General features: G+C 42.6%; 3 protein-coding genes and 1 long non-coding RNA gene across 6 annotated transcripts; 3 read left to right on the top strand and 1 right to left on the bottom strand.

Moving 5' to 3' along the window:
* The first annotated feature begins 17,572 nt into the window (after positions 1–17,572).
* On the top strand, positions 17,573–39,857 carry smg5 (SMG5 nonsense mediated mRNA decay factor). The gene is made up of 22 exons (XM_030749715.1): positions 17,573–17,989; positions 18,394–18,492; positions 20,997–21,120; positions 22,121–22,277; positions 23,482–23,571; positions 24,586–24,675; positions 25,419–25,497; positions 25,576–25,701; positions 26,532–26,600; positions 28,261–28,484; positions 28,770–28,907; positions 31,682–32,590; positions 32,717–32,883; positions 32,960–33,035; positions 33,657–33,832; positions 35,109–35,267; positions 35,447–35,506; positions 36,544–36,703; positions 37,320–37,410; positions 37,495–37,569; positions 37,666–37,804; positions 39,560–39,857. The coding sequence occupies exons 1-22, from the start codon at positions 17,925–17,927 to the stop codon at positions 39,641–39,643; spliced, it is 3,357 nt and encodes a 1,118-aa protein (XP_030605575.1). The 5' UTR covers positions 17,573–17,924; the 3' UTR covers positions 39,644–39,857.
* Positions 39,858–42,875: 3,018 nt separating this feature from the next.
* paqr6 (progestin and adipoQ receptor family member VI) lies at positions 42,876–72,538 on the top strand. Of its 2 annotated transcripts, none has more exons than XM_030749966.1 (9): positions 42,876–43,021; positions 59,110–59,375; positions 61,132–61,259; positions 61,814–62,019; positions 66,867–66,993; positions 67,702–67,798; positions 69,139–69,283; positions 69,958–70,262; positions 70,362–72,538. In XM_030749966.1, the coding sequence occupies exons 1-8, from the start codon at positions 42,961–42,963 to the stop codon at positions 70,221–70,223; spliced, it is 1,296 nt and encodes a 431-aa protein (XP_030605826.1). In that variant the 5' UTR covers positions 42,876–42,960; the 3' UTR covers positions 70,224–70,262; positions 70,362–72,538. The 2 variants fall into 2 exon arrangements, with proteins under 2 accessions (XP_030605826.1, XP_030605827.1); XM_030749967.1 differs by lacking the exon at positions 42,876–43,021 and adding an exon at positions 50,017–50,175.
* A 2,230-nt stretch (positions 72,539–74,768) lies between these two features.
* Positions 74,769–118,104, bottom strand: ntrk1 (neurotrophic tyrosine kinase, receptor, type 1). 2 transcript variants are annotated; one of them, XM_030749964.1, is made up of 17 exons: positions 117,877–118,104; positions 109,913–109,987; positions 108,676–108,747; positions 105,860–105,928; positions 104,184–104,338; positions 102,833–102,975; positions 100,207–100,345; positions 97,788–98,114; positions 96,261–96,275; positions 96,093–96,151; positions 95,912–96,014; positions 93,977–94,132; positions 92,562–92,692; positions 90,527–90,699; positions 82,559–82,799; positions 80,384–80,542; positions 74,769–76,039 (listed from the first exon to the last, which is right to left on the bottom strand). In XM_030749964.1, exons 1-17 carry the CDS (start codon positions 118,065–118,067, stop codon positions 75,854–75,856), a joined length of 2,394 nt encoding a protein of 797 aa, XP_030605824.1. In that variant the 5' UTR covers positions 118,068–118,104; the 3' UTR covers positions 74,769–75,853. The 2 variants fall into 2 exon arrangements, with proteins under 2 accessions (XP_030605824.1, XP_030605825.1); XM_030749965.1 differs by lacking the exon at positions 96,261–96,275.
* On the top strand, positions 97,562–103,176 carry LOC115794444 (uncharacterized). Its single transcript, XR_004021170.1, has 3 exons — positions 97,562–97,968; positions 99,720–99,864; positions 102,814–103,176. It is a non-coding gene; the product is annotated as an uncharacterized LOC115794444 (long non-coding RNA).
* Positions 118,105–139,240: the final 21,136 nt, after the last annotated feature.

Here is a 139,240-nt window from a genome sequence, read left to right as displayed (position 1 = left end):
AGCCACAAAGTGGCAGACCACATAAAGTTACAGCGGGGGGGTCGCCAAGTTGCTGAGGCACAAAGTGTGTAAAAGTCGCCGACACTCTGCTGACAGCGACCGCAAACCTAACCCAAACCTCCTCTGGCATTAACATCAGCACAAAAACTGCCGGGAGCTTCCTGACACGAGTTTTCGTACCCGAGCGGCTCCTGCAGGTGTGATGCGAAGCTGTCCCGGCACCTTTAGTGCATGTGTGAAGCACATGAGCTAAAAGCTAATGTCAGCATATCAGTCATGATTGCAATAATAACAGTAGGCTGGAGTAATCTTCACCTTCTTCACCATGTTAGCATGTGGTATGTGAGGGAAAGATGAGGACAGCTGAATCTGACGAGTATAGAAGTCGTTTGCAGGTATCTGGCTCTGTGGCTGTCCTTATAATTTCAGAGGTATTCATCCATCAGTTTATGTTACTGTGTTGTGCATGAGTAAAATCAGTTGTGGGTGAGCCTTGGGGAAAAAGAAGCTACTTTCATGCTGTAATGCTCCTTTAATGTGTGAGCAGCCAGCAGCGCTCTGAGCTAAAACAGCCATTCTGTGAGCGAGCATTTTGTTAGGCTGCTTTGTCAGAAGTTAGTATTTAGTTTGGGATTCTAGCTTTAGGCTCTCGTGCTTGTCACCGCAGCACAGTTCAGTCCAGTGTGAAGACTCTCAGCTTTAATGGGTGGTGCACACACAGCAGCTGGGGAATGAGAAGGGGATGAATGAGCCGTGATGCTGCTGTTTCCTCGGGCCACCGCTGCCATCTTCCAAAACAACACTCCACACTTAATTAGACCTCACATAATATCACAGGTGCAGGACGCCATGATCCTAACGCCTACAAAAAAAATACACTGCAAGAGGATTATCGCACGTTTTTAGATTTAAACAAGCTGCGCTCAAAAAAGGGTTCGATAGTAATTTTTCATACTGTCTAATAAGTTAATACATTTATTTACACACCTCTAATGTAAGGAAACTCACAGCTGTTGTGTCAGTTTAAACAAAAATGTATTTAATCCACAATGAAACTGAGTGAGTTCTATTGTTTTTATTTGTGGATAAATCTCCTGCCTGCATACATATGCATTAGGACGGAGAGCTGCCCTGAAACAATACAACACACAAATCAGCTGTGAGAGAGCGGAGCTCAACCAGCTCATGAATAGAGTATATTTATTGAACCTGTGCCATTATTTCCAACCAGCCCTTTATCCACACCCTGCATGCTGTAAATTACATTATTTACAGATGCAATAACAGTAACTTGTAATTTGATGGAATTGTAGTTTATGTGTATCAGTGTTGGACTGATCATATTTTTCTGAATTTTGTAATGTTTTTGTTTGATCAGTTTTTACCTATTTAATGAGAAAAATGCTTCCTGAGTTTGCAGTTACATGAATCCCATCAGTGTTTCCTTCCTTTAAGGTGTACTTCCTTTGCCTGAGCTCATTTCATGCAGTTCTGCATGTCAGTGAGGTGTGTGCGCGCGTGTGTATGAGTGTAGATGTGCGCGTTTGTGTCTATTTGTGTGTGTGTGTGTGTGTGCAAAAAAAGCCTATTTTTGGTTGTTTCTACATGTATTTTTATTTTTTTTGGATATGGTGTTGATGGAACTGTGGTTCTGGGTTTGTGTATATATATATATGTGTGTGTGTATTTGATAAAGTTGATAACTGCACGTTGGATATAAGCATGCTGGTTATGCTTACCTTCTTACCTTTCCGAAGCAGGGACCGTGACCGATGCAGAGGGAGTTTGGAACGCACGATTTAACGCCTTTTCCTTTCTCGCCCTATAAGCATGTTTCCTGTTAATGATCCACTGCATGGCCCGCTGCTCTCATGCTTTCAGGCTGGTGGGTGTCTGACACTGTTGTGCGTCTCTGGTTACCATTATATATGTAAATGTGCCTTAGGAAGCATTTTATCTGTATATTTATGTTCTTGTTTTCTGTTCATGTTGTTTTGTGCACCTTGTGTGTATTGTTTGGGTGGCTGTTGATTTCCTCTACCCTCACTGCCCTTCTGGACCCTCCCCACTTGCACACAAGTCCTCCCTCCTTGTTTTTGTTTTTTTCTTTTTTGCAATCAGCGTTCTCCTCCTGCCTCCTGCTTTTAGTCCTCCTCTGCTTTCCTTTTCCTCTCATCTCCTCTCCTCTCGTTTCCTCTCCTCTCCTCCTATGTTGATGAGATACGGTGATTTCTCTTAGGGGAGGCGTCAGTCCATCCTAGTGCAGCCCCGTCTTGCGCCTGTCCCACCCCGAGTACCCAGGTAATAAACAAACCGGCAAACTCTCACTCTCCATCCATAACTGCTGCCTCTTTTCCACTTCTGCTGTTCTCTGTGTGCGTCCCTGTCCACATGCAGCACCCTGTGAACTCACCGCCAGCACACCGACAGGCCCGCTTTGCTCTCTCTCAGAAACGAGAGGCCTGTCACAGAATGTCTGGATACAGATTACTGAGGTTTCTTAAGGGCACACCTGTGTGTTAGGGTGACAACAAGAATATTTAAAGCTGCGGCAGTGAGTGGTGTTCATCTAAACCATATCTGAGCTCATAAATCATGCACTGCAATATCAGCAGCTGCACGTGGTACCAGGCAGACCTGTAAGCAATACAGCCCTGCGATAATATGTCCTAGAGAGGCAGAATTTTAAAGGCAGGTGAATAAAAAATTGATTGAAACATTCCCGTTCTGAGCAGAGGACATGCTCAAAAAAAGAGGATGTGTTTTATTAACAAGACACACTGAGAAATTTCAGGATCTGTGCTGTGCGAACGAGCCATCAGGCAGAGTAGCTTCCTAATGTTCAGCTAACTTCACTCCTTAGCTCAGGCATGCTTAAAGGTAATGCAGTTTAACACTGTCCTCTACACGGTAGCTCCGAGCTGAAGCCGTGAAAGTCACAGATCATCATCAGTTTGTCCAGCAGGTTTTTAAAAGTTTACTACAAACCCCACAGATGTGAAAACCAGATCCAGCTGAAGCACGTTTGGTTCTGTCTGTTCTAAAGTTTGAGATTACTGCGTGGGTGAAGCAGAAAATAAGTTTGATTTTAAATTGAGTCCATCTGTGATGGATTCAATCACTTTGAAAATTTAATTTCTTCACAAATTTGATGACAATATTCACGACTGCCCCAGTCCGAACAGCTGATTGGCTTCTTCTCCATGTTGTGGTTAATGCAGTATTGACTCAAATCCACCCATCAGTTTAAGAAGAATTTCATTGTGCGATGGCCTTATTGTGCGACTAATATATTAACGTAAAGGATAAAACCTGCGTATTAAATTCCAGCCTCGTGTTCTGTGAGTTCTGCAGTTTGTTTGGAGGCCTGGACAGAACTGGACTGAAAAGGAGTGAAAAAGAAGCAGATTTTAGACAGCCGGCAGAACTACTGCTCAAGACCAGTTTTAGAAAATTACAAGAAAGTCTAAAGTATGAAGAAATGACTCAGGGACTTTACACACGGCGTCTGCACCGTAGAACAAAATGTGAAAATGTCCAAAGCTTGTCTCATACATCTAACACCAAACTTACTGAGCGAGCATTATTGTTGTAAAAAAAAAACTATTTTCCTGTGAGACGAGGGGAAGCGGAGGTGCAGAGACTCCAGCTAGGACTCATTCCTGTGACACTCCGTGTGAAAAATGCTGACGGGGATGTTTCTTGTTGTTTGCAGTGGCCGACTCAACAAACTGAACAGCAAGCTGTTCAGTTTTTTGGGGTTTTTTTTTTGCACATTTATGGCTTTTAGCAGGTTGGGAAACAGATCCAGTATCCACCGAGAGGATCCTGGGGATTCCCCTTGAATGTTAAATGCCTGAGACCCTTGAATTCAAGAGTAGAAAACTGAAGTGAGCAGAAACTAAAAATCCCTCAAAGTGGCAGGTTTTTACTTTGCTATTCTAATGAGGAAGCCGTGTTGGGTATATTCTTTCATTAGCTTAGTTTAAAAGCAAACTTATTTAGCTGAGCTTAACAAACCTGATGTAAAAAAATAAGGCCATCATCAGACCGTTTTCCCTTAATTCTGCATTATAAACCGTTTTCCTTACAAAGTCATTCGATCAGAGAGATCTTGAATTCGATTTATTCAATACTTAGTAGAATGGATGTTTCCACTGCGGCGATTACTGGGGCAGAAATTTACCTTCGGGGCTTTTTCTGCTTGAGAACCACGGTTAACGTTTATAACCTCCTCGAGTAGCTGTTGCTGCTCGAACCGAACCGAGACTGAAAATAGCTTAAAAGAGAAGAGAGCCTGGCAGGAAGCCCTGAAGGCAACGCTGCCGATTTATGCTGAGAGATGTAAATTATTTGTGTGTTTTTACATGCACAGCTGCAGCTTTAAAGTCTCTTTACTCTGACAGATGATAACAAAAATTTTACACAGTGCAATGGTTGGCACTGTGTGAATTAAGGTACACGCACACACACACACAAAAGACATTTCTTTGTTTTGTCAGGCAGGATGAGGAGGTAACCTGCTGCGCTTCTTATTGCCACCCTTCCAACACACTGCCGTGTCTCCTTTTATCCACTGCTAACCTGAGATATTCTGTGATAGACCTCTTGGATGTGTACTTTGCTTAGCTGAGACAGAACTATGCTGCTTTTTCCTCTTTATGTTGACAAACGAGCACACGGCATCCCTCGACAAAAATCTAAAGAAATACCACCGCCGCAGCTTTTTGTTGTCATTTCAGATCCTCTGTGCGTGACTGTTGTTGCTCTCTGCAGATGAAATGTCATTGCGTGTTTCACTCAGAAGAGTCACAAACAGCAGTCCATAGTCATGTATGCCAACATTATTATTCACTAATTATTCTGAAGTCAACTCACAGAGAACTTTGCAACTGAGTCCTGCTCAGATTCAGCACAATCAATCTTTAACATGCTGGAAAATTCCACTTCTCATTACATGTAATGGTTCTTTTTATAATCTTAGAGAAATAAAGTATTCTGTAACTGCAGTGCTGATTTAAAAACAGCATTTCCTTCAGTTTTGGTTGGTGTTTTTACAGAAAACCAACTAAAGTTTTCCAACAGAAACTTTATCTTTAAAACAGTCAACAACAACAACAAAAAAAAACATTTTCTCAGCAAGAACTGTAATTAAATAAAAGAGATATGCTCAATAAAGCGTCTCAAGAATTCCAGACTTTAGTCCAGATTTGTGAGCAAGAAATGAAACGTTAAATGTTTTGATATTTGGACCTGTTTGCAAAACCAGATTGAAAACACGACTCTCCAGGCTTTACCATCCTTGTTCATGAATCAGTCTGAAAGTAATTATTCTCTTTTATTGCAGGTTTTTCCCCTTCAAATGCACCATATTTTAGCCCCATGCTTCCCCAAACACATCACAGTCACATTTCCATCCACATGTTCATCCCTCTGACAAACACACGGTTTCTGTGAAATCTCCGTATCTGGACCCAGTCCTTCCCCGAACAGCACTGATTACTGTGCACATGTTTCCTGCTGTGTTGCGTGTCTTTCTGTGTTGATTTCTATGTGTTTGTGTATGTGTTTGGCACCTGGGCTTATTATTTGGTTGGCGTAGGTCAGCTGTTGTCGTGTGTCTTATTATGTGCGACATGCATACTGTGTTTTTGCTTTTTGCTGTATTTTTATTTTTACTTTCTCTTAAAGCAGAAGCTCCTCACCCAACAAGCTAGACATTTGAAACCTTGCTTTTTTAAATCCATATATAAAGCGATTAAACCACACTTACAGCAGGTATTTAATTTGAAATGTGGAGGTGAGATTTTACAGACATGCACCATCCAAATTGGAGTGATTGGAGATTGGAGGAGATTGGTAAGAATTTGTGTGTGTGATCATTTATTTTTATGCATCATTTGCAATACACTTAACATTTCCACTAAGTGTTCTGTGTTTCTGTCTCCAATACTGCAATTTCCATTAGCATAAAAAAACACACTCACACCGAGCTGTAATTGAATGCAGCGCGTAATCAAAACACTGCAGCCCACAAAGAGCGAAGCCAGCTCGGTAAGTTTAAAAAAAAGGATGTCAGTAAACATTTTGCCATGTCTTTGTTCAGGCTGCCTGATTTCTGAGTTTAATAGGCATGTGTACTGGACTACACATGGATATTAAACCACAACCGTTGGTCGTGCTGGAGAGGAATTAAACGAGTGTTACAGTGGAGTCGTGTTACTGGCATCCTGTAACTGTCTGTAACCGCAGCTGTTCGTAGCACCAGTTAGCAGCTCAAAGTGTTTTCATTCATTTTGGTTCTGATTGAGAAGAGAAAAGGCCTGCCTGGTAATTTTTTTTTTCCTTTCGTCTTTTTACTGTTTTTAAGTGAAATGGAAACACCTCACAGTGGACACACCCATCAGACACAGTTTATCCAGTGATAATTTGCTTCTGATGCTTTTAATTCATTTTCTCTGCTGGATGCAGACCAACTCTCTCCTCCTTCCTGTCCTCCCCCCCCCCCTCTACAGCGCTTCATCCCATTCACATTGTTTCATACTTCTCGTGTGTGTGAGCATTACAGTGGTTTTTATACATATGCTGTGTGAACAGGTTCCTGTTTGGTACAAAGTTAAATGACTGCAGCAGATCTTCGGGCTCGTCTCACACTGTCACTGAGTCGTTGTAATTATGTCGCACAGCAAATGTGTCAGACGCCATGAATCAAGTAGAATTGTTTCTACCCGGGTCTGATGATAAAACTGTGAATTCCAGCTTTCAAAATGCTTCTGTAGCCATCCTGAAGCAGCGCTTTGTTACATTAAGCAGCATCATGAATAGAGTCATCAGAGCTGTCTATTGGCACAATAACCCAATTGTTTTCTGGAAGTGAAGGCTTGCAAACAGACCTTGATATAAACTAATAAAGGAACTGGCATTGCTGTTATTTGTGCTAATGAAGGAAAAACAGAGCAGAACCAAACTTTGTCTCAGTCACTGATCCGAAGCTCCACCCCGGGATGAACGTCCCCAGCGGCCGTTGGCCGGGGATCGATGCGTGTGGGTTGGATGCTCCGGTCGGTGAATTTGGGCAGAGGTTTGGCTTTCGTGCCAGACTGTAGGATGCCCTTATCCTGCTTTCTAAAGTTGCTGCTGACCTCCATGTGTCTCGACAGTTTTGGCATGTTTTTTTGCTTCAGCAAGTGCTGTTAAGATTACTTTAAAGGCCAAAAAGTAGAGCTCTTTTTTTTTTAGTCTTTAAGATATTTTCAGCTACTCGAGCACGTGCTTTTCCTTTGAACGTTAGTCATTATTAAACATTATTGTACTCATTTAAAAAAAAAAATGACTCACTTGACTTCCTGACTTTGCCTGACACCTGTCTCCTGACAAACACCTGCTCATCCCGAGAGGATCAGGACACTTTGACCTGAAGAATGTTAATTCCCCTTCACCTCCTCTTTCCCTGTGTCCCCTTTCCTGTGCTGCCATTTCTACTGGTGTGCGTCACGCATCGACCTCGTAACTCATTGGGCTCTCTCTCTCCTCTCTCTGTGTGTCTCCTTCTTTATGTGTGCTTCTTCCAATCCCCGATCACATGTCCTTTATTTTCTGAATGCACCTTTGCTTTGACCATTGCTTCTACATGTATGAATCCCATCTGGTTCTTTCTATTTTTCACTGTTGATGTTTTTCACTTCAAATCGCATCGTTCTCTGGTGATTTTTCTCTTTTATCCTCTTCCCGTCCTTATTTCACTGTTCCTCCGTTCTCTCACACCCCTTTAAAATGTATTCTTTTCCTTTTCATGTCTGCCTTGATTGGACATCTCCTGTTACAACTCCTCACATGCCTCCCATCTCTCATTGAATGGCCTCTCTCCTACGACCATTTCTCCCTGCTCCCACTCCTCTTTCCCCTCCCTTCTCTCTCTATCTCGCTAGGAGGACCAGCTTTCCTCCCTGGGTTCTGCAGACCCCGGTGTGAAAACTGAAGGTGGAGGGGGAGGTGGAGGAGGAGGAGGAGCAGTAACCAACGATCAAGGCCTCAGAGTCTCTTCCTCAGGCATTTCCTCTGACAGCTCGCCCCACAATGGAGTCCTCCCCCGAACCATAGACCCTCCCTCTCTGCCCACTCCTCATCAGCATCCTAGTCAGAATGGAGAGCTCCGTGGCAGCCAAACATCCTCCCCCATGACAACTCCACAGACAACTGGAACTACAGCAGCAGCAACTGCAGGCATAGCAGAAGAAGGGGGAGTAGGTCAAACACAGCAATGAGCCAAATCAGAGAGAGATGACAAAAATGAAAACACCCCCTCTTTCCCCCATTTAGCGAGGCAGTTCTTTGAATAGAAATCACCTTTTACGTCCTTGTTGCCCGGGCAAGAGAGAGAAGAAAAGTGTGCAGGAAACGAGTCGTTGTCGCACCGCTGCTGTACAGCGCTTAACACATTAACACACAACACAAAGGGCTCTTCAACGGACACTGGTTCTCTCGATGCTCGCGTGGAGCTTCAGATAGTATCAGTCTTGCAGGACAAGATAATGATACCTTATCACGTACTTTGAATCTGTCAAGCAAAGCAATGACGTGCATATCAATAAGCCGATATGTGAACTCACGCGCACTCATCGCCTGTCTTTGATTCCATGAGAAGCAAACGTGTGAGGATCAAGCACTATAGAATGACTTCATGGTAGCCATTAGCAAAGAAGCGCTAGAAGCTAGCTTAGAGTAACCCTCGACTCCCATGGATGTAGATACATGAATATACCTATATGTCCTGAACACGCCAGGCTGCAGTTTGTTTGGGTAGAATCGTGGCGATGTGGTCTGGCTTTCTTAGTGCCTTTGAGTGTTTTTCCAACAGGGTTTTACAAAACAGTTAACAGAAGGAGATCGAGTTGGCTTTGCGAGGAAGGGAAACGATATGTGGGCTGAAAACAGATTCAAAGACACAAGATCAAGCATCTTTAGCGGTTTGAGTGGCGGGAGACATTTCTGGGAACTTCTTTCTCTCTTTTTTTTTTCAATCTAAGGGACGTTTTCTTGTTTTTGGACTGAGCTCGTGCAATTTTTCTCTTCTCAATCTCAGAACCGATATGTGACAAACTGGTGCTAAACAGAAACAAATGGTGCCATTTTCCAAGTCAGCTGTCTGTGTCTGCCATAGCACTGCCTCTTTCATGGTTCACTCACTGTCTTTTATCTCTCCTGCAGTTTGTCTTTGACGGGACTTTTTGTTCCTCCCCTCCGATATGTTTCATATGCGTCTGTCTTTGTTCTCTGTGCATCATGTTCCTGTTATGTTCAATGGGCTCGTTGGGTTTCCATATCTGTTCTTTTTTTTCTTTTTTTTTTAAAGTGCACTCCTCCAATCTCTGATTTTATTCACGTTTAACAAAAGCAGCTCCCAGGCTCAGAATCGATGGATCAGCTTTTTGCACTTTTGCCGCCAAAGGCTATTTGTAGTTTACAGCTCACATTAATAATTTTAATACTTTAAGACAGGGATGAATGAAGTTTATTCAATGCTTTTTTTTCTCCTCTCTTTTAGTTAAAACATGTTGGTCCTTTGTGTTCTTGTAGAAGATGATCCGTTTGCTTGTTACAGGCGCAACTTTTAATCATTTTTCTTGCAATTTTCACCAAAAATAATGTTTTAAGTGCAAATAAATGGTAAGAACAGTTTCATAAATGTCCCCTTACAGTTTCATTTTTGGGCATGCACTACATTTTACCCCATTTTTACTTTAAAATTTGCCAGTTGAACACAAAGATGATTTTGTTCCCTTACAAATATCTGTGAAAAGACCATTTCTAGGTTTGCTCTGCCTGCCGTTAAGTGCCTGGGATAGATGTACCGAGTATCCTTTGGCCAGTAGACTAGCTAGTCATCAGCCAAATGCACCTTATAAAGCCTTGCTTAACCCAAATATATCCGTGACTCTATAAATTCTTATATATTACTGTGTGCAGTTTCCTTAATTTGAGGTGTTTTTAATTTAATAAAGGTTTGATAGCAGCATTAAAACAAACCAAAAAGGTGACGCACTTAATTTATGACAAATTCTCAGAAATATTGTTTGATGTACTTTAAAAATGAACTCATGTGTTGATTTGTCACGTGTCAGATGCTGAAAAGACATCTTTGAAATGTTTGTAACGTGTATCCATATTCCTTCATTTTGTGTATGACCTGTCTGCTGTGAGGTTTGTCTGTGTGGGTTTGTTCTCGTCTCTGTAGCCTCGCACACTGGTTGTCGCTCTGCAACAACAACCCAGAGGAGTTCACAGGTTCCACATCAGCTTTATGTCAGCCATTTTTCTCTTAATTTGTTTTTTTTTTCCCTGCCGTGTCAAAGGTCAAAACGGCCTGTAGTAGTTCAGCTTAGATCAGACCTCTGATCACAGTGAATGTTTAACTGTCGAACCACCAAATGTTAATCATGCTAGCAGTCTTATGCAGGGAAAGATTGTCTATTTAGGGCTACTTCTTTCTTGTGAAATGAACTTGTGTGGTGAATGTTGGATTCAAAGCGGGCTAGGTTCTGAACATCAGTGTCTTTTTAGAGACGTGACACGATCCGTGATTGAGAAATTAACATTGCTGTGAAAATACCTCAGTGACTCAGGTAAACAAGCAGTTGCCTCAGAGCTGAACACAAAAACTATAGAAAATAAAAAAGAGACGAGTCCAGCTTTGGAAAGACTGCCACCATGCAGATACTCGGTCAATGGCTATGCTTTAATAGCACCTGATCAAGCACCTTCCCCCGTTTCTTCTCTCTCTCTGTCTCCCTTTTTTCTCCCCCAGCCACTCTCAAAGCTTCATCGAGGACAATGTGGAACCTAATTGGCTGATGCACCATCGGCAGTCTGCAGGGTGGCATGGCCAAATGTCCAGAGCCCTCTCTCGTGACGCGATTGGCTGACAAAGGGAGAACTTGGGGCACTGGTCCCATTCTCTTTGCTCAAAGGATGGTGCAGAGCCCCAGCGGACCATGTAAGGAAATGCTGGGTGTTTTTTTTTTTCTTTTTCACTTTACTTGGGCCCTCTCTCTCTGATTTGATAACAGGACTTTTTTTTAAATGTGTTTGACGCCTCGTGGTTGGATCTACATTTGACTATTAAAAAGGTGGGCTGGTGTTTGTCAGCCTGTCGAGCATGCAAAGAACAGCTATGCAGTCTGATCAATCAGCAGAACGGAGGAACTCAAAAGCCAAGGAAGGCGCGACGCTTAAAGTGAGAGAAGGGGGCGGGTAAGATGCATTTCAAAGGTGCTTGACTTCTCTTGAAATTTCAGTCAAAGCTGATTTGCTTTCAGAGCATTTATTTGCCTCTTTCTCTCTATCTCTCTTCTAGTCTTTTCAAATTACCCCTTGATTCCTCTTCATCTGTTCACTCTTTATTCACGTAGGATTTTAAAAAGCATTATTTAACCACTTCATTTTTAGACACACTCGATCTCTTTCTCTCCTCGTGGTTTTTAGCTCTTCCGTTTGAATCTCGTTCAGCGTTTGATGTTAAAGGAAACTAAATATGCACAGCCTAATTCAAAAACGAAATCTGCTTCTCAACGAAACTCTCGCTTCGGTGGAGACTTTGACAAGCCGGACAGAATGTTATTATTTATATTTCTATGATGAAACTGCTTATTCTTACAATTAAAGAAAAAACTCGCCTGAAATCTTCCGAAGGAGATATTTATTTATTGATCTAGATAGATGCCTCTATCTAATGGAAGTTCATAAATAACCCGTTTTATATGAACCCAGTTTCTTACTGAGACAATCTTTTGGAGAGAAGCGTTGCCCGGAAAGACTGCGGCAAAAGGGACAAACTTGTGTTTCACCTACTCCCCTCACAGCGGTTTGCACGTCCCCCCCCCGCCCCCCCTTTCTTGGTTATTATTATTCAAAAGCGAATAAAGTGGGCGGATGTTTCTCATCCAGCAGTCGCCATGGAGCTCTCCATTTACGGACGATGCGAAAGTGATCGGACGAGGACATCCTATCGTTTTGTACTCCACTTCGACTACCTGTCTGTAGGGTTTTAACCGAGCAGCGGATGAACTCTTGGTTTCAGTGCGGCCACATTTCTGCACTCAAATTGCTGTAAAGCTCCCCGTTTCTTTCACTGGATGGACTCCACTGACACCAATCTGAGTTGAAATCCCTGCCATTCCACTTTCGACTGAAACGAGAGAGAGACATGTTAGAGGTCCTGCTGAAACGAGTGAATGTGTTTGTATATAAGTGTGCGTACTGGCTAAATCTTTGTGTATATACTGGATATATGTGTATATATGGTATGTCTATGTGTATATACAGTTCGTTTGTATATGCAGAGTGTACAGCTATTTTTTCCTCTAATGTTTCTCTCTCTTTCTATGAATAGGTCTTCTCAAGTTACCAATATTGAGGCATGGAAAGGTTTTTACATGTACTGACAGCTCTCAGAGGCACTTTCTGTGCAGACTTAGGATATCAGCGAGGTCTGTCACTTCTAGCTGCATTCTTGAAGCTCTCATACGACAAGTAACTCACATAATCTTAAGCTTGCACTCATTTTCTGACCAACTAAAAAGCTTTTCTAAGTAGATTTGGGTGACCAAGCAATGTTTGTACATACATGGACTTAGACCCTTTTTTCTCCCCCCAGAAACCCCCGTTTGCATTTCTTTCAAAGTTCTCAATCTGCTTTGAGTTCTTGAGTATCTGACTTTCACTTATATGTTTGCAGCGGTTGTCATTCAGAGCTATATATTTATTCAGACAACCCTTATATATTTCTGGAAATTTTGTTCCCCAAATTCTGCTTCTCATGGATCCGTCGACCCTTTTTATGCGGCTCGACTGGAAAACGCTTCCATGAAAGTTGACCGTCATTACTTGACATGCTCGTTTTTGTATAGGTCCTTACTAAATAAGTGTGCCTCCCCCTTATACTCTTACTAACCTTAGATCCATTACCTCCACTGGTCACTCATCTTCACACCCCTTGACAAGCCATAGCCCCCCCCTCCCTCCCTGAAAGCTCCTCTATTGTTGTTTTGCCAGGACAGAAATTTGGGGATTTTGTGTATATTAATGGAAGAGTGCTGTTGAAGAGTGTATTGCAGTTGTATATGGATTTGTTATGAATGTGGATATTCTGATCATTGAATTATTATTGTAATAATGATAATAATTATTGCCTCTTTGATTTTGTTGATTAGTTCCTTTGATGCAGTTGATGAAGATGCCATTGTTCCTTTTTTTCTTTTCTTTTTTTTTTTTTTTTTTGGAATACACCGGAATTTATATTTTTCGGGTGGGTGATTCTGGAGATAGAAATACGTAAATAAATTAATAAATAAACAAATAATTAAATTCTTAACTTTGTGTCGAAGTGTGTGTTCAACCTTAATCCACCAACTCCAGGTGATTTCAGAGCAACAACACTTTTTTCTTCATCTGCATATTCAAAGTTTATCTTTAACCATCTCTGACTGAGAGCTGCACTTTGTTTCAAACACAAATGAATAAAGTTAAACTTTTGGCCATTTTTGTTACCATGATCTCACACACACACACACTGTAGTTTGGTGTATATCCACTATTGGGCACACAGCGATTACTTATGTGTTTATTTAAGGAGACATCAGTTTTTGAGACGATGTATTTAATGATCTCAATGTGGCCACGTCTGTATGAATTACTGTAGTCGGGCCAATGCCAAAGTTTGATTAACAGGTGTGCTGATGCATGCAGGTGTAAGTAACTGAAGTGGACTTTATATCCAGTCTATGCTTAAACCTCCTTTCTTTTTAATGGTCAGCAGGAGGCGGTTCTCATGGTTACAAAAAGTCTCGCTGTGTGTTTCCTGATGAGATTTTGGTCTCGAGGCCAATTTAGTGCTTCGCGATGTCATTTTGTAAATTACAGTCTGATCTAGAGGGAAACGGGTGAAAGTGCATTTAAAGTAGTGGATGATTTAGGAAGGGCTCACCTTCACAATTTGCCACTGAGCATCGGTCCAGCTTCTATGTATCATCTAGCAGTAAATCTCCAGTCAGTCCCACTTACACTGTCACCACTGCACCGAGTGTTTGTTCATCCACAGCTTAAAATATTCTCCACCCAACATGTTTATTAACTTCAGGTATTTTCCAGATTCACTGATTGTTTAAGTTATAGTGTGTTAAGGATATTTATGTGCTCTCACAATAGTTTTGTGTACACATAAAACAAAGGAAGAGAGTAATTAAATTTTACGGGTGTGTAAGCTTATAAATATGGATGTGCGATCAGTTCACAGGTAAGTATTTGCAGCGTGCAGTTGCCTCACAGAGCTCACTCATCTGTGAGTCATTTAATCATAATCAGGACTGTGAGTCTTCACTTGCTGAGCAGAGCGGATCGTGTCCTCACGCGCTCCTCAGCCACGGTGCCCAGAGTGAGGAGGGCAGGCCACATTTGGGATCTGACTGAATTTAGCGAGCTTGTAATTATCTTCATCCTCCTACTCTTAATCGCGGGCGGTTCCTTCGGGGGTTTGCAACTTTGGACAGAGTGGAAGGAACAGCACTTAATGGGGCTGCAGTTGTGGGTTCAGGCTGGGTAAACAGAACAAACAGAGCAGAAGGTTCCACCAGAGGTTCCTGAGCAGAACATATATCCATGCAGTTATTCTGCCAGGGTACGCCGAGAAATGTTTGTAATAACCAAATGTGTGGTTTTTTTTTAATTGTAAACAAACATCATGTTCCTCCCATTAACGCTCTCTCACCAGCTGTGGTTACCGTTGTTCAGTGATCCCTCGATCATGTTTCCGCAGTCAGCAGATACATAAAAACATAAAATTATGGAACTATTTATCATCCATGATCTTTGTGGTCCTCTAGTGGCAGCCAGCTGCAATTACAAGAACAGAGGTGCAGTCTAGTCTATTAATAAACTCAATTTTACCGTCATAAGTAAATATTGTAGGTATTAATGCCAGTGTGGATCACAAGCATAAGGTATTTTACACACATGTAACATGACCTGGGGCTGGTAGGGGGGAAATATTTCATAACCAAGTGAAGTCGTTCTTCATCATGTCTGATTTATTTGCTGGAAAGAAAATGCAAAACATTCATTTTTTTTATGATAATGGCAAAATGGAAACATATCCAAACTATCCTAACAATGAGAAAGCCATCAAACAGTCTTTTCCGTGACACATAAATCACATTTTTTTTTAACTTTAAGAAATTATTCACACCTCGTTTCGTCTCACAGAAATACTGTTGAATACTTTTTAAACAACCAAAAAATCCAAACTGAGAATGAAGTTCACAAAATCAAATGACTTTTATTCTTACTGAAGTAAAGACAGCAGAACATTTATTATTCGATGTACTCATAACCATTTGTTTCAGAAACAGGAGGTTAAATCCAAAATCACAAACATGCCTGCTGCTGTTTTCACCAGTTTGGCCAAATTCTTGTCAAAGCTGAAAGTATGAGGACACCTGGTCTCGATGGTCTCGGTACTAAAATAGATCTTTATTTGTTTTTTCTATTTGTTTAAAATGTTCTGATCCCTGTGATTTAAAGAAATAAAAAGATAAATAATGTCTATATCAGGTAATGGGGTCCTCATACTCATCAGTCACTTTGTTAGCTACACCTGTTCAACTGCTCATTAACACAAATATGTAATCAGCCTATCACATGTGGACACAGTTGAAATGACCTGCTGGAGTTCCAGCAGAGCATCAGAATGGAGAAGAAAGGTGATTTAAGTGACTTTAAACACGTGTAGTTGTTGGTGCCAGATGGGTATTTCAGAAACTGGTGATCTGCTGGGATTTTCCCACACAGTCATCTCTGGGGTTTACAGAGAATGATCTGAAGAAGAGAGAATGTAAAGTGAGCGGCAGTTCTCTGGGTGGAAATGCCTTGTTGATGTCAGACATCAGAGGAGAAAGGCCAGACTGCCTCAAAGCCAACAGAAAGGCAGCAGTAACTCAAATAACCACATGATAAAACCAAAATAAGCAGAAGAGCAACTCTGAATGCACAACACGCTGAACCCTGAAGCACCAAAATTGGCCAAGAGAAGATTGGAAAAACGTTGCCTGGTCTGATGAGTCTCAGCATTGGGACGGTGGGGTCAAAATTTGGCATAAACAGCATGAAAGCATGGATCCATGCTGCTTTGTATCACCAGCTGAAGCTGCTGCTGGTGGTTTATTGGTGTAGGAGGATCATTTCTGAGCATCCTTAAAACACCACAAACTAACATGTCCATCCACAGTGTACCCATGTTCTGACGGCTGCTTCCAGCAGGATAATACACCGTGTCACTGAGCTCAGATCCTATCAAAATGATTTCTTGAACGTGGCAATGAGTTCAGCAACCGCCAGAGTCACCAGATCTTAATCCCATAGAGTACCTTTGGGATGTGGTGGAACGGGAGATTTACATCATCGGGCTTCTTTTTATTTTTTTCTCTAATTTAAAGGTAGAGTGTGGAAAATATCGCCACTAGATGTCAGTAGATTGCAGACTGCAGTCAGCTGAATTTTGTTTTCCTACCCCTCTCAATTCAAGTGCATAATCCTAGCTACGGTGGCCGCTGTAGGACAAACAACTCTGACCTGCCATTCATCTGTAGTGAGTGTATGTTGTCAGCCTGCTGTTTACCTCAGCTGTCAGTATGCTGGGCATCCATGTCTAGTAATTCTGGAGGAGGCTGTAAATCAGCAGGGCCGGTGTCCTGCAGGTTTTAGATGTGTCTCTGCTTCAACACACCTGAGTCAAATATAGAAGTCATCAGCAGGACTCTGGAGAACTTGACTGCATACTGAGGAGGTAATTCAGCCATTTGATTCAGGTGTGTTGGATCAGGGACACATCTAAAACCTGCAGGACACCGGCCCTCGAGGCCTGGATTTGAGGATCCCTGCTGTAAATCTTCGTGAAAGGAGTCTGACATGGGTCGATGAGTCAGAGAAGCTCACTTCTCTCCGATGAGAAGCGATACTGAGGTGAGTTGTTGAGGATGTCCTGAACTATTCTGTCATTAAGTGCTGCTGTAGCTGCTGTTAGCTGCGTCTTTGAATTGGAGCTAACTTTGTTGGACTTGGACACTTAGTGAATAAGTTTATGAGAATGCATCAGTTTGTTGGAAAATGTAATTACACAAATATTTATGAGTACAGCATCCTTTTTTCCATTAAATAACCTCAAAAAATGACCCTTTAATGTAAACGTTTCTGACTTTTTTATTTAAAGTGTCCAACTCTGTTCATTCTGGATTACAGAAGGTAACAATGTAAATAAAAAAACTAAGGGCAGGATATGTCCTGCTCACAAAAACCACCAGAGTTCACCACATTTACACAAATAGTATGAAACAATAAGAGGTGCTCTTCAGTGTTTCCCCATGTGCACTGTTTGTCTGAAGTTTATTTCTAAACAGCAGAATTTCTTTCTTTCTTTTTGAACTCCAGATTTTCTGAAATGGGGGATTTATAAACTATCTGGCAACCCTTTCCCGTAATCTCGTCAGTGTGTCATGTGTTCTCGCGGTATTCAGGCGGTCAATGCCTGATAGGAATAATGGCCGCCTTCGTAGCAATGGCTGGAACGGGGAACAACATAAGAGGCATACCGGAGCGTTTTAGCTGACCAGGAATAGCGTAAATTACCGGGCACCCCCTTCTACCCGGTTTTCAGAACGGATGGGTAGAGGGGGTTTTGCCAAAGGACAAAAGAAACGAAAGAGACTCGGAGGGAAGGGGAAGAAAGCTAACGCTGCCTTAATAGCTATCGCAGGCTGGCTAGTTGTCACTGCCGGGGAAGAAACCTGAGGAGCCGCGACATCTGTGCGTCGGGACGGTTCAAGAAAACGCTGATTAAACGCTGGAGCGTGAGATCAAACATCTGGCTTAGCGCTAATATGAGCGGACCGGGACAGGATAGTGAGCCAGAGGCCAAAGTCCTTCTCATCAAGCGGCTCTACAGGTAACCTGACGAGGCCGTCTCTGCCAAAGCTAACCGAGCTGCTAATTGAATGTTAATTGTGCTGGCTAGCTTAGCGCTAGCCAAACAGTTCTCGCTCCTACAAGATAACGCCCAGCTATTCTTTGACTTGTCACGACAGCGAGTATACCAGCACCCCTGTATACTCTTCTGTGTAACTTCAGCTAAATGTGATGGGAAGCGCTTCATTCTCTACAGCTTCGTCTGGGCTAACCAGCACAGTAGCATTTGTCATGCGTGTCTTTGTTACAGAGAAGTGAAACAATAAGGTTTCGGGCTGGTAGCCCGACTGCTTACTGTATTTGAGCTGCTGTCTGTTCTGCTTTCACCTGACGCTTTTTTATACCAGTTACGCTATGGTGTGTGTTGTCTAACGCTGCCCACAGGGCTGTGGTGGAGACTGTGCACAAGTTGGATGTCATCATAGGCAGCAAATCGTCCTACAGAGAAGTCTTCAAGCCGGAGAACATCAGCCTTCGCAACAAGTAAGTCCAGCTGCCTCAGCAGCCTGCGTGAAGGAGGCTGTAATTTTACTTAAACCTCGTAGGCTGCCTGCAGTCCCAGTGTTGACTGGTCTGGCCAGCTGTCAAGTGTATAGTGGGGCTCTGTCATGCTGCCTTTTAATTATGATTGTCAACACTTTGCAGCATCTCAGTGAGCATACGTTTTCTGGCCAGACATGGTGTTTTGTAACATCATCCATCTGTGATTGATGTAGCTGTTGGGGATAAAGACAAGCAGCTGCAGCTTTATCTCACAGTCAAAGCTGGTTTTTGTTTGTTCATTTGTTTGTTTTTTCCATCCAGATAAAGACGAAAAAACAAGTATCACTTTACTCGGTCACACAGCCTGAGAACAGGACCACAGTAGTTATACTGGGTGCAGAGGAGAGAGCTCAAAATGAGTAAGAGGAAGTTAGCAGTAACTGAAAGGGAGACATAATGATGGGTGTCTGCTCAGGCAGCAAGATAAGGGAAATGTTATCTCATCCTGCTCAGTGATTGCTCTGGGAGTTTTGTAAACCTATGCTGACTTGAAAATCAGCTAGACAGGCCTCGAGTGTGGTCAGGTCAACATGTAAAGGCTGCAATCAGCCAGTAAATTAGTTGGACAAAAAAATCAGTCACCAGCTGTTTTGATAATTGATTCAGGTGGGCCATTATTCTTTGTGTTTTTCTTAATGTCTGTCACATATATCTACAGCACACATCTGCTGTTTAAACCGTCTGTTGTGATTGGCAGCCAATCACAGCAAAAATGTCTCAAAGGAGAAGAGCCAAAACCTGCGTTTCAGACCGTGGATGAAGTGATGGGCTGCACCAAAGCTCAGCAAGTTCAACAACGATTACTGTAAATCATGCAAAGCTACTCTAGAAGACACAAGAATCAGAATATAGAACAGCGTTACTGGTACGCAGTAATGCTTTAAGTTTCCAGAATAGATGATAAACTTGACTAGATTTGACTTCTAAAGGTCAAATTTGGCTGTCAGCAAGTATGATGTGCATTTTTACTGCTATACCAAGCAGTTTGTTTACACCTAAGCTGCAGTATGCAGGCATGCGCACCCCCGTCTTCCTCTGAAAAAGCACCTGGAATCAGATTCAGATTAATCAACTGCTCTTTTGGTCAGTTTACTATCAAAGAAGCTAAAATTTTATTAATGTAATTTTCTGTACATCAAATTCTTGTCAGCATCAGCTCATGTTGGTATAAAATTATATTTCCGGTGATAAAGTGCATTAAAACCAAGCACTGATGAGCATCTTTGTGAAATGAGAGAAATACAGCATGTACTTGCCCAAAGCATTAATACAATCCTGCCATTTGTCACACACATGATCTGAGATATTGCAAAATTCTTGTGAACAACTTCTGAATCAGACCTTGTGAGTCATTTATGAGCAACAGATAATTAATGTTTTTTTTTTTTGTTTTTTTTTATCCAGTAGAAGGGCATGAGCTAATGTAGTGTTAAAGTGGGGCCTACGACTAGTGATTGTTTTTGATTCATTCACATCTCAAAAGTCTTGTTTCTGACTTTGGGACAAAACCTAAATATGCAGTCCAACAGGAGTGCTGCAAGAAGCCGTACTGGCACAGAGGTTATAATACTCAGCTTTTGTTGAGATAGTTTTAAATATATCATTTGGTGTGGTGCAGTTTGTGGTTGAACTGTACTGCTTCCCCTTATTGAAATTAGTGTGGTGGGTGAAATAAAGTGTTACAATAACACAATATGATTCAGCAGCATTACAAGCTACAGCCTCATCAATGACCAGACACATGCAGCCCCCGGGGTGGTTGAATCCCACTCACAAACTTTGGTTTTATTTAAATTATGTGCTACATTATATGCTGGCAGCTGGGTGTGTGTTCACTTCAGTGACACCAACAAAAAAATGTAGTTTAGAAAAGCATGACATTTTCTCATTTGTGAAACTTGAAAGTTTATAAAGTTGCATTAAATATGCTTGAATTTAACTTAGTACCAGGTGACCCACATACCGGAGTGCTTACTGCAGGGGCCTGGGTGCGAGCCTGCCCCAGACCACTTCCTGTGTGTCATTCCCGCTCACTCTCTCCCTGCTTTCCTGTCTGCTCCCTGCACTGTTCTGTCAGGGAAAGGCTCAAATATGTAGATGTTTCTGTCCTTGATGTGAAATTAAAGTCATTTTCACGCATGTCTAGGTTACCCAGCGCAGGTTGGTGTGAGAATGCAAATGATGAACCAGAGTTAAAACGGGCATTAAACTGCCAGCCTCCTACTTCAGTGTAATTTCCAGTTTTGTGAGAATGAGCGGTTGTCCTTCCTTCTGCATGCTCGACTCAGGCGGCACCCTCATCTGAGGAGACCACATTAACAGCAGGCGCTCTCTTATTGTGCGTTAAATGCCAGGATGTAACACTTTGGACAGTGCCTTAACCTGATACGCCCCACGCTGTCTGGAACTCTCATTGCACATCTTTTTTTGTCTGTGTGTTTCAGGCTGCGAGAGCTTTGTGTGAAACTGATGTTTCTGCACCCGGTGGACTACGGCCGCAAGGCCGAGGAGCTGCTCTGGAGGAAGGTTTACTATGAGGTCATTCAGGTTATCAAGACCAACAAGAAGGTAAATGTCCCTGCGGCTGTGGAAAAATGGCCTCGCTGCATATATTAAGTTGATCTCTCGTTACCCAGCTTGATATTCTAGCTTTCACTTAAAGGTGAACTCTGTCAGTTTTATGTTTACGCCAAAATAACGCATGTGTGGGTTGTTCCCGTTAAAAACTGCACCTCTAAGAATGGCACTTCTTATACTTTATGCTGTGCTGTACAATCAATATGGGAAAACCACCTTGTAGCCAGATCAGTGCTGAATTCTTTGGTTCTTATAAGATTTAAAACAGTAGATGGTCTGTTGAGCTATGTTCAGCCCATGAAATGACAGTTTTCATGCTTCTGTTTCGTTGTCCGTGAAAAGGACTGCTCAGTAATAAATCAGAGATCATTTACACCTGAGTCTTTTCCACTTTTCAGCTGGACGGAGCTCTGTAATTAGTTTCAGCTCATTCTTCAGCCGTCCGTCCCACAACTTTACTGTTGTGGTGCAGTTCAGGTGTCTGTATCGTTCACTAGCTGCTCAGCACCTAACAGCAGACATAGTGGCTGCGTGATGGAAATGCCATATGTACTGGCCAAAAACCGAACTACAAATTATTGAGAAACGTTTGCAGTTTGTGGTGATGAGATGCTGGTGTCATGTTCACAGCTAATTTCAGCTTCCCAGAAGTCATGGGGGGGGGTGCAGGTGATGCAGGTTTAAAATGAGCATTTTTGGCATGTGGGACATTTATTTTATAAAGGCAGAAGTGTCTTCTTCAAACTCAACTTTAACAACATGACATATTTGCCTGTTTTAATCTTGTCTATGTTACAGTAGTTATATTTTCTGTTTACCATTTTTAAGCATGTAGTTTATGCTTTAGTATGACATGCCTTTGTGGCTCTCTAATACACACTGGAAACTAAAAATGTCTTCCTCAGAGTAACACAGATCGTGGTTATTGGTGTCCTGGTCCCTTCTCTAAAGGCCGCGTCCTCTCTTTTCATTTCATTTTTTCCCACTGCAGCACATCCACAGTCGCAGTGCTCTGGAGTGCGCCTACAGAACACACCTGATAGCCGGCGTGGGTTTCTACCAACACCTGCTGCTCTACATCCAGTCACATTACCAGCTGGAGCTGCAGGACTGCATTGACTGGACCCATGTCACAGATCCACTGATAGGTCAGATGAGCCAGCAGGTTCTCAGATGCAGGCATAAACATGAAAAATTAATGGTGGTTCCATTTATACCGTATTCATACTTCAGGATCCTTATGGCACCCTTGAATAAAGCAGCCATTAGTTATACTGATGTACTTTTGATAACTTTTTATTGTATAGATGAAATTAGATAAGATGTGATGATTGCAGGGTTCTACCCAGAAAATATTCCAGCCCACCGCGTGGGGTGGGGGCTAATTAGCATTAGCTTGCTAAATGCTGTGCGAGCTTGCTAATTCAGTGATGGTGAACAGTTGGATAATATTATGTATGTAATGTTCTTAGCAGCAGACCCATGTGCCAAAATGCTACTGCAGGGGTCCAGGTTTGCCCCGGGCCATTTACTGTCATTTCCCACCATCTCTCTCCCTGCTTTCCAGACTTCCCTGCGATCATGTCAAAAATGAAGGCGATACAGCTAAAAGAATAATCAAGTTAAATATTCAAGATTACATTAATTACCTAAATAATCATGAATTTTTTATTATTATTATTATTATTATTATTATTATTATTATTATTATTATTATTATTTTGGCCTTTCACGTCTTTATTCGATAGTTGCAGTGGAGAGACAGGAAATTGGGAGGAGAGATAAACGGGGAGACATGCGGTAAATGGCGACAGGCCGGGACTCGAACCTGCACCGCCCACACCGCCACGTGGTATACATATATGGTCGCCTGCTCAACCTCTGAGCCACCCCGGCGCCCCATGAAGTTTTTTTAACTGTAGTTTTGCAGTCCTGTTTTCAGGAAATACAGATGTAAGACAGGTGTATGTTCACCAGAGGTGATGGTACTGTGCAGTCTGTATTTAGCAGTTTTGTAAAATCGCTTCTCCTCAACTCTGTATGAGATTTTCTTATTTTTGTGAGGGTAAAAACACTGCAGAGATATGCATCAGGTGCAACCCGGCCTCTGAATATGGAGTAAATGTGTGTTTCAAATAGACTTAATATCCAATTTAAACCAAACTAGTGTGGATGTTAACATCAGACATACTGCTTTAAGAATATCTGTTCCTCATATTGAAGACACTCTTTGCTGCCCCGTTGATGTGTTGCAGTTTAATCTTGCTCTGTTACGTAACTCCAAGTCATTTTAGATGAAAGCATTAGATAAATGTTGTTTAAAAAAAAGTGTTGTGTAATTGTTCCCAACAGGCCGAAAGAAACCAGTGTCAGCCACCCCCAAGGAGATGGAGTGGGCGCAGATGGCGTGTCATCGCTGTCTGGTCTACCTTGGAGATCTAGGTAATAATGAGATAACAGAATATGTAATTAATTCAACTATCTGTCTGGCTTGCAGAGGTGTGAGAAGGGGTGTCATTCAGCGTGGGAAAATTTGGCTCAGTTATGTAGTGTAGCTGGCTGGAGGCTGTTTGGTTGGTTTAGACTTATGTGAAACAGAGACATTGGCATTGGTTAAAAAAAAGGACCTTAGTTAGGACACTTCATGTTGTATTTTCCTCTAATCTGTCACATAGCTGCAGCATTAAACTGAAGGAGGCTTGGCAATAGAGTGTACTTAAGTCAAAGGTATTCACTCGCCCATTCAAATCGTTGAATTCAAGTGGTCCAATCACAGGTGTATAAACTAAGCACCATTCCACAGTCAGCTGTTAGTGGGATCATAACAAAGTGGAAGCGATTGGGAATGACAGCAAGTCAGCCATGAAGTGGCAGGACACAGAGTGGGGTCAGAGGGTCATAGTGCACAGAGGTCACCAACTTTCTGCAGAGTCAATCACTACAGACCTCCAACCTTCATGTGGCCTTCAGATCAGCTCAAGAACAGTGCAATGACTGCACACCAGTGCACAAAGCAGCTCCATAAAGACATGGATGAGCCAGTTTGGTGTGGAAGAACTTGACTGGCCTGCACAGAGTCCTGACCTCAGCCTGATAGAACACCTTTGGGATGGATTAGAGCGGAGACTGAGAGCCAGGCCTTCTCTCCAACATCAGTGTCTGACCTCACAGATGTGCTTCTGGAAAAATGGTCAGAAATTCCCATAAACACTCCTAAACCTGTGGAAAGACTTCCCAGAAGAGCTGAAGCTGTTATAGCTGCAGAGGGTGGGCCCACATCATATTAGACCCTCTGGATGTGGTGTACCTTTATAGTGTAGCTGTTGGTTTTTTGTCATGTTTGTCTACAGTTACCGGTTTGTGTGCACATTTCTGAAATATTTCATAACAGTATTCCCCTTTTCAGTCACGTGCTGTAATGATATAGATTTTGATTTTTTTACTTTATCTCCTCAGCGCGCTACCAGAACGAGCTCGCAGGAGTGGAGGCTGAACAGCTGGCAGAGAGGTTTTACCATCAGGCGCTGTCGGTTATGCCACACGTAGGTGAGTGGCAATAATGTAACAGGTTTTTTTTTGTTGTTGCTGTTTTTGCTTTTTTGTTTTTTACAGTGCTGCACTGCTAAACCCGTGATCTTACAGAGCTTTGTGGTAAAAGAAGAATATAAGAGATGTTTTGGTAATAAAAAGTTGCCACAACAACAGAAATGTTAAATCCAATGGTTTAGTTTTGATTGTGTTTATGGTGGTTTGTTTGTTTGTTTTTGGAGGTTTTTAGATGAAAACTTCGTTTACATTCTAAGTGTAGTATTGTGAAATATGCTTACTCACTTTCTCTTTGAGTTGGATCAGAAGACCAGTGTCACTTTTGTGTGTTTGTGATAAATAATGAGCGCAGACCCAATACCTCTTTGAGTTAAAATGTCAGTTTTGCCATTATAAGGGTAGAAAATTGTTCTCCTTTTTTATGCAGTGCTGCATTAAATGCAGTTGAAACAGCATAAGAAGTCAGTAAATATCATTCATGTGCAATGTCAGTACTGTGAGCATGCACCCCCCACTGCCTCTTTCTCCTGAGTCTACCTGCATCATTCACATCACACGCAGCTGAATTCGTGCTTCACAGGATGTTTCATAAAAGTTCTTTTCAGATGATTCTTGGCTTAAATCTCAACAATATTTGGGAAACTTCCAATTAATTTTTTGCCATTAGCTCATGATTCTCTGGTTATGTAACATAAAAATAAAAATAGATGCTAACTTGGTTTTTGGTGTTTGTCTGCCAACAGGAATGCCTTTTAACCAACTGGGCACACTGGCAGGGAGCAAGTTCTACAATGTCGAAGCCACTTACTACTACCTACGCTGGTGAGCCGTGTTTAAGCACACTTACAAGTTATTTAAGCGTTCTGGTTCCAAGTCTTAACAGATTTAATCTGTGCTTAGCATCCAATCGGACGCCCCCTTTGAAGGCGCCTACGGCAACCTGAAGCGCCTGTTTGACAAAGCTGCCAAGATGTATCACCAAGTGAAGAAACAAGAAATGAAGAAGCTGTCTCCCTCCCGACAAAGGTGAGGCGCATTCAGAGGAATCTGCATACCTGCAGCCTAAGTTCATGCAGTGTTTTAGACGCCATTCACGGCTCATTTTAGTCCATAAAGTCTATTATTACTGTGCTAATAGTAAACATTTCCCTTCTGACCTTCATGATTTTGGTAGATCTTCTGCAGATTTAATTAATTTTACTTTGGTGTTATTAATGGCCTTCAATGGCTTGCTTGGTTAAAATGTGTCCAAAATAAAACCTGTTGACTTTGGTCTGTTTACACCTCAGAGGGATAATAATCCAGTCCCAGGCGACTACTGGAGCCTCACTTAATTAACAGCTTATATGCACTCTGTCTCAATCACAAAGGTGCCCTAACCACAGGTGGAATAAAGCTGCATCTCTCTGCAGATGATTTTAAGTGATTGATGATCCTGGCGGGTAAATTAGATTGTTGAAGAAACAAAAGTAACGAGGATCAGTTGGAATAAAAGACAAATACGGACAAAATGAAGGATGTAAAAAAAAAAAAAAAAAAAAAAAAGCAGTTCAGGGAAATAAGAGTGAGCTTGTTTTCCCACCTGGACAGAGAACAATGTTGTTCTTGTTCCATATACATAAATAACCAGTAAGCAGCTTGTGCTCTATCAAATCCCTCTGTTTTTACCCGAGAGTCCAAAGATTAAAACCATGGAGCTGAAAATAATAATAGCAGGTCCTGTTACTGATCATATAGTCACAGGTACGATGGTTCTACTGATGTTTTGCTGTTATTTTATTGAAACACGGAAGTATTAAATTAATTCTATATTGTGTGTGATACTCTGATTATTTCCCATATTTTTGCTGCAACAGATCGAAAGACATTAAACGTCTCCTGGTGAGCTTCATGTACCTGCAGAGCCTGCTGCAGCCCAAGAACAGGTCTGTGTTTGTGTGTCTGTGCTGTCGCTCCCACACTGTGTTACAATCAGAGTCCACAGTGGAAATGAATCACATGGTTTTGTTTGTTTTTAATGCTCAACCGTTTTATCTTTCGGTTCACGCCACATAAAGAATTTAACATTAATATGTAGTAAATGTTTAACAAGTTAGTTTATAGCATTTTACCTCAAGTTAAATATTTAACCTTGTAAAGTGAGACCGTAGATCTGTTGTAGGGTCAGTGTAGGCTCTGCCCGGGTCGAGTATGAAATTAAAATAAAGGAAAATAAGCTCTTAAATTATTTCCAGTAAACTTGCTGTATGTAAAATATTAGATGGCCTGTTTAAGACTGGTAGGAAAAAAATCAAACTACTACTTAAAAAATTGCTTTTTAAAAGTTATTTGCTTTCATATCACTTTTTCCACTTGTTGTCCATAGAGGCCCAAGTATCTGTGCAGCAGCCATTATAAGAGCTGTCCACATTTTCAGGAAAGGTGCGTCAGTGCTTCTGTTATCACCTCCTGTAGCAGAGGAGGCTCTGAACCGTCCCATATGGAAGGAAAGGAGATAATTCATGATTTATAGTCATGTACCATCTGACTGTTTGTTAAAATGAGTGACAAAGTGACACAGCTCATTTAAATATTCATTATAAATGTTGGTATGTTTTTAGCAACAGGCTGTTACACCCACAGCCAGACCGTGAGCATCACGCTGCTGTAATGATTATTTCCAAGGGTTCGCCACGGCAGGCAGCTCCGCATGTGCGTCCAGCCCCTCCGGGCCTGCAGGTCACCCACAGAAACCCCGACAACAGTGAACGCCCCAAATCACAGTGACCGCTTCAAATTCTGTTTAACAGGCCAGAATTCAAAGGTTCACTTTGACTGTCGTCTGTGGTTTGTCTTCTTTACCAGCTGTTGAGAACTGAATTTAATACATTGTGTCAGGTTTTAAAACAAGGCGACTTTGACTTTTAAACTGGTTTTATTTTAAAATCTGAAACTCAGCAGCTGAAACAATGAGTGTGCTCTGCAGAGTGATTCCAGTGTCACTAGCTGGGATGTCAAAGAAAAATGGGAACTGGGAGCTGGTGTAATAATAACAGGCGATGACTGGGAGGACTAATAACACCCCAAATGTCTCCTCAAAATACAGTACAACATCTAATTTATGTTGGAGGAACTGTGGGTGACTTCACTCATTCATTATGGGACTGACCAAAGATTGCAGATTTTTGGAGTGTGCAAAAGTAAATAAGGGCAGCATTATTGAGCTGCATCTGGACCCCTACCCTGTATACACTCAGGATATTATCTGAAGCTCTGCAGACAGAGAATGGAGTTACTTACTGAGAGTTCTGCTCCTAATAGAGAGGAAAATGATCCCAATCCTCCAGCATCAGTCAAACAGAGTAAAAAAAAAACTACAAGACTACAGTTGAAACTAGAAAGATTTGAGACAGTATGGCAATAACAGAGTGATAATAGGGCCCTGAATGCCTCTTTTTCCAAATAAACAAAACCAGCAAATCTGAAGTGCAGCCAGCGGTCAGCACGATGTCTTCCAGTGTCATCTGTGGACGTTTTAACTGTTAAACTGTGTTTAAAATGTTTTTACAATACGTCTTCAATTTTAATTTTGTGTGGTTTTTGTAGTCTGATGGAAACAGAGCTGACTTCACTCTGCCAGTCGGTGCTGGAAGACTTCAACCTGGTGCTGTTCTACCTGCCGCCACCAACACACGGCGGTGCTCATCACACCCCCAGTGAGGAAGAGGAGGAGCAGCACAGTGACGGCACCTATCCTGTACTGCCCGACAACCTAATCTTCAAAATGGTGGTCACGTGTCTGATGGTGGTGCACAGCCTCAAGAGAGGAGGTGGGTGGTGTATTTTGCTGTTTTGGACTTCTGAAGTGATTATCTTATTGATTTTTGATCTGTTCACTGCCAGACTGAATTTTGGACCCTAACCTTTAAAAATAATCATCTTTGTGTAGATGAGGGTTCAGCTTGTTTTCAGGCATTAAGCCACCGAATGTTTATCTTTGAAATAAGTTGTCTTTATAATGAGTATTACCTGGAACTTTACAGGTATAAAAGTAAACCTTTCACCTGTTTATTTACCAATGTTCCTCGGTGTATTTTGGTGTGTTTTGTCTTTAGGTTCAAAGCAGTACAGTGCATCTATAGCCTTCACTCTGGCTCTGTTCTCCCACCTCGTAAACCACGTCAACATCCGGCTGCAGGCTGAACTGGAAGAAGCGGAGGGTCAGGTGCCTCCACTTCAGACTGATGCTGCAGGTGAAAGAGAAATGTTCTTATGTAGGGAAAAGGGCATAGAAATGCTGCTACAGGTTATTTCTTGGCTATAGAAAGCATCAAGATCCACTGTCAGATATAGACCAGGACTGGGGGGCGAAGGGGGTGTGTTGACTCTTTAAGATCCACTGTTATATTAGGGCTGCAACGATTAGTCGACATTGTCGACGATAATCAACATTAAAAATAGCTGATGACGAATTTAATTGTCGATAATAGTCGTTAATTATTACTGGTGATTTTTTTTTTTTTTTTTTTTTTTTTTTAAACGGAGTGAGCCATCTTCCTGTCCGTCTATCTCTGGCGCGCTTCACACATGCGCTATAGCATTCAGCGGCATGTTAAGTCACGCCGGCTACTGAACACAGCATGCTAGACCAGTGGTCCCCAACCTTTTTTGAGCCGCGGACCGGTTTAGTGTTAGAAAATATTTCCACGGACCGGCTTTTAAGGTGTGGCGAATAAATACGTCAAAATAAATGATACGACCATAACCAAGTGTGATATTTTCTACGTATAATAATAAAAAACGGAAATCCACTTTGTATTCGTATGCAACTCTATCAGCAGCGTTCTCGTAACATCCCGCCTCAACATGAATAACAGGCTCTCTGCCCACAGCGCTCCCTGGTCAGCTGTTAGAGCCATGGTAAAACATGCCTTCAAAATAAGATACACCGCAAAAACAAATACAGTAGAAATCACCTCAGTCGGATTCAAATGGCCCAGTTTGGGGTCTATTATCGAATTTCGCTGCAATGGCTTCTGCTTCATCTATGAATTTGCTTCTGCAAATTTTATAATCTGAAATTTTACTCGTAAGTGCAAGTTTGTAGCTTACACTTGCCACGATTGTCCCCGGTGAAATGAACTGATATAAACACTAAAACAATTTCCAGGCGTTGTTAGTGTGTGTGTAGTTGTACATGAACGAGCTGATGCATGGAAGTGGGCGGACAGGAGCTGAGGAGGGTTTTAGCGCTAAACTCATCCAGTTTATGCGATCACATTTAACTGGAAATTTATTACAATGGGACCAGATTTTTCATCCGAGGTAGGTGAATATCCGACGGATTTATGTGATGATTTTATTGGAATTAATGTTAGGAAAAATCAGGACCTGCAGATGCCATCCAACTAGAGCGAAAACCCGATTTGTGCGACTTCGACTTAGGTGATTTTTACTGTATAAAGCGCATGAAAAATACAACTCACCATAACACTGAATCAGTGTAAGCCCCCTGAGCTTGTTTCTCTGATACTCATTTTTGCTGGCTTCTGGTTTGACTGGGTTCGGCCGATTTCACATGGAGCGTGGCTGCAGAGCCGCGGTGTCAAGCGCTGGAGACTCAGTTTGATGGCTGGGTCTACCTCACTGCTATCCCCGGTGTTGATAAATAAAAATGGTAAATGGACTAGTTCTTACATAGCGCTTTTCTACTCTTGTTGAGCACTCAAAAATTTAAAGAAGCGTTATGTAGGTCAACCAACCGATTTCGTTAGACTGGCCTGAAGCTTCTGGGTTTAATTTTAGCGGTGACGTATCATGTGAGCAGAAATGTCTTGACACGTCAAAAGGAAGTCATGGAGGGAAGTAACGGAGCGAATCCGCCCATTTTTCAAAATAAAATATAGTTTAGGCGCAGATAATAAGTAAAACGGAAATAATTTAAGTTATTTATTCTTTATGTGCGGCCCGGTACCAAATGTCCCACGGCCCGGTACCGGTCCACGGCCCGGGGGTTGGGGACCTCTGTGCTAGACGATCCAAGGTTTGGGACAATTTCACACTCACTCCGTTTTTTTTTTTGGTTTGTTTTTTTTAAACGGAGTGAGACGTCTTCCTGTCCGTCTATCTCTGGCGAGCTTCACACATGCGCAATCCGGTTGTTAAGTGATGACATAGAATTCCATTTCCTGGTCCAAACTGTCACGTGATCAATTTGCCGCAATGCTGTGTCCCTGGTTGTTTTAGCTCGAAAAAAACACACTCAGCTGTGATTTTACTGATGAAAGAGAAGCGGAAATGGCTGCAGTTGATGAGGTTTGTTACAATCACCTTTAATAGTGAACAGTCATTGGTTATGCCATTGCTGTTTATTTAGACGCATTTGGACCCGGAAATGACGTCAGACTTAAAGACCGGATAGCATTCAGCGGCACGTTTAGTGATGGGGGAAACTGGTGAAACTGCCAACTTTGTTTTACAGGGACGAAAAAGTACTATATATATTTTTTATGGTTGGAAAAATGGACCGTTAAAGTTATATCAGCAGCAAACCTGATTAAAATTTTTGAATGAAGTATTCATCTTACGCGTGTTTACTACCACATTTTAAATATTATGCTAAATGTAAAAGCTGATAGCTAAATAAGTGCTATTTCATAATTATGTGATTCATAATCTGATTAGTCGGCTAATCGTTTCAATAGTAGATCACTAATCGACTGTCAAAATAGATGTTAGTTGCAGCCCTCTTAGATATATTTTGATTGACTCTTTGAAGTATTCCAGCATTTGCCTCCTTGCACTGGTCTCACTCTGTATCTGTCCCACTTCTTTATCAGTTATCCTAATATTTTTTAAATGCAACTAGCAACCTGAGCAATTCCCCCACCCCCTCCCCGTCTGCATCTGCTCTGTTACATGAATGCTAACAGCACATTTTGTTAAATGTGCATGATTTGTTGTTAGCGTGGCAGCTGACATGGACATAAATGAGCATTTTTTCCATGTTTTTTCATTTGTTATCTAGATGACCTGGACATGAGGGAGTTGTCAGCTGCACCGACGGATCACTCTGGTGAAAGGCCTTTGCAGAATGGTTCCCTGGAGCAAGAGGATGAGGAGGACAAGGATGAAGATGGCTGTGAAAGGGTCACAGTCCAGAAGCACGGCAGCGTAGAAGAACAGCGCAAGCTGAACGAAGAGAAGCAGAGGCAGAAGAAGAAGTACAGCCGCCTTTCTCGACTCCGCCGTCGCCGCTGCGCTCGCAAAGACGGCCACAGGGAGGATGAAAGCGACCTGAGTGAAGGCTTTGAGAGTGAAGAAGATGAAGACGATGATGAAGGAAGAAGGAGCCGTGCTGATTCAACAGGTGGGACCGTGACAGAAACACCGGTCAATTCTTCATCTGTGAAAAAGGAGACTAAGCGAGACCCCATGGGTGAGGAGGGCAGCTGGGGAAGTGGCTCAGAGGAAGAGGAGGAGGAAGAGGGAGGAACAGCATTTGATGTAGAAACCGATTCAGACATGAACAGCCAAGAGTCCCGCTCAGACCTGGAAGACATGGAGGACACAGAAAACTCAGAGGGTCATCCCCGGGAGCACCAGGACGACGACGAAGAGGAGGACCAACCAAAGGAGGGAGGAGGGGAGAAGGATGGCGACACCCCTCCAACCACCAACGGGCCCCTCATGTCCGGCGACTCCAGCATTAGCAGCAACCTGCAGGCCATGTCTTCTCAGCTCTTCCAGGCTAAGCGTTGCTTCCGCCTGGCACCAACCTTCAGTAACATGCTTTTGAGGCCTCATGCCGCATCTTCCTCGAGTATTCCCACCCCTACCGACAGCTCGGCTCCCCCCTCCCAAGAGACTCCTCCTCCTCCTGGAGAGTCACCCTGTGAAATGAATCCTGGTACTGCCAACGGAACCAGTGAAAACGGTAACGTGCTTAACATCAGTGTTATATAAAATCTGTGTTCTCTTTTGTTATTTAATCATGTGATCACAGGAAGTTCACAGTGTTCTCACCGAGTTTGTCTGTGGCTTGTTTTTCCTCGTTCTCCAGACTTGGACTCTGACTCAGGCAGTCAGCACAGCGCTCAGTCCGTACACAGTGAAAAAACCCTCTTAGAGAAACTGGAGATCCTGACCAATCAGGGCTTAATCCAGGTTGTTAAGGTCTTTCTTGACTGGCTAAGGACAAATACAGATATTATCCTTATGTGTGCTCAGGTAAGGTGACGCATTTTCCCTGCTTTGTTTATGAAACACTGGCTTTGCAGACTGTAATCATCCGCGTTCTCCACAGAGTTCTCAAAGCCTGTGGAACCGACTGTCTGTGCTGCTCAACCTGCTGCCAGATGGCAGCAAGATGCTCGAGGCTGGTGAGTTACTGGATGGCTGCGCTGCACGGAGATTTCTGCTCATCTCAACAGCAGTCGGGATCGGGCTTTTTATTTCTCCCGTGTCCTTAAATATTAAAATGTTGGCCTTGTGGATATTTCGAGACACCAGATGAAGGTGCTGAGCCTCATTCAAGAGCATTTCTTTATTCTTAACTTAATTATCTCTTAAATAACTTTTTTTTGAGGCTGTATTTCTTTCCTCTCGTAAACATAAACCAAATAACGCTTGGTAGCTGGGGAGGAGATGTAAAGCAGTTATAAATTGGGTGTTTTGTCACCACAGTAAAATGTGTTGTTGACTACACAAACAAATGTGAAACTGGCTGAAGGTGCTAATAGATGGCTCAAATGTGCTGCACTAACCAAATGACACTATTTAATGTAATTATGTGATTTTTCTTTTTGTGCTGTTAGTTTTGCCCACGTCTGAGCTCTGATTTCATCCCTGCACTGTACACTTCACAGACAGTGCTGTGTAATATTCAGCTCTCACACTGAAGAGTCATCTCCCTGTGCGATTTTAACACTCTGGTGAGTGTGCTCTGAGTCTACGTTTCCATTATTTATCTATTTGTGTGTGTGCGTGTGTTTGTGCTGCAGAGCTCGGTCTCGGTGCTGAGGTGATGGAGTTGTTAAACGAGTGTGAGCGGCCGGATTTGGTCCAGAGCCTGCTGCTGCCTGAGGACCTGGCTCTGCGTCACCTGCCTGCTCTCAGTGTAGCCCACCGCCGCCTTGACTTTTCTCGCCGCAACCCCGCCCTCAGCCCCCTGCAGGAGGTACAGACCCTCAGATTCTCACACACACACAGGACTGAGCTTTTGCAAATCTTAATTGCAGGTTAAAAAGGCACAAATGTAATGGTGTCTTTGTTTGATTTCTTTAAGTCGGGTACACATTGTGAGATTTTGGGCTGTCGTAGGAGAAAGATGACACGTATGAAAGAATGGTGTTGATATCTTTGGTCGGGACTCCAAACAGCTGTCCTACAGTGAGAGGTTCAAAATCGGCTGTTCCAGAATTACCACCTGACTCTGTAACTGCTCCTGGGACCTGCGTCTGTTAAAGCAACCAATGGGAATACGATACAAAATCAACACAACGCCGGCATTTGTGGAAGGAGAAACTCTCATACAGAATAGATGCAAGAAAAGCAGCGAAGAAGAAATTGTAGTTGAGGTGTTGCAGCAGAGGCTCGTTCGTCGTGTCCTCCTGCTGTTACTGTGACCGCACCGAGGGGGGCGCAGCACAAACAGCAGAGGTGGCTGCTGTTACTGCACGGTCTACATCGCTCACACTTTATGTCCTGAACAAGTTCATTAGAGCATGTTGTGCAGTAATGGCTTATAGTGGACACACAAGTTAATACTGAAAGTGTGTAGGTGCTGAAGTATTTTAAGTGTACAACAAAAAAAGAACTGCAATACATACAGAAAAATAACAGTTCAGTTAAAACAGTTTCATTCACTCTGCAGTGCATCGGCAGCCCAAAATATCTCAATAAGATGCAACGTTTTACAATATTTTAATGAAATTAGCTGAATTATTGGGATCATAGCTGGAAGGATTACTGATTAACAGCAAAGCTGTTTTTCTCTCTTATGCAACAGTAAATACTTCCAGACTTTGGACTGTTGATTGAATAACCCTGGGATCAGATAAAAGATGGTTATTTATTTAGTTTAGTTTTTATGTGCCAAAGCAAGTTTTTTAATTGGCTGAGAAATCATCCTTCAGATAAACTGATTATTTAAAAGGAAAAAAAAGCTGTTTTTGGCTGTTTAGTCCAGACCAAGAGAAATTCTGCTGTCTGTTTCTGCCTTTGCTGACAAATCAACATGTACTTCACCATCTGTGCTGTTCAAGTGTGTAATAACTGGTGTGTGACTGCGTCCGCTCGACAGAAGTGCAGGGAGCTGGTTTTCAGTCATCACAGCTAAATACTTTGTTTAAATTAAGAAATGTGGAAACATGTTCGCTCCTGTGAAGCTGAAAAATATAATCAGGTATTCTCAGTATTGAAGTTTTCTCTCTGTGTGTGTGTTTTTCTTCCAGTGTGTGGTACGAGTGTGTTGTATTCGCAGTTTTGGCCACTTCCTAACAAGTCTCCAAGGCAACGTGCTGCACTTTAACCCGGAGGCGGGCATCTTCACCAGCATCAGCCAGTCCAAACAGGATAATCTGGTGCAGCAGGCCAAGGCCCAGTTTCGAATGGTGAGCGACATTAGTCATTACTCAAACAGTTTAAAAAAATACGTTTCATTGTGTAACCCAAATAAGTGTGGAAGCTATTTATATAATGACCTGCAGCCAAACAGGTTTTTTTTTTTTTTTTTACAAAGAAACTTCCCACGCTGATATTGACCCCACTTTTTAAATCCTTCCTTGTCCAGGCTGAAGAGGAGGCTCGGAGAAATCGCTTAATGAGGGACATGGCACAGCTTCGACTGCAGGTTTTCTTTAGTTTTGTTAATATCACTGCTCCCTCGCAGTCGTTGCTCTCACTGTTGCTGCTGCTCAGGTGTCACATGCTCAGGGACAACTTGTGCATATCTCCCACATCCCTTCGACTGTCACGAAATGGCAGGATTTGATATCCTGGACATGAGAACGGGCTCTGTAATAAAACAAACATACAAAACAATAATAATATTTGGTCACTGTGAACTCTTACAGTGCCCAGAAAGGCTCAGTGCAAAGCGTCCAACATCATCAGTAAGAGTCTTGATAACCAAGAAAAAAATCCAGCAGTAATTAACAATAACTCGTTACTAACACAAAACATGAGACTGGTGGGCTAGCCAAAATTAACAAACAGAAAGGAAGCAACACCGAACAGTTCACACAGAATCTGGTTTCCTCTCTGTACCACACTGTAAACAAGCATCAGGTCTGAGCTAATAGAAACAAAGCTGTGAGAGTAGGACCACCACAAACGGCTCTGAATCATACAAACACAAACTGCTGCTGCTGCAGTGGCTGAACGCAGGCGGACGGAGCGTGAGAGGCGACCTCCTGCTCGTCTTTGTAGCTTCCTGTTCCTTAGGCCGACCGCAGACACCCGAGGGACGAGACCGACAGGTCTTAGAGACTGATGCGCAGGTAACCAGCAGGGGGCGGGAGAGGACATTATGAACGTCTCATCAGCTATGATGTAATACATAAAACAGTATATAATTATTTTATTGTATAAGTTAATTACACAGACTGAAATAAAGAGATGCACTATATACAGTAGTATATAGTAAAGTTTAGTGACTTTAAATGTCATAATTATTATAAAGCATCGCCTTTGTTTCCTTTTGAAACACAGCTGTGAGCTGAGGTGGTCATCCTGCTGCTGCCTTTTCTATTCCCCCCAAAACAGGCAACATAAAGCAGCAGACATCGATGTAATCATCACTGATCCTGAATAGGTTAATGTGTGTTACAGTGCTGCGCAATTTAATTGCAAATCATTGGGTTTCTTTATTCTGTCCTCCTGTTGCAGCTGGAGGTGTCGCAGCTAGAGGGCAGCCTTCAGCAGCCTAAAGCCCAGTCATCCATGTCTCCCTACCTGGTGCCAGACGCAGCTGCTCTCTGCCAGCATCTGAACCTCATCCGGCAGCTGGCTGGTAGCGGCTGCTTCATCATCATCATCCCACGAACAGGTCGGTGCACTGCGGCGTCCTCTGTCCTGAACAGCAGTACACAGCCCCTGTTTGTACCACTTCCCCACAGAGGTGGTGGGATTAATGGATTTATGGGGATATTTCTCTTGTTTGCTGACTTTTGCTTTTAAAGGATGAGAGAGAAAAATATCAGCCTAATCCAAACAATTTCTAAAATCAGCATTTGCTGATTTTAGAAATTGTTTGATTTATTTTTGAGCAGTTTTCTGACTTCATGAACACAAATGACCGGATTAACAGGAAATTGACTCTTTGATCAGTTTTTCCTGCCCCTGTGTGACAGCGCTGGTTTGAACAGACGTGATTGGTCGGCACCAAGCTGCTTCCTCATTAATGAGACTCGACAGCAGCAGCGGTCACATGTGCCAGTTTGGGGTGACCTGATTACTGAGTGGTCGGGGGTGCAGCATTGGCCAGCATGGCATTCCCTCCCTCTCCCACCCCCCCACCCCCATTCACAGCTAAAATATAACGACTGTTAAATGAGCGCAGTTCATTTGTGATGCTCTCTCTGCTCCTGTCGCCCTCCAGTCATTCTGGTTGCTGGAGCTGCCGTTTGCACAGGTGTTTAATCTGGACTCCTCTTTTCTTTTAGTGATTGATGGACTTGACAGGTTGAAGAAGGAAAATCCTGGCGCGAGGGATGGAATCCGCTTCCTGGAGTCTGAATTTCGCAAAGGCAACAGGTGGGAATCGCTGCTGAGAGCTGTGAAAGGAAACGCTTCCCTCAATGAAACTACCTCCATTCATGTTTCTCACTTTCTCCGCAGATACATCCGCTGCCAGAAGGAGTCGGGTCGAAGCTTTGAGAGAGATAAACTGAAGCGGCAGGACATCGAGGCCTGGTGAGCCCTGCTTCTCTTGTGCCGTCACCTTCATCCGTTTGAATGAATACGACTTCTAAGTTGCCCCCCCCCCCCCCCCCCCTCCCTTGTTTCTAGGCATCTGTACAAGATGGTGGATAGTTGCCGTCAGCTAACGGTCTCCCAGAGCAACGGAGACGAAGATACCGCCGGTATGGTGACCATTCTCACAGGCCACGAAGTGGAAGAGCTTTGCTCTCAGTCAGCAGCGATGAAGGTCAGTCGGTCTGTGCGCTTCGCATCATCGCAGACACACAAACACACAGCAGCATTTGCTATGTTAAGTCACAAGTGGTGTGCCAAGCAAGGTACAGTACTGTGCAAAAGTCATGAGCCACCCCTCACTTTTTTTTATTTTTATAATTTATATATTTTTTAAATGCTCTTGAGAAACAGTTCTTCTGTCAGGAAGCCGTTCTTAAGGAAGGAAAACAGGGAGAAAAGGCTGAGGTATCCCAGATTACACAAGAACTGGACTGAAAATCAGGTCTGATGGAGTTATGAATCCAAATTTGATATTTTTGGTTCAAATCGTCATCCGTCTGTACAGAGGAGAGAGGAACAACAGAGTGTCTACAGCCATCTTTAAAACACGGTGGAGGTTTGGGCTGCATTTCAGCCACTGATGAAATTAACGCAGTTCTTATATAGCGCTTTTCTACTCTGTCGGAGCACTCAAAGCACTTTATACAACAAGTTTTACATTCACACCCATTCATACAAGCATGATTCCATGATTAACTATTTTTATTCACACACATTCACACTCCAACGGTTGCGTCGGAGAGCAACTTGGGGTTAAGTATCTTGCCCAAGGATACATTGGCATGCAGCCTGGAGTAGCCAGGAATCGAACCGCTGACCTTCCGATCAGTAGGTGACCTGCTCTACCTACTGAGCTACAGCCACCCAAATGTAATTAGCCGGCATGAGGATGATCCCAAACGCAGTAACAGCATGTCTGGACAGAAAACGTAGACATTGGAATTTGTCTTTGTCTGCTGATGGCTGAAGAAACTCTTGGACACTGTTTGTTGGATTGTGGAAGAGTGTGGAAAAGGCAGTGGGTCAGGGCCAATGCTAATGGAGCATCCAGAAGCTGCAAACGGGCCGTCAGATATACGAGATAAAAAAAGAGCTCACGAATGTCGGAGTGTGTGGAGGATGTTTTCCGGGGATGTGAATGCAGACGTGCTGTGAAACTGGAGCGTGACCTTTGGGGTGCCTTTTGGCACAGAAAGTTCAAAAAGAACACTTCCTGTTTTTTAAAGACCAACTTTTATTTATTTGAAGGTTTTTCACTGGAAGATTTGAGCTTTGAGTTTTCATGCAGACCTCACTGATGTGACCCGCAGCAGGTGATTCCTGAGTCTCAGAAGGTGCTAAAACAGCATGTTGAACTGATCCGGGTCGGCCTTTTTTCATTGTATCCGTCATATACAGTGAAGGGCTGGAGGGAAATGAGAGCTGATAAATCAGCTTGGCTTTTATATCATCATCATCATCATCATCTCACCGATAAGGTGTTCCATCAGATCTCCGGTTTTCCAGCGTTCTTCAGAAACATTTTCCCTCATTTGGTGTTTTGGCACTAATGATGTAACACATCAGCCTAAATCTCTCATAGGTCTTCAGTTGGTTTGAGGGTCGTAGCATATGAGTCATCTCATTTTTATACTTATTAAACCATTCACTGAGCCGGTCCTGCCCTTTGACCGGGGCATCGCCGTCCTGGAAAAGACCACTCCCATCAGGGGAGAAATGTTTCATCATAGGTTAAAAGGTGATCATGTGATCTTTGTACAGCCCGAAGGGTTTGGACCAAACAGCCTTCCTCCAGTTCCATGGTGCCGCATATAAAACCAACATATTCCCTACATCCGTGCATTTTATCTCTATTTAGGAAATGCTAAAACTGTATGTGAACAGATGTCTTGTATTTATTTTCGTGTCTTCTTTTTGCCTCCGTCAGTCGGCGATCCAGGCGGCGGGCTCGGCGGGCATGGAGCTGAAGAACATCGTGGAGTTCTACCGTCAGTGGAAGGAGATTGGCTGAGAGGACCAAAGGGGGGGCAGCTGTCTGCGCTGCGAACAGCTGATCGATCACAACACTCGCTCCCTCTCTCTTTCTCCCACTCTTTTGCTCTGTGTGTATCTGCGTCTCCAAAGGCAAAAAAACAACTCAAATGAAAGCTGGATCGAGGAGTTAAAAAGCTTAGAGGGCTGGAAAAGTAAATAGCAGAGTAAGAAGAAGAAAAAAAAAAGAGAAATGCGGGCGAAAAGACGCAATAAGAAACAGCAGATCTCCCACTCCTAATCCTAAACATAAAGAGCGACCCCTAGTGGTTGGGGTGAGGAAATGGTGGGATGACGCTACACAATTTTAAGTGCCCCTGGTTCACTCCCTAACCAGGAATACACTGTATATGTTAGCAAACGAGTACATATGTGTTGAGAGAAACCGCGAACACACAAACACATTCAAGCTGAGTCCATATAGATATTTAGAGCAGTGGTTTGGATTTCCGGTCCCTTCTTCCCTTTCCCTTCAGTCTGTGTTTGAGAAGCAGGGTGAGGAGGAATGTGAGAGTCTGGTGGGGCTGTGTTTTTGTAAAGTCAAAGCCGTGTGATGATATCTCAGAGACAGAGAAAAACACGCTCTGTTCGCCTGATACTCGAGACTTCCAACCCTCAAAAACAAGCCGGGCGTCTCATCGGCCTCTAGGAAGGGTTGAGGAAGACGGATGTAAACTTCTCCGGGATCGGTTTCTTTCCTATGTGGCTTTTTTTTTTTTTTTTTTTTTTTTTTTGGTTTTGTTTCTCTTTATTTGCAGTGTACTTTTGTGACCAGTGACTTATGTATTGTGCTGTCTCAGTATGAGAAAAGGAAAAAAAAAAACATGACAGGTGTCACCCTGTTGAAGGTTTTAATTTGGATTTTATTTTTGTACCCAAATGATGTTGTTTATTTTGCTTTTTCTAAGCTAAATCTGAATGATATATGCAAGAATGTTTAAGGGAAAGGGTTGCTGTCGTGTGTTGATTTCAGTTCTGAAAATCAAACGAAGCCTAGAATCTATTTATCGCGGTGTAATGTTAGACGGAGGAGGTAGCTAGGAGCCGATCGGCCTCGTGTTGTAGCTAGTCGTTATGGAGGCTGAGAAAAGAGAGGGGCCAGCCGGCTTTTCACCGAGGAATGTGAGACCCCTGTAAAGTCCTCAAATGTACCCCATCTACATCACCATTTCCATAGTGACTGTCCCATCATGCACTGTGCAAAAGAAAACCAGTATATGTGTGTGGCCATGCATTGAACAATAAAAAGAAACTCTTATACGATAATGACCTCTTCCTTGTCATCAAGTCCTCTGTGACCCCGTCTTTCTTTTCTTTTTAATAAGAGTACCGATGTGATTAATCAGAAACTGGAGACAGCTCTGTCCTCTGGAGCTCTGAGGGGGGAGGCTGCAGGGGGGGTGGAGCTGCCTTTTACATACTTGTGAGACATGAACTATAATCCAGAAGTCCAGTTTTAGTTTGGAATCCCACTTCCATGAATTTAAAGGCAGCTCACTGAGTTTATAAACTTTATGAAACAACAGGTTTTACAAATCTGGAGCATAATTAGTGTCAACAATCGTGATGTCTACAGTACAAATACTGTGCTGCTGAAGCTGCACAGCCTACTAGGAATACCTGCACCTATTTCCTCATTACAATTCCTTTCCAGACGGTGGGAAAAATGGCTGCTTTTATTTTTTCTTCATGGCTGCAGCCTGAAAGGTTGGTTCTGAACCACAGACTGTATATAAAAGATGAACAGTCAAGTTCATCTTTCAAATAACCAGCAGGGGGCGTAAAAAGATTGTGGTTGTAAAGAGAAGTCAAAAATTTAATTTCTGAGTGATAAGTTTATGGTTTGGGTCACCAGTTTCAAACCTTTTTTTTTAACATAATGTATAAATTAAACCCTCGTTTTTAATAAAGGGTCTGATTTACAGTGCGGCTGCCTCCTGATGGAGAAGTCTGCCCTGTGAGAGTGTGGCATCCTCGGTGTTTCAGTCACATTCACTCCTCACTTGTGATGTCTGGGGCATGTTCAAACCTGAACATGGTATGCAAGTTTTGCTGCAGTTTCTGATTCTCCTGTGTTGGGAGTGTCAGGAGTGTGAGAGCAGGTTGGTTCACACTGAGCACGTGTGAATGCGTCTGTAGGTGTTTATGAGTCACATGAGAGCAGGGGCACCAGCAGCAGCACCCCGGCCAGTCCTGGTGGTCTCTAGCAAATGAGCTGCACCATGCTGGCTGTAAGCGCAGGTCCCACTGAAGGACCCTCAGATAAGAAATGTGCACGAGTGCCTGGCCGGAGGTCATTTTGTATGGCTTTATCTACTGGTCTTGCCACTGGGTTGATGCCCTTATACAGTCCAGCTCTCACTGTGAAACATCTCCACACACTTCTTGGCAACGACACCTGGAGGAGCTGGATGACCTGCGCACCCTGGGTTGCAGGTACTACCTCGTGCTACCAGCTGTGATGATAATGCCAGGAAATAGTAAAACTAGAGAAAAATCAGTGAGAGAAAGCTCTGCAGCCACAGCCTGCTGTCGTGCTGCAGCTCCGGTGCTGCTGCTGCCACTTTGATTTGGTGAAATGAATTCAGTGGTTTCCTGACTGGACACACTGATATCCATGAAATCTGACTGACTGACTTTGTGTCATACTGTGAAGAGCAGCGCAGACAAAACTGCCCAAATATTTATAATCGACTCCAGCTGCAACATGAAAGTGACCCAAACCCAAAGAATCAGTAATCATGATCCAATGATATCATGTGTTGGTTCTGCATGAGTACTTTATTCAATATTTTGACTTTAAAACTTTTGTACTGTTACTTGAGTAAGTTTCTGACTTTGACTTAAATGAAACATCGACTCAAATTCCGGATCTAAAATCCTGCAGCAGACCGGAGTGACCTGAACCTCCTCAACCCTGCAAATCTCTGCGAGGCCCCTCTTCCCTCAAACTAGGTCTCCATGTGCCATTCTTTCTCTTCTTTCTTCCATCTCTTGTGTTCTTCTCTATCCCAGGCCCGGTGCCCACCACTGACCGAGCACACAGAATAACCAATCCCCTGGCAGCAGGCGGCTGGCACCGGCGTTGGCCCATTTATTTTGCTGGGTAAGGGGGTTGGGAAACCTCGCTGACCCAAAGCAATCCTCTTTCTGTGAGCTCATGAAGCTGTGGGGCTGCAGGGACTTTGGAGTGGAGGGACTGGACTGCGGGGACAGGATGAGAGCTTTAAACATACGTGAAACTTATTAGTTAGATTTTTTTTCCCTTGAATTAAAAGCGTCTGTGATCTGTCAGAAATGACCATGCAGGGCTCTGTGCTCGCTGTGGGGAAATGCCTCGCCTGCCTGGAGTTTATGCGTAAGTAACTTCTCTTTGGTTGAACTGCACATGTTTCGTGCATTCATAAATATAGAGATATACTTCATTGTTTCATATAGTTACTGTAAATATTTCCCTTTTTCTTGGTGTTTCTGGAGCTCCTGTCCTCCGTGTCTTGTCTCCTGATCGTGAAAAACAAGGTTTTCTTTTCTTCGCCACATCCAATGGAAAACGAATCAGCCCCGAGGGTGGGATTTCGACAGTGGGGGGATCTAGTAGTGTTTTTTTTTTTTTATTATTTTGTTACTGCAGGAATGTGCAGAGAGAAAGGGGGAGAGGAGGGGTGGTGTTTGGCACAGGAGGACCTGAGCCCGGCTGGGGAGTTATGATGGAACTGTAAGTTTTCTGTTTCCAGGAAAGCGTTTATTTTCTTTGCGCACCGGACGCACCCACGATGATCGGACACACTAAGCTGGAAGGTTAGACCCGGTTTCTGTGTCCCACTGTGATGTGCATAAACTCGGCAACAATTTTTCATCATGGCAGGGACACCCCCTCCTCCTCTGTGCATCTCTTTCTAAGAACTGTGTAATGTTTCTGTGCACTCATTCCCTTTCCTCTCGTAAAGGGACGCGGGAGGTTTTTACTCGTAAGTCGCAGCACCTCATGGGAACTTGCGGGTCTGTGCACGGAGGGGGGAAAAAAAGTACAAATGTGTCGCAATTTCCAGGCTTTACGCATGTTTTCATCCTTTGCGCTGCGCATCCTGCAGCGGGCTTTGTTTCTGCTCGTGCCTGCGTGCTCGTGCCTGCGTGCTCGTGCCTGGCCCTTTTTTATGTAATGGCAGTAATAACGGGGGGAGTCTGTAAAGCTGCTTTTGATTAACAGACGTGCTCAGTACAGCGATTACTTTAAGTATTTCTAACCCAATACAGAAAAAGGTCATTACTATATCTGAGTTTAAATGACTTTACAGATTCAAATTTTACATGCAAAACATAAACTTAAGCCTGAAACTTAAGATGCAGCACATCACTAACATATTCATAATAATAAATGACGTTTCTTTTTTTGTGCACTGTTGCTGTTGAGACTTTGTGTTTTGTTGATAATTGTGTTATTTTGAATGTAGGACTTTTACTTCTGTCACATTCTCGCGGAATTAAAGCGCGATAATTGTTTTATATCATTTTCAATAATTAACATTTTTTTAAAAGTTGCAAAGTAAAACGAAACAAGCTAGAAGTTCAACCGAATGTTGGAGCCCTAAAAGGTCCAAAACTTGACTTTGGGACAATAACAAGGAGACAAACACGATGACCTCATTGAGGGAGGAGGAACATGTGCAGCTGGAGGTCACTGCACATGTACGGGAGAGTTTTATAACTGATGTTGCGCTGGAAGAGGCGGGGTCAGGCCTGCGGGTTATTTTAAGAATGCATGGTAATGTGTTTTACAGATGGATCTGATGTGGGAGATTTTCAGTTGTGTCTTTGTCTTGTTGGATAGCTTTTGACAGAATATTACTGCAGATGCATTGGGGTGGGGGTGGGGGTCCAAGTATGTAGTTCATAGACGGCACTGAGCCCAGTTCCCGACTTGGAATTTAAGATTTTTATCCAGCGATGATGCAGCAAAGAAATATCTGTTTCTAATCCTTCAGCTGGTCTGAATAGTGCAGTGAGGTGCTGCTGTCATCATGTGTGGGACTAAAATATCCTTTGTGTTTAATGTCACATATTTCTGAGTTTGGACGAACTCAAGCAGGATGAAGAAGACCTGTGCAGAAACACGACAGCACGGAAGGTCGTGTTCACACACACTGAATGTTTGTGTGACACAGAATAAAACAGGATGTCCTCTTTGGTCAAAGCCCAGACGAAGGAGCCTCCCCACAGGTTCATGTGAAGGCTGACATAAACATACAGTAGAAGATAAAATAAGTCAAAGCCAACGAGCGCCTGTAACCTTGAGGCTATTTCATTATCACAGAGGCTTGATTGGCTCTGCTGAGGTGATGAGGACTGACTTCCAGTATTTAACCACTGTCAGTGATGTCACTGCCAGGTCACTGTGGTTATCACTGTCATGAGACAATCATGACTCTGGCGATGCTGTCCGTCAGTGAGTGTATTGCTTTGGTTAACACCGAAATATCTCAATAGATCAGGTGGAATTTTGTACTAATGCTCGTGGTCACCAGAGGATGAATCCTGCTGGTGACCACGCAGCATAATTCCCTCAGACAGAGTGGAGACACACAAGTGATTAAAAAATGTTTTAATTGTATTTAAACAAAATGAAAAAGAACACAAGACCATTTGATAATAATTTGAGAGAGGCTGACTGGGCTGTGGGGACATCCATCCATCCATCCATCCATCCATCCATCCAGCAAACAACAGATAAAACAGTGACCAGCCACTGTTGAAATAGCAAAACTGAACTCCAAACCATGTGGCTTCTCAATCATTTGTAATTTTCGTCACTCAAACACAAAAGGAGCGGATCAGTGGAAGTCCTCAGAATTCCTCCTGAGTACCGTGGATGTCAGGGTGGTGATTGAGGATGTCTCACCAAAGTCAGTGAGGACCATGAGGTTACAGTTCTGTACTAACAAAAGAAAACCACAGTTGCCACATATTTGGTTTATTGAGGTACTTTGATACATAATTTCAAGCTAAACAGTTTTTTACATGAGAAAAATGGGAAACAAAGCAAAAGTGTTAAAAAAAAAAAAGGAAAGAAAATTTGCAATGAAACTGTTGCCTTAATCTGTCACGTTTCTGCAGCCATCCTGTGGAAACTCACTAAATACTAACCTGAACAGTAAATACGGGGCTAATCCTGTGTCTCTTGTCCTTGTGTATGGAAGCTGCCGTGCTGCCCTGACATCTTGAATACAGTGGCTGAGATGGGCATCGCTGTTCCGATTAGTTGCGTTTTATGTATGTGGCTAGAGACCGTAGTACACCAACAGGGTTAATACAGGAATCCTAGAGTTCAATTTACTACCTTTTACTACCCTGTGGAAACCCTGACCAAAAGTGGAGTAGACCACTCAGAGATGTTCGATTTTAATTCATGTCTGGACCTTCAGACTCCAGATATGAAGGATCACACCTTTGATTTATCATCTAAGAATTGGTGCCTTTCACCAAAGAAGTGAAAATGTGAAGGAAAGAGACAACCGCACCGGCATCTTCATTAAAAAATCATCCTCTTCCTCCTCACCTCAAGCCTCATCTCCTGAACTGAAATCAGGGCTCTAACACACAAAAACACCCATAAACATGTTTATTTAAGTGCTTCTTTTCAGCAGAATAAACAGGTGGCTCTCCCATCTTTGGACAGGTGACACTGAGCCAGCTAAACAACAACAGCTGGTCATAAGCTAACCTTATGCTAGCTAATGTTAGGCTTGAGTGTCCTAAAAATCACAGCTAACAGGCTAACCGCAGCTAACCGGCTAATAGCAACTAACAGGCTAAGAGCAGCTAACCAGCTAATAGCAGCTAACAGCAGCTAACAGTGGCAAAAACAGCAGCTCTTACCGGGTTATCCACAATAACTCACCTCAGTATAGCTGCCATCAGAGAGAAGTCCGCGTCGCTGACTCACTGACTCGTATCAGACTTCTTTCATAAAGTTTTGCAGTCTCCTCCAGAGTAAATAGACCTGGACACATACTTACAGCCGACACTCACTACATGTGAGAATTGGGAGGGGTAAGAAAACTGAAATTAGATGACTGCAACCTGCAATCCTCTGACATGTGGTGACATTTTACACACTGCACTTCTGATGGAGAGCCCGTATTTCACTGTTCAGCAAGATATCCGCAGCTAATTACTGTTCACTGCCTGCCATGATCAAACTTCTTAAAAATACAGTTTTATTAGCCCACAAAATTAGTGCCGAGCAAGAAAATTACAGACCAGTTAATACACGATAATTACTCATCAATTACGCTATTGCTGCAGCTAATTAATATGAACTAGGTTTTAAATGTTAATCTTTTTACCTGGGAATATGAGCACCACCCAGCTATTGTGGAAAAATGTATGAAAATATTGTTACAACAAGTAAATTTAGTGTTAATTGGATAGTAAAGAAGTAAGAAAATTTTAATTTTCCTTGATGTGGATCATCCACTATAAATTTTATCAAGTGTATTATTCACCTTCCATTCACCAGTTTGTCTGTCTGCTTACAGGTTTTAGATGACTAGCTTTAAAACTTTGACCCCTTTCTCCTCCTGTTTTGTTCTATAATTACTGCACTATCTTTGGAAGGTGGATCGGTTTAAATATTTCAAGCTGGACCAAAGTGGTGGACTGGCCTACTGATTGGTCTTGCACTTGATCCAAATTGTTCTCGGTCTAAATTTGGTCAGGTTGATTCTCCCTTTACTCCCGTGGTGTTGTGTCTTCGTGCCGGTGTAATTCCAGAGTGGCTCTGAATGGATGGGCGCAGTATCAGACCACGTGTTGACTGTTGAGTGCCGTTGCTCCGTTAAAGGAATAGTTCAGTGCACGGGGACTCACTGTGTGGTCAGCACCAGAGCAGCTATGGGAGCAGACAGCTGTTGGAGGTCTGAGGGGTAGTCTAAAAAGTTATACATACACTGAATGTACAGCTTAGGCAGCTTGTCCTTCAGTCCTAAAGAGCTGAGTCATCGTGTTGCACTGCGGCGTAGGCCTAAAGGGTTGGGCTGCCCTAGAGCAGAAAACGACTGCAGAATGAAGGAAGGAGAGTTAATACCAGGTATGTCAGTAATTATTATTGTTTGTGCTTGAGGCAACATCTGCTTCTTTGGCTTCATAACACAGCACCTTATTATAACCTCACACAAGTTTTAATGAAGTGGAACGTAGTTTTTAAGCACCTATGGAAATGGACTGGCAATTATATAGTACTTTTCTAGTCTTACTGATCACTTTAAGTGCTTTATATGAAAAGCCTTCACATAGCACTTTATTTCATGCACGTGAAGTGATTTATAATATTCACATCAACACACATGGCCAGTTTAGAATCACCTTAGCATACAGTCTTTGGACTTTGAGAGAAAACTCATGCAAACTCCCACAGAAACAATCCAGCAGGTTCAAACCCAAAACCTTGATGTGAGACAACTGTCCTAACTATGTCACCACCGTGCCACTAGTTAATGTGTATATAGATAAATAGATAGATACTTTATTGATCCCATGAGGGAAATTTTTATATATATATATATATATATATATATATATATATATATATATATATATTTAAATATATATATGTTTAACAGCAGAAAATGCTCCTATGCAGACATTTTTTCAGGGAAGGTCTTGCAAATTTCAGCAAGATGATGTTAAACCGCAGCAGCATCTATTCCAGCAGCATGGTTTCATAGTAGAAGAGTCCGGTGCTGAGCTGGTCTGCCTGCAGACCTTTGACCAACTAAAAACATTTAACATCTCGTGGAATGAAAAATCCGACACAGAAGAGCCAGGACTGTTGAGCAGCTGCAGACCTCTATCAGAGATGAATGGGACAACATTCCTCTCCCAAAAGTCCAACAACTGCTCTCCTCTGTTCCCAAATGTTTACATTGCTAATTGAAGATGGGAAGCTACACAGCTGTAAATATGGCCCCATCTCAACTTTTTTGAGATCTGTTGCTGCCATCAACTTCAAAATGAGTCAGTATTTTTCCTAAAATGATACATTTTCTCAATTTAATTTTTGATATGATTTCTGTCATGAACTGGCTGTGTGGCAGGCAGAGTGGGACCCAAAGGCAGGACTCAGAAAGACAAGGACTTAAACTCCAAACAGCTTTATTGCTGGGCTCTCACTTAATACAAACAAAACAGGTCAGGAGGTCGTATTTCACAAGCACGAAGCTTGTAGGGAAAACACCGTGAGGGAGGACGTGACAAAGGATGAAGAGAGACTGAGACAATATGAAGAGAGACGGTAACGAGGGAAGAGGAAACAGGTGGGAGCATAGCTGAGACCCGCTGAGGAAACAAGACAAGGGAAGTAGAACTCAATACAAAGCACGAGAGATGAGAGACTATCAAAATAAGACAGGAAGTAAATCACAAGAACGTGCCACACAAATGGAGATTTAATGGGAACATGGGAAGGCTAGACCGAAACTCCTGGAATAAACACAGTCACTACAAACACACACAAGACAGCAAAGGAAGGTGAAACAAAACCAAGAATAGAACCCAGGAAGACCTAAAAATATACACACAAAACACACAGAGAGAAAACTCAGCAGGTAAACACTAAACATACAGGCAAGGCTGCAAAGTTGACATGCAAAGGATAAAAGACAGCACACAGGGACAGAGACTAAACCACGAGGGAGGCGGGAATGCACAGGGATTCAGGGAATACAAAATCCGAAACCAAGAACACAGTCAGGAAATGCTGAAAAAAAGACACAAAACTCCAAACTGTGGGTCCCAGACCCAGGAACCGGGACATTCTCTCTAGTCTATTGTGAATAAAATATGGGTTTATGAGTTTTTCAATCAGTCTATTTACGTTACACAGCATCCCAATGTTTTTGGAACTGGGGCTGTAAATTAAATCAGAAATATCAGTTTACACTGAGTGTAGCCTAGATTTGTTTAATATTATATTTGGTGCACTTAATGTCATCTAATTCTAATTTTTAAGTAATTTTTAAATTTTCTTATTTTGTCAGTTTTGATCCTCCATACATACTAAATCAGAAACAGTATGAAACATTATGTTAATGAATTGGTAAATGAATGAAGTGGCATTTTAAAAATTCCGCCTGTGCGTGTCATCAGCAGAGTTTAACTTGCTGCTGCTTTTCTGGCTGCGTGTAATTAAAACAGGTAAATTGCCTAATTTGCCATGCTGGGCGCGTGCCACACCAAAAACCACTGTCCCTGTCATATCAGCAGTAGCGCGCGCGCAGTGGGCTGACACACATGGCTCGTGTTGTTGTTGCTCGCGCGGTCCACGTGAGCGCGAAGCGGCGCTCGCTACTGGCTCGCGTGGGAGAAGAGAAAAAGAGGCTGTGTGGAGCGCTCGCGCAGTCACAGCGAGGGACGGAAAAGTGAAGACACCCAGCCCTGGTTGTCACCCAGAGGAAGCTTTCAGCGTTTTTACGCGGACCGACGGAGAGGAATCCCTCCCCATGCCCGAAGGTCGCGGTAAGTCGACACATTTAAAGTGTTTGGGGTGCACAGACATCAAGATTTCCCCCCTCGCTGTCCGCCGCTGCGGGCTTCAAGTTTCGCTGCTCTGACTCTTTTCAGCAGAAGCTGTTGTTTGTCTCCAGCTGAAACTCCAGCATCTAGCCCCCTTTTTTTTTAACCCAGCCAGTGTTGGCGTAGGAATTGTTGGAATGCCGTGTTTAGGAAATTAGGACCGAGAAGTGGAGGAAACAAACAGTGATGTTGTTGAAGAACCGAGACCGTTATTATGAGAATCAGCTTCATGTGATCAGCATGTTTTCCTGAACCGTTTCCCTGGAGATGCGTTCAAGTGAAACTCGCAGGGTTTTTTCCAGCATGGATTTTTCCACATTGTACGAAGTTGCCAGAAAGACTCAACTTTTTTTTTTTTTTTTTTTTTTTGTGATTTAAAGAACATGTTTCAAGCCGTGTTGTGTCTTCTATTTATTTCCCCTTTTTTTCTTTTTCTTTCTTTTTAATTTTAGATCTGCAGTGATCTGTGACTCAACAGATCATTTGGTCAAAATAGAAATATTATTAAAAAAAACAAGTTTAAGCCATATTAATGCTATGATTTGCTGCCTTTTTGTATTTTAACCAAAAATAAACTAAATTGATGAAATTTAATCAGAAATATGAATTTGTGCTGCACTTTGTAGAATAATTTTTGCCTACATTTAAAAATATATTTTCTGCATTGTGCATGACATTTCTTTTTGATTAATTTATTTATGTTTATTTATATTAGCGTTAGTCTTCCATACTTAATTAAGTCAGAAATATCAGTGTATGTTTGATAAATTAATTGTTGCTGTTTTGCTTACTTTATTTTTTTGCCTTTAATGGCATTTTTTATAAAGTCAAATTAATTTTTTGATTTTGACACTGTAGGACCTCCATATTCATCAACAAAGATTATTTGCTTTTGTGTTTTTAACAAAAATGAATTAAAGGAAATCAGTGGAGGGAATATTGAGGAATTTTGCTGCCATTTGTGTTTAATGATGCTTTCAGGGATCTCAGGGAGTGTTCGTCACACAAAAAGAATTTTACAGGTTAATTCCTTAACTTGGAAAGATGGTTACTGGCAGTTGGAGTCAGTTTGGAGTCAGACCGGTCCTGTTTTCTTTCTGTTTCCGACGGCAGGCGATAGAAAGTTTGAGGAGTTTCTTGTATGATCTCCATGTTCATACGTGGGAAGGTGGGGGTTCAGGATAACAAGCAGAAATACCTCCACAGCACTATCACCTAAGCCCTGTGTCTTGTGTTTTATGTCTCAGCTGGTTTCTATTTGATGCTGCATTCTTTGGCTGACTCTTTTTATGAGACTGTGCCAAATATTCAGAATTGGGTGTTACAGGATCCACTTGGTTCAATAATGCAATAGAAACAAACCAAACTAGCGATTTACTGTTTTGATTTGGCACAGGAAGTCATATCATCTCATTTCATAACGGTGTGCAGTCCATTTATGTGACATGTAGCCGGTTATTAGAAAAGGCGTGATGAAATAGGAAAACCTTTAGAGAAGCCGCATGACTTCAGCCATAGGGAAGTTACAAAACATGTCACATGACTGAGTGTCTGCAGGGTTATCCTGTCATATTTCAGAGTGACCTCAAATACTGAGTCAGGGTTGAGTAGTTCATTTTTTTTTTAAACTTGCACTGATTAAAAAAAATCATCAGTTTTTGTTTTAGTTTCTTGGCTGTTTGTGACTAGGTACAAGTTTTTATTTATTTATTTTTTCTGTATAATAAATGTTAAAATCAGTCCTGCTCTCAGATGGCAGGCAGCCTCTGGCTGCTGTGCTCCGTTCTTCTCGCAGGAGCAACTTTTGACCCTTCAGCGTCGCTCTCTTTCTGCTCGCATCTCCACCTGCACGGCACGTGCAGACTTTAGTCAAGCTTCCAAAAATACAGCAGCACACACCTGCATTAGCCCCCTCTCTGGGTGCAGTGTTTTTCCTGCATGCCGCCTTCAGCATTACCAGATCTTGGTGCAAGTGTGCTGGATTCTCACAACCATGAACCGCTTTCAGGTTTGTCCGGTCATTTTGGAGTCACATTCCTGAGATTTTATCACTTCCTTTCATCGGTGCTGGAGCGTTTTTCTGACAGTTGGGATTGACAAATATTGACGTCAGAGTCGTGGCACACCTGAGCCACCAAGTTACTCTGTATATTTTATACTCATTTGCATTTAATAAAGAAAAGAACTAAAAACTACCTGGTAGTGTCTAACTGAGCGCTTGGTCTACGTTTAGTGTCCAGCTTTACTAAAGGTGTGGGTACAAGGTTTACTTTCTCATAGACGTTTGTTTGTGGCCTGTGAAAAAATGTCCCGGATAACCTCTTCAGATTGCCTCGTTCAGGAAGTCAAAAACCCTGAGGTAATCAGATTACATTTATGTTAGACAGAGTGAACGTCCGGCAGCAGAATACCTCTGTGTTAGAAGCCAGCTTAGGCTTTAAGAAATGTCAAATTCTGTTCTGAATGCTTAAAGTGGACGATTACACTTCATATCGTTTATCACTTTACATGGTTTAAAATAATCAGCCAACGCTGAGGCTTCAGATTGCTCTAAATACACCGTTTGAGGCTGATTGTGAGGCAAGAATAACTCCTACTTATGCTCCAAGTTAATAAAAACCACACAAGAAGTGCAGCACTGTTTCAGTGAGGTGGGCAGTGAGGCTCATATACGCATCACAGGTGTGACTTGACCACAAATCCGATGTGGCAGCAAAGCACGACTCAGCTGTTTCTCTCCACTCCGTGTGCAGCAGGAACGTCTGAAGGACGCGCTTATGGCCAGAGAAGTGCTAACGAGGGTCGGCTACTTTAACGAGCCTCTTAAATCCGACATGAAGTCCTGTGTTGTCGTGGTTCGGTGTGGGAACGTGCTTTCGACACAGTTTGCAGTGCGCGCTCCTCTGCTTTGTTGGACTTGGTCAGATGCGTCTCAGCACCGTCTCGTCCTTTGAGCTTTGGGGCGTGTCTGTTTGGGGTGTCATGTTTGGTAACACTGTTGAGTTTTTATTAATATTTTCTGTTGTCATTTTGTCTTTTGTCTCGCTCACACTCCTAACATACTGATGTGTGCGTGGCTGCAGTAACGCAAATATTAGCACAGGTGCTGCAGCCGGCTGCCCCTCCTGCGCTGTCTGCATCAACCTAACCTGGGCTCTGTTCCAGGACGCAGGTTTAGCTAACAGCTCAGCGTTAACCGTCAGGTTTTCTGTCCCAGAAAGAGAGTCGATTTCAACTCGGAGTCAGTTACCATGGTAACAGACTCTGTTAGTTACTAACATGGTAACTAACCCTGCTCGCTGACTCCTCCCCTCCTGCTGCACCTGAATCACAACACAACAGTGGATGAGATAGAGGCAAGCTAACATAGCTAACACCAGTTTACTGTTGTCATCATGCATAATGTTTTAATGGATGAAGGGTATCATTGTTAAGTATTAAAATTTGTATGCTGTGTGTGTGTGTTTCAGATGTCTCGCATGTTGCAAAACTACCGCTGCAAACTGTCGGTCTGGACGTTCAGCCGGTGCTTTGCGTGCCTCCGGTTTCTTGGTGTCGGGTTTTAAAAATGGCACGTTTGATTCTGGTGAAGGAGTCGCTCTCATGACTCCGCTAGTGGCGACACTCCCTGGCCAATCAGAGGCATGCTGTTATTCCGCGTCACATTTTCGGCTCACTTGGAACCCCGGCTGAGTGGGTATTAAAAAAGTATCTGCTGAGTTGGTACTAATGGAAACGTGCCATTAGATGTTAGTTTGCTATTTTGTGTACTTAACATGCATCATCATTCACTCCACGATATACGAGGAGGGCGACAGCATTTTTTAAGATAAATATGGTCGGCACTGACATGTGTTCGTATTCCTCGGTCCTCTGGATTAAAATGGAGGCTCTGCTCTTTATTTACCCGTTGCCATGGTGAATCGCCACGGATGAGGCTTGAACTCAGGTGACCGGACTCGGATTGAACTCCGGTCAGCTGTTCTGGAACGGGAAACTCAGAGCTTATTTTTAAACTCAGAATTTCCTAGAACAGGGCCCTGATGTGCCGCCATCTTTATTCCAACCACATGATTGGTTTGGCAGGGCCCTGTTCCCAATGAGTTTATTAGCTTTATATTGACTGTGTCTCATGTTGCTATTGAGGAAAATCATTTCAGTGATCTGGGAGCGTTTAGCCTGATGCATAAAACACTAAATAAATGTTTAAAATGGTTTTTCCCTCCAGGGTAGGCTTAATATGAAATTTGTTATAGATGCCAGTTTCCCTGCCGGGACTTAGTGTGTTCCAGCCAGACTCTATATGTGCTGAGTAATGGTTTAATTTTCCTAACCTGAAGAACCGGTTCTCAGCGTTGCTCATTGTTGCTCTTCTCCAGGGTTGAATGCCAACAGGTGGTTGTAGCATGTGTGGGCATGTCCTCTGGGTGGATGCTTAGAGGAAGAAAATAATCACAACAGGCTCATAACTGGGAAAATAATTGCTGGGGTAAATGGGAACGGTGGTTGGTGCAGTTAGGTACAGTGAGCCCTCTGAAGTATGTACTGTATGTGTCCTTCAGCACGAACATGCTGTCATACATGCAGTGTAGGGTGCATGTGCATATCTTTGTGGGAAATAAGCAGTCGGTCGATAAAGACGTCTGAGAGAGGTCACATGACGATGTCACAAGGAGCACCTTTACATGGTAGCATTTCCCAATTCTTGAAAGAGAGCGCAGGTGCCTTTCACTCTCACAGGAACACCTTAAGTGTAAAGGAGGGGTTGACACTTTGGGAAATATGCTTATTGGTAAGTTAGCTTAGCTCATCAAAGAGGGGGGAGACGGGTGGAAACCTGGCTCCATCCAAAGAGCTCTGCCTACCAGCTCCTCTAAAGTTCAGGTTGGTGTTTCAGTGCTCCATCTTTTAAGAGAGGATGCATGCAGGGTTTAAAGCTAATACAGATTATATATATATATATATATATATATATATATATATAATGTGTATATGTGTGTATTAGAAGTATTATGCTGTGTGAATACATCCCTCTGGTCTTAGGACAAAATCATTGAGCCAAGGGAGCAGGAGGACTGAGGAAGAAGGGTGGGGTGAAGATGAGTCTTATTCTTTGAGCCTTTGCCTCATGGAGCTGCGTTATCCTGGGAACCTTCATGATTTGACATGTTGAGCCCTAGATAGTTAAATCTTAGCAAAGATTAAGCTGCAGACTCGAGTACTATTCCACCCGTTCAGTCTCGTCCCCTTTATCCAAACAAACCGAAGAAGCAGCACTCCTTCATTTGACTGCTTATCAGTTTGTTCAGCCGCCGTTTGCTTATTGAATGTTCGGCTGATTTGGCTCCGGTCCTGAGCTTCAAACTACAGGTGGATGTTGTGTTTGATCTACACTGTTTTCATCCTCTCAGACTGCCGCTGTGCTTTTGTTTCAGCCTGCATTGAAGAGGAGCTGGGAATGTCTCCAAGTTTTCTGTTCCTTAAACCGGTAAAAATCTCCATTAAGTGGAGGGCGACACTTAAAGGTGACCGAGGCTTTGTGCCACTGAAAGTATTTCAGTGTAACTTGTTGTCTTTAGAAACATTATAGGAAAAAAAAATGTGGATTTCCATTAAAGTGAACTGAACATTTCTTTCTGCTGCAGCTTCACTGTCATTCACCAACATTCAAGATTCAAACCCAGGACCTTCTTGCTGTGAGGTGACGGTGCTAACCACTGTACCACCTTCAGTTCAGTAGTCCTTCAGCTTCACTCTCCTAAAGCATGATCTGTGCCATAGCAGCATCATTCAGATATCCTGTCAGATAATTTCATCAAAAATGCTTCACAAACATGTTCTAGACGTCCAGTTTAGTGACTCCATCTACCAAATTCAAGGTAATTCAAATGGTAATTCAAGATGGCGGCGCGCACAGACGCAGCGGCTCACGGCTCTTCCTTTCGGTGCTCTTTTTTGTACTTTTTGTATTTCATATTTGTTAGTTTTGGTGCATTTGTCTCCGCAAACAACTGCTACACACGCCAGGATCTTGTGGACATTGGCTACCGGCACAAGATATCAGTATCGAGTGATTTTCACTACACTCATAACATCCCAGACAACATAGCGAGACCGCCGGGGGCTCCGTGGATTGTTATCGGGTCTGGAAGGCGCCGCCGACGGCGGAGGGAGAGGAAGCAGAAGCGAGGCTGCAGGTCCGGCTTTATGCTGAAGCTGAAATTGTACATCCTGTATAATGACAATAAAAGGCATTCTATTCTATGCTATTCTATTCTATTCAAAGATGAGGCCAGAAGCCTTACACTGTGCTGCACACAAAGATGTGGACAGCTGGAGACATGTCAGCCGAGTACTTACTCCTGTTCTACCTCCACCTGTCCACCGCCTGCAGCACACGTTCAATTGTAATTTAAAGTCTCCGCAGACGAGTCGCACAAACACCCACAAGGACCCTCGCACTCACTGTGTGATGATGAAGTTTACAGCACTCGGATCCCAGTGGACTCATGGATGCAGAAAGTATAAATGAGGTTTAACAGACTGACTGGCACATCAGAACACCTGTAAATTAAAGCGTCGTACCTCTGACTTCAGTGTCCAGTTGATTGAGTTGTAGAAAAACTGACAATGTACTGGAAAATTATCCATAGAGGACAAAACTGTTTTATGTACCAGGCTGTAAATCTGCTTTTTAATGCTGGTAAGTTTGCCATTTTAACACAGAGACTGTGAAGATTGTCTCGTTTTTTTGGAGCCAGCCTCTAGTGTCTATAACAGGAACTGCAGTTTATGGCATTTCTGCAGGAAGTCAAATCAAGTCAAACACGACTGAAAACTTTGGAATTTCAGATTCAGTGTAACCAAATATTTTTCCCTTGTTTGTGTCCTCGAAGCCGGCTGCTTTCACACACCTTGGAACAACAACAACAAAAAAAAACCCACCTACATCTCAGACTATTCACATAATTGGTCGCACATGTTGCCAATGATCTGAATCTAAATGAGCTTTTATTTATTTTCCAGGCTGGCGTGAACCTTTCGGTAGCTTTTTATTGTGAACGCACGCTGTGGTGTTATAAGTTGTTTGCGTGCAGCTATGCTTTCCAGCCACGGCGAATGCAGGATTTGTGCCAGCGTGCTTGCATGTCGGTGCACTGAGCACTTGAGCCGTGGTGGGAGACTGTGTGTGTGTGTGGGTGTGTTTGTGAGATGCCTCATTTCCATCCAGTGCAGCGTGTAACAGTCATCCTTTGGTCCCTCTACTCTCAAGGCTTTAGCCTCCACAAAGCTCACTTTGTCACTGTTAATAGGCCGAGGCCTGCAGCTGGGGTGCAGTAAGCAGCGGCCCCTTCTTGCTGCTCCCACACTGCCTGTGTGGACGATGCTCAGTTGGACTGAGATCTGGGGAATTCGGATACCTTGACCTCTTTCGTGTTCCTCAGATTGTGGGATGTTTTCCTGCTGATAGAGGCTGCTGTTACCATGAAAAATGCATGTGGAGTGAAATGGTGTTTAAAGTCAAAAGTACCACCAACATAAATGCCAGGAACCAATGAAAGACGGGGAACTCGAGCACTGGCAGATATTTTTCTGTTCTTTGAATGTGCCGTCATCTCATTATTTGGCGCAGACTTGTGACATGCTAGACCTTTTGTTACTGCTGTAGGAGTCTTTGACTGTGCATGTTGAACCTGTTTGTGCATTAGCATCTGACCTCAGCAAGCTACACAGGGTTTTAGTGTGTTTGGCAGTTCGATGTGTTCTTCTTCTGGCAAACAGCCTCCAGGTGTGTTAATGCTGCTTTTTGGAGGTAGCAGTGTGAAACGTACTACCAGCCGCAGGCAAAAACAAGACAAGAGACATTTTAGAGAAAGAAATGGTTGCATTATTGGCGATACAATGACCATTTGAGCAACTCCAGCTGAACGTTTCCCAAAGAATCCCACAATCTGCCTTCATCACGCTCCCATTGTGGGGCAGTGGTGAGCGAGGCCATCGCTCACACAAACCTGTTATTACATATTTGCACTTGGTCACAGGCCGCTGCAGCGTGACAGTGCCGGCCATTCTTCACATCGGTGTCTGGGTCTGTCTCGAGAGCGACGACAATAAGCAGTTGTTCTCAGCATCTGCTCCAGGCGACAGAGATGTCACACTCGAGGACTCTGTCATATAAATTTTAATGGCGAGTGCCATCAGATGACCCAGTTATCCAGCGTGCTGCGATTGTCGGAAGATTTCAGTGAATCAAAGTGAAAACCGAAACAGGCCGGGTGCTGTTCAGTTCAGTTTAACGATGAGCAAACAGACTTCAGTGTTCTCCGCCACGCAGGGTAAACACTGGTATTAACACAACTGCGGCTTTTCTCTGATACCAGCATAAATATCAACAGGTAGGAAAATGTGGGCTAACATGCACAATAAACATTTATTATCTGCTTTCATTTTTAAAAAAATCTTGCACTGCTGATGCTGCAAGAAGTGCATAACTTGTTTCTTTTTTGTGGTAGAAGCAAACGCTCTTATTTAACTGTTATTATTGTGCATTTAATTAGTTATAAATTAGAGGTTTTGCATTCATTAAGAGTAAATATATCCTACCAAAATAAAGCAGACAAATACACAGAGCAACATAAGATGCTACAGTAATTTTGATCATCGCTTGATTAAGTCATCTATAAACACTTTAACTAAAATGTGTAACATTTAAGGATGCACAGATATGTAACCAAACACTGATGCTGTGTTGACTGTTGGTAATAAGCTGGATGATCATGAACGATACTCTCATTTCGATGGGGAGCCAGTGTGGGGAAGTCAAAGTGTTGGCCTTATGTTGGTGTCTGATTGTGGGTTTCTTTTGTGCCCCTGCAGTGTTTCCTGTGTGGCGGGGGATCGGGGCCAGTAGTGGCATTGAGTGGAGCCAGGGCTGGGGGCGCTGCTTGAGATGGGACCCGAACAGAATCGACCAAGTGGCCAGAATCCCAGTGTTTGACTACCCCGTGTGGCTGGTCCTCTGCCGTGGGGGGCGAGCCAGGCTCAGGGAGGTTTGTCAGAAAGGGAGAGGTGCCATCAGACTGCCCACAGACATGCTGAGCATCAAACTTCCTCAGCTCTTTGACATCCATCAAGTCCCCAAGGTGAGAAAGTAACCAGGTGTCCCTACAGCCAGCTCTGTAAGGACTGTATAACTGATGGTTCTGTTCCCTTACTGATCAGGTTATTCTTCTTAAACTCTTATTAAGGACTAAGAAGTGAATGTGAATGTTACATTAGCAAGCAGACCTTTCTGTAAACTTTATTTGGTCATTTAATCTGAGTTTATCTTATAGGATAGTAGATACATCACACACTTTAACTTCCTGCAGGCTGAATAAAACACTGTCTTAGTTACAGTAACTAATTTAGAATAAACGTATTAACTGGAGAGTTAAAATCCTTTTCCTGGCTTTAGTTATTATACAGTTATTGCTAGAAATGCTCCTAGGAAACAGTTTGTAAATAATTATAAAGCCAAGCTTGCATCCTTCTTTTCATTTTGCAGTTTATGTAATGCTTGTTTGCATTTTCTCACTGTCTCGTTATGTAATGGCAGGAAACTCTCAGGCTCGTCTGTCAGGATGTGAACGAGTGGCTCAAACAATAGAGATACTATGAGAGATATTTTTATGCTGTGCGGCCTTTCAGTTTGTTCCATGTAAATCGGCCTGTGATGGATTTTAGAAGTTTGAAGGAGCCAGACGGACTAATTAAATGATCATTTAAAAACCCAGTTTGGTCTTAAAGCCTTTGAAAGCTTTAAGGCACAGTGTCCCACTCATTTAACCACCACAGTATAAACTGTCCAGTTCATCTCTATTGCAGCTGTTTTTATTTTGACCTTGAGGCCTCCATTTGTTTCCAACAATAATAATAACATATATTAACACTGATGTAAGTCACGCAGAAGAAGGCGAGGATTTCATCATCTGATTACCTCCCGACCCTAATCTAGTTTCCCAGACGTGGGAAAGGCTGGACTCAGCGTCTCCACTGAAACAAGTTTGCAGTTTAAGACTGGGCCTAATCCGCGTGTTGGAAACTGAGCCGCGCTGTATTTGCACACAATCGTCCTGGCATGAGCGTTAATGTTCGCACTTCAGTAGGAAACAAATGTGGGAGCTGACTGTGGCTCAGAGGCTGTCGGCGGGAGCCGGAGCCCTGCAGTTCAGGCATGTGCTTTGGCAGGCGTCCACCCTTCTGCAGTGACCTTATCTCATCAGTGATAAATAGTTTTGGTGCAGCAGGTCTGCATCACCGTTTCCAGTCAGGAGTCTGTAATATGCTGTCCTAATATGCTTAATTTTAGCTTTACTAAAGTAGTTGCATGATTCCGTGTAAATAAGAATTGTTTCTTCTGTTCCCACAGCTGGTGCTGTGATGACCCCGATGACCTTTTTACCCCTTTACTTACTCAAACTCAAATCCAGATGTTTCCACTGGCCTGAACGGTCCCTTTAATTCACTGTAGTCTGTGTGAACTGGCAAAGCGATATTCCTGCTAAATATTTACATAGTTGTCATCTTTGTTTGTCCTGACGTCTTCCTTCTTAGAAGGTCCAGATGGATCCTGTCAGGGAGGTTTTAGCTCAACGAAACGAGTTTTCACTGCGTCCTCAACATCTGCAGCGTTTAGTGCAGCGGAGGCAGCGGCTCGCTCTGCAGACGCTTTTTACTTTGGCTTTCGTGGAAATTATCATTATTTGATTGATTGTTAATTAGCTGATACTGCAGATTGTGTGTGTGTCAAGCTGGTTAGTAACTAGTGTTGGGGGGGCACTGGCAGCTGACAGTATTTCTCTCTTTGAGGATCTGCAGTGTTTCATGTCTCACCTGGACCGTCTGCTCGCTCCTCAGGTGTTCAGGGAGGATAGCATCATCTCTGGATACCGTCACCCACGGAGCTCAGCGCTGGACTGCGTCCTCAGCAGCTTCCAGATGAACAACGAGACGATCAACATCTGGACCCACTTCCTGCCAACGTGGTGAGCGCGAAAACCCACCAGAAACCTAGAAAACACCAAAGAATGAATGCTGTCCTTTTACACGCACCAGCCTGGACCAGAGCTGGTCTGACTGTATTCAAGGTTAAATCAAAAGTTGTCGTTCAGCTGAATAAATATGACAGAGTGCCACTGAAAACAGATACACAGATACCAACATACTGTAAATAAATACATGCGTGTCTCTAAAAGTTAAAGAACTAAAACAAAAGGCGACCCAATAAAAACGTTCTCAGCAGACGTTTAAAGAAGCTGCAGATTCAGCCGGGGCTCAAAAAGCTCAGCGCTGCTTCTGGGTTTAAAATAATGTGGATCAGTTTAACAGCCTCAGTCAGCTGACTGCACAGGAACAAGCTTTCAGTGGCGGTGATGGCGCTGTGAGCAGACACGGTCATAAATGCAGCTAATCATAGGAAAAATATTCAGAATTTAAACTGAAGAAAATGAAGGAAGGCAAAAATGTGTCACCTTGTTTTGCTGTTAGCAGCTGGCCGTGACTTCTTTACCTGGACTGAGACAAAACTGTGTTTTTGCAGGTACTTCCTGTGGCGTTTCTGCGTCCTCTGCTCCACCCTGAACTTCCTGACAGACAGCTACACCTGGCCCCTGCTGGTGTACATGATGCTCATCTGCGTTTATCCCTTCACCTCCAGCTGCGCGCACACCTTCAGCACCATGTCCGCAGAGTCCCGCCACATCTGCTACTTCTTTGACTACGGAGCTCTCAGCCTCTACAGCTTAGGTAACGTCCGTGGGCGAAACCCTGACTTATGCACATATTTAGATGGTGACGGCTCTTTGATTGTTCCTCTGGATCGCTCCAAGCATAATAATAACCAGTGTGTGTTTTTGAGGAGCGTGCCAGCATTGCAGAATCAGAGGGATGTGATGTTTAACACAACAGTGTCAGCGTTGTGTTGTTGGCTCTGCTTTTCACACAGACATCAGTTCAGCTCCGTTAACCCCCCCCCCCCCCCCCTCTGCCTTTGTTACTGTTATATCTGTAGGTTCACAGGTATTTTAGAGGCATGTAGCTCATTTTATCCCAGTTTTATGTCCATTTCTTTCTGGGAAAAGTGCTCATCCAACCATCCATCCATCCCTTCCTCCATTTATCCGTCCATTCCCCCCCTCGCTCCATCCATCCATCCCTTCCTCCATCCATCCATCCCTCCCTCCATCCATCCATCCCCTTCTCCATTCATCCATCCATCCCTCCCTCCATCCATCCATCCCTCCATCCCTCCCTCCATTCATCCATCCATCCATCCATCCATCCATCCATCCCTCCCTCCATCCATCCCTCCATCCCTCCCTCCTTTCATCCATCCATCCATCCCTCCCTCCATCCATCCCTCCATCCCTCCCTCCCTCCATCCCTCCCTCCATTCATCCATCCATCCATCCATCCATCCATCCATCCCTCCCTCCATCCATCCCTCCATCCCTCCCTCCATTCATCCATCCATCCATCCATCCATCCCTTCCTCCATTCATCCATCCATCTATCCCTCCCTCCATCCATCCATCCCTCCCTCCATTCATCCATCCATCCATCCCTCCCTCCATCCATCCATCCCTCCCTCCATCCATCCATCCATCCCTCCATCCATCCATCCCTCCCTCCATTCATCCATCCATCCATCCATCCCTCCCTCCATTCATCCATCTATCCCTCCCTCCATCCATCCATCCCTCCCTCCATCCATCCATCCATCCCTCCATCCATCCATCCCTCCCTCCATCCATCCATCCCTCCCTCCATCCATCCATCCATCCCTCCATCCATCCATCCCTCCCTCCATTCATCCATCTATCCCTCCCTCCATCCATCCATCCCTCCCTCCATTCATCCATCCATCCATCCCTTCCTCCATTCATCCATCCATCCATCCCTCCCTCCATTCATCCATCCATCCATCCCTCCCTCCATCCATCCATCCCCTCCTCTCTCCATCCGTCCATCCCTTTCTCCATCCCTTCATCTTCATGGGTTCTTATCCAGCGTAGGGAGCAGCTACACGCAGCAAGAAATGGAATAAGCTTCCATATATCGTGAGGTTCAGTTTTAGATTAAAGCGTCATGTGGTTTTGTGTCATCCTGCCGCTGTTTTTTCAGGGCTGCTTGACTCGTGGTAACGCTGCACGTGGAGCTGTCATTCCCTTCATGGGTTTCTCCAGCAGGGAAGAAAAAGTGTTCAGGATCCGTGTTTGGAAATGAGGTCTATCCGAGCTGCTTGTTCAGACTTTGGGGTTGAATACAGACGTTCCCGCAGCACCGTTTCATGTCTGTGGTTGTGTTTGGTTCCTTTGGTGCACGTTGGTGTTACTAAGCAATCAGTTGTTCAATTGTTCAAAGCTTTATTGTCATATGCACAGTGAAGAAACATTGTTTCCCTGTACAATGAAATTTTTACTTTGCTGCCCACACTGGATGTCAGAATACCAAAAATAGATAAAACTAAGCATGCAATAAAAATAAATGTAACTCTCGAAGAATAAGTTATGTACATTGTGCGTATATCCTATGTTGCAACAGTCCGTGGTAAAAATGGTCTGAACATGCATGTGCAGCTGTACGCAGACAAACAGTGACAGTCAAGTGCAGAAATGTCTATGAGGGCGTTATCAGCTCAGCTGTTTAGGAGTCTGATGGTTGTGGGAAAGAGAGCTCTTTAGTCTGGTAGTCCTGCATTTCACACTTCTGTACCTCCGGCCTGAAGGTAGAGGTGTCAGTAATCCATGTTGGGGGGGTGGGTGGGGTCTTGGATGAGGGAGGCAGCTCTCCTGTGGACTCTGGGATGGCAGATGCTCTGCAGAGAGGGCTGCGCAGTCCCGGTGATTTTTGTGATAATGCTCAGAGTGTAAGCTCTTTATCTGAACCAACTTTGAACTGTATCACTCTCATTGTCTTCGTGGTTGTAGATTCCACTTTGAGGAAATCGTTTATGAGTAATTAATATTTCACAGGTAAAGGGGCGGCGGCTTCAACCACAGTAAAGTCAGACAGTTTGAAGCTGCTCTTTAATATGAAACACGTTTAACAGGTTGATCAATCAGAATCAGAATCAGAATACTTTATTGATCCCAAAGGGAAATTACTACTGTTACAGCTGCAACCGTTTCATTTAAATGAGTAAACCTAAAACACAATAACATACACTAAAGGCATAAAAGTATAAAGACTAAAGAGATATTTTGACTATATACACATCTAAATCTATACACATATGAAAATTGTGAGTGCAAAAATTTTTAAATAGGTGTCATTATATATATATGCACAGTCCTTTTTTGTACAATGTATATAGTGTATGTACAATGTATATGGAAATTTAAACAATTTTATGTACAATTGAATACTGATAAATGAATGACACTGATGAACCACAATGTCACCTATTAAGGGAGGAGTTATAGAGTCTGATGGCCACAGGTAGAAATGACCTCCTGTGGCGCTCTGTGGTGCATTTTGGTGGGATGAGTCTTGCACTGAATGTGCTCCTGTGTCCCATCACTGTGTTGTAGAGTGGGTGGGAGCCATTGTTCATAATGGCCTGCAGCTTAGACAGCATCCTCCTCTCCGACACTGCCATAAGCGAATCCAGCTCCACTCCCACCACATCACTGGCTTTGTGGATCAGTTTATTGAGTCTGTTGGCGTCTGCCGCCCTCAGTCTGCTGCCCCAGCATGCAACAGCATAGAGGATGGCACTCGCCACCACAGACTCATAGAAGATCCTGAGCATAGTCCGGCAGATGTTGAAGGACCTCAGGCGTCTCAGAAAATAGAGGTCGTTATTAAGAACAAATGCTGCCTTTTTATTTGTAATAACAAAGATGGATTCATAATAACACACTGACCCAGAAGAAGAAACACTTCCTGTCTCTGAGACAGTGTTTGCATTGTAAATTCCATAACAGTAATATTCAAAGCATTGTTGCCTTTGGAGTGAGCTGAGGGCATGTCTGATTTCCATACAGTCTCTAACCACATGGGTTTCATAAGCAGCTCTCCTGTGAGCAGCATTTCCCTGTCAGCATGCACCTGCCCTTACAAAGGAATTTCCACAGAGAGCGACACGAACACACCTGTCTGCTAAGGAAGCCGTGCTCGTTGCACAGCCGGTTATTTGCAGACTTTTTTCCCACAGTTTACCTGCATATCTGCAGGTGAGCACATACGAGTGCATCTCCAAAAAAAAATATTTTCATAATTTAATTCAAAAAAGTAACTCTGTATATTCTATATTCATACATTCTACATTTATTAGTTGTAAAGTGAAATATTTCAGGCCTTTTTTTTTTTTTGTTCTGATTTTGATGATGAAAATCAGAAACTCAGTGCTTCAGATTTGAGTTTGAGTAAAAGGTACCATTCAAACACCATCAACACCGTCCACAAGGACGGGAAACCACAGCAGGTCAGTGCTTATATGTTTGACTGCAAGAGAAAAGACCGGGAGGAGCAGGGATGGCCACAGCCTTCAGAAGATGGTCAAGAATATCAATTTGAGATCTTTGGAGCTTCACAAGGAGCGGACTGAGGCATGAAGAGCCGCCACAGAGGCATCTTCAGGAAAGGAGCTACAGCTGTGAAACTGAGGACCAAGAGCTGGAGGAAAAATGGAGAGGAAGAGAATCCAGCTTTCAAAGTCCAGGGTGAAGATTTCCGACTGTGTCGTATCTGCGGTTGGTGGTTGGTCAGCGCAGCATCTGCCAGGAGATCTTTGAGCGCTTCACGTTTCCATCTGATCAGAATCTTTATGGAGATGCTGATTTGACTTTTCCAGCAGCACCAGCTCGCCTCACCCGAACCCCACTGAATCCATCGCGCCTTGAGGTGATTTGGCGCTATATAAATAAAATTTAATTGATATTGTTTGCACTTCACCTTTGGATCATACGTGTATTTTACAGTGATGCTGGTGAATGTTCAGGTGATCAGTCTCAGAGATGCACGTGTCCATATTTGTTTATGATCTTTGCACCCTATATAAAATCCCACCGGTCAGACAGCCGGTGAAGCATTAACTGAGGGCCTCGTGAAAATGCTGTTTCCCACCCGCGGCAGGCGCACTCGTAATCTACCACAAAGCTTCTTAGGGCCGAGATTTGCTCGTGCTCGGAAGTCCATCTGAGGAGTAAGAGCTGCAGGAGGGTTTGTCACCGCAGGACGACGGCAGAGGCCGAAGTTTCCTCAGGGAAAAAGTGCAGAGCTGCACATTACGCACAGTTCTTACTGCATTTCATACAGTGTTTGATATCAGTTAGTGTTAGAGGTCTGTGACAGGCTCTTCTTTCTGCTGGGAATAAAACGCACAGCTTTCATTTTAATGTGCGTTAAACGTATCCTAAATGCACCGTTCTGTCTTGTTAGGTAGTTGAATTTCAGATTAAAGCCGATATTGTGAGGAATACTTTTTCTTTCTCTGCCTCGCATTATTGTTCTGTTGTTTTTTTTTTCTGAGAGAAGAAATTTAAATGATAATCACATGAAAATATGCATATTTATCAGCTGGTAGCTGAAGTCTTCTCCCAGATGAAGTCACATGATAATACTTTTAAATTTCCTGTGCTTTCGTTCAGGATGTGCCATAAGCTACGGATACTACGTCATGCCCGAGTGTTGGGTGAACACTTGGCTCCATCAGCACTTTGTTCCCATTGCTGTTGGGAACACGGTGTTCTGCACCAGCCTGTCCTGCTACTCCAGGTGAGACGCTGATGTTTGCATCCTGCCTGTCCTCAGGCTCACGTGGAAAATCGAACTTAGAGCAGGAGTGAATGTAAACGGGGAGGTTTTATTATAAATTAAAGAAACAGTAGAATTAAAACAAACCTGTTACACAATAAATGTTTTCATTTGTAGTGCATTTGTATGTTTATATAGGAGGAGATTACTGTCCTGTGTACAGTAACAAGGCCAAATATTTTCCCTGTTTCTGTGGACATGTTCAGCCTTTCAGGTAGGTCAGAGGTCAGAGACTGTCCACACTTGAACTGAGGGTTCCCCCCATCATGTGATCTTATTTATGAGAATAGTTCAGACCCAGTTTTTAGCTTGTCTGCCTTTTTCCTCTCATCCTGAAGTTCTGATTAAAACAAACTGGTTCTGAATGGAGTCTGAATCACTGAAATCCTGCAGATATCTGGAGTCTGGATTTGTCAGGTCACTCAGATCGTGACCCTTGAACACTTACAGTAGGCCAGAGGACACCAAAGTCTGAAGAGCCTGATCTCAATCTGCACCAGCCTTTGATTGCTGTGTGTGTCACAGACACCGCGCACAGCACCAACGTAAAGCGACTAGAGGGACTTAAACTTGCGTAGCTTACATTAGCTTCACTGCCTGTGCTGAGACAGACGAGTTTGCCTGACAGGACAAAGTGAAGTGACTGCTGCCCCCTGCTGGTCTCCACAGGTTCCTGGAGTTGCAGTTCCCAAAGAGAAGTAAAGCCCTTCGGACCACAGCCTTCGTCGTGCCTTTTATATTCGACACCGTCCCGCTGTTCTACAGGGTGAGTGTGCACGACCTGAACCCAGGGAGTGTGTGTGTGTGTGTGTGTGTGTGTGTGTGTGTGTGTGTGTGTGTGTGTGTGTGTGTGTGTGTCTGTGTGTGTGTGTGTGTTCACTCTCTCAGCTCTGACTTTCACTGATTGTGACTTGTTACAGTGTTTCTTTATATTTTCAGAATTTTTACAAACCAATTAATCTATGATAATAATAATAAAAATTATTATAATTATTATAAAGGAATGGGGGTGGCTCAAGACTTTTATTCATTTGTTTAATAGTTTATTTTTAAGGGCTGCGTACAGAAAAACATTGACAGATATATATATATACTATTACATGTACACGTATGCATGTATCTGCATGTACATGTATCCAGTACAGCTATCCTTTAGGTACTTTTATCTGCTGTAGTGAGATTATATCGTACCACATGAATTTTCAGTTATTACAAAGTAATAAATATTCCATTAAAGCAGTTTTGTGAGGATGATTTTTTTTTTTTTTTTTTTTTTTTTTGGCCACAGTGGCTTTTATGAGCAGTGGAGGGAGACAGGAAATGAGGGAAAGATACAGGGGAAGACGTGCGGGCAATTGGCGACAGGCTGGGACTCGAACCCGCGCTGCCCGCACTGCAACGTGGCATATATATGTGGTCGCCAGCTTCACCACTAAGCCACCCGGGCGCCGGATGATAATTTTTATTAATTAATGTTAGATATTAAAGGCCGGTCCCGTTCTCTCTGCTGCTCAGTGATTTCCTCCTCAGGTCCATTTTTGGAGCCTCCACTCAGAGCATGGCCCTGTTTGATATGAGGAAAGGAAAAAGTGTGTTTTATTTTGAAGGATTCGCTCCTTTTTCTTCACATAAAGGTTTTATTTTATTTCTCTGACACTATGAAGAAGCTGGAAATTGGAGCAAACCCAGTGTGGGAGGTGCAGACTGTTTATATGATTTAATTGAGTTTGCTTAGAGCTGAAAGGGAGAACGTTACATATAATAAACTTGCATAATTGCATTCTTCTCTTACTTAATTTGACCTTAATTTCCACCCTGAACAAGTGTATTTTTCAAAGGCTGCGGTGTGTGTTGGTTTGTGTTATTACATAAATGCTGATAAGTGCCACTCTTTAATAATGTAATGGGACTTTGGCTCACCGTCCCAGAATGATCTGATTTCCTTTGTTAATCTAATACAAGCGTCTGCCATCAGTTAATTCCCCTAATCACTCTGATTAGTTTATGCATTATGCAAGTCACTTTTCTATCTGGGTCAGAAATGCTCAACAATCAGTGTTAATCGCTGTTTAATTCAATAATTAAAGCTCTTTTTTTCCTGTCTAGATTCTTCTGTGCTGCGGTGGAAGCTGCAGTCCGGCCGACGCCGTGTCCAGTCACTGTTACCACCTCCTCTTCGCCTTCCTCACCTGCTTCCTGTTCACCGCCCACCTCCCGGAGAGGCTGGCCCCGGGCCGCTTTGACTACATCGGTACGTCGTTCAGCAAACGCAGTCGATGTGTTTCAGATGTTGATGTTAAGGAAAAAATAACCAAACGAGTCACATTTGAATAGAAATGCGTTCACAGAAGCGTTTGATCCCCAGAGAAGTTTTAGAAACCCACGTTTTCATTGGGTTAGCGCCAAGTTATGATTACAAATAACTTTATGAACAATAGTTTGGGAAAGGGCCTTTAAAGCACGGCGCCTTCAGGAGCGTCTCCGTTATTTAGTAAACATCACGTCCTCTAAAAAACAAACAAACAGGTTTTACCTTCCAGACTCTGATATTTGCCTTCTATTGTCTTTGCCTGCGTTTGACTGTTTTCCCTGCTGGGCTGAATAATGGCTCCGTATCAAACGGGCTTCTGAAGTGATGGCGTGCAAACCTGAACGCTGGACTGTTTTGTTTCACACGCCTCTGAAGGCGCCGCGTTTGTTAATCATCTTCATTTTAATGTTGGAAAACAGCCTGAGACGGTGCAGTTAATCTGAAGGAAGAAGGCACTCCGTGTAACAACAGCTCACACATATAGATCATAAAATAATGCACTTCCCTATCATAGCAGGAGCCCCCCCCCTGCAGAAATTAAAGGGAACATATTTGGTAACTGACTGAACTCGACTGTTTTTATTTCACTAACTGAAACTCGTCGTCCTTCAAAGGTCACAGCCACCAGCTCTTCCACGTCTGCGCCGTGGTGGGGTCCCACTTCCAGATGGAGGGCGTGATCGCAGACATGACGTCGCGGAGGGCGTGGCTCCTGAACCACGGAGCGATGCCGTCTTTTCTCGGGACCATCGGCGCGCTCGCCATCAGCCTCGTCATCAACTTGGGCATCATCGGCATTTTCAGCGCCCCGCTGCTGTGGAAACGGTGCCGCGGCTCCAACCAGCCGCAATCCTCCACCTGCGGGTGCAAGGAGCAGTGAGGGCTCCGAATAAAGGCCGACTCACTTTCCAAAGGAAAGGTTTGGCTGCTTCACAGTAGTGCTTGTTTAACACCTTCGGTTTTGTCACTTTGAGATGAAGTGTTTCCATATTTCATGTCTGACGTGTTTCCTCAGCAGCTGAGGACCCAGGCACGTTTATCGTGTGAGCGCGAGAGGCTGAGGGCACATCTGCAGACGGCCGTTTGTTTCTGTGCTTCTCGTTTATACAAGAACACAAAAAAAAAGCTCTGGGTTGAAGGAAGCGAGCTGTGGGAACACAACACACAAGTGCCTGTTTGCAGTGCATCACTACAAGCTTCAAACTGGAAACTTTTCATGTCACAACTTGCAGGGATTATTTTCTAATTAACAGTGTCAGAAACTCCTTTTGCATCATTAATTATTGCAATGTTCTCTGTAACTGGACACGTCGGTCAGTGCAGTGTTTCTGTGCGTTAAAGCAGGACGGACATCACGTTCTCCGCTGTGCGTGATGTAATGCAGACGTGATCGGCGGCTCTTATTGATTCCACTCGGGCCGCGTTCAGTTCTTTCTGGCTGCCTGCGTTTACCCCACAGTCTGCCACAGGTTTCAGCGCTGCGGTGATTAAAAGACAGGTACCGCTTTTATAACCATTTGGTGTTCCCATGGCAACACTATAGTGGCCCCCCCACCTGAAGGTCTTCAACAGTTTTATGCTCTGAGCAAACGGTACCATTTTTACCTCCCCATCACAGCTCATCAGGTCCACTCTGAACTGTCAATATAAAAATCAATCAATACATAAAAATTAATATTTGGAGACATTTGTGATTTATAGTAACTACTGTTGGAATGAAGAGAAACAGAGGAGAAATGTATAGTTAGTAATTCATAGCACGGGATCATTTAAATGTGGGAGCTTTGTGTTGTTGCAGTATTTTGGTGCACTTTGCATTATTAACCTTTCCTGCACTCTGACCATTGTTTACGTTTACCACTCACCTGTTTATAGAATATTTATTCCAGCTTTAGGTGCATTAACAAAAATGAAGACAAGGTCTTTTTTTTTTTTTTTTTAGCAACTATAACTCATAACAGGAGCCCCACCTCATCGAGGACTCTTTGACCTTAAAAGTTCACATTTTGTTGCGTCTGTGTGTCGGTTCTGTGTGAGTTGCCCAGTTCCTGAGATATCTGCTGTACAGCTGTCTGCCTTCTCTTCAGTAACTGAATATTTGCTTTGTTGCATTCAGAAAATAGAAACTCAGCTGCAGTTTTCCAGAAATCAGGTCCAGTTACACAAAAACGTTTCTACCGTCAGCGTCGACCAGCCTGAAGAAGCTGCTGGGGGGGCCTACATGACCGATGTTGAAGTACTGACCGAGGCTGCACATAAGTTTGACTAAACTAAACTAAAACCAGGTTTAAGAAGAAGTTTAACTGAAATAAACCTGAGACAAATTAACTGAAGTGAGATTTTGTGTTTTAGTCTTTGACAGGTAACATTTGTCACAGGTATGTGTGTACCTGACTGTGAGTCAGCTGTCTTCAGTGTGTGTGTGTGTGTGTGTGTGTGTGTATGTGTGTGTATTTAAAAAAAAAAACTAAAACCAGCCTGAAACTGATTAAAATCCAAACTGAGAACATTGATCTCTGTTAGTAACTCGCTCAGGATTGTTGCTGCTGAGCTTTTCTTGCGCAGCTGGAGCAGAAAGCTGCAGGTGGCAGTTCGTACCAACATACTGAAGAGAAGGCGGACGACTCGATAGCCAATATCTCCAAAACTGGGCCAGAATCGTAAAGACAAACGGGCCAGAGGGAAAATATTAAAATCTATTTACGAGTGAACTGTCCCCCTTCAGGAAAAAAACAAGTGAAGAATTGGAGCGAATTTTCAGTTTGAAAAGTGTAAAAATAATTTGCATTACTGCATTTAATATTCAGCCTGTTGGAGTGACAAAATCTGTGAATCTGCTAAAAATAAGAAGCTGGTCAGAAATCAATAATAAAACATCTGCAGCTCTGATCTTTCAAAAAGTCAGTCTTACATTTTTTTAGTTGTTTAAAGAGAAACTTTTGTTCCCAATAATGCACAAAGACTTTGAGATGCATTAATTAGATAACTGACTAATTAGGATATGTCGTCATAATATTAGCGGATCATACAGGAAGCTGGGTCTCACATCACTAAACCTCTCAGTTGTAGCACTGATGCTCATTCTGCTCGTACTGTATAAACACACACATCTCATCATCACTGCTCACACTCACATCATCAACACACACATTAACACACACTCACACCTTTAACACGCGCGCAGAGAGCGGCTGATCAGAGGGGAACTGTACGTGATATTGTAGGACTGAGGTGTGTCACAGGTCCGTGTCGGACGCTGAAGTTGAAATGTGGAGCACGGAGCGAGTGTGTAGGATCACAAACACACACACACACACACACTTTTATATTAGAGCACTTGTTTTTAAGATGTTTCCGAGGTCGGTGTGCAGAGTATCACAGCGCATCTTCCTTTACACGCAGCCGCCCCCCCCCCCCCCCCCGATATATATTTATTTTTTCTCCGGTCATCTTTCAGCATTCCTCCGTTTGACCCTGTTGATTGTTGGATCGTTTCTGATGTGGAAACGAGCATTTTTGCTCGTCCTCTCAGCCTCTTACTGTTTGCAGCAGTTCCAGTTATTAAGCTCAGTCAGGCTCGAGGCGCCCACATCACACAGGTATCTGCATTTATTTGAGCAATTATAAATCAGATTTCTCCACAGAAGGTCACTGTCACCGAGGGCGTTTGTTACGTAAACCTCAGAGGTAGTCGAGGCAGGTTTTTAATTAGCAGAAGTGATGAGCACTCAGTTTGGTCATTTCTTCAAACTTGATGGATGCTCAGTGACGTGAAAAGGAGCCCAAAGATGAGAGTGGGAGGAGCCATTGGATAAAAAAAAAGTAATAATTCAGTGGGAAAAACGATATTGGTGCCTTTTTTAACATTTTGTACAACTTTGTGTTTAAAAAACACACAAACTACTCTTGAAATGTATAAATACTTATTTGTTCTTTGCTGTGTAAAGTTTATAATTCGCTGCTTTGTTTTACTAGAATTGTGTAATAAATAAAACCTTTTATACATGAAGTTATTGCCTGGAATCATTTCAGCAGAATGATGATGATGATGATGGTGAAGCTCGTCACCGTCTCATCTCGTCTGCAGATCCTTGGAGCAGTGTGCGTGAGCGGCCAGCAGAGGGCAGCAGAGTGCAGCTCATCTCTGCTGCTCAGCCTTCATCCATAAAGAAATGAACTGCAGGTGCAGAACGAAGATTTATCTGCAGGATAAATCGTTTTTTTTTTTTTTTTTTGGTGAAGCCACATGAAACAATCTGACATGTATTCCATTATTAAAATGTTTTTTACCTGCTGGATTTTTTGACCTGCTCACAGAGGGAAAGCTTTTGTTTCTGGAAGCCTTGAATGGAGGGTCAGTGTTCGAGGTTAATAAACTGCAGGAAAGTTTCCTGGTAAATGCAGTGATGATGGATTTGTGAGTTTCAGCTCGGCTCACATGAATTCTTCCAGTCAGGTTCTGCAGGATCTCCTGCTTCAGTTGGATTCGCTAAATCATTCCTCTTCCTGTTCTCGAATCTCTTACAGGACGAACAGTAAAGCTCACAGACTGATTTATTATTAGCAGTGCAACAAAATGAATCGGCACCACCATTATCATGAAGAAATAATTACCATAAGAAATCAATATCCTGTATACATGCATTATATGACTAGATGGAAGATTGAAAAGGAAAGTATCCTGCTGCAAAGCTCTAATAGGACTTCCATTTTAGAAATGGCCTCATTTCCAGCTCTTATTATAGTCATATTCCACATCCAACCGGGGTGGAGCCTCGAGTGCTTATTAAAAAGGTTCATTCTGAAACCACAAATGGAGCCCTGAAGGATAACGGGGACAAACACGACAGAGTGTACTAATCCTATCCGCCCAGAATCTGCTTGTAAGACACTACAAGAAACAATGAGCCAGACACGGGTCCAAGTGTTTTTCATCCCCCCTCCCGGTGCACCAGAGGAGGTCGACAGAAAGAAAGAGACAGAGAGGGATGATAGCATTACTCTCAATCCATTACCGCTCCCTGGAGGCGCTCTGCATACGAAGTGATGGAGCGAGCGAGGGAGGGTGGTGGTGAAGGAAGGAAGGGGGCGAGGCAGAGGGAGAGACTTGGTTTTGGAGGGTGTTTGTTTGCTGGAGGGCCCGCGGTAAGGCAATATGAAACTTGATTATTCCTTTTCAATAACTGTCTGCTGAGCATCCCGTGGAGACGTCGCAGGTTGCTGATTAGTTCGTCAAAATAATAGAAGGCTCTTGAATAGCCTTGTTAAGATGTCTAACTTTAAGTAGAGACGGCAGCACGAATCATTGTTCGCTCTGAAGCGCACGATAATGACGGATTGACTGATCCAGAGGGATGTTCCTGTGAAGGATGCAGCCTTTTTTTAATCAAGTTTGTTTATTTTTAAGGGCAGACAAAAGTGCTGGAGTAACAATACATGGAGATATATATATTTTTTAGACATTAATACAGAGTATTTACATTCAGTAAAGGCATCGCAGTGGTTTACACAACACGTCTTTCACCCTCTAAAAGCCCCATTTGGTTCAGTTCAAACTTTTACGGTGGCAGATTCACCTCCAGTGTCAGTTTCAGTGCCATCTGTCCTCCTCCTCCTCCTCTTCCTCCTCCTCCTCCTCCTGGAGTCTCAGTTAACCCATCTGTTGCCTCTCAGGGTGGTGTCGCCTCCCCACCATCTTTCTCCCCTTACCGAATTTCACTGCAGTGCTCCGATCCTGAAGGCGGTTACAGCAGCGTGTTAAACGTGGGTACGATTGTACAAAATCCACTCCTGGGTGAGCAGGCCGCAGGTCAAAGGTCACTCTTTGGAAGTTCATATTTGACAGTAATTAAATGTAAACACAGTAGTTATTATACCAGGAAACATTTTCACTAACATCTTCTTTTTGAAAAATATTCGTATGATACACTGAATCTGACACGAGAGAAACGAGCTCCTGCTGTGACCGAATTATGTACATTAATGAAAGCTTCTTTTTTAATAACCCTCTATTATCAAAACGTATCCAAAATCAGTGACTGTACTGTACAAATGACTATCTGCTGTACTCAAATCTGTAAAAGGAGTTTTCACTTTTTTCTAATTCAACACAAACGCGCCGCAGATCAGCTGACAAACCCGCCGCGCACGCGCCTCCATCAGGCTGATCCCAGCTCAGATAAACATCAAACTCTTTGGTAAACATTTGACAGGTTTCCAGGAAAAGGACGGGGCGGTAAACGGGGGTCAAAGTCGAGCTGGAATGAGGCAAAAGTTGCAGCGCAGAAGCTCGAAGCAGACTTTACCGCCCGTGAAGCATCACAGCTGGAAAATGAATTCATTCGTGCATAACTGTTTTTTAATCCACGGAAGAAAAGGCTGAATTTAAGCTGAAACCAAAGAGAACTTGTTGGAGTAATTAGGTCTTATTAGAGTAACAGAGTAAAGTTTTAAATCTCAAACCAGAAACCCCACCTCCCCAGCCTCTGCTCTGCTCCCTGGTCGGCCCCCCTAGCCCAGGATATCCAGGTAAACCGGGGGGTTCTTGACCAGGGTCAGCAGGCGGCTGTGGATGTCCTTCATGACCATCCTCTGCTGGGGCTCTCTCTGCCAGCAGCCCTGCATCAGCAGGTAGACCTCCTTCGGGCAGGTGCGTGGTCTCTCCAGTTCCCGTCCCTGCGTGATGCATTCAATGGCCTGTGGGTAGCAGGGAAAAATAATCATTTTTTAACAGCCAGAATAAAATATGTATTGTCAGCCTGTCCTCGGGGCTTCAGAGAGAAGAATATGTTCACATCGTCTTATTAATGGGATTAGATCGTGACGGCGCTGAGTGTCTGAGTCTGATCTCGAAGTTTCAGATAAATGAGCGAAACCGCGAATCCACAGTAAAAACGAGACACCGGAGCCTTCCACAGTCCACACCCACTCCAATTCATCTGATGGCGGCGCTCCTACATCATTGTAACATCACTGGAACGGACCAATCACACTCTTTTAATGAACCTGCTCAAACAGTGTTTTTTTTTGGTCTTAAACTATACAAAATATTTAAAGTTTATTTTTTAAATTTAATATAATAAATAAGCTAATTTAACAGTTTCATGTGGACTCATGCGGGAACAGGAAACGCAGCTCTGACAGTTCTGGGTAGCATTCGCCCGCCCAACGATGGATGTCAAAGGTCATCAGCTGTGAGAGGTTTACAGTAAATACATTTTTTATGAAACTCAGATTTCATCTTTAGGGGAAAAAACTGAAGGAGAAACTGTTAAAGATTCAAACATGTTTTGATGTTTCCATTAAAAACAGCGACGATATATTTTTATGTATTTTGTGATGAAGCCGTAATATGAACAGTTTCCTCAAACATGTCTCCGTATTTATCCGTCTGCAGTTTTGGTTTCATTTGTTAAAGAAAGAAATCTTTCTGAGGTTTTCGGCGTCCCCTGAACGCAGCTGAGGGAACAATTATCTGTGTGGTGCTAAAAGCACTAAAGCAGTTCAAACTTTAGCACTGAGCCCCCCCCGTACCAAACTCACGCTTTCAGATTTAGTCTCTAAATGAAACGTTGATGCTGCTCCGTTTATTATCCCGACTCCGGGAATAACAAAAGCTTCCTGGAAAAGGATGCTTCTTTTTTTTTAAGTGGAGTTTTTCAAAGCTGCACTCGTAGAAGTGGAAAAATGAGGCGCCATCAGAAAAGCTGAAGTTATTATCTTTTAAGGGTCTGTGCACAATATTAAAGTTAATTGTCGGCTCCAAGCTGATTTTCACAGCTCCTTATTAAACTTCACTTCCAAAGGTTAACGACGCTTTGTTACATAAAATCATTTCAACAGAATACAATTATTTACAAATCATTCAAAGCTCGTATTTCATTTAAAATGCAACTTAAAGTAAAAAGCATATCATATGTAAACATGTGCGATGCTGAGTTTCAGTTTCTGGAGTTGTGGAAATTTGATGTGTTTAAGTTCCTGCGTGCTGCAGGATTTCAGGGCGTCTCTGCTGCGGTTTCTGTCACAGGTGTGGACGGCAGGCCTGCTGAGGCCCCGGCAGCCTTGAAGGAGCTTCTTCATTTCCATTTTATTCTCTGCATGACGAGGCTGTAACTGGTGTTTGTGGATGTTGTGATAAACTGTTTACTGACAGAGATTTTCAGAAATGTAGCTGAGCCCGAGCTGTGATCGCTGCCACCTGAAGGCCGTTCACGAAGCCTCGTCCACGCAGACGTCTCTGGATTCTCGGCACTGATAAACTGTGAAGCTATTTTTCCACACAGATTCAGCCTCTGTGCATCCCTGCATTATATTTTTTGAAGCACGCTGTCATCATATTGGTACTAATTTTATTTAAATATAGGGCTTAAAGACTTTGTAAATCACTGAATTGGATATTTTTAAATTTTAGGCAGCGCACAGACATAATCACAAATATCTGTATATAGACTGAGAGACACAGACTCAGTGGTCAGCAATAAAAATACATAAATAAACAATAAACCGCAGTAGAAATGCAGTAACACTGGACTAAACTGAAAGCACCAAAAAGAAAATCTATTTATACATAATTTCAAATCATTGCATACAGATATGATCTGTACTTGCAAGTTGCAGCTGGTAAAAAAAATAAACTATTTTAATCAGTTTATAGGCTTCCTGAACACAGTAACAATAAAAACATTAAATAAAACATGTGAATGGTGAGATCCTGTTAAATGTAAATATTATAAAGCTGGAAAAAAACCAAAAAAAAAAAAAACAGGTGGGAGTAAATTCACAGACAACAACCGGTTTCCTTTCACACCCCACCTGCCACAGGTGAGCATCCCGAAGTGTGGGAGGAGCAAAGCAAACCGAAGTGTTACAAGATGAATAATAAACAGTTCGGACTAACTTCTTCTTTTTAAGCACAGACAGGAAGGTGTTGGCTCGATTCTAAACAACAGAACCCAAAATATCGACCTCAATAAACCCACGAAAGAATCCTAAAATAATACACGTGTTCATTTTTATGCATCAGTCCTTCATAAACTAGTGTAAATGAAGGTAAAGGGGCTGGAGGCCTCTGACCTGCTGCACCAAGGATAATACATTTTAATAAACAGCACAAAAGTCTCACAGATGTGCGTCAATTAGCAGCGACCTCAGAGTCAAACGAGAACACCAAGAACCTCCAGCTGAGACACTAATGGCTGCAGTGACTGATTCAGTTCACACGCTCAGTGAATAAATCACCGTGCTCTCCGCTCCATCGTTAACCTCGGCCTGATCCGGCGAACAGAGCGCGCCTGTCGCCGCTCGGCCACTTTGCACCAAAACGGCCCATCAATCACACGCCGTCACGTCAGTATTTTAGGATGATTTATTTCCACCACTGAGTTTTTAGGCAACATTGTAATTTCACCTGTCCTTCATTGGATGAGGCAGATTAAGCTAACAAGGTTACAGCTCATTGGCCGGGGGCAAAAATGAAAGCCAATCAGATTAGAATCGAGTGCAAAGGAAAAGCGATCCACCCTCGTCTTGAAAGGAGAGAGGGTTACGGCCTGTAATAGCACCGCTGTGGTCACAGTGGAGTCCCACTTCTTGGTGCTCGAGCTGAAAAGGCTAGACTGGACCGGCCTTAATCACTACGAATTTATTGATTGGTTTAAGAGTAAAGTATCAGTGAAGATGTTTTGTTCTGCAAGTTTAAATTACGTGAAGGCACCAAAACATTTCAGGCTGCTGTTTGCAGAGCAGAGTGTTCAAAAAGGAAGTTACTTCAAGTTAACTTCATTTATTAAATAAACTCCACACGGCTGAATAACAAACATCACATGATCAGTTTCGCCTTTTTTAGGTCTGCAAGTAAGAACAAGCTACAGTTAGCCTCGTTAGCTTGTTACCACAAACTAAATCTACTAACTGGCAAATAATTAGTAGTTTAATCTTTTCATCTATAAAAAAAATGAAAAAAGATGAAAAATAAGCAACATTTTTTTCAATGATGATTTTTCTGTAGCCTGCTAATGAACAACAAAACAAAAAGCCTGAGCGACAGCCAAGAGGACTCACTCTGTCAGAGAAATCTGGACCAACTTTCTTTGGTTCATGTCCTGTGTGGATTCATCATTATCCTGAAAAATTAGCTTTCAGTGAATCCCTGAGGCCAATAAACGTGGATATAATGTTTTTTAATCATTTTTAACATTTTGCTGACCATCCCGCTGACCTTTGGGGCGGGTCATCGATACTGTGAGCACGTCTGCGAATAAAACACGAAGCTCAATGGACCACCGTAAACAGGACGAGTAACCAGCTGTAAGGTTACCGAGGTCTGGACCTCTGTGACTTGGGGTCAAAGGCCGTTCTCCAGAGCCTCTGACTGGGTTCTGTTATGCTGACACACGACTCGTGAGGAATGAGGGTCCACGGGAGGTTTCTGAGGATGTGTCACAGACGCCATATAAAGAGGAGAAATCTACGATCCCAAAGATGGAGGCTGTCCCACCCCTGCCCCCAAATGAGCCAATCAACATTCAGCCAATCATATTGTTGCGTATATGCACCGTAGATGGCGGTTTTAACTGTGTGCTGGCAGACATATCTACTCGTTATTATAATAAATATGCACCTTATTTTGGGACACAGTCATTACAGTTTTTAAGCTGTTTTTAAATGAAATTTAAAGGGTGTTTATTATATCTGAGGGACGACTAAAATTAAAGTTATAACTCTGTCCCCATTCATTTAGATAAGGGTTTTAAAATGGTAAGACTCGTGTCCAGAAGCACTTCAGCAGCATACAAACCAGCAGCTAAATGAACATGCTGCTGGAAGGCTACCTGGTGACATCAGCGCGTGTAGGCAGTAATGACACGATGCAGGTGTGTTATTTAAAGTTCTTTAGTGGCTGCAGAGTGAAAGCAAACCTAACTGGATCTGAAGTTTACAGAGCAACAAAAATATGAATCTTAGTGCCGACTTTGAGATGTGAAAAGTCAAAAAATACAATAAACTAACGGTGAGTTAACTGTTTCCACACCCACCCACCTCACTGTTGGACAGCTGATACCACGGCTGTTTCCCATACGTGAAGATCTCCCAGAGGACCACGCCAAAGCTCCAGATGTCACTCTCCGTGGTGAACTTCCTGTACATGATGCTCTCGGGGGGCATCCAGCGGATTGGCAGCATTGTACGTCCGCCCACCTGAGGACGAAGAAACGCACGCTAAGTGATGTTTAAATAGATGTTCCTGCCTCTGACTGACCGGGAGACCAGCTCGAAATCCAAAAATAAATTTGAGATAGCTTCTTAGGTTTGTAAATTTTATTACATTTATGAGATCTCAACATGCTCTTAATGAGTAAAACCCGCTCACTGGCACGTGAGTACACGCTGGAGCAGAATCGAGCAATTTCCAGAGTCTCAAATCCCACCGAGCAGCAGCCACGTGAAGAAGTCCGATGTTATTATTCAGCTGTTCGACTGTAGTTGTTAAAAGGAGGTTCTCCACAGTCTCAAAGGTTATGCTGCCATTTGCACGTCTAAAATGTGTGACATACGTTCCTCCTGCAGTTTAACTCACTGCAGGAGACGGTGAAGCAGTCTGAGAAGGAAACACTTCATGACAGCTGCTTTATGTACTTGCTGCATCTTCATGTATATCCAAAAAGGTGTTTCTTAATCTTCCTAGGCTACACTGTGGTTAACAGGTTTAATAGTGGATTGAGGCACCACGTTTTCACACTCACACACACAAAAAATGAAATATCTTCTTACAAAACTAGACGAGAAGTGCAGATCCAAAAGCCTCCGAGTGATTTCTCCACTCCTGGCTCTTTATGATGAACACAGAAGTTCGAACTGCCTGCTGTTCAAATATTTTGTCAGTGCCGAGCCGGCCGAAGGAGCCGAGAGAGTTGCTTTAAGGAAGAGGATGAACTGCTGGGCGGCCCTGCTACAAAATAAGTGATTATTCTGAACTGTGGATCATGCAAAGCTACCTCAAAAAGTAAGAACTGTTTTTACACACGCACTGCAGCCCTGATGGAGGTGCAGGTGAGACCGATCCCTAAACAACCTTTAACCCGCAGACTCGCATGTCTGTGCGACGTCCTGTTTCCTGCCTAAACCGGATTATTCCCTGACCATCTCCTGCTGTGTGCTACATGTCACGACTTTAAACAAAGTCCCGATCTCACAGAGATGCTTCTGACAGCTCGCTGTGATTTGGTTGTAAGATCTTACCTGCTGCTACCTGATCAGTAAAAGGTGAATCTGCCACAGGTAATGAGATCAAATATGTTAACCACTGCACACAGAGCTCTGCGTCACTTGAATTATGCAGAGAAACTCCTGGAACAGTTTTTTAAAAGCAAGTAGCACAGATACATTACACTGCAGTAGGACAGCACAGCCCTAAGATGGATATTTTTACTGTTTTTAATATATTTAACTATTATTTTTTTATTGTTTTATGTACTGCATTGGAGCCCTCCAGCTCAAATATCCAGAGTGACAATAAAGTTCTTGAATCTTGGTATAACTGACTGTATATAAAAGATGGCCACAGCCGCCATCGCCACCTCAGCTTTTTTAAAACCAGACTTCAGTGAGGGTCTCTCTCACATAAACCACGACAGCGAGCTGTCAATCACAAGCTAGCACTACACCTGCTTTATTTTAATTTGATGGTGACCGTAATTTACAAAACAAACGTATCTGCATTCATTAAGACCTGAAACTGGAAACTGAGGCCATAAAGTTATCAGTGTTCACTGGGAACACCACAGACTTCTTTACAATCTGAGGAGTCGCCCCCTGCTGGCCACCAAGAATGCAGCGTTAAGGAACTTCCACATCTTATACAGATGCTGAATGTGACTGCAGCCTGACGTGTGCTGGTATGTGTGGGGAACTAAAGCCCAAACAAACCCAAATAGATGGTAACATGTTGTTGTGTCCTCCTGTCATTACCAAGCCTGCAGCAAAGATGGATTAGCAATAACGGAGCAGCTGCCGTTTTATTGTAATCATCGTGTAATGTACATACTTCAAACTTTTATTAGATCTGTTGCTTGGAGTAAATTTACGATTGCTGAAATCTTGCTTTTAGTGACAGAAACCTCAAAAACACAGAGATAAAAGCAGTTGGTGTGAAACACAGTGATAATAACCCTCCAACAGTCACGTTTTCATTCCCTTCGTGTCTCAGCCACCTACCCGATAGTAATCTGTGCTGTAGATGTCTCGGGACATGCCGAAGTCTCCGATTTTGACCACCAGACCCTCCCCGACCAGGCAGTTGCGAGTTGCCAGGTCACGGTGGACGAAGTGCAGCGACGCCAGGTAGACCATGCCTGAGGCGATCTGGGCTGCAATGTGCAGCATCTGAGGCAAAGTGAGCTCTCCCAGCGGGGGCATCTTGGACTCCTCCAGGATGTGAGCATCAGGGCCGTGAGCTCTACAGGAGACACAAGAAGGACACACGAGCTGCTTCATTCCACATCTGTTCATCCAAGGTTATTTTATCAGACTGTAGGAAGCAAGGTGAAAGTGAGACCTCAGCAGGGGGAGTTAATTCAATTCAATTCAATTCAATTTTATTTATATAGCGCCAAATCACAACAAACTGTCACCTCAAGGTGCTTTGTATTGTGGGTAAAGACCCTACAATAATACAGAGAAAACCCAACAGTCAAAACGACCCCCTATGAGCAGCACTTGGCGACAGTGGAAAGGAAAAACTCCCTTTAACAGGAAGAAACCTCCAGCAGAACCAGGCTCAGGGAGGGGGGGTCATCTGCCGCGACCGGTTGGGCTGAGGGGAGAGAAAGACATGGTTAAAGTACAAGTTAAAGTACAAATACCACAATGTAAATCCTCCGGATAAGAGTTACAGAGCACAATGGACCCGATCCATCCTTCTGCAGAAAAATGGTCCATTATATTGATTTGTATGACAGTATTAGATGCATGAGTGTATAAGCAGCAGTTTATTGTCACTCTTTATACACAAACAGTTGAGTCCATCAGTTATTGGGGGATTGAGTGCTCTTCAGAGGGTCACCGAACGAGGCTGGGCAGCAGAGATGATTCACATGGCGGGTTCCAAGGAAACAAAGTTCTGCATTCATTTTGTGGGTTTTTCTCTTTCCTGCATGAAAGACTGAGAAGTTTGAGAAGAGTGCACATCTGAAAAGCACTACCTTTTGTAGAAGGTCACATGGAAATAGGTTGGGGCACTGATATAATCTTTAACAATGTGCTGCACAGTTTTTAAAAGTGGATTCAGAGTCTTTAATGTCAAATCTGAATCTGAGAAGTAATTACAGCTGTCAAGGTACAGGGAAAAAAGTAGAGACCATTTAGTAAAAATAGTATGAAATGGATTTATACAACTCGAGTATTTTCAAATAATAAAATGTATTTAGTTATTTTCCCGACTAAAAGAAAAACACATTTCACAAAAGTCAAGAAATTCATCATCTTTTTAAAAACAAAACTAATATTGTCAACTTGAAAGACGTTTGGTCTACAAAGCGCTTTATATCCAAGTGAGCAGGATAATCATATTTTCATGAAATAAAAACTATTGATCCCTTTAGACAAATTCATCCTCTGCATCGAGGCCATCCGGGAGCAGAGGGCCGCACGAGGACCAACCCCTGCTGTGAGTCCGTGCTTTACTCGAGGGCACTGCGGCACGAGAATGAACCCGGCAGGTAAAGGCCGACTTTACGTGAGCACTTGAAGGTGTCACGCTGCCAGTGAGACACTTGATGAGTTAAAGCTGTTAATTGGTGCAGCTGCACTGCTTTTAAAGGCCATTTTTTCTGCGCGCTGCCTCTGGTTGATGACATATTTTCCTTATTTCTTGAAATTAATGTTTGATTAAATGTGCTGCACTAGCCTGGCGCTCCTGTGTGAACTGTGAACTGAAAGGAATAAAATCACATATTTCCACTGCTGACTCGAGAGGCCGCTGCTATTCTTCTCTGTTTCTCTCGGCTCTGTCAAACACTTGAACGAGCCTTTCAGGCTTTTGTCATTTTGTTGTAACTATGGCACCAACCTTGGGTGACCTGAAGGTCACTGACCTCAGCATGCAATCTGCAGATTGAACATTTCTGACATACATGAGCTCCCTAGAGCGGTGCAGACACGGTGAGCACGACCACGCCACAATAAAGCCATTAAACAGCAATGCTTAATCAAAAACATAAGGCTTATAATACGCCTACAATTGATTTGCAATAATGCAATTCAGAGATGCAGAGTGCATTAACTCTTCATGGTTTTTGTGGATCATAAACACCCACTCTCACAACCGACTCCTGCCTAAATGAGCAAATCACAGCTGATGTGTCTCCATCCATCCTAATATCTCTCCTCTCCACTTTGTCCCCTCCTTACAAAGGAAGTTGTCTATACACTCACTATTAGTTTAAAAGGCAGGTGGCAGGGTGGGAAAGCAGCTGCATTGTGGGGGCTCTCAGACATCTCACCCATGCTGTCTGCTGAAAATGCGATTTCCATCCATTCGTGAACATATATCTCAGGAAAAGTCTGTGTGTGTGTTTTCACTCACAGTCTGTCTCCTGTGGAGGACACCTGGCAGGCAGCATCAACAGCGTCTGTTTCCCAGGTGCCCCCCCCCACACACACACACACACAGTTTCGCAAAGGTTTTTAAATGATTGAAAATAGATTTTGAAGCTCTTCTGTCACCATGTTATGCAACAATTTTAGTGTTATCAGTACCTCATTTGCTACATAACCCCCTCTGCAGATAAAAAATTAGTTCGGTGCACAGGTCAAGGAATCGTGTCGAATGCTAAAAACCCTTCATAGCTGGAATTCATCTCATTAATGAAGTGAAGACTTCTTGTAAATAATAAAACTGACCCCTGTGCCTTGGCATGTTGTGACTCATCCAGAGGATTCTTACATTTCTGTCTCTTTCAGTGAGTTTGATTTCTTTCTTCTCACGGTGAGAATCTTTGGTTTCATTTCCTCACCTCTGAGTCACTCTTTGCCTTCCTGGGTAATAATTTACATACACGTCCACCGGCTATTCTTCTATTTAGCCATACTGAAAATTTCATTTCAATTCAATTTTATTTATATAGCGCCAAATCACAACAAACAGTCACCTCAAGGCGCTTTGTATTGTGGGTAAAGACCCTACAATAGTACAGAGAAACCCAACAGTCAAAACGACCCCCTATGAGCAGCACTTGGTGACAGTGGGAAGGAAAAACTCCCTTTAACAGGAAGAAACCTCCAGCAGAACCAGGCTCAGGGAGGGGGGGTCATCTGCTGAGGGGGGAGAGACAGAGATTAATAACAAATAATGATTAAATACAGAGTGGAGTATAAACAGAGTAAAAGAAGTGAATGAAAAGAAACAGTGCATCATGGAACCCCCCAGCAGACTAGACCAATAGCAGCATAACTAAGGGAGGGTTCAGGGTCACCTGATCCAGCCCTAACTATAAGCTTTATCATAAAGGAAAGTTTGAAGCCTAATCTTAAAAATAGAGAGGGTGTCTGTCTCCTGAATCCAAGCTGGGAGCTGGTTCCACAGAAGAGGCGCCTGAAAGCTGAAGGCTCTGCCTCCCATTCTACTCTTAAGTATCCTAGGAACCACAAGTAAGCCAGCAGTCTGAGAGCGAAGTGCTCTGTTGGGGTGATATGGGACTATGAGGTCTTTGAGATAAGATGGTGCCTGATTATTGAAGACCTTGTATGTGAGGAGAAGGATTTTAAATTCTATTCTAGATTTAACAGGGAGCCAATGAAGAGAAGCCAATATGGGAGAAATCTGCTCTCTCTTTCTAGTCCCTGTCAGTACTCTAGCTGCAGCATTTTGGATCAGCTGAAGGCTTTTCAGGGAGCTTTTAGGACAGCCTGATAATAATGAATTACAATAATCCAGCCTAGAAGTAATAAATGCATGAATTAGCTTTTCAGCATCACTCTGAGAAAGGATGATTCTAATTTTAGAAATATTGCAAAAATACAAAAAAGCGGTCCTACATATTTGTTTAATATGTGCATTGAAGGACATATCCTGGTCAAAAATGACTCCAAGATTTCTCACAGTATTACTGGAGGCCAAAGTAATGCCATCCAGAGTAAGTATCTGGTTAGACACCATGTTTCTAAGATTTGTGGGGTAGAGAACAAGAATTTCAGTTTGATCTGAATTTAGAAGCAGGAAATTAGAGGTCATCCAGGCCTTAATGTCTTTAAGACATTCCTGCAGTTTAACTAATTGATGTGTGTCATCTGGCTTCATTGATAGGTAAAGCTGAGTATCATCTGCATAACAATGAAAATTGATGCAGTGCTTTCTAATAATACTGCCTAAGGGAAGCATGTATAATGTAAATAAAATTGGTCCTAGCACAGAACCCTGTGGAACTCCATAATTAACCTTAGTGTGTGAAGAAGACTCCCCATTTACATGAACAAATTGGAGTCTATGAGATAAATATGATTCAAACCACTGCAGTGCAGTACCTTTAATACCTATAGTATGCTCTAATCTCTGTAATAAAATGTTATGGTCAACAGTATCAAAGCTGCACTGAGGTCCAACAGGACAAGAACAGAGATGAGTCCACTGTCAGAGGCTGTAAGAAGATCATTTGTAACCTTCACTAATGCTGTTTCTGTACTGTGATGAATTCTGAAACCTGACTGAAACTAATAATAATAAACCGTTCCTCTGCAGATGATCAGTGAGCTGTTTTACAAAGCTGTTTATCCTGTGGGGAGGAGGGGGCACCAGCAGCTCATCTAAGGGCTCTGAGAATACAACCCTCCACCTGTCACACACAAATTTATTTTTTTCCCAGCAGTCACATAAATTATGCTGCTCTTAGTTTTGTTTAGTTTTTTTTCCCAAAATGTGCACAAACCACAGCAGCCTCTGCAGCCCTCGAAGACATGAAGGCACTGCCAGTGCCACTGAAACTGCAGCTCCTCTTGTGTCTGGCTCCAAAAGTTGAAGGCCCTCCTCAACATGTTTGTGATGTCGTGCTTTTTAATGCGATGATCTCACTTAAATCGGCTCGCTGTGTGGTTACATTACACTAACAGACAATCCAATAAATCTGTGCTTATTTTCTACATTTGCATTAATTAGCAGGTGTCGTTGTGCAACCGTTCAATTTGTTTGCTGATCAAGCTGACAACTTTGCTGCATTCGTCTGTTATGTAGAGATTTATGGATGCATCCAGGATATGAACGGAACAAAGCAGAGGATGTGTTCTCTGTGAGGTGACTAAAATGTTATTCCAGGACGTCCCCCTCTTCCCACAAACCTCTCAAGCTGCTTTTGTCCTCAAGTCAAGAAATCCAAACTGAGAGTAAGAGTTTAATTTAAACAGTTGATGCGGTGCCAGTCGTCCTGTTAGCTACGTGAACCACATACAGGCGAATGCTAACGTACGGTTTTGATTTGTGAACCTTTGGTACAATATTTGGATTCTTACTTTTGCTGTTTAATAACTACAAAACACATAAAGTGGTTTTTCAGTTGGTTTTGGTTCATTAATATGTGAACAGAGTTTTTTCTTGGTGAGTTTTTCTTAAAGCAGAGCTGTTTGTGATTTCCAACACTGAGCTAGAGAAATAAAATTCAGCCAACTGTTTACTGATTCATTAGCTTCACAGAGCTGTCAGAGGAAGGCAAAGGAAAAGAAATGAAGTCAAATAAATCCCAGCTGATGTTAAGAAGTGCCTGAGTCACTTTAGCTAAAGGGAGCCAGCGGTTCATTTGAAATGCTTGACTTGAAAACAAAGACGTGTCAACTTTCTGAGGGATTTAAAATCACCCCGGCTGTTTCTGGGTCTCCAGATAATCTAAACACCATTCAAATAAGACCTCAGAAACCTCGAAGTGCGGAGAGGGAGGAAAAGCAGTCGCCTCAAAAATATCAAATATAATCGTCCGTACGGTCGAGCACAAACACTTCCACGGCTGTCCTCGCGACTCCTCGTGACATTTCTACTTAAACACACGAAATCCACCGAGTGACCACTGGAACCGCGCTGAGGTCGGCTAAGTGGGTCTAACTTTTAAACACACATCGAGTTTGGGCGATAAAAGCAGCACAGCTCGCAGATGGCAGCTTTTAAAGAGCTGCAGTCACTTATCTGTGTGAGGGAGATTCCCATCCTCAGCACCTGAAGCGCATCTGGAAGCAGGAAATAATCATTAAACAAACGACACGACGTGATGATGTCGCTGTAAACAGATTCAGGTGTTGGTGCTCATCCTGTAAGTGGAGGCAGGCGCACATAAAGATGATAACACTTTAAAACAATTACATGATATGAAATATGTCTGTAACTATTTAAAAATATGTATGAAATGTTTTCGAGTGCTGATAAACCAGGTGGATTTGACCTGCAGGGGCTTAATGGATATAAGCAGCAGGGTTCATTCGATGGGTTTAAATTCTTTGGTCCCTACTGAGGTCCTGAGGTTCAGGTTCAAATATTTAAATTGATAATGTTATTAAGTTTATTCATTTCTCATCAGTCTCCACGTGACTGTGTGAGGTTTTATTACATTAGACTCAAGTACACCACGGTTTGGTTATGTTACTAAAAATTACGGCACATCCTGCTTCTGTCAGTGTTCCTGCTCGTACAGCCTGGTTCCACCTGTGCCCGACTGAATTTAATGGGCGTAATTAGGACGAGAACACGCAGGATCTCGAAATTGATGGAAGGAAGAACTTCTCTCAGCTGCGAAAGTGCCCAAAAAACATGATTAATTCTCAAATGGAAGAAGTTTGGAGGACGTTTTCCTTTGTGTAGATGGGAAGAGCCAGAGAGCAGCACTCCAATACTCCGGCCCTTATGGTAGAGACGGACATATGGAAGCCATTCCTCACTAAAAGAGAAATGACGGTCAGCTGGGATTTTCCTAAAAGGCACCTGAAAGACTCCCAGACCACAAAAAGCTAAATCCTTTGGTTGACTCAAACATTTCCCATCAGCATGTGTGCAGGAAGCCAAGAAGTGAGCATCACCTCAATAACACTTTCCCTAGAGTCAAACATGGTGAAGGTAGCTGATGGTTTTCCTGCAGCAGCAGACTAAGAGAATGGAAGTATCCATATCTATTCATCCTATTTAAGATGGAGAGAAAGATGGAAAAACAGAAAGAAATGAATGAAAACCTCAGAATCTGAGGCTGACGTGAATATTTACATTTCAATGACCCAAAGCAGTCAGGAAAACACAGAAGTGGCTTTGGAGAAACCCTATGGAAGTCCTAGCGGCCCAGCTAGAGTCTGAACCTAAATCCAGGAGAACATCTCTGCAGAGAAGCTGCCTGGCTGAGCCTCAACAATCCTGCTAGTTGGTAAGAAGCCTTCAGGTTTGACTGCTTTTTGAGGAGGTCTCACTATATGTGAAGGCCTGGGGCTACAGCTGCTCGTAGAGAGTGGATCCACATGAAATCTTTCCTGCAGAGTCAAAGTAAGAGGGTTCACGAAACTCTGGGATGATTGTCCACTCTCCTTTATATCAAGGGAAATTAATACAATTATAAATGTATCATTATTTCATACTATTCACCTGCATCTCCTGAGCAATTATTCCTGCACAAAGGCAAATCTGGTCTCCCGATAATTCAGAAACAAACGGCTTTATCCAAGTCCTGATGTGAGCGTGTGAATACTTACAGAAGATTCTCTGAGTCTTTCATTAAGGTTAGAGAAAATAACTCCAAAAGGTGAATCAAATGAGTCTGAAACATAACAACACGTGGAAAAAGAAAGCCTGCAAACATTCATATTTCACAGCCTGAAACGGTCGTTTCAGCACTTACAGCAATATTGCTTTAAAAAACACTTTAATTGCCATCATTTGTGAGTTAATCAAGGTTAAAACATTAATCAACTAATTGATTAATCAGCGTTTCAGCTTTAGTGATGACTGAACTGTGTCGTTAGCGTGTTGTGATGCTGTAACACTGTCACTCTGATGGCCTGCTGAGACACGTTTTTACCGGGACTTTTTGAGGTGTTTGTGATCTTCTTTGCTGCAGCCTTTCATCAGCACTGCTTCCTGAGTCACAGAAACGAGGAACACGACCAAAGCCTAATATTTGTTGGGAAAATCTACAGCACGGATTTCCTTGCAGCATTCGTGCCGTTACATACCGAAGAAAGCGGTTCAGGTCTCCGTGCCTCATGTATTCGAACACCATGGCCAGCGGCTCGCCGTCTGTGCAGACACCGTAGAACCGCACGATGTGCTGGTGCTGAAGCACCGTCAGCAGCTCCGCCTCCCGCTGGAAGTCCTGCCGGGTGGACTCGTTTGCATCCTTCAGAGTCTGCAAACATGCACAAACCTTTACATTAACACCTGAAGGCCCGGTGAAGTGAACTAGAACAGCTTTGGCCTTTACTGTTTTGCTCGTACCGTTACAGCTGCAGCACCTCTTTATTCAGGCAGCACGTGTTTGGTGTTATTATTGCATTTGTTTGTAAATTATCATATAAATACAACATGACTTAAAATAAATACTACGAGAAACACACGAGATAAATCTGAGAGGTCAAAGAACTGTGAAAAAAACAAAAACAAGCCTAATTTGGAGAACATGAATCAAATGTGAAGACAAATGTGGAGGGTTTAGAAAACACACCACTGTAAAAATAAATAAGTAAACAAATAAAACAGAGTGCTGCATGTATAACAAAATAATTAAAAACAACACTGCACAAAGGAATGCAGTGGAAAATTAGTTTTACCTATATTCTTTTCATAATCACTGGCAGCCGACATGATGAACTGATCTTGAAGCGAAGCTACAATGTGAACAGTTACTGTAAAAGCCAGTATAATAATAATAATAAGTCAGTGTAATATTAATAATAACCCAATGTAATAATAATAGGTCAGCGTAATATTAATAATAACCCAATGTAATAATAATAGGTCAGTGTAATATTAATAAGCCAGTGTAATAATAAGCCAGTGTAATAATAATAAGTCAGTATAATATTAATAAGCCAGTGTAATAATAATAAGTCAGTGTAATATTAATAATAAGCCAGTGTAATAATAATAGGTCAGTGTAATATTAATAAGCCAGTGTAATAATAAGCCAGTGTAATAATAATAAGTCAGTGTAATATTAATAAGCCAGTGTAATAATAAGCCAGTGTAATAATAGGTCAGTGTAATATTAATAAGCCAGTGTAATAATAAGCCAGTGTAATAATAAGTCAGTGTAATAATAAGGCAGTGTAATAATAATAAGTCAGTGTAATATTAATAATAAACCAGTGTAATAATAATAGGTCAGTGTAATATTAATAAGCCAGTGTAATAATAATAAGCAAGTGTATTATAGTTACAGATTATTTTTAACAACCAGCAGAACTGAAAAATAAAAATATTTTTTTCTTTAATTTAAAATTTAAAAAGTAAAATCAATTTTTTTTAAATGAACAGAATTAAAAGCAGCAAACGTCGAGGAGTATAGAAGGCCTCTGTGGGGTTCATCTGCTTTGAAAGAGTTTTATTATTTTTATTATATGGATTTGGCCTCGAGGTCCGTGCCCCGCCCCTGCTCAGATCATTGATGAGCTGTTATAAAAGCATATGTCTGATTAATGGGATGATAAATGTGAGCTGAGCCACATTCACCATCTTGTTTTTTAATCTGCTGCGGTTCGCATTAACCTGTCGTCTCCCACCAGCTGACTGCTCTTTAACCAAAACAACTCTCAAACCGCAGCGTGTGAGCGACTGAAGTGCGCTGTGTGTTTGTTGGTGCAGAGAGCTTTAATGAGGACTTTATGACTTTAAGTATTAAGTTTTAGGACTATTTATTTTATAGTGTGGGACAAACAGCAGGCTGACACGCAGACATTTTCCTAAAGTCACAGAAATTGTGAATTTTATGCTTCGTGCAGGAGAAACAGGAACTCGGAGTTACACTGAATTGCATTAAATACGCTAATCGGGTGTAAAAGCACCAGCATCAGGTTTAAAAGCCAAATCTTTGTTTTTCACAGCTGTGCTGCAGCTGTGTCAATCACTTCACCCGCTCTGCTCTGCTGCTCAGACCTCACGCTAACTGCTGACATTTTCACTACTGATGCCGACGCTCAGAGGGGCTGAAGCCACATTAATGGTGAAATTAGCTTTTAAAACAGCAGAGCGGGATTCTGGGCAGTTACTCACCTTGATGGCTACGAGCATCCTGTCATTGTCGGGGCTAAGGTTCGCACACTCTGCCAGGTAGACTTTGCCAAACGCTCCTTCACCCAGCTCCCACTTCAAAACAATATCCTGCCTTTTAATATGCTGCACACCTGAGGTCACAGAAAACACAAACGCCTGAAAATCAGGGCGAGACTCAAAAATGCTGAAACGTTTTCCTTCATCATTTCAAGTCTGGGTAAGCCACAAAGCCATTTTTTACTCTCTGCTACTGTATGTGGGTTTGCTATAAACCTCAACACTGACACTAAATAATGCAGGAAAATGAGGGCCTGTTGGTGCAGCCGTAACAGGAAGAGGACATTGCTTTTGTTTTCCCCGGTAACAGAAACGGCAGACAGTGAAACAGATGAAGAAGAGGGCGCGCGACAGAAACTGAAAGTAAAGCACGAGTGGAGGAGAGATGGAAGGTGATCCATGCCTTTGGCTCGGTGGTGTACGGATGCACAGAGTCGCACAGAGTCATCACTGACCTGTCACGTGTGTGTGTCTGCGGTCGTCTGGCGTGAAGAGATGAGTGGCAGGTAGCTGTAGAGGCCTGCTCATTCATTTCTCTCAAATGCTGCACCAACAGACTAACATCACTGACCACTGTAATACAGATGGTGTGTCCATGGAGCAGCCACCAACTGGTTTCTACCAAGCCTGGTCTTAAGTTCACAGTTAGTCAAGACTGCTCTTTAAATTGGACACGTAGGGTCCATCAACCAAATTAAGCCTGGTCTTAACTACACTCAGTCTTAGCAGTGCACACTGATGTCAATGCAGTATCACAGAAATAAAAAGTGTTTGGGAAAAACATTACCGTGAGCTCTGTCACCAAGAAAAGGGGGAATCTGATGGATTATAATTATTATTCCATTAGTTCTTATTCTTCCAGCTGAGTCACGGCGCTGTTTAAGGGTCTGCTTCGTAGTTCGGGCCTCAGGCGCTCTTCTTTGTTTATTTTTGCCTTCCCTGAAAGACGCATTTCCCTGCATATATAATAAATGTATCCACACAACATCATCATCGTTCTACAGAAGAATCCATTCATGAACGATGTGCCACAAACTGGGAAGCTTTAAGAGGCCTGAACGCTCCGTCCTCTCCTTCAGTCTTATGTTGGTTATGATGCTCTTAAATTCAATAAAATATCATCCAGGAAGCTGTTTGATGTTCTGTTTGCAGGAAACGTTAACTACATCTCAACAGTTCTGTTTACTCTTCTGTGACATTCAAACAAAACGTCACAGATGTGAATAAACAGCCAATGAGTGACCGCGGCATTCCCCGAGAAAAAGCAAATGAATGCCTACAATCAAAGTGTCAAAATGCATTTCCTGGGGAAACATGAGCGTATTCAAACATCTGACAGGCTCTACAGCAACACTCACACATGTCTTTGTCTTTGATGATGCTGCAGAAGTACTGCGGATTCTCTACGAAGCTGGACAAACCAGAGTCTTCATCTGAGGAAGGCGGGCTGCTGCCAAAGTTCATGAAGCGCAGTGACACGGCCAGGTCGTCCTCTTTACCCAGAACTGATGATCCTAATGAAACGGAGCAAAACAAGTAAAACTGAGAGAAATGAGACACCTAATCAGTCTCCAACCATCTGTGATTGCAGCAGCCATCAAAAGAAGCAATTCAGAACCCATTTTTCCTTTCGAGGAATCAGCATTCACTATTACTAACTTGGATGCACATTTGTTGGTACCATGGTGACAGATGATGACAAGCTCTAATAATCACCATCATCAGCCATGCAGCAATCAGGCCACACTGAAGGGAAAAAAATATGACCGTACAGGAAGCCTGGGCGGTTAGCAACCCCCAACTATAGTGTGTATTAAAAGCCAAACAAGTGGGGCCCAAATTGTAAAACCTCACTCAGGAAGGCAAACCACAGAACCCCCAGAGTCCAACACGGTGGAAAATGGAACAACAATAAGAGAGCACAGACACGATGGAAGGAAGGAAAGAGGGAGCAGGGTCCACTTAGGCAATCAGGCCCACTTAGGCAGAGTGAGAGTGGGAAGGGTGGATGTGTGTGTTAGGGGGAAGGAGTGCAGGTGGAGCTACATCAGGTCTAGCTGTTCATCCATCCATCCATCCATCCATCCATCCTCTTTAATGGCCCTCACCCCGTGGCAGTAGCCAGGGGAGGTTTCTGCTGCTGTTCTCATGCAGTAATTAAGGCACTTTAGCCGACACAGCGGCTGCCTGCGAGCAAAGTTACAGCTCAGTGGAAATCCTATATTAGTCCGTCTCTCCTGTGCATTACCTTCCAGCAGACTGACAGAGCGGTCTGTGACTTGAAACAGTTATTTGGCAGAACATTTGATTGTGACTCATATATATGCACATACATTTTTCATACAAGCACATAGAAAACCTCAGCTTTCTTCCACTTTAATACAACAAATGGATTCATATCAGATGATCAGAGCCACATTCGTTTTTTTTAATTCCACACAATTAAAATGTGCTCAACTCAACCACCCAGCACATCATCATAAACCATAAGACCACAGTCTGTGTTATGACTGTGTTCACTTTCTCCTGATGGATGTCTGATAGCGTGCCAACAGGACATAAACACACCGACCATAAAAACATGTTTCTGGCATGAAAAACATGATAACCTTTTAGCACGCTGTTATTGGCAGAAATCAAACTTTGTCCAGTTACGGATATTTTCAGACCAGCTCAGTACAGCGGTCCAAGCAGAAACTAAGATATGGTGGTGCAGTGAGGTGCACAGAGTCATCACTGTCCTGTCACATGTGTGTGTCTATGGTCGTCTGGTGGGAAGAGCTCATAACAAAAAGAAGGGCCGCTAACCTGATGCAGAGATGAGTGGCAGGTAGCTGCAGAGGCCTGCTCACTCATTTCTCTGCACCAACAGACTAACATGTAAAGTCATTCAGTCTCCTTTTAATACAGAAAAATTCTTCCAGCCATATGATTGATTTTTTTCAACCATGCATGCCATCACATTAGGTTAGACACTTGATATCACTCTTAAGCTGGTTAGCTTAGCTTAGCTTTAAATGAACAGTAGTGAGTTGGTGGTGAGTGGCGTGATTGTTTTTTGGGGACAGGTAAAACCATAATTAGCAATTTCTCCCATAAAAATAAAGTATATTAAGTAGTGAGCATTAAAGGGTCCATTACGTTATTTATTACCTTTGGACAGAGCCAAGAGGCTCATTATGCGTCTACTTTTTAGACTGAGTTACTGTAGTTCCTATAAAAAAGGCGAGCGGCATCAGGCTTCACATGCCTGAGTTCAAGCTTGCAGTCAGAAATAATGTGTGATAACTTACGGTGAATACCAAACTTGGAGTGCTGGCCACATCTGTAGATGACCAAAACCATGATGAGCAGAAGACTGCAAGCAAGCACGCCGAGACCCGCGGCCACATACACCTGTGAAAACACACGTCAGATTTCCATTAAGACTCTTCGGTCAGTACGTTTGCACCGAGACTGAGGACGCAGACGTACCAAATACATTTGACTCTCCGGGTTGTCTGTGACATCCATGTCTGACTTGTTTGTAGGACCTGAGGGGCAGCAGTGAGAGCAGATTAAAACAGGCAGATCTCACAGGAAGTCAGCTCAGTGTTTAGAGGACATGCTTTATAATAGACCCAAAATCGTCCGAGCACTTACTCTGATCCGAGAAGACTTGCATGTGGGAAGAACACAAACACATTTATGAGCACACAATACGAAGTGTACCACGATGCAACGTGTGCTATTCTGTTTGGTTACCTCTACATATCAAGCACCAAATCACAGTGTAGTACAGTCGGCACCTTATAGTGTACAGTGTGGAGAGAATACCAACAACAGGTGTGAGCGTCAGTTAGATTTAAGTGCCACTTACATCATTTTCTCTGTCAGATATCTGACCATCACTTTAACACTGACACACCCTGAGCACTAATATGAATATATAACACATAACTGGGTAATATCATCATACAGTCATTTACTAATTTAATTTTCTGTGTACTGTAACAAAGCTCCTAGGACAGAAATCCCTTTGGATGTGGGCTGCAGGTGCTCACAGCACAGGATCATATTTGGAGTGCACATTAGTATCATTACCAATCTATGAAGTGAGCTTTACTCCTACACCCTCTCTTTTAAATAACAGTTATCCTGATGAATAGGTCATGTATATTTTTTAATCAGAGCATCAAACCAGGTAATCTGGGATATTAATCTGGTCAGGTAAGCAGCAGTGTCAGCTGCTTCTTTCACCTTCTGCTGATTCTTTACAGTTTTCTACGTCCCAGTGATCAACTACCCAAATAACTGCCAGAAGGCTTTTCCAAGATGGCCACCGGCCTCTGACCTCTCTCTGTTACAGTCATGAATCAGAAGCCAAGACACGAGTGAGAAGTCTTCTGTAGATGGTGGTCATCTTGGCTCTCTACAGTAGAGGGTGTGGTAATCAGGCTATAGCCAATCATCTCCTGACACACCAATCACATTGCAATTAGCACCGTTTCACTGACCTCTTCCTAAGGCACACCATACACACCTTTTTATAAAAGAATAACACACCACTTACACTAAGCAATAAAACTATGACAGCAGTCACAACAGTCTCCAAGAAATCAGGGGTTCCCACTGCAGTGCACAAGCCCACACACTCTTTACTGGATTGGTTTTAAGGTGACATCCTAAAACAAATCTGCACATGAATATTAATAAATATGTATGTTCCATATATGATTATTATCTCTATGAATCCCATCATCTCTGGCAGGTAATTTATGTGAATATCGATATTACAGCAAACAGTGAGTTTATGGTAGAACTGAAACATCTTGAATCTGTATTTTGGGACAAACTTTTAAAGCGGATTTCATCGGATTTACCTGATAAATCCATACCTGCAGATCCTATGTTCCAGCTCAGTTGAATAATGACTCAAAATAACTGCACGTGCTCAGAAGCGTTTCAAGATGGCTGCCAAATGGCGAGATAGTGGTTAGCGCCGTTTCTCAGCGGCTGTTTCAGATTTAATCAAGCGGCTCGTGAGGAAACGGATTAAAATCCACTGAACTGATCGTTACCATAAAAGTCTGAGACTGAATTGAGAGTTTCTTAGTTACTAAACAAACCTGAGTAACGTTCACCTTTTAGCAGCTCTGCTTTCCTTGCTCAGAAAAACCTGGAACTCACCCGGAATTATCCCCTCTGGATTGTCAAAGGGGTTTTCCATAAACTTCCCAACAGCGGTGGCCTCATCTCTTCCCAGCTTGTTCTCCGCGATCAGGGTGTAGTTGCCATTGTTGATGTGGGTCGGCTTGTCAAGGAAGAGGCAACCGTGCTTCACCGATCCATCGCCCGAATCCACGATGGGGTGCGTGTAGATGTAGATGGTCTCATCCAATTTTTTGCCATTGTACAGCCAGGTGATGTTTGGCTCAGGGTTGCCATCCACAGCAAAGGGAAAACACCAGTGGTGCTGCGGCACGGCATCTTTCAGGAAGATTATTCTGACTGGGACTGTGGGGAGACAGCAGGTTTGTGAGCCGGTTACAGCATCCCGCTGAATTTATTTAACCTATTTTTAAACAGGAAATACAGCCGAGAAAGTGACGAGAGAGATTTCTGCAGGAGCTGCATGAGAATATTCTCATGTTTGCTCGGTGCCTAACGCCGGCAGACAGTTAGCTTAGCTCAGTTCTTCAGGTAACAACATCCACCTGCTGCAAGTGGCTTCCACCTCGTTCCAATCTGTCAGTAAAACAATCTCATCTACCTCACAGCTTCAGCTGCAGTTATTGGTTACTAATAACTGGACAAATTGAATGATTTTAAGTGTTTGGTGTTAAATATATTGTGTTTTTGAGGCTGATGTAACAAACAGGATGTCTGAGGGGCCTACCCTGCGCTTCGACAAACACTCTGTCCTAACACATTTGCCAAGAAGTTAAATAATAATTGTATTCTCAGTCCTGCATGCCATGATTTTATGCTGAATCCGCACCTCACTCATACAGAACATAAAGCAGGTCAGGAGTTTCCAAGGATCAATGTTCTCCCTCTGCACTTCAGACCTGCTATGAATAATGAAATCCTGGTCGTTGTCGTGCCCCTGACCACAAATGCTACCTGGAAGCTCTTCTGAACACAAAGTTACAGGAAACCGCCTCGTTTAGATCGAACCCAACTCTGGAGTGCAGAGCCCCCCCCCGGTCTGCACGAGCTCTTAACCCATGACCCAGTCCCAGAAAGTGCTGCGCTGAGGGGATACCGAGGCATTTGTCTCTTTACTCGGGGCTCGCTAAAGCCCGTTACACTGAGGGAAAATTAGTGCTATTTATCACATTTAACTAATCATCCATTAGCGACCTCTGCTAATCTTACACAAGCAATTTCACTGCAGGGGTGAAAAGGAAGGCTAGAATTATGTTTAATGAGCCTGCCAGTTCTCAGACTTCATTGCAGAATTAGACAATGAGCATTTTGAAATGTGGCAAACACACTAAATGATTTCTGGCCCAAGTCCAGGCAGAGTCGCTGCTAACTGGGTGCTTTGCAGGCGAAACAGTAACTTTTGGGACGGTAGATGTTGATAAAAATGATGGTTTGCTTTCACCTTTTCAGATTTAAAGTTTAAAAATGACTTTGCAAAAAAGCATAATTTAGAACAGCTCTTTTATGAAAGGGGAGCCGCACGAGTACCATGAATCAATGGCACAGAGAGCCACTCGGCAGTAAACACCCACTGTTCTGGGAGGTAATTAAGAGTAATTAAAGGGCTGGCGGTTAACGAGTGTCCGTCCACCAGGGGGGCTGATGTTGATAGATTAGCTGCACTAACGCATTTACAGACTGCCAATCACTGCGGATGAAGCGGTTTTCCGGAGTAGGAGGGAAAAGTCCATTAGCACAGGCTCAAATCAGATCTTAGCACGGGTTATCAGCCCCATTTTCCTGATGTTCATTATCTGTCCCTTGATGCCTGCGCATTTGGCCTCAGCTGATTGGCGCCCCCGTTCTTTTTGGCTTTATTTTCTAATGAGTGTCACTGAGTTGGTGATATATGATATTGTTTGGGTAGTACTGTCAGTAATGTATCACTAATGCCTCTAACTCTGTCTTCAGTGGGACCGCTGGGTGCTGTCATTCCTCATTGTTCAACTTCCAGATGCACTAATGCATCTGGAAGGAGAAAACAACAGAAGCTCCTGGGTCAAGCTGCAAGTCCAATTTAAAAGTGCACAAGGTGAAGGAGTTCTTTAAGAGCAAGGTGAGCTGAGTTCACTTTCTTTTGTCCTCTCGTTGTATCCCTGCATTAAATAGCGAGCCATACCTGCTGCACTTCACTTATACTATTTTAACACTTCTCACCAGTCGCCAGAGTGAGTGGCAGGTGACAGAAAGCTCCATTAGAAGCACGGTGGGGGCACGCTCGTATTTGCAGAGGGGGCATTTAGAAGAAATCAGCGCAGTGCATTTTTTCCTTTCTCTGGCTGTCCACCCTGCCTGCACTAGAAAATGGCCCCAGTGTGCTCTCGCCCTAACCTCCATTAAGCCCGACGATTTGTATTGTGAGCTTTCAAGAGCTCGGTTTTATTTTGCAGGCACTTACACTCAATGTCCAATTGCACCATCCTCTCCCCTGGCCCAGCTTGGTTCTCGGCCTCACAAGTCAGGTTGTGTAGGTTGTCCTTGGAGGAAACGTTGGTGAGGTAAAGGACCAGCTCCAGTGTAGAGCCCCAGATTCTCTTCTGCAGCCGCCACCGACACACACACAGACACACACACAGACATTGTGTTTATATAAATATCCCACATGTTAGGGGGATGAAATGAGACCCAGTTTACTGTCCTATGAAGCGTAAACCTTTGACCCTGATTTATGTCACTCGAAGCTCCGTGTAGCCGATCCAAAGAGCTTTACAGCAGAACACAAACGTCACCACAATGTAAAATAAAAACAGATCTCAGGAAAAACAGCCTCAAAGTTTTAGGATGTTTAGATGTAAATAAAAACGTGACCTTAGAAACAAACAAAAGTCGAGTATGATGATGATTTTATGCACTTAAATAAACTAAAACAGATGAACAGGAACCGTCCACACGGGACAGACGAGGCTTCGGCGTTTACTGTGACAGGAGTTTGTGTTTATGACTGAACTCTTCATTATAATGTCTTAAAGATATTAAGGCCTGGATGACCTCTAATTTCCTGCTTCTAAATTCAGATAAAACTGAAATTCTTGTTCTCGGCCCCACAAATCTTAGAAACATGGTGTCTAACCAGATACTTACTCTGGATGGCATTACTTTGGCCTCCAGTAACACTGTGAGAAATCTTGGAGTCATTTTTGACCAGGATATGTCCTTCAATGCACATATTAAACCAATATGTAGGACCGCTTTTTTGCATTTGCGCAATATTTCTAAAATTAGAAACATCCTTTCTCAGAGTGATGCTGAAAAGCTCATTCATGCATTTATTACTTCTAGGGTGGATTATTGTAATTCATTATTATCAGGCTGTCCTAAAAGCTTTCTGAAAAGCCTTCAGCTGATCCAAAATGCTGCAGCTAGAGTACTGACAGGGACTAGAAAGAGAGAGCATATTTCTCCCATATTGGCTTCTCTTCATTGGCTCCCTGTTAAATCTAGAATAGAATTTAAAATTCTTCTCCTCACATACAAGGTCTTGAATAATCAGGCACCATCTTATCTCAAAGACCTCATAGTACCATATCACCCCAACAGAGCACTTCGCTCTCAGCCTGCTGGCTTACTTGTGGTTCCTCGGATACTTAAGAGTAGAATGGGAGGCAGAGCCTTCAGCTTTCAGGCGCCTCTTCTGTGGAACCAGCTTCCAGCTTGGATTCAGGAGACAGACACCCTCTCTATTTTTAAGATTAGGCTTAAATCTTTCCTTTATGATAAAGCTTATAGTTAGGGCTGGATCAGGTGACCCTGAACCCTCCCTTAGTTATGCTGCTATAGGCCTAGTCTGCTGGGGGGTTCACATAATGCACTGTTTCTCATTCACCTTATTTACTTTGTTTATACTCCACTCTGCATTTAATCATTAATCGCTATTAATCTCTGGCTCTCTTCCACAGCATGTCTTTCTCTCCCCTCAGCCCAACCGGTCGCGGCAGATGACCCCCCCTCCCTGAGCCTGGTTCTGCTGGAGGTTTCTTCCTGTTAAAAGGGAGTTTTTCCTTTCCACTGTCGCCAAGTGCTGCTCATAGGGGGTCGTTTTGACTGTTGGGTTTTCTCTGTATTATTGTAGGGTCTTTACCCACAATACAAAGCGCCTTGAGGCGACAGTTTGTTGTGATTTGGCGCTATATAAATAAAATTGAATTGAATTGAATTAATCACACAAACTCATGCACATCAAACTGAAATGAGTAAATCCCCTCTGGAGACTAAAATCAACTGAGGATCATTTTTTAAAACTAAATAAAAATCATACTATAATCATCGTGGTGTGTGTGTGTGTGTGTGTGTGTGTATGTATGATCCCTATAGTGGACCAGTCTTGATGAAATGTTGCATAATCATCAACATTTATGTGACAAACAAATTTTTATAGTACAAATCCTACAATCGTGCACATTTTTCAGTTGAACTGAGAACCGAACGGTGACCTTCTGACTGCGTTCTGTGTTCGTTACACTGTTACGTATTTTAAAGGTTAATCTTTAATCTTCCCGGTGCAGCCGCCGATCATCGATCAATGTATCGAAATAAGTCACTATATAAAAATGCTTAAAGTCTAAAAATAACGCAGCAGAGCAGACGACGACAACGGGGAGATGAGAAGACGACGTTTGGGTGAGCATCATCAGGCCATGAGACACTTTGTGAAGCAACCTGTCAGGTATTATATCTTCTATAATTCATCATTAATCTTTTTTTTTTACATATTTATATTGCTCAAAATATGACATCTAACAGTTTTGTTTGCAATCACATTTAAGAGAGTAATTTATTGGCCCAACAGCAAAGTGTGTAGAGCGGGGGGGTCTGCTCGTAAAAACTCAAATGTTTGGGTCTTTTTATAACTCGGGTCCACAGAGCTCTGATCTGAACATCGTCCCGTCCATCTGGGATCACACGAAGAGAAAAACCAACTCCAGCAGCCTAAAAAATAAAAAACCCTAAAAAGAAGAATCGATGCTGCTTAGAGATGAAAACTAACTCTGCGCTCTGTGTCCTGCAGGCTGAAGATTCTCGAGTACCTCGGTAAAGAAGTGAGAGTCGAGGGCTTCAGTTTGCCATCTCACGCTGGGAGTGGGACTTCCTGTCACCTGACACGCGAATGTGAGGTTGCCTCCTTCCAGAATCTTATCCTGTGAGGAGATAATATTCACCTCAGGCAGACCTGAGAGTGCAGAAGAGACAGCATGAGAGCCCGTAGCAATAAACACAGGTTGCTGTTGTGATGGTGCAACTAAGTATAGAGTTGAACTCCTTTTTTTTTTTTTTTTTTAAAGCTCTTCAGAAAAGCAGCACAGGGCCAAAATCTCTCGTATGTTTCCTGGCAACAAGACGTTCCTGCTGTATGTGATTAGAGCAACAATGTTGAGCCAATTTCTTCATTTTGGTGTGGCTGCTTTCTGCAGGCTTTTATATCCTGAATAGGAACAAAAACATGTTATTATTATTTTTCAAGGCAATTTGATGTAGATGCTGGTTACAAAACATGATTAAGATTAAAAATGTTGTGAACTTTACAATAAAAATCTCCACCACATACAGAAATCCAAAAGAAAAAAAACACTGATTCTTACATTTGCAGCTTCTACCCTAAAGAAAAATCTATAAGCCACTTCAGGAGCTTCCAGCTCCAGATTTTTAAGGGATGCCACATGAGCCTTAAATGATTCACAGATTTGTAATTTTGTAATTTTCACATGATTTGTGGGGAATGTCTGATCAATCGGGTTGGAACATTTTCCAGATTTTCTTTCCCACATGCAGCAAACAGGAGATTATTACTGGATTAGGCAGGGAGCTTCCTACTCACTGTAAACACCTGCCCGATCCTATTTCACAGGTGAGCTGGCAGTTACAGACCGTTTTATGTGTGATCTGACTGCGTTGGACATGTGCGCTCTCACACACAGCAGATCTTCACTGCCGCATGTGGAGAAAACTCATAAAAAGACCACTTTCTTCTGATTGACTGCCCCTCACCTGGCTTCCACAAAAAGTGCCAAAAACTGCAGTTTCTGGAGTGGCCACTTGAGGCTCGCTCTAAAAGCAAGTCAATCCTCACAGACTCCTGTAGTTAATCACCCAAAATTACATATGGTGACCTGTGATGGCTGTAAGGTCCAGAAACCAACGGGTGATGTCACTGTGGCTGAGTCCATCTTTTATCTACAGTCTATGGCAGAGCCAGAGCACTTAAGGAAATCTGTGCTGAGCCAATGAGCAGCCTGAGCTTAGCTTTGCCTCACAGGGATCAATTATGGTGATCAGATTATTTGAAGATTTAGAAATGTTTAAAAGTCTCCAACAATCAAATACAAAGTTCAAAATCTAAATCATCACAAGCTCAGAGGTCAGAATGAAAACCAAACTCACTGCAATTATCTAACACCAAACTGCTGAGGGGTATTTTCTCGCTGTTGGACGAACATAACAGCATTTGGTTCTCGAGGTCGCCGCGTTCGTCAAACTGCCACTGCTGCAGCCAGAAGAGCTCGCACGAGCAAACGAGAGGGTTGTCTCTCAAAACGCTGAAAAGGCAGAAATCAGCTCAGTAGGTGGCAGGAATCAAACGTTACAGAGAAACCAAAACATTATTAGACATGAATAATAAAAACATGCCATCCTGATGCAGGTTTAACTCAGTGTAACCTCTCATACTTATATGCATAACTAGAAATGTATAAAATAATGGATATAAATCCTTGAAGAACTCAAACAGCCATTCAAACACTTCAATCATGACTCTACTTTTCGCTTTACTTTCAGAAACCTTACAGGTTATAAGCAGTGGGAAGTTTGACTGACATGCACTGAAAGAATACCAATCAATCAATTAACAAAGGAATATCTAAACATGTTCACCTCTGAATGAAGACAGCAAATAAGAGCATGTGGTTGTAGATGCAGCACAAAGACTGTTTCCAGGTTAGTTTAGTTTTACTTCTGTCCTTGAAGACTGAAAGCATCACTGAGCCCAGCTTTCATCAGACATCCTCAGAAACCAGCCGCAGCAGCACTGGGCTCCGAGGTCACATGACCATGTTGTTATACTGGGCAGCTGCTGGTTCGGGGGTATCAAACTCATTGCTGTACTGGATTATTTTTGGCTCAGTAAAACAGCTGCACAATAACCTTCAAAACATCCTTTTAAATTCTGAGCTTGGCTCTATTTATTAAACAGATGATGAGGTATATTAAGACAATAAGTGCGATATTTAATATTGTGCCAGGACAGTGTTAAAATAAGAAACACTTCAGCACAGCACATTGCTTTAGCCGCCTTTCCTCAGTCACCGCTTTGCCACCAGTACCTCTTTTCCACTAAACCAGCTGCTTTTCCAGCTCAAGACGAGTGTGCAGGTTGCAAGAAGCTGCCACAGATAAATAACCACAAAACTACTGAGTGGAAACACTGTTATCAGTGGCTGTGGGTGAATATCCACAGATCCTGTCTGCTGTGATTTCTTTCCCCACATAAATCACCTCAACCTTCACTACATAATCCTGTAGTAAAGAACTGGCTCTGCACCAGCTCCAGCACTGCGTCAGTGGAAAATGGCTTTAAGTAGGCTGTATAAATGACAATGATTCAGACTTCTGAAACAAAAGTTCCCGGTGCAAAGTATAATCAGAAGTCCAAAGATTATCCCCTCCGTCCCTGCAATTGTCTCACACTGCAAAGCCGTCCAGCAGGTTTCTTCCAAACACCTCATTTTAATCCAGAAACGCAGTAAAGCTGGTAGAAGGAGAGCAACGTAAAATACTTTGATTTTTCTAGTTTAACACTGTGAAGACAATGTGACCAACTCACTGTATCCACACTGTGTGGATGGAGCGCTGAGGTCAACTATGAGGCTAACCACAAGTGTCTGTAAAGCTTTGTCATGTGTTGGCGCTAATGGCCGTGTTTTCCATGCGGTCTGCTGCTGCAGAGCAGTCGCTCAGCCAAGCTGCACCTTTGGAAATGATCGTATTTTCCCTTCTCAATGCTATGCTAGCCTTTAGCACGATTTAAAACATTTAAGAGACAGGCTTTAGGAGAGACTCACAGGTTAAGCAGAGGTAGAAAATGAAACACCCTCCAGCCGATGTGCTCCAGAGAGTTTGATGCCAAGTTTCTGTCAAACAAAAAGAGAAGAGGTGACATTTTGGACACGTGTTGATCACCCTTTGCTGTACTTTCCATTGATGTATGCTCATTTAACTTTTGCATGCGGCATCCTTGTTGTGTCTGGGTTTTAGCTTTCCTGCAGCACAGCCAGACGTCAAGCTAAGAGCATCCAGGCAGTATATTTGAATTGTGTCTGTTCAAATGTTGCTTTGTGAAAGCGAGTGGGTCCAAAAACAACCAAAAACAAAGCCGTTATCAGCCGAAATAAAGGAAAGATTCAAGTAAATATGTTATTTTTCTTTGTGGCAATCTGGTCCTGCTCTGCAGTTGAGTCACGCTGTGATTTGATTGCTCACTTTCAGAACAATGTGTACCTGCCTTGAATTACACTCTGTGGAAAACGTTAATGCATCCAAATGGGTCCTGATCAATTACCCTGGCAAGTATTTCACACCGGCCGAGAAGCCACGTTCACAAACAGCCCCGGCACATCTCAGTGTGTTTGCTTAGAGTTCAGTACATTAGGTGATTAGTTCAGACTCACAGGCACTTCTGGGTTGAGGGACACGGACCGGCAATAACACTTTGGAGTGAAACACGCTGCAGAAATTTACAGGAAGAAAATACGCTTCCCATTTATCAGAGAAATGTCTCCATTTTTATTTTGCACAAGTACAACAGCAGCAGAGAAATCCGGGTTTTTACACTTCGGTCCGGATGAATACATCTCAGCTGAACCGCTGCTAAAATTTGGAGGATAAATTGATCAAATCTGTATTTCTGATGATTTGATAATTGGCTAAAATCTTGATTTGTTCAATATTTTTGTTTTTAAACAAATCCCCACCAGCCTTAGCTGTAAATGAGAGCATGCTAATAATGATGATAAACATAAAAGCTCGTTAAACTGGACCTATTTTGCTCATTTCCAGCACCGTGTAGTTATTCTTGGTTCAGTACTTCCCTGTAACAGGCCAGTTTGAGCTCCTGCTGCTTTGAGGCCGTCCTCATTTTAAGCTAACTTTCTGACTGGCTGCACCCTTGCTGTGCGGCTCAGAGGAGCTCTCACTGATGTCACAGAGAGCCGAGAACAAAGACCACGGTGTTAAACCAAGCATTCGGCGCGGTCTATTTAGCTTTACGCTCACAGGGATTACTTCTACATATACTGACCTCGTTAGTTAAAACTCTGTATGAACAGCCACAATTTTAACAGCACATATTAAAAAAGAAAAATCATAACGGGCCCAATTTAACTCCAGTGTCATCGTGAACATCTCTGCATTTAATATGGTGATGAATCAAATCATATTGTATATGTCGGGCTATGGTAATAACACTGTGATAGAATGCTACATATCCTTTACTCAATCCTCTCAGGCCACTTGAATATCACCACAAATGATCCTCAGACTTCCCAGGAACCAGGCTGTAAATAAACCTCCCTCTGAAGATGACAGAAAGCCACACTGGGGAGCGTGCACATGGAAACCAATACATAATCACTCTGACAGGGCCAAGGGTTCAATTATTTGTTTTCCTTACCCCCAAAAGTTCATGTCAGATGGGTTAGCCACTGGGGCTTATCCATTACCAAGCTCAATTCTTCCTGTGGTCCACGGGGGGGAGAGCAGAGCCGGGAACAGCGGCTCACTCGCTTTTTGTAATTTATGAGAACATCTTTTATAAAATCCATTTTTCTCTCTTCTTAACAATCAGAGCAGGAAGAGAGAAAAGAAAGTGGCTCGAGTTGATTGAGCCTCCCTGCTCGACGCTTCGTTTGGCTGCAGCCGGTCAGCCTTAATCTCAGAGATACATCTGTCACACAGAAAGCCCTCTACTCCACCCGACCCCACCCGCCCTCTCCCTCCACAGTGAAATATTGATTAAGTGATAATGGACCCTTAGTGGAGTGTATTTATTATGCATCAGTTGTCGATAATCCGCCAAAGTGAGCGAGTAAAAGGTGACTGGTGGATGTCTTCTCCAATTTCTTGAGCTCACCCTGCCTGCCTCACCACCACCACCACCCCTCCATCTCTGGTCCTTAAAACCCGGCTGGTATTTCAGATAAACAACACTGGACATGTTGCACACGCTCAGTAAAACGACGAACACAAGATGGTGGCGATAAGGGTCACCTGCTGACGAAGAGACAGATTTGATGGTTTCAGGCGATAACGCTTCCTGGTATCATTTATTTATTTATTGCCGGGAATGTTTGGAAACATAAAGACTGAACAAACAGTCTCAACGAAGAGCTTGTAATTAATTATGAGGCTTTTTGCTAATTTGTTTTTTGGTGGTTGTAATTAGATCGAAGTTTACAGTCACAGCTGCAGACGTGTTTTTTTTATCTGTGATGACCAACTTTAGGACTGCGACTATAAACGATTTTCATTATTGATCCATAATTTTATACTTAATTACTTGCTAATCAATGATATTAAATCCACTTATTAAGAGAAGCTGAACCAGTAAATGAATTGTCTACTGCACACAGACCACTGAATTAAAGGTTGTCATATATTATAAACAAACATATACATAATATGTATTTAACAAGATGTTAAAAGTAACTTATGGTTTAATGATTTACCAGATTGGAGGATACAGCTGTCTGAACATCATGTGACACGTGCAATATTAAAGAGCCGGCCGAGCGCTGACTGGCAGCGACAAACAGGCTGGCCGGCCCACAGGTCAAAACACGACACGGGGAACACAATCCTGCAGTGCAACAAGGACACTTACACATACTGAAGCTTGGGGTTGTTCTGGAAGGCGTAGGCAGAGATGAAGCTCAGCCTGCAAAATGTGACCGTGCTGGAGAGGACGAGAAAGCACAAAGAAAATCACTGCAACTCTTCTTGGTAAATATTTTTATATCTGACTTTTATCCATCCATGGGGAGAACATAAAAAATTCAGCTCAGTTTTATTTATATAAAGGACAAATCACAACAAACAGTCACCTCAAGGTGCTTTAAATTGTAAGGTAAAGACCCTACAATAATACAGAGAAAACCCAACAACCCCCCATGAGCAAGCACATGGCTAGAGCGGGAAGGAAAATCTTCCTTTTAAAATCTTAAAAATAGAGAGGGTGTCTGTCTCCTGAATCCAAGCTGGGAGCTGGTTCCACAGAAGAGGGGCCTGAAAGCTGAAGGCTCTGCCTCCCATTCTACTCTTAAGTATCCTAGGAACCACAAGTAAGCCAGCAGTCTGAGAGTGAAGTGCTCTGTTGGGGTGATATGGTACTATGAGGTCTTTGAGATAAGATGGGGCCTGATTATTCAAGACCTTGTAGGTGAGGAGAAGGATTTTAAATTCTATTCTAGATTTAACAGGGAGCCAATGAAGAGAAGCCAATATGGGAGAAATCTGCTCTCTCTTTCTAGTCCCTGTCAGTACTCTAGCTGCAGCAAAGGTTCCTCACAGAAAGGCTCCAGCTAACCCTAACTTTGATCCGGAGCTTCATTTTGTTCCCAGAGGAAGCTTACAGTGTTTTATCCTCGCGTTAGAGCTTTGGGTGTTTATCTGGTAACGCTATCCCTGCCAAATGGAGTGAATCCTGCAAAATAGTTCAGGCACATTCAGGGGTAATAAACCATGTACCCTCTCCCAGTTTAGGAGCCTATTTAAGCTACAAATTTCCCATCCACCCCTCTGAGATGTGAATCCTGCTGCCCCGCATCGCTCCCCTCCTCCCCCTCAGCATCCACCTGGAGGCTCTGAGCACATAATCATATCTGCAGAGAGTAATGAGCTCATGACTGCAGCCTAACTCTATTCTTCTGCTGTAATAAATCATTTCAAACATGAGATTTCTGACTGAACTGAAGACGTGCAGTGTGACACACACACACACACACACACACACACACACACACACACACACACACAGCATTAACCAGAGGATGGGATCAGTCAGTTATATGGGTCAAAAAAAACTAAAAATCAAAATAAGCTGAGAGAAAAACATTACTTACAGGTTTTTTAGCTCTCTGTAGAAGGTAAGGTCAACCTCTGTTATATTCTCCAGGTTGGCTTGGTTTTCTATGTAACTGGATAATAAAGGAAGGGGGACAGAAAGAGATGTAGAGAGAGTTAGATTAAGGTATTTTGTTGTGACCTTCAGTCTTTTGCTGTGTAGACATTCATATAAGCTCATACTGAATGGGAAACATACAAAAGAAAAAAAGATAAATGAAAGAATTCCGTGATTCGGACCACAAAGGAAGTTCTGTGTTAGGGAATTCAAGTGTTGGAATGACACGAGGAAAAAATAACTACATTTAAAAACACGTCCTTTGTATCCGAACACCCAAGAAACAAGAACAAAAGACACAAAAATGTGCTCAGGATTTACTGCTCAGATTTGATTTTCTCCTCTGGCTGGTAACAGTTATTTTATATGTAGCCAACATCAGATTCCAGTGTGAACTGGACGTCACACAAATCATCGTGCGGAACTAAAACTGGAAGCCACCAAAGTCAGCGTTTGTGGTTTCACTCATGGTGGCGAGGAGGAGGAGGATCCCAGCTGCCTTTCTAATTCTGGCCTTTAGAGGAGCAATGGCTGCTGCTCATCAAGGTGTGTGCATGTTTGAGTAGGGAGACTGTGATGTGAACGGCATTTCATCCCAAATTAAAAGATGTCAAGGGACACTTTTCACTCGGGTCAGGATGTCACCGTTCAGACCAAGTCCATCTGTAAAGGTCAGACCTGCATCAGATCTGGTAACACGCAAGGACGCCAACCAGATCAGATTCGAAAATGTACTAACCTGTCAAAACAAAGGAGGAAAACAGATTGAAATGATGTGATTAACAACTAAATCAGATTTACACAATTTTTTCTGCACTCTTTACTAAGCCTTAGTGACCTTTGTAACCTTTATGTAAATACCAGCTTCTTAGTTAAAAGGTAACCAATTATATTTTTCCTTAGGTTCTCTCACATGTATGCTCTCAGAATGATGGATGAACAAATTAAACAGCCAAAATTTCAAATAATCATATATACAAGTAATAAAAGGCTCGGGCTTCAGGCTGATGATGTCAGTGAGAGGAGATATTTTTAATACGAGCACAGAAACCCGACCCCTGCTGCTGAAACCTTCTGTTTTTTAAGGTCAGCCAATTAGATTAAAGTTGTCTTAAAGGGAGTTTAAACAGCTTGGTTCAGATGTGGCTGAATCAAGGGGCTGCACCAATGCTCAGTATAATTATTTTTAACTCTGAATTATGCCAAACTGCTGCAGCAGAGTGCAATAATATTACTTCAGCATTCATATTTAGAAGAAACAATAGTGAGAAAATGGGACATGCAACCCTGGGATACCAATGTGATACCCCCCCAGATAACTCGACATCCACACAGCAAACAGATAACAAACCTTGGTGGGATGTCCAGGGACCCACAAATGGCAAAGCTCAGGAAGAACTTAATCTGCTGCTCATGTGGGGGGAAAATAACAATAATGATGCTTTAAGAGATGCTGGGCGGATGGGAAATTCTTCTCAATGAGTCATTTTCCACTTTCCAAACAGCGCCTACCTCAGAATAACTACTGAGCTGCAGATCAATGCAGCACTCAACACAAGGACAGCCAGCTCTTTTCAGGAGACATCTGAATAGATGGCTTGTTTAGACCTTCCAAGGATCTTGCTGGAGATCTGTCCACCTCTTTTCCTGCCTGTCTCCGACTCTCCGGGCCCTCCTGGGCTCCATAGAAATGTTGCCCATTTTGCTGAGGAGGACATTTACTTAATGGGCTTTTTAAAAAAGATATCTAGATACAAAACTTGAAGGATTTTATTTATGTGAATGTTTTTATCCCTCTGCTGAATACATCATAGTATACTTCAGAACATGTAGAATTACCCAAATGGTCACAATCAAAAGAAATGATAAAAAATAAGGACAATAGAGAAAAGTATGACATTCTCTTTCTGTTTTTCAAACAACTGCATATTTTTCTCATAAATAATAAGAAATATTTAGGGATTTAAAGTTGAGTTCTCTGTCGTATTAGCACACTCCTGTCATACGCAGATAACTCCCACGGATCTCTTGGCATCACCCCCAAAGATTTTTTGCTTCTTCATGAAAAACCAGCCGCAGCAAAATGAACTTGAAATCCAGTGAAGGCAACGACCAAGTCAGAAATACTGTTTTTTAAAGAAACTCACGCAGCAGTCGCAGCCGTACTTTGGAGTCAGTTTGTTGAGTTAACTTGGAAAAAATCCCCCCCCCACACACACACATTTTGAAGCTTCAGCGTTAGCATTTTGGCAGCCGCCATGTTGGTTTTTCCAAGTTACTTCTGCCCCAGTCGCACCAGCTTCGAGGCCAGTCAGTGACCATCACGCACAGGGAAAATGTGTATTCCTCGACTGGTTGCGAGTGGTTGATGGAGGCCCGTGCTTTTTACTGCTGGGGGGCTGATTTGCTTTTAGCACCAGTCTCATGTAGCACCTTGAAGACCTGCAGTTTATGACACTTCTGCATTGGCTCCATTTTGAACCCCATGTTTCCTGAAGAATCTACAATAAGTTCAGTTTGTCTGACGAGCACATGGTCAAATTGTTCCAGGAACAGCTCCATGGGGTTAATATATGATACTCCGTTATAGGGGAGAACACCAGCTGACCGCTTCTTCTCTGAGTATTTCTGCATAGTCTGGATCTGCGCTTTGTGCCACGTCCTGTTGTACGAAGCATTTGGCTCCAACCGAGCGGCATCCATAAGGTATGGCCCGGCCTTGTACAATGAAGCGTCCCGCTTTATCACCTCCGACTCCCCTAAAATATCACACTTCCTCTACTGTGAGTGACATCATCTTTTCAGATGTTCCTCCTAAATACTGTTGACCCAAACATCTAAACATTAGAGTCTGTCCATAGCACGTTTCCCCATCTTCCTCTGTCCAATGTATTTTTTTGGCCATCTTTATCTGTTCTTTTTCATGTTTAATCTCATACACACGCCTTTATCTTGCAGCTCTGCCTGGAGGAAATATCCTGGAGTTGGAGCTCCACTGCTGAGCCTGACGTTTTGAGAGTAACGAAGCTGCCAGTTGAGGCCCGATGAGGCTCTCGCTCAGCTGTGCACTGTGGCCTCTTACTTCTTCTTCTATTGTGTTTAGAGCCAGTTTGCCCTGTTCTGTGAAGGGAGCAGTACACACTGTTTTATGAAATCTTCCATTTTAGGGCGGGACAATTTTCCGCATGGAATAGCCTTCATTTCTTAGACTGGGAATACTCTGAGAAGTTTCAAAAGAAGGTAATTTCTCATTAAACCCACAAAGGCTCCAGACCCAAACTGCCTCCTGAAGCAGCGCAGCACTTTCAGGTTGTGTTAACACAACTGGAACATGTTTTTCTGAATGATTATGCTGCATTAGATAAACCTGTTGGGACTGGTCCTCTGGGTGCCCACCTGGATATCCTGATTAAAAACTATTAAAGATTTATCATCACTAATCAATCAATCATAGCATTTCTGATCAAACTTTTGAGTGTTAGTGTCGCTGAATGTAATATTACCCATTTACCAACTGCAACAAAACATTACACATCTGCAATGAATATTCCCATAAAGGCTTTAAACTATTTTTAAATAGAAGATCAAATAAATATGATCGAGCTCAATCAATACGACTGAAAATGTCACTTTTTTCCAAATACTATAAAAATTGACTATTTAACTGCAAATTATTACTAAGAGTACTGATGTTGAAATTTCAATCTAATCTACTGCATAATAAGAAAGTGGAGAGACCGAGAATAAAAAGAGTCACAAATACTGTTTTTACTTAAAATGGGAAAATGGATTCTGGGAAAAGCTTCATTTGAACTCGGATCCCTGACGTGAAGTGAAAGGTCTGTGTGAGCTGGTGAACTTTGACCCACAGAGATTCCTGCAGATCTCTCACACCTTAGATCACAATTCAGAAACACAATTCAAAGGTTGATGACAGCTGGTGTGCTGTGTGGGGATGGATGTTCATATTAAACAGCCAAAGCTTTAACTAATGAGCTCCACATGTCTACAAGTAATTCCTGAGAGCATCACACTGACCTAAACACTGCTTATTTTTTAATGTACTCTCCTATGGACTGTATATAAAAGATGGATGCAGCCACAATGACCCACTGGTCTCTGGACTCCTTTTTAGCTCAAGTGAGGGTTAATGTTTCATGTTGCAGGTGGGGGGGTTATCGTGCTTTTCCTTATTCTTTATTTTCATTAAAAACATGAGAAAGTTTCAGAGCTCAGTTTTGGACATTTGGTCAAAAAGAGCAGATATCCATGATATGGCTGCGAGCACCGAAGCCCCTGATTACTGTTTAAACCTTCAGAGACGATCAATCAGAGGAATGTTAAAGGGAGGGGGGGCCTAAAACCAGAGGAGCTTAAACAGCTTGTTTTAGACGGTGGATGAACCGAGTGGCCGTGCCAAACTATAAATCATGCAAAGCTACTGTAATAGATAAAACTATAGAGTATAACAGGTCCTAAAGGGTTTTAACCAGTGTATTACAGGCCTGCCAACTGACCAGGAAAACAGCTGAGACATGCAAAGGTACGCTAGCAGAGTCCAAGAATAAAGAGCACGGAGCGGGAAATGAGCATAAAAGGTCCCCTTTAACTACAGCAGTGATCCTCAAATCCAGGCCTCGTGGCCCGGCGTCCTGCAGCTTTTAGATGTGTCCCTGATCCAACACACCTGAGTCAAACGGCTGAATTACCTCCTCAGTATGCAGACATTCTCCAGAGTCCTGCTAATGACTTCTATATGTGACTCAGGTGTGTTGCCACATCTAAAACCTGCAGGACACCGGACCACGAGGCCTGGATTTGAGGATCCCTGAACTTCAGCAACACACAGTGTGTGAACAAGCTTAGAAACTCAGCCGTGTCTGACTAAACCTACAACAATCGTAACCTTTACTGTTACAACAACTCAGTGTTATTTCATTAATAAGTAATGTTGTGGGAAAGTGAAATTAAAAAAATAAAAACTATCATCTACAGCGAGTGCTAAAGCTGGCAGCTGGTCGCTGACATTATTAGAACTATAATCCATCCATTTTCCATCTCAGGAGCCTATCCTATAAGTCATAATGAAAGAGCAGGGATAAACCCACAGACATTATAAAACATGGACGTAGCTTCTGTGTCGGAAAAATGAAGCCAAAGTGCCTTAAAGGTGCATTTTACCTGAAGGCCACCAGCTGTGGCTGCAAAAAGACTTCAGTCCTATAGAAGTCTGTGGAAAAACGGCTTTCTGACCTCTAAACACTTCTCTGACGTGTTTCTGGGCTCAGTCACCCATTTCCAGTCATACTGGATAAAAAGTCTATTTAGCAAATCTTTATGTTTCAAAGTGGAGGATGATGGGGTGCCAGGGTGGCTCAGGGCGTGAGCAGGTGACCACGTTTATGCTGCGTGGCAGTGCGGACTGCACTGGTTCAAATCCCAACTGGTCGCCATTTATCGCCTCCCGGTTTCCTGTTACTCTTCACTACAAACTGTCAAATAAAGCCATGAAAAAAGTCACATCTGGTTTTTTTTGCAAACCAAGATGGCGACAGCAGCGACGCTCATCTCCAGGCTACAAACCGACACTTCAGAAACCAACGGGTGTCATCACGGTATCTACATCGAGCTTTTACACAGCAAACCCCTGACAGGTCATCAGACCATCAGAGAGAAGGCCATCCTACCTGTGAAATCCACAGCTGTGGTCAATTTAGAATCAATAACTACCGCAACATGTATGGAGCACCTGAAGACAACACACAAAGATACAAGGAGAACAACTCCACAGAGAAAGGCCAGCTCTCCAATTTATGCTTACACTACTGCTGATCATTGAGAGCTGAAAAATGAGTCATTCTGCAGCAAAATTGGAGGTTATGAAAACTGAAAAGAAAAGCAGATCATGTGGATACAGGCTGGACCTGAGCCATAAACATACCTGTAGTAATTTCTAATTAATGACGGTCACTTTCAGCACGTGCCGTTGTTTCAGCGTCCCAGCTCCCCGTTTGTCGGCCGCAGCACACAAACCTTTTTATTCATGTCTGATTGACCCGCACAGCAATAATGTGATTACAGGGCAGGTGGGCCCGGGATCACCCATCGCCCTTACTTATTGGATTGAGCCAAGTGGGTTGTATATCATCTATTGTTCCCGGGTGGGGGCACTGACTGGCAATTCACAAAATTGAATTTATACCTCAGCTTATGATGAATTTCAGCCTGTGTTCCACAGTTAATGGCCCCTTGTTTGTTCCACATATCGGCCGTATTCCCTCACGCTGCCAATACAGTGAAGTGTTGTTGTTTGCCGGCATGTAGCGCGCCACGGTAAACAGAAGCCCGCTCACTTATTGATTTCAGAGAGAATGTCAAGCCTCAACCCGAGCCCTAGCAAACATGTTTAGCTGCAGATACAAGGAAATACCTGGCGTGAGAGAGGGTATAAAAAAGAAGGGCAGTGTGGGTGAATAGAGGTAGAGAGTGGCAGCGCATTGACTTTCTCCAACGAAATAGCATTTCAGAAATTTAGTTCCTTAACAAGTGCTAATTGCTCAGATCCGGGGACGGGAACAAAGAGAGAACAGCGTGGCGGTGCGACGAGTGACATTTAGTTTTCCATGTTGGAGCTGATGGCGGGTTGCATAATAATACATCAGCCTTCTTTGAATCACAGGTGGTCAGTTTTCTGCCTCTTTTTCAGAGCAAAGTTTTAAAAAAGCCAATTTTAAATAACAGTCATCAGCTGCAGACATGCTGCCGCAGACTGAGAAACCTCAGTTCATCGCAGCTATTCATGAGTTCCCCGGGCCCTGCCTGTCAATCAGCCGTGTGATGATTCCTTTTAAGTGTGATGTTTGGTTAGAAAGAACTACATCAAACTAAACTACCCCCCAAAACCAAAAATTACATTTAAAATCAGCAGCTCAGTCATCTTCTACTTCATATTTTGCAAACCAACCGAACGACACTGAAGGAAGACGAACGCGGTCAGGCCAACCTCAGCAGTACATCCAGGTCTGACAATCATTCAGGAGTGGAATTTAGATCTGAGCCACAAATATTAAAAAGTACTTTCTACTCAAGCTCTGAGACTCCAGTATTCTTTAACTATGATGCATCCAGGAAAGATTTCTCCATCTTAAGGACACAATGCACATGTACAGTGTGTTGTTCTTTTTGTCTGTGTCTAAACTATCACAGGGTTTATGGGACTGCGATGTATTAATCGGAAGTTTTAAGACTCAAACCTGATCACACCCTCAGCAATAAAACTTTGGACATCCAAAAAGGAGAGGAGGAGATCCTCTGAAGATCTTGAGGGTGCGCTCGAACATGCACCGGGGGTAAGACATCAGTTTCCATCACTCTGTGACATTTACTGTCAGCTCCAGATCCAATATTGATTCCCAATAGCAAAAGTGTCTAAATTAATGCATCTCAGATAGCAGGAACTTTATTTTACATCGAGCAGAGCCTAAATGTGGCTAACGATGACATCATCGTCTGTACATGAGATTAGAAGTTATGGAAGGCTGTGAGTCAAAAACAAATCTGCATTTGAACTGATGGAAACTTATAATCCCATTAACATGGAAACAAGAACTTTGGAAGATACAATCAATGTAACTAACCTAATTTGTCTAATGGGTACTTCTGCTTCTGCATCCAGACAATGTTACCAATGACCCTGACACCTGGAGCAGTGACACCCCCCCCCCCAAAATTAAGTGATAAGTATCAGCCTAATCTGAGAATTCACATCAGATGTGAAGGCTTTGGAAAAGGACCCCATTAGCACCAAAACTCTGGCAGTGAAACAAACTGAACACCAACACACAAACACAAACTGAGAAAATCAACCACAATCACACGAGCACATCTGATGCACATCATACTCACATCTCTGTCACATTCTCGCTCTCCTGTGAAGCCAGCGGTGGGATGCTGGTTATGCCGTTAGGTTCCAGGCACTGCACCATGGTTAAATGGCACCGGCAAGCCGATGGGCATCCGCCCAGAGTCGGCGCTGGCACCGGGCTCAGAAGGGTGAGCACCAAGGGCAGGAGGAGTACCAGGGCCCGAGGTGCCATCTCAAAGAAGGATTTCCTCAGCAGAACCAGTAGGCTTGGCAGTTGTAGCTGGAGTCAGTGTGATTCACCTAATGAAGACTGAACTAGAGTGGTGAAAAGCTTTCACACAATCCTACTCTTGACTCTCTAGAAGGGCTGAGATCCCAGCTGCTCAGGGTCTGGTACTGAGCCACAGCTGTACTGAGCAGCAGGAGGGGCAGGCAGGCAAGCAAGCAAGGGGGCCCTTGGGACACAGTAGTAGTGGGCTGCCGCCTCTTTTCCTCTCCCTCTCCCTTTCTCTCCTCCACGATGAAGGGAGGAGCAACAGACCGTGGGCCAGAGTCACCAGACACCTCAGAAAAGGGGGAGGGGTGGAGGTGAAGGGTGTGTGTTGATGATAATGAGCAGAGGAGATGGGGATATGGTGGTAGAGACCACCCCACCACCACCACCCACCCCCTGGGTGAGAAGCCTTCTGGCGGGACAGCAGAGCTAAGGAGTCGGGGCTCTCGGGTGCCTGGATGCATGCAGCAGTGCTCTCACCGCTGCAGCAGCATCAGGCTGCAGGGCTGGATCTCCGTGTCCTGGGAGAATTGACTGTTGAAAGGTTCATGATTGTTGACACTCAGGAGGTCAGTGATGACTAAATAGCTGTGGAGTAATGGGCAGGAGGGGCATATTCTATTTGCTATAAGCTATTTTTCCAACAACTCCCAGTAGAATTTAATAATAGGAAGTGAAAACAAAGGACTTTAGCTCTTTAGAGTTTGTTTTTGGAACTTTTAAAGTGTTGTTAGTCCCATGAGGTCACACAGGATTAGCTCATTATGGGTTTAAAAAGGTGACTTCCAGTTAAGGTCGACAAATGAGCATCAATTTGATTCATATGCTGTCACGAGACAGCGCTGTGCATAACAGGTGAGGACGCCAATGCAGGACAGAATCACACACTAACAAGACAGAGGAAGCAAAACTAAATATCAAAGTAAAACAGGAAGTGACTAAGCATTCAGTTTAATTCAATTTTATTCATATAGCGCCAAATCACGACAAACAGTCTCCTCAAGGAGCTTTATATTGTAAGGTAGCAGCAGAAACGTGGACTGGGACAAAAGATAAACAATATACGGGACCGACTAAAGACGGGCCACCACAGACCAACACGGAGACAAGGACTGAATATGGACGCACAAGAAAACCGAGCTGAAATACAAATAACCAGAAGTCAGAAAACAGAGTGAGGCCATGATGGTAGGTACCTAGATGAACCTTCACCTACTTAATAGACTCAGAATCTTATTATATTTCTGCTTTGTTCCATCAGCAGCTTAAAGCAGAGGTCAGTCAGGTGTGTGTGTGTGTGTGTGTGTGTGGTGTGTGTGTGTGTGTGTGTGTGTGTGTGTGTGTGTGTGTGTGTACGTTTAGCTGTCAGACGTCTGAACTGTTTTCACCTGATTCTTCTGTGACTCGTGTGTTGATGATTTTTGTATTAAAGCTGTTAAAATCTTTAATGTTCCATTGTGATATTTTTCATGTGGAAAGGTAAATTCCACCACAGGCTCTACAGACCATCAGCACCATTTATCCTACAGCTGCAAACATCAACCTGCTGCAGAGACTCCATCACTCATATGATCTCTGCATGAGTGCAGCCGTTTTTCATCAGCGAGCCATACACTGTGCCCCACCCCCATTTCTCTTGGTCACTCTGCTCATGAGTAAGGTCAAAATGTCTCGACCGCAGTGATTGGCCATAAGCTGAATCGCTATTTTTTTGCTGCTGTCATCAGGATTATCTGGTGGCTTAATTACACATCCTTTTGGTTGGTCTTAGCTCAGCAGAAGTGTGGGAACAAGGCCTTCATTCATGCAAAAAAGTGTCTGCACATCAGCTGAAGATGGATATAATGTAAGCAGGTGATAATTTTTTAATAAAAACATCTCTATGTTCTTAATAAGACTTCCTATAATTCCCGAGCTGTTTGGCACGGGGGCGGCACGGTTAGACAGGTAGTTAGCACCGCTGCCTCACAACAGGAACATCCTGGGTCTGAATCCAGGCTGGGCCCTTTCAGTGTGACGTTTGCATGTTCTCCCCCCTATCTGTGTAGAACTTGAACCCCTCCAGCATGGAAGTGTTACGAACAGAATGTACACTCAAATAAACCCCAACAAGGACACATTCAATCTTTAGCTTCAACCACCTGAGCTGCGTGGCTCTAGGATAGCTGAAATATGTGCAGAATAAACTGCCGTTAACTTTTGCACAGGTATTAACGATGCCTGTAGGAAAACCGGCATTTCCGGTATGACCTGGATTTCCTCTGTAGTGCAGAGAGCTTGCCCAAGAATATCTCAGTATCTACTGAATGGAGCTCCCTCCAGAGAAGATGATCTCGGTCACACTGGGTCAGGTGCTTGAGCCAGAAAATGCAAAGACTCGTGGAAACCTTAATATTGTTGTTCAGGTTGTCAGCAGTGTTGCTATCACTAAAGCAGTCGTTTGGTGTTTGGTCACTGCAGTTGTGCATGCACAGTGTGGGGTTTTTATGGCCAGTGTTCATGTTTGAGTCCTGCAGTGATGCTCCTGCAGCTGATTCTAGCACCACCAAATGTCCCTGAGTGGGTGGGAGCGGACGGCACGGGGCTGCTGTGTTATAGAGCTAAAAATGTGTGAGGCCAGCGGCCCCGGCCTTCAGGCAGCACAGCTGAGCATACGATGATGCAGCAATAAGAGACGTCTTCATGTCATGTTTTCAGCTAGTTTGTGGAATACATTTAGTGGAAAGTGAATCAACCCTGACACGATTCATGGGAAATATATTTCATGTATGTATCCAAAGAATGACGTCTGATGTAAAGATGTGAGTGTTTTTAACTCCCTAAAAATCTGTGTTAGTATCAGCCTCAAAACTCTGGCCAGGCGCCCATGAGCCCAACACTACCTTTCACATGTGGTGTTTATGATTTTGTGCGTTATAACCCACAGACATTGGTAGATTGCTGCCCGTGGTTGGTATTTTGTGTGGTTGTCAGACCCTGATGAAGACTTTTTTTCCTCCAATCTGTCCAAAAACTAAATTTCGCAAATTAAACTGGAAACTTTCTATGGTTATAAATGCACCACATGGTATCCAGCATGATTTCCAATATTCTGCTTTGTAATAAATAATTTCAATCTTAGATTATTTGACTAAATTCTAAAAGTCTGCATGACAGCGCTGTGACTGAAGGTGTGCCAATTTACCTCAAATCTGAAGCAGTGCCTCAGAGGAGCAGCAGTATGATGTGTGGCTGCAGACTTTAAATCTTCTTTATTTATTAAACACCTTTTGCTTTTGTTAACATCACTTTTTTTTTTCTAGTATTTTTTGTTGTTTCACTTGCGCTCCTCGCAGCGATGCAGCCGGTCTTACATTCGAATGAAAGCTAAGTACAGGAACAAAGAATTTAGGGGCCCTCGGTTCACGCTGGATACAATATAATTCCTGATAAAACAATAACCAATCAAGCAGTTTACATGTACTGCCCACACACACCATCAGCTTCATCCAGAGTTTCTAGTTCATTTCATAAAGTTGAAAATTGCAACAAAAACATCTTTTGAAATTTGCCTGCTCAAAACAAAAGAAGAACACGAGAACAATGTGAAGAGCTTTTTCCAATGAGATGTCCGTCAGCTGAAAAATATTACCTATTCTTACAATAAAGAATAATAATTCAAAAACACTCCACTTGTCATGGACATTCATTCAGCATTTTAAAGGAGAAAAACGTCACATTTCCCTGATCCCTCCAGTGATGTAGCCGGTTTCAACTTGACTCCGGATAAAGAAGAAAAATAACAATAATGCTCATTTGTGTACCTGTACTCATTACAAGCCGCACAGTTAATTTAAAGACAGTCTAATTTCCCCACAAGCCGCAAAACAGTTTTTCAGACTCACACAGAGCTGATGTTGGGGTGGCTGTGGCTCAGGACGTAGAGCAGGTCACCTACTAATTGGAAGGATGGTGGTTCAATTCCTGGCTGCTCCAGTCTGCATGTCAAAGTATTCTTGGGCAAGATCCTGAACCCTGAGCCGCTCTCCGAGTATGAATGTGTACAATTGGGTGAACGAGGCATTTTGTAGTAGAAAAGCGCTGTATAAGAACCACTTACATCATTACATCATCAACAAGTCAACATTTGTCAGATAATAATGGTCTCATTTCCCTCTGGCTATTTAATCGGATTAGTGTTTTATGCATTATGCTGACTGATGGTCACAGGAGGGGTAAATCGTGACACTTTGGACCAGCCTACCCCCCCATGTCAGAGGTTAATACAGCAGTTAGACACCGCTCATGGGGAAGACACCGACGTTGGTGCACCCTGCTTTAGAGATGTGACCATGTTACCAGCCATATCTGTAACATACATCCTGTTGCTATCTCTTTTATGCTCATATGCACACAGATATGCATAATGCAATCAGCAGCCTCAGGAAATCAATCACTACACTGAGATTTAAAGATAAGCTTAGATATATTCTATATTTTCTTACTGTCAACAAATCCCATGAAAAAATATCCGTATTGTCCCACCGTGGAGCTCCATTGTTTTTGAAAAACTATTAAAAATGCATTAGTGAGCTACACTGCTGCGATGAGTGGCAGGTTCCTGCTTTATTGTTTTGACTTAATCCCACATACATGTTGCATTAAGTACCCAGTGGAGCACCAAATGTGTATGAAAGTTCTTTGAGAACTGCAGCACAGAAAGTCTCGGCGTGACTCCTGTGGGCCACGCAGAAATTTCTTCACTGGTACATTAAATTCAGTATGGCACACCCAGTATGTAAAGCCTTTCACAGTCCCCAGAGGATAAACTCGATCTTTATTATCACAGTGATGTTGATATTTGTGTTTTTGAGTCAAACCTCTCAAGAACTGACATTTTATGTCAGCACGGTCTCATTTTCAGAGTGGCAAATTACACACCAGCTGTCCATCAGTGGCAGCAAAATCTCACAGCAAAATATGCTTTAACGATGACTTATTTAAAATCAATAACATATTCATGAGGTATTAAAAACTGTACAAAGGAAGATTAAACTGTCTCATGAGGGAGAGGAACTGCTCACTGAAGGATTCACACCACCAACAAACTCGTTTTTTACCATTTAAAAGCAGAACATGTTCATCATGTGCACATGGACACATATTGGAGTGAGTCTCCAGCTTATGAAGTCCAGTTGCCTACTTTTGTTAGAGATCTTCAGAAATTTCTCTCAGCAGCAACAGTATCAACAGATACTTTGTGCATCATGGTGAAACACAAAACTGCAATATTAAAACTAATTAGAGCAGCTCAATACTGCTGTGTCCAAGTGCATCCTAATAAAGCTAAGACCAGGTTTTTATGCAGACATCTGTATGCAAACCAATTTTGAGCACTGGACAGACACTGATTTGGCTGATGCTGATGCATGTACAGTACATATACAGTATAATGTTGGGGTTGCATCCCAAAAGTCCAGGGAATTTAGAGGAACTTTGCCAAATCCTAAAATAATTAAAAATATATCAATAATGCAGACCATCAAAACACAATTTCTGTGCAGCAAAAATGTAATTTATATCCAGCACATCGGAGCAAAGAGGCCACACGTGGAGGGTCAAACACATGTGGACAGGAAGCGTCTAAGAGAGGCAGCGACTCTGCCTTAAACAATAATCAGTTTCATACTTTAGTCCAGCGCTGGAGGGAAAGAGAGTGTACTGAGAGAACGAGTAAAAGCTCTTTTGGATCAAGTATAAGGAAAGGCTTTGGTAAATGCTCGAAGCAGCCATGTTTGAATGTAGCGTGCTCACTCGCTCTGCAGTGACTCGTGTATGCAGGAGTGATCCCATGGATCGTGTGCTGGAAATAAATAATCCTCTTAAACAAGACAATCACCTACTGTAAAAGTCCATGTTGGTCCCCAAATCCAGAAGATTTGGGGACCAACATGATCATTATCAGATGAACTGTTGTCTGTTTCCGTTACAGCCAGGTCAACCTCACCGACTGATGTGATCAAAATCTCTGTGAGGAACAACTGAGGATATTTCTGAGCTGGTATTGCTGATGTGACTGAAGCCCTATATACAGTCTATGGTTGTAGCAGAGTTTAAATGTATTCTATTACATTTGACTCATCATGAGGTGTACTGGCAGTCTGTGAAAAAGGTTGTAAAATGCTCGGTGGGGCTCTGAAGTGAAATTTTTCAGGGAATAAAAACCCTGACCATGTCAAGGATCCAGTCTTTGTAGAAACTGACACATTCTAGTGATTTGATTACTTTATGTCTCACTCGAGTCCCCCAGCTTTTTTTTTGTGGTGGTGGTGAAAATGAAATCACCTCTCTACTATAACCCTCTTCTTATTTATTAAGTTTGAAAGCATGGCCCCTCTTCACCCTCAGGCCATGTGGAAGCCTTGGCCAGTTAAAGAGGAGGTTAAATTTGCCATTTCTAAAAAAATTATAATATAATTCCAAACTAGTGACCCTGCTTCAGACGGTATTGAAGATTTTTCTTTTTGTTTCTTTTTTTAAGTTTGGTTGTATTAAAGTGGCCTGCAGCCGTACTACTCAGCACTTCATTTTGAAGATGTTCCTTTTTCTTCCAAAACATTTTTATTGAGCGTGCTGGGCGCTCAGATTTTCATTGAAACTCCTCTGCTTCAATGAAAAAACGAATAAAGGCACTTGGTTTAGTTTGTTAAAGTTTAGAAAGATATTGAAGTCTTTCAGGCTTTTGCCTCGTTTCTGTGTGTGTTCTGGAGCACATTGTTTATCTGTCAGAAATGATATGAACTTACCATATACCGTGTGTAGAGAGCTTCACGGTCGAACAGCTGCATCCACGCCTTTGTACATTCTGTATAATGACAATAAAGGCAATCTATTCTATTCTATTCTATTCTACTCTACATCACCAAGCTCAATGCAAAGCGTCGGATGCAGCGGTGTAAAGCACGCTGCCACTGGACTCTAGAGCAGTGGAGACGTGTTCTCTGGAGGGATGAATCACTCATATTAAACCCTATGGATTAAAAATGTGAGGTTACTCAAGTTCATATGTGTGTGTGAAGGCAGACGAGCGAATACTTTTGGCAGTGTAGTGTCTATTTTTACTGTGTGAAGAGGATCATTGACTGGAGGCCTGCCTCAAAATGAAAAGGAAGCTGCACAGAGATAAACTTGACTTTTTCAAAGAGAAAGGCATTTGTTTTGGATGTTTGTCTCTAGGCCATATAAGGAAAGACTGTCAGTCATCTATAGTGTGAGTTGTGTAACTTGAAACATCCTCCACATCCATTTTAAGAGAAGGAAAGGAAATTGGACGCATGCTGTTTCTTCTACATGTGGCCATAAAGGGGCTTTAGCACAAGGCTGCATTTGGTCAGCTGCACCTGTACAGATCAAGGCTTAAAAAAAGGACAGCAAGATTTTAAAGACCTGCACATTATAGATCCTGGTAGCACAGCCACATTTTGCACTCAGTGGCTCATGAGGGAGCTAAAGATAAAGGGAATATATGCCAAAATCCTGATAAGAACAACAAACCAAGAAAAGTCTGCAAATAGTCACATCATTTCTGGACAGGAAGAAGCTCCGTTTAACACTGATACTTACTGTGAATGTACACACAGTGATTGATGCCTGTGACTCATGAGAACATCCCACGACGGGACGAGTTGACTTCTTGGCCACACTTAAACTCTGGGGACATTCCTGTCATTGACCTGAGGTAAAGCTGCTAATTGGAACTAATGTTTCAAAGGTGATGGTACATAAAAGGGTGAACAGCCGTATGCTCTTAAAGCCCTACTGAGCTGGAAGAGGAGGCAGCTGCCCCACCATTACAGCTAACCACATATCCACTGCTCACATAGAGGAACTGCTGCTGAAGTAATACAACCGTAAGAAGTCAACAGAGGAAAAGCCTGAAATGGCCTGAGAAGATCTTACATTTATGAAAATCATGAATAATTGAACTCTTCAATGGACATCACTGTGTTATCATGCCCAACAATCATTTACAGAGGACTGCACGAGTTTTGTCAATGATGTGATAAATAAAGGTTATGCAGACAGAGGGCCAGAACACCAGCTGTAAGGAGAAAAAGGAAAGGTGTGGTACATCCCACACCATGGTGTGCATCATCCAAAGCAAACCTTGAGAGTGGTCTTTGACTGTAGAGCAAATTGTAAAGGGGTCTGCATTAACAGTCAGCTGTTCTGACCTGACTTGACAAATTCCTTGCTTGGAGTTCTTGCAGGGTTTCAGCAGGACCTTATAGCAGTGATGACCGATCAATGGATCACCAAGTCAAGGTATCAAACCCGGATGTAGACTCGTTGTTTCCTGTTGTGGCCAAATGGTGACTTTACACAATATCTTACTGAGTATGAGATAACTGTCCATTTGTTTGGTGCAATATCATCGCCCAGCTGTGCTGGCTTTGCCCCACAAAGGACTGCTGATGATAACAGAACTGAATTCCCAGCACGCGTGATTGATACATCAGACACAATTTTTATGTGGATGATTGCTTAAAGTTCATCCCTTCAGAGGCAGAGGCCATTGCAGTGGAGACAGATTTGATAGCTGTATGCCAATTAGGAGGGTTTCAGCTGCAGAAATGGATTAGCAACAGCAGCCCAGAGCTGGAATCCACTGACGTGGATTAAAGAGCCAAAGAAGTGAAAGAGCTGGATCTTGACAGAGACCATCTCCCTGTTGAGAGAACCCTGGGACTGCAGCCAGGTTGATGCTGCAAAACCTGTATAGGCTTAATTATAGCTGGGATGATGATATTCCCCAAGTCTCCCAGCTCCAGTGGGCTAGGTGGCTAGAAGACTTAAAGAAGCTCAGTGCATTTAGCATGGCAAGATGTATTAAACCCAAAGACTCTGGACAGCTCATAAGTGCATGATTACATAAGTTCTCTGATGCTTTTGAAGATGGCTGTGGCACAGTTTCATACCTGAGACTACAAAATGACAACAGGAAGAGCCATTGGCGGTTCTAGGGGCGGGGCCACAGGGGCATTGGCCCCATCTGAAATCTGATTGGCCCCCCTGAAGTGCCCCTGTCCTGTCACTCATCCGTCCTTTGTCCGAGAGTGAGGACCAAATTATAGGTGGATGCAATTCCATGCCGAAACACCAGTAGTGCTAATGAGCCAAATAGGAATGTCCAGCATGAATAAAGCTTACAGAAGAAGAAGATTTGAACGATCTCACGGAGGAAGTTTTTTAACTGACAACCGATGCCAGTCTACATTTTGAGGAGTTTGTTGGTAATGATAAGTCATAAATCCCTTTTTATTCTCAGCTGTCACAGCGTAAGTCTGACAAACATCAAATTAAGAAGCAAAGTTAGTTAAGAGTAATGTTAACTGAGGCCCTACTTGTGTTTGGACATGAATGTTAGCATTTCACTAATTCATGTACTTCTTTGTAATTTGCATTTGTGTGTTAACATTAACTATAATGTTTGGCAGTGATAGAGAAGAATATGAAAAGAAATGGTCAGTTTCAGGCGGGAATTCAGCAGTTTTTGAGCAAAAGAGTGAGTCTGCAGCTGAAGATGAGCAGGGTGAGAGGAGACAGAGAGCAGCAGGACACAATAGACCAGAGGCTGGTCAGGAGCAGGACACCTCCAGTCCCTTTTCATCAGGTCAGAAATCATTTAGGGAGCGCAACAACAGTTAATGCTGTAATCTATGAAATGTCTGATATTGTTATTTAGTGAAATGGCACATAAGTTCACTGAATTCTTATACCTCATGGTGATAAGATTTACCATAACTTTAATGTAATGGCTTTAATTTTTATTGGTCCATATATCACCACATCTAACACAAATACTTGGCCCCTCTATGAATACTGTGACCCCTTGATGGCCCCTTACTCAGAAAAATCCTAGATACGCCACTGGGAAGAGCCATCTATTCTTTATGTCTTCTAAAAAAGGAAAAAAACTGCTTAAAAACTTTAAAAACTTTAACTCACATTAAACCTGAAGACATAAATGAGGATAAGAAGATTAAAAAACAAAAACTTTAAAAAAATAAAGATCAAGGATTCAAAATTAGGACTCCAGCATTAAACAATCAACACAATCATCCAAACTCCACAAACACTAAACTGTAACTACAACTGAAATACAGAAAAACCTCATGCTCAGGATACTAAAATGAAATCAAATCCAGGAACTTCATGAACCTCAAACACTAAAACACCAGTGAAACACAAACTGACAGTAAACAAGAATCCAGCGACTTCAGAGCAACTCAAGACCCAGGAACCAAAAACAGAGACCGCGACACAAAGTGATGCAGCAGAGAAGAAAAGCGACACTAATCAAGTAGTTTCCAAGCAGTCAAATAAAAACTGACAAAATGTTTCAGGAAGGAAATTCATCAACTCATTAGAAGTCCTTAAGAACGCACACACATCCTTACTGTAACTAAAAAAATATCCTTTCGACAGCTCAATGAGCTGCGGTTAACCTTTAGGAGTTGCTTCAACATCCCTCCATTTTCTTCCATTTATCCAAATCAGGGTCGGGGGGGGTGGGCTATCCCAGCTGCCACAGGAAGAGAGGCCTGGTACACCCTGTACAGGTCGCCAGCCTGTCGAAAGGCCAACACAGAGAGACAGACAACCGTTTGCACTCACATTCACACCTGTGGGTAATTAAGAAACACCAGTTAACCTAACCCCAGTAACTACATGTTTGGACTGTGGGAGGAAACCAGAGTACCCAGAGAGAACCCACGCAGACACGGGGAGAACACTGAAAGGCCCCGGCCAGATTTAAACACAGGACGCTCCTGCTGTGAGGCGACAGTGCTAACCACCACGCCAGGTTACGTTTTCATGTTAAAATGACCAACTGATTTGGATCAGGTACTAGAAAAAACAAACATGTAGAATAATTAACAGACATAATTAATAATGAAAACAGGATAATTAAAAACAAAAACAGGGTCTTTTAACTTTATATCGTCTTTCCAAAACAAATCATATAAAATTAGTACCAACACGGTAACAACATGTCCTGCTGTTCAGGACTGTTATGTTTCAAAGCAGCGACCTGAGCATGATTGTTTGCCTCAGAAAACCATAATCAGATCTCTATCCCTGGTCCATAAACAATGTATACCAGGGAGCACATGTCCACTGTGTCTTATCAGATCAGTACAAGCTGATGGAACAAGATACAAAGAGGGGACACTGTGTAAGCCAGCATGCTATGCTATAGAGGCTTTATCTACAGATCTGGACATCACAGTCCCAGCCTCTCCAGTCCTCCCCTCCCTGATCAATACACCACCAAGCAAAACAACAGTGTTGGATGAAGCCGTCTCAAATTCTTCACCTCACTTTTCTTCTCGTCTTTTTTTTTTTTAATGTCACCCAACCCTCTTATTTTCCTCTTATTTTCATCTGTGGCTGGATCATCCACACCCAACCAGTAATGCCCAGAACTGTGTGTGTGTGCGTGTGTGTGTGTAGATCACAGGGTATGCCCAGAATCAATGGGCTGGAGTAGGCTATGGAAGATTTACGAGTGAGTGTGTGGGTGTCTGTGGGTGTGTAACCAGATAAGCCTGTCTCAGCCCCTCATTAGTACCCGGGCTGTGGACACCAGAGGCCTCTGAGAGGCTCATGCAGATGAGCAGAAATCTGAGGAGCTGTGGTGGGAGTTGGGGGGGCAGACAGCAGACCTTAGCTCAGGAGGTCATGAACAACAGCATCTCTTTTCTTTCTCTCCATTATTTTGCCAACTATCTACTGCTGCTCCTCTTCACGTTAATTTGTTCTTCATATAGTACCAATTCACAAGTACTTGGTGACAGCGGGGTGGACTAACAGAAAGAGGTCTCCAGCACATCTGGAGGCTCAGCACTGGATCGTTTAGGTATTACTGTATCAGAGAAGACACAATCCAGAGCTAACGTAACAAGAATTCAATCACTGTGCTGTGTAGTTGAATGACAATAAAAGTCTATTCTATTCTGTTCTATTTGTTCCCCTGGCTGGAGAACCGGTGCTACCAGCTGTTGATCTCAGTCGTAACTCCCGAGCAGTGTCCCAGTGAGCCCTCCTGTCTTCACTCAGTGCAGTCTGACACCGTGCTGTTACTCGTTCTCACCGTAGTTCTCAAAACAGGACGCACCAACTAAACAGATGAATTAGTAAAAGGGAAATCAATGAGTTTACAACCTGTAACATTGCGTCCATAAGCTGCATGCCGTGCTCTCTCTCTGTATAATGCTGATATTAAAGGTTTTCCTCAACTATGTTTAAAAAAAGCAACTATTTAAACCCAGGTTTAGATAGGTCTAAGTATTTTTTTTTAAACCATTTTTACCATTAAAACCTTTATGACACGTTTTTAAACATGCTTTTTTATATTAAATCCAGATTGGAAGCTTTCATTTAAGAGTACAAATGTTGAGCTTCGTTCTGATTATAACATTTAATATTTACCTTTATTTTAAAGATATTACAGTTCAAAGTAAGAAGAGACCAAATGATGTGGGATTTCTTTGGCCTTCATCAATACTGATTTTATGGGGTAAAATCACTGACCATCTATTCTTTTTCTTTACCATTAATCCAGTTCAGGGTGTTGAGGGGGCGGAGCCTATCCCAGCTAACTTTGAAGGATAAGCAGGTCCCGGTAGAGGAAAAAGGGAGCTCAAAGGACAATTTTGGGCTTCCTATTAAACATAAAATCCCAACCAACCATTATCACAGAATATTACATACATAATATTATCCAACTATTCACTGAATTAGCAAGCTAGCACGACATTTAGCATTAGCAAGCTAATGCTAATTAGCCCTAATGCATGCACGCCTGGGTGAAATCTTTTTTCTGGCTAGAACCCTGCTTGAGTGTCACCACCACAAAGTTTGCCATGATGATGGCGAAAGTCTCCATCATCACAGCAAACTGTTAGTCAGCCACTTTACAGCTTCACAGTTCTTGGTTGAAGTATTTACTTACATATTTTATGTTGTAGAACTAAACTCCAAATTTACTTTCAGGCATCGAACCTAAAACCCACACCAAAAAAACCCCCAAAAACTAAAGGGTATAACTTCAACAACATGCCAATATCAATAAATACATCAGCTAACTTATGGATCAGTCTGGCTCTAAATGTCAAGGCACAGTTTCTATAACATTAACCATCCAAGCAGATTAATTTAAAAATACATTCATACACTCTACAAGATGCGAAGGACAAGTTAAATTCAATGATTAAAAATAATATAAAGATAACAGTTTGTAAATTTTTTTTTTTTTTAATCATTGCTCTCCTGCTCTGTCCTTCTCTCCCTCGACGCAGCTCATATCCATGTTTATAAAGAGCTGCTCTCCATTATCCTAATTGAAAAATGAGAGTAAAGTACCACTTTATACACAATACATGGCCATAACCCGTCTATTCATCTCATTCACGACAGTTCGCCCTGAGGCACCAGCGACAAATCACTATTACTCCAAAGAAATGACAGAATACACAATAAAAACTGTTTATATGTTTCTGTCTTACATATATTAGTATCTATATTTATGTTTTTTTATCATTTACAGTTTGTCACTGAGTGAGAAGCAGACAACACACACACACACACACACACACACACACACACACACACACACACACACACACACACGAGTGATGTCAGAATGATTCATCTGGTCAATTATTTTTATAACTGTCCTCTCAATACAAACACACAATCACACATACACACACTTCCCAGAACAACTAGAATTTTTCATCGCACTAACCCTGGAAGCATACTCTGACTCAGAGTACATGGGCTACATTTATGTCCAAAGACGTTCATGGAATGAGCTTCTGCAGCTCCTGGAAAAGTCAATAATGCAGAAAAATACATAGCGGGGACGTTATAATCACAAACCTCTCATTTTGTGATGCAGGCAGTTATTAGTGGAAAATAAAATACAAGTTCAGACTAACAGCCAGCATAGCAGACCCACCTGATGGACGAAAACAGCCAACTGAGGTGAAAGACAGCAGCTCTACATTCTTGAACCATCATATTGAATTTTTTTTTTCATTCATTCACTGTTCCTGATAATCTTTGATTAGCTTCATCGAGCAGTTATTTTTAATGTATGATTAATTCCACTGTTAGTTTCTTCTTTAACTGTTTCAGTATTTACACAGGAATGATTTCACCAACACAAAAACATGCTTTTACTCTTCTAATCACTGAGTCTGATGGTTTCTTCCTGATGAATGAATCCCTCTGTACAGGTGCAGGTTTAGCTGACAGGTTGAGCAGGTGCCCATATACCAGAAAGGTAAACGCTTTTCCCGGGTTCGAGTCTTCGGTTCGACTCTTGTCTTTCCCCACTGTCTCCTCTTCAATGCACTATTCAATAAAGAGAGGAAGCCCCAAACATAATTGATTCCTTCATACAACAAATATAAGTACTGTGAATGTTTAACAGCATTCACAGTATTGCTCTCCATTTCTTTCTTCTTATTATCTATTCTGTAAGTTTTTTGCTGGCTAACTACTTCAACAGCGTTCAACTTAGACAAACCATTCAACCACCATTTGATTCCTCTTCTTTTGGAGATGGCTTCTCATTTTTAACTATTATATATTTTTTTTAATTACTTAACTTTTTTTACAAAAATGTTTCCATTTATTTGAATGGAGAGTGTTCAACTCAAACTACATCCACATACTTTCAGTTACAGACACCATTCAAACTTTAAAACGATGCCAAGACATTGAACTATTCAGTTTCTATTTATCTTTTCAATATCTTTCATGGTTTTTCTTCAGTTCAAGTTTAAGTTTCATGCTTTTTTCCACCCCTTTATAATGAGTGTGTATTGGATGGATGTTGGCGGTTAGAGTGAGAGCTCCAACTGACAGAGGGGGAGAAATCAATTAATTCATCTGAAAATGTTCTCTTTAAACTGCAGCTGTGTCCAGTGGTCACTCTACAGCCATCATTTTACCCTTAAATCATAGAGCCGTTCCTCTTCTTTCAAAAATTGTGTCTCAACCCTGACAGATGTAAACTTTTTGAACTGTGTGCATCCAAGTAGAGGGAGTACCTTGCACTCATCCACAGAGATCAATTGTAATTTTAGAGAGGAGATTTTCTCAACATCAGAAAAGAGCCCCCTTTTTAAACTGCTCCCATGACCACATTTTTGACCTCAGGAATATACAAAACACACTGTTGTGTAGGACAGGTCCTTCTGACACTCACTGTTCAAAAAGTATTTTGATAGGAGCTACATTTTTTGATTTAGAAGCAGTTGTTCGACAGGTGCACCGAGGCAAATTTAACAGATTTGCCACAAAGTGCATTTCAGCAGTTATGCAGCTTTGGGCAGTTGTTTTCAGTTGGTGGATTTAAATGTAGAGGAGCATTCTGATTGGCAGATCACACTTTAAACTGATTGGTGGATCTCTCTTCAGCATGCATGTGGTTCAACTGGGCTGTTGGTCTCAGATGATGAAGGTCAGGCAACTCACACCCACACTGCTCTTAAATGACTGCACACGGCTTTTACACTGAACTTCATTTTTAGTTTATTAAAGACCGTCATCTTTGCTTTGCATTTATATGTTTTACTTGTGTACAGCACTTTGGCCAATGGCAATGATTTTAAAGTGCTTTATGAATAAAGTTGAGTTTCTCCAGTTTGCACAATGGTTGGACACTGCATCATCTTTGATTTTGGCATCTAAGTTTTTGCTTCTTGGCTAATAAGCAAATACAAGTTGAACCAGTTAACCACAAAAAAAAAAAAAAAAGGAAAAAAAAAGTTTTTCTTATTTTTTCCTGGCTTATTACGGTTATCCATTTAAGACTGACAACTGAACATTCAGTTTGTTTTTGTGCCATTTGTAAAAAATATCACAACTTTATAAAGTGCCAGACGAAATTAAGTCTGCACAAAGCAGCACACAGTTTGTTAATTTGTACTGCATTAAAGGAACAAACGCATCTCAGCAGATTCTCTGCATTTCATTCATTTGTTGGCTGGACTTTTGTGAGAACACGAAGCCGCTGGGAGACCACCGAGTGTCATTTTGCTGGACTGGCGGCGACTCTGTGAGCAGAATGGCAGATTAACTGTTACAGCACCAGGAGGAGTCAGAGCAGCTCTTTCCAAGTCACACAGCACCCTGCAGAGTGAAACACAAAGGACCACCGTCCACTGTGTGTGTGTGTGTGTGTAGAGAAAATGCCTCTGTGTCTGCACGTGTGCATCTTCTGTGGCTGAGTCTGTGTCAGCATATTTGACCTGCAGTTTAATATCTCTGAAGCATCTGAATGACAGATTAAAGTCCCATCAAAGACTTTTAAAAATGAGCATCGACAAATTCTGAATTCTACCTCAACTCGCACATCAACACATCTGCTCCAGTACACAGCAGAGAAACCTTGGTACCTGCATAATCACAAATCCAACAGTTAGGTAAGCATATACTGAAAGCATTAGGACTGAAAATGCACCAACCAAAGAGGCGGCTGTCTGTCTAATAGTAAAATGCTAACGTTCAGTAATTATAACAGTCACCGTTTTTACTACCTTAATTTCACGTGTTAGCATTGTTAGCATTCATTGCTAATTAGTAACAAATACAAATCTAGCTGAGACTGATGGGGATGAGTATCGGAGGTTTTTTGTTCCTGTCGTGTCTGCCTAATGAAAGCACTGGATGAAGAGTCAGAGCTCTTTGCTGTGGAAGGTATGCACAAAACTTCCCAATGAAAATCCAGAGTAGTCGGGACTATGTGCAGAAAAACTGATGTGATCCTATGGTAGCACCAAGGTTTAGGACTGTTGTCTCAGGCCCCGTTTACACGAGAACGACGTGAAAAGGATACTTTTCGAAAACGGGCTCCAGGGTGGTGTTTTCTGAAATGCTCCGCCCTCCGTCTCCGTGTAAACGGAGATCGTTTCTGAAACATTTCCATCTGACCGCGGTACTTTTTGGAAACGAAAACTGCAAAACAAAACCGTTTCCACTGAAAACGTTCGTGTAAACGGGGCCTCAGCCTTGATTAGCTCATTGTTCTTTCGTGCGCTCTGATCCCACCAACTTCTCACAGGTTCAATAATTTACTTACTTTTACTGAGAAAAGAAAATCAGTAACGTTTTGGTGGAAAAAGTGTTTTCACCCCTTTGAGTGTGCCCAACCTTACCGAGACTGCTAGTCCTAACTTATTCTATATTTATGTTTACAATACTGTAATTTAGAGTTTATCTCAAACTGCCACACCATATCAAAGACATCGTCACTGTGGCTTTATTTTGTGCTAAATATCACAATTGGCATATTTCAAAATATTTGATCTAATAACTTTCAAATAGCAAATGCAACCAGCAGCAGCTCCACACAGGGCAGGCTGGATGTGAAGCCTCATAGTCTGGTATTTACCACTCAGGAAATCAGGCCTGTCATTATTGTTAATATTTCTTGTGCTTGGAGCATTGGTTGATATGATTCATCATCTGTGAATCTATTACCACTTCAGTGTAAAATAAATAGATCAAAATAAATTAAGATGCAACATATACTAGTTTTATGCTTATTTAAAATTCACTTAATTTACCACGGCTGGCAGGAAAACTGAAATAAGTGCACTGCAGACAAATTAATTACTTAATTACTTTCCACAAGCAACTGATTGAAAAGAAGTTACCCTTTCAATCAATCAAGATGTTCATTGTTACCTGCTGCCAGATTTTAATAGAATTGATGAACTGGGAATCGAGAGTCTGTATAAAGGTTTACAGTGATCCATCCAGTACACCAGTACCATCAAAATGACTGAAAATATCCAGCTGGCTTTATGTTTAAAAGAAAAAAAATGGGAGGAGGAAAATAAACTGAAAGAACAACAGACTTCAACAATAATCATTTTAATAAAATTCAAAGACAGCTCGACAGAGGTTTCAGAGTCCCCATCATCAAACAATGAGCAGGAACCATACTAGGAAAGAAGAAGTATGACAGACCGTGAGCAGCATAAATGATTCAATAATGATTTCATTGTCCAGGCCAAGAATGCAACCAACAACCCTTGGGCAACATCCTCTTTTCTCAACCAGATGCATCCCTCTGTTTGCCCCCTGTTCAGGGAGAGACTTGCCCCATCCCATTGGCCAACTGAAGATGGTCCTGGAAAGAGGCTATAAAGCTGCCATTTTGCCAGGATGGATGGGAATTGGTTCCTGGCCTGTGAGAAGTGGTCCATCAGAGGTCTGGCAGTACTTACAGTCAATTGATTTTGAATAGTTTCTATGTCAAAGCTGCACATCAGCCATGTAATATGGGTGTATATGGGATTGGGGACAAACACATATGCAGTAAAAGTACATACAGTAGTGCTACAGATGATTCTGTGGATTTTGGGCTCACGTCCAAACCGTGTGAGCATCAATCAGCAAAGTGGTGCAAGGTGCTTTAGAGCGGTTTGGACCGAGGCCAACAACTAGAGCCTGCCTTCATCCTCGAGTGTCACTCTCTCACGGCTGTCACATGTACAGCACATTTCTACTCTCATAACCTGTCAGTGAATTTCTCTCATGTATGCAGTGTTTGAGCCCAGCTGAAATATCGAAGAAAAGGATTTTATTGGAAGATTGAGATTTCTCAAAACAACAGTGCATGTCAAGTTCTGAAATATGTTAGTAGGTGAACAGCTAGTTCATGCAGTCAGAGTATTGAATGCAAGAAAAACTGAGAGCTTCAAGAAGGGTCGAATAGTTCTGGGTAAACATCTGGGTCAAAGGCTTGTGGTGCTTCCAGTCAGCAGGTTCTGTTAAATATTCAAAATGACCCTACAACCCTACAGTGGACGATGACACGACGAAGAACTAAACAATCCTGAGACCTTAAACACACACACACACACACACACACACACACACACACACACTAGGTAATCAGGGCAAGTGGAAACCACAGGGAACAACAGGTGAAATCAATGAAACTAATAACACAAAGGAAGCAAAATTAAACAAAGCACAGGGAATGCAGGACTGTCAAAATAAAACAGGAAGTGACCAACCACAATGCACATGTAGACTTAACAGAACACAAGGAATAGGATACACAAGAGACAAAGACAACCAGACACCTGAACACAGAGACACGGGAAGGACAACACAGGGAGCAGGATCTAACACCGAAAATAAAGGCAAACTAAAATCCTAAAACATTACTACAAACACAACTCAAAGAAACAAAGCAGACGGGGCCAACGGCCACGACACCAGGACTCGAGGACCGGTGGAAACGCAGACAAACAAAAGGTCACAAGAAATATTTCAGCTCCCCGAAAAAAGTTCCTACAGGAAAAAAGTTCTAGCTGATGAAAAGTTGGAAATAGTTCAACCAGGCACTAATTATAGAACACACACAACAGCAGCATTACACTTCACGCACACACTGACATTACTCCATCATGTTCTACATGTATCTGCTGCTGATGGAGTATATAAAAGGATTTTTCAGGACATGGGGGTTGGTTATGAACCTTAATTATTTCCAAAATACATAAACTGAGCTTTAGTGGCTCGAGTCTGATCTTGTAGAAAAAAAAAAGCAAAAAAGATACTGATTGGTGTTTTAATCAATAACAGAAATACTAAATTTCTTCCTGCTGTTTTGTCTTAATAGAATGAAAACAGAAGAAACTCACAACCTGGTAAAAAAGAAATCCTGAATAATGATGATGATGATAACTCTCATCACACTATTATTCTAAAATAGTCCCTTTACTGCTTTCAGTCCTACTTATGTAAATGATCAGTATAACTAGCAATTTTCAGGACTTTTACAGACTAAGTAATTCTCAACTAGTGGCTCAATTTCAATAAAATATGAATATTTACTTTGATTATACAGTTTATCAGCACTGCCTGCATGCTTCTGAGGGAAAACGGGAGAAATTACAATATGATTATATGAGTCGAACAAATTATTATTGTATTCACAACAAGGTTTGGACTTAAAAGTAAAATCACATTTAAATACTTTCAGGCTGAATTGAATATATATCTGGATGGATTCTTAGAAAGAATGACTGATTTATCTATAAACCATCCAGGTGGGTCATTTCCATTAATCAGCAAACTCTGACCTGTTACCACAAACACCAAGGCTGAAGTCCTCACTGCAGCAGCCTGGGATTGACTTTTAAAAGCCAAAAATAAATCATGCACATATAACTTTAAACTTTGAGTATTTACTTGTGTTGTTATTTATGTTGACTTGTGTTTCTGCCTCCAGACCTTTGAGCACAGAGCAGAAGTGCGGCTGTGTGAAGAAAACACTGGAAGCATCTCAGCTAGTGTCACCCATTCATATGAATGGCTGTGTCCAAACTTTTGACTGGTACTGTGTGTGTGTGTGTTTATATATATATATATAAAAAATAAAATAAAGGTGGTCCTTTCATTTGCTATCCTTTATTTTTCTAAACTATTACCATCCTGGCAGCTTGATATCTAAGTGGGCACTCAGGAAAATCACACTTAAGGAGCAGAGATGAGATTTAGTGAGTCTCCCAGGAAGTACATCAACAAGAAATTACAGTCAGCACGCAAAAGAAATTATTACCCAGAGCACTGCTGTAAACATATCCTTCAGCTTATTGATCTAGAACACCAAATCACTCGGTTGATGTTGATCAGCTTTGTATAAAAAGCTGAAATTTGGCAGGCTGCAGACATTGCAAAAAAAAATAATAATAAAATTGCTTCAAAACTATCCAGCAGGAATAAAATTGTAGGAAGAATCTTTAAAACTGCCTCCCCATTTATGAGCATGCTTTGTTTCTGCTGCTGTCATGTTTACCTGGTACATATTAAATAACCTCTGGCAGCATCAGTCCAAACTGTGGCCATAACCTGTGTTATCTTTCAGGCCTCTGAGGGTCACAGCAGAACTGGCAAAGTCCCAGAGCCTTGAGCCAGACAGCTTTAAATACTGGATCAGGCCACCATCGATCACGGGACCAAGATAGGACGAGGAAAAGTTATTTGTGTGAAGGCTGCATCCATGACCAGCAAGTGTTAGTCTCCATAATGTGTAAATGTGCAACAACTAAGGC

The sequence above is a fragment of the Archocentrus centrarchus genome, chromosome 16 (assembly GCF_007364275.1).
Source record: "Archocentrus centrarchus isolate MPI-CPG fArcCen1 chromosome 16, fArcCen1, whole genome shotgun sequence".
NCBI classification, from domain to species: domain Eukaryota; kingdom Metazoa; phylum Chordata; class Actinopteri; order Cichliformes; family Cichlidae; genus Archocentrus; species Archocentrus centrarchus.
Note: the sequence above shows the minus strand (reverse complement) of the source record. Positions and strands in the feature narration are given on the sequence as shown.

Coding starts and splice junctions, on each gene's coding strand:
- smg5 (XM_030749715.1), top strand. CDS start 17,925: ATGAGCGGACCGGGACAGGATAGTGAGCCAGAGGCCAAAGTCCTTCTC. Junction 24,676..25,418: donor GTCGGTTATGCCACACGTAG/GTGAGTGGCAAT, acceptor GTCTGCCAACAG/GAATGCCTTTTAACCAACTG. Junction 32,884..32,959: donor TTATCCTTATGTGTGCTCAG/GTAAGGTGACGC, acceptor CGTTCTCCACAG/AGTTCTCAAAGCCTGTGGAA.
- paqr6 (XM_030749966.1), top strand. CDS start 42,961: ATGACCATGCAGGGCTCTGTGCTCGCTGTGGGGAAATGCCTCGCCTGC. Junction 59,376..61,131: donor ACATCCATCAAGTCCCCAAG/GTGAGAAAGTAA, acceptor CTCGCTCCTCAG/GTGTTCAGGGAGGATAGCAT. Junction 69,284..69,957: donor GGGCCGCTTTGACTACATCG/GTACGTCGTTCA, acceptor CGTCCTTCAAAG/GTCACAGCCACCAGCTCTTC.
- ntrk1 (XM_030749964.1), bottom strand. CDS start 118,067: ATGGCACCTCGGGCCCTGGTACTCCTCCTGCCCTTGGTGCTCACCCTT. Junction 105,929..108,675: donor AACCCCAAGCTTCAGTATGT/GTAAGTGTCCTT, acceptor TTTGTTTGACAG/AAACTTGGCATCAAACTCTC. Junction 102,976..104,183: donor TTTGGTGTTAGATAATTGCA/GTGAGTTTGGTT, acceptor CTGCACTCTCAG/GTCTGCCTGAGGTGAATATT.